The sequence below is a fragment of the Bubalus kerabau genome, chromosome 1 (assembly GCF_029407905.1).
Source record: "Bubalus kerabau isolate K-KA32 ecotype Philippines breed swamp buffalo chromosome 1, PCC_UOA_SB_1v2, whole genome shotgun sequence".
Classification (NCBI taxonomy): domain Eukaryota; kingdom Metazoa; phylum Chordata; class Mammalia; order Artiodactyla; family Bovidae; genus Bubalus; species Bubalus kerabau.
Genome location: NC_073624.1, coordinates 267,293,453 through 267,437,631, shown reverse-complemented (window position 1 = coordinate 267,437,631; position 144,179 = coordinate 267,293,453).

The window sequence follows — 144,179 nt, the reverse complement described above, 5'->3', positions numbered from 1 at the left end:
TTATTTCTGTTAGGCTCCCTCACACATACTGTGGCCAAACAGATCTGCATATAAACTTCATCCCATCTTTGTTCTTTGATTTACTCTCTTTCCTCACTATGTCCCCATCTCTCTGTCTCCTGCTAATAGATGCCTTTCATAGCTAAGAACTTTTCATATATGCTGCCATTCTCTAAAATGAAAGAAACAAAACTATGAAGTAGGCTGTATTCATAGTAATAATACCATTATACAGATGAGGAAACTAAGGCTTAGCAAGGTAAGGTATCTCAGTTCTCTGAGCCCCGTAGGTCCCAAAAGCGCAGGGCGGCCAAGCTCTGTCCCCTCACAGAACCACTGCCTCTAACTGCTTTGCTTACTGCTAACTCCTGCTGTCAGACAAGGCAATGGCAACCGACTCCAGTACTCTTGCCTGGAAAATCCTATGGATGGAGGAGCCTGGCAGGCTGCAGTCCATGGGGTCATGAAGAGCCGGACACAACTGAGCGACTTAACTTTCACTTTTCACTTTCATGCATTGGATAAGGAAATGGCAACCCACTCCAGTGTTCTTGCCTGGAGAATCCCAGGGATGGGGGAGCCTGGTGGCTGCCGTCTATGGGGTCGCACAGAGTCAGACACGACTCAAGCGACTTAGCAGCAGCAGCAGCAGCAACTCCTGCTGTTCTTCCTTCAAGCCCCATTCAAATACCACTCCCTCCATAAATCTTTTTTATTATGTTGATCTTCACCTATCTCAACCTCTCTTCTGTTCCAAACACCTGTTACCCTTAAACTCAGCAGCAGGCTGTTCACCCTTACTGGTTCTGTATATATTTCATGTGTACTAACTTAATGTTTCCAATGAGACCTTGAAGTCTCCAAATGGAATTGAGCAGTATGGTATATTCCATGATCTGGCACAGTAGAGATGATCAAGGAAAACTTCCCAAGAAGCAAGTTGAGAAAGAATAAAATAATTCTAGAGTTGCCCTATTTAACCTGGAATTCTCTTTGGTCAATTTTTCTCAAAGCTCACATCAAAGATCTAGCCTTTTCTTTTGACATTCTTTATTAATTTATTTTTTAATTTCTGCCACTCTGAAACTTAAAACCATATCTTTAGCTTAGGAAATGTTAAAAATAGTTTGGATAAAACAGGCTGCCTTTTCAAGATGAGGCAAAGACTGCTATTTCCAGTCATTAAAAATGTTTAGGAACAAAGGAATCAGCTGACAACTTGTGCCTGGTGCCATCAGAGAAGCCGGAGATTGGGATGTTTATTTTTACACATTGGGAAGGAAGAAGCAAGGATTAGCCCCCGAGGTTGACACCTCGGATGAGCTCAGTGGTTTTGCATTATATCTCATGAACATAATGTCTTTCTTCATGCCCCCTTAGAACTAGGCACAGGCACAAAAGAAAGCCCCAAGCCAGAGCTCTGAACATAAACTGAATCTAAGCCTTAGTAACTGAATCTGATCATATAAACAACTCAGAACAAGTGAAGAAGTGCCAAACTTGCCCTTGTGAGTTTCCTTGTAAGTTAAAAATAAAACTCAAACAATTATGGATTCAGATTATAGAAAGGTAATGAAATTGAAGCTAATTTAAGTAAATGATTCATGATTCCAAAATACATAAAACTACTACAAAATTAAGTTTATTTTGTGCAAAAGGAAAAACAAAATAAATGGAGCCCTTGGTTAAGTTTGATATTCTTTAAGCAAACTGCAAAATATTTTCCCATGTCAGCTTAAATCATAGATTCAGATTTAGACCAATTTGGGGATAAGGAATAGTTATTACTGGATGGCTTTTTTGTGGACGATGTAAAACAAACACAATTTAAGTTAATTCTCAATGTAGAGGTGTCCATTATAACTATGGATACTTAGGCTGAGGCCTCAAATAATCCACAAATTATGTGATAGTATCAGAGTGGTAAAGAATCCATCTGCCAGTGCAGGAGACGACAGAGACTAGGGTTTGATCCCTGGGTCAGGAAGATCCCCTGGAGGATAAAACAGCAACCTGCTCTAGTATTCTTGCCTGGAGAAGTCCATGGACAGAGGAGCCTGGCAGGCTACAGTGCATGGGTTCGCAGAGAGTCGGATTGACGGAGCATACACATACAACACACACATAATTCTCTTATATATATGCATATTTTTAATGGGAAGCAAACTTTTTTTTTATTATGAGTTGATTTCAAGATAGAAAGTGAAAGAAAGTGAAGTTCCTCAGTCATGTCCAACTCTTCAAGATAGAGACTCACTTAAAGATCACAGAGTTCGTATTGAGGACATAAATAGGAATTGTGAGACCAGGCCAGATGCATGCCCGTTTGGACAGTATTATCTTGCTAACAACACTCCAAAGATCATGCCGTGGCAGAGTGGCAGAGGCTCTCATACTGGTACTTTATGGTCACTTGTTAACTTCCCAATGCTTTTTGGGGATCTTTAGACTTTTGTTGGAGAAGGCAATGGCACCCCACTCCAGTACTCTTGCCTGGAAAATCCCATAGATGGAGGAGCCTGGAAGGCTGCAGTCCATGGGGTCACTGAGGGTTGGACACGACTGAGCGACTTTACTTTCACTTTTCACTTTCATGCATTGGAGAAGAAATGGCAACCCACTCCAGTGTTCTTGCCTGGAGAATCCCAGGGACGGGGGAGCCTGGTGGGCTGCCGTCTATGGGGTCGCACAGAGTTGGACACAACTGAAGCGACTTAGCAGCAGCAGCAGCAGCAGCAGACTTTTGTCATTATTTTCTGCAAAGTACAATACCTGTTATTCCTACCACCTCTTTTGATTCACAAGATATCAGGATGGGGATGGTTGCTTACCCTGAGGGACTTCTCTGTGAGATCTTTTCCAGTCTTACCTCGCCCACCACCCTTCTGTCCTTTTCTTTGTCCTGTCTCTTTGACCCATTGTTGAGATTCAGATAACCTTGCAGCTAGCTGCTTGTGTTTGGAGAATTTACTCACATGTCACCTAAATGTGCAGCTCTCAATCATTATGACTCTCAGGCTCTTTGGTCTTTACAGCTTTATGTTTTACTAATTTAGCAGTTTCATGACTCTTGCTTGTTCTGGTTGTCCTTCTAAATCTAGACCTCCTCAAGCTTTCTTTGTGTAAAATTACTGAAATGGAAAGTTTATGGTGTAGTTCAGAACCCCTGGTAATAAGTCTAGATGAAGTTATATGTGCAAGAGATCAAATGAAGGAAACGCCTGTGAAGAATAGAAGGGGAGATGGAGCAGAACTTCAGACCAGGATGCAGGTCTGAAACCAGAGAGCAGAGAGGGGAGGAAGGAGGATTTGGAGGCATAGCCACACACTGCAGTGCAAGTGGAAGGAAGTCACACTCAGGTCGGATCAAAAGTGGCCCATTAAAGGAGTTTCCCATAGGTAGGAATGGTGCAAGTCCAGCATCCCTACTGTACTCTACCACAGTCCAGCAGGTGTCCAAGAAGAGCATGGTCTCCATGTGAGAGCTGTGACGGAGCCCACTGGGTAGCCACTGGGGTTATCACCACGTACAATCAGAGCAGATTTTCTCTGGAAAGGAGATCAGAGTAACTCACCTTCACAGCTTCCATAATTCCCCCTTTGTGCCGCACAGACCCATTTCTCCACCTGCGTTTGGGGCCTCTCCCCAGTTCCTGGGACTCCTCTTTCTGCAGGATAAATTAGAAGATGGTAGTTAGGGGGATGGAAAACAGGTGTATAATTTCATTTGGTCTCAAGTCTGCAACAGGGGCTTGTTGTCTCCCTCCTCCACAGTTTGATTAAAATGCACCTCGTTCACAGTCTTCTCGGTAGGTCTTTGTAGTTAACCTGAGGGATCTGAGCCCTGCTAGTCATTCCTTTATCAGGTCAGGTCGGGGTTGCTGAATGCACACACTCACAGCTGGGTGAGGACGTATCCAGAGAGACCCAAATAGGTCACCTGGGTTCCCCATGTCCCCCTGCTCTGTCCCCATCAGCTCAAAATGGCACCTCCTCCTACTGACCAGGGTCAGACTTTTGCTTTGTTGTGTGGGTTTCCACGTCTGTGGATCATGTACTCTCTCCAAGACTAGACAGTGGTCCTGACTGAGCATCCTTGGGCAGGTAAAGCAAACTCATACACGAAATCAGTATTTTTCTCTGTGAGGACAAACTGCCAATCCTTTCAAAATAAAAGAGACCCAAGGTAGTCAGACTACCTGAGGGAGTTGCTGGTCTCCTGGAGGAATAGAGCTACATTGGAGACTCAGCACCGATAGCAAGTTGGACATTCAGAGATGACGGTAGAAATGTGGGCCCAGAGAGGTGTGAGTCCATGTCAGGTCCTTATGTAGCTTCCGATGCTGACACCTTGGCGTCCCTGAATTTATACAGAACTTCTCTCTCACCCTCTTGACTACAGGTGTTTGACCAAGGCCCCCAAGGCTCTAGCCATCTCCTGATCACCCTGCCTGAAGCCACTGATGCAATAGATCAATGTGATTTTCTGTGGAATGTTTAGATAGTCCATATCTCCTTCAGTAGTACTATGACAGAAGGCAGGAGTGAAAGTGAAGGTGAAAGTCGCTCAGGCATGTCCGACTCTTTGCCACCCCATGGGCTGTATAGTCCCTGGAATTCTCCAGGCCAGAATACTGGAGTGGGTAGCCTTTCCCTTCTCCAGGGGATCTTCTCAACCCAGGGATCGAGCCCAAGTCTCCTGCATTGCAGGTAGATTCTTTACCAGCTAAGCCACACGGGAAGCCCAAGAACACTGGAGTGGGTACCCTATCCCTTCTCCAGTGGATCTTCCCGACCCAGGAATTGAACCAGGATCTTCTGCATTTGCAGGTGGATTCTTGACCAACTGATTTATGAGAAAGGCAGGAGAGCTATCACAATAGAGTTGTCAGAGCCCAGGAATAAAACTATACAGATATTCTTGTCTGTTTCTTGTAAATGCAATTGTGTTTGAACTTATATCTTCTAGCAATGAAACCATGTTTGGTTTTCCAGAGGTGATCATGGCTAACACTTGGTTGTGCTCTGGTAGAATACAACCATTCTCCCTGATCCGTCCAGTTTTTGCAATGGCCAGACTGGTGAATTACACAAAGGTATGACAGAAGCTGTAGTCTTAAAATATTTAGCTCTTTAATGACAATAATCTCCGCCATCCTTCCATGAAGTGATATTGTTTAGATATACTTTCTTGACTGAGAAATAATAGCATCTTTAAAGGGTTTCATTCAGCTTCATCCGCTGTGACAGTGCTTATTCCACATTCCAAGGATCCAACGTGAGGGGTAGTCCAACTTTGAATCCTAATTGTACTCAAAACTAATGACTACTAAATGTGTCTGTGGACTCAGTGGCTGGGACTACTGTAGAGATAAATCCACTGTACTAAGTTAGATTTTATCAAAGATCCCATTTATTCCCTGGATCCCACTCTAATCAGGTGTGATAATGATGGTTTGGGTCCCACCTATCAATGTCAATTCAGAATGTAGTATCCAGTAGTCTTTAAAATGTTGGATACTACTTTTTCCAGGAGTCAGTCATCTGAGTAAAAGGCTACAGATCCCTCTATGACTATTAAGTGTATTTTTACCATATAAACTTGTGATTGAATTGGGAGATAGGCAGTGGATTCTGTTTCTGAAAATTGACCCAGAATTAGGAAATGAAAAGGAATTGTGACTTCTTACTGGCATGACTGCTCTCAGCTCCCTACCCTTGCATTGTTGTTAGAGATTAAGGAGCTTTACTGCTGTCAGGCTATTTATCTCCTAGGCTGTGACAGCCTTTAACCATTTTTACAAGTCTTTGTGTGTTAACTCTCCATGGCTGCTTGCCAGTTATCTTGGTAACAGTGGCCCCGTAGCTTCTGGCCATTAAGTGCCACCTCTTGGCCTCTATTGTCCACTTGGCTATTAATGAGCCAGGCTCAATGCCCACCTCCCCCAATGTCAGCCCTAGACAGCGGAGGTGGTCACCACTGAGGCTGGTGCTCCCCTCCGTAGTGCATTCCTGCTGGCCTTGGTGAACACTGGATCTTGTGAGCCCTCTCCTGGAGCATAGTTCTGGGTTGGATGTTCATTTCCATATGCCTCTTTCTTCAGTTCAGTTCAGTTTCTCAGTCATGTCCGACTCTTTGCAACCCCATGGACTGCAGCATGGCAGGCCTCTGTGTCCATCACCAACTCTGAGCTTGCTCAAACTCATGTCCATTGAGTTGGTGATGCCACCCAACCATCTCATCCTCTGTCATCCCCTTCTCCTCCTGCCCTCAATCTTTCCCAGCATCAGGGTCTTTTCCAATGAATCAGCTCTTTGCATCAGGTGGCCAAAGTATTGGAGTTTCAGGGTCAGCATCAGTCCTTCCAATGAATATTCAGGACTGATTTCCTTTAATTCCATCTTCTACTATCTTTCATGTCAACTCAGGCATTTTACCTTTGTTCAGCATGGGCCACAACTTTCTCCAAGCTTCTAAAGTCCTCCCAATAAGAATGGCATTGAAACATGTAAAATATCATGTATGAAACGAGTTGCCAGTCCAGGTTCAATGCACGATACTGGATGCTTGGGGCTGGTGCACTGGGACGACCCAGAGGGATGGTATGGGGAGGGAGGAGGGAGGAGGGTTCAGGATGGGGAACACATGTATACCTATGGAGGATTCATTTTGATATTTGGCAAAACTAATACAATTATGTAAAGTTTAAAAAAAAAAAAAAAAAAGTCCTCCCAATAGAGTGTTCCCTGTTTCCTGTGGGTACTTGCTGATTTATTGAACCTGTGTCACAAGAAAATGTCTGCAACTCAATAAATTACTGTTCATTCAGTCTTATATTCAGGATCCCTTGACTAAGCACCTTCAAAACCCAGTTCCAGGAGACTGCTCTGGATCCTGCTGGCCCATGCCTGCTAATTTTTGCCATTTCCTTGGTGTGTGAGGTTCTTCCTGCCTTATTGGACCTGCATGTCACCAGCTGGATTATGCTGGGATCGAACTGTAGTGCTCGGGCTGGTGGCCAGGAAGGGGAGTAAGAACAGCTTGCCAGGGGCACTTGCCACTTTGCAGGTGAGGGGCCTCTGTCACAACACATGCACAAGAAAAGTGCCATCTCTCAGGAGGTGGTGTCACCTCTGTAAACGCTGTAGGCTCAGGAGAGTCTGCAGAGCTCCCCACCCACCACCCCCTGCCCCTTAGGGACATCAACCCAGTTCTTCCCATCCCTTAACTCCAGGCCCTAAATATTCTCAACTTAGCATAACATACCTTCCAGGGCTGGGCATTTAAATGATTCTGGAACACCATGACCCTAACTCTTAGATTCTGTGCTTACTCCTCAACTGTGTCTGTCTTTGCACCGCACCAGATAAAGGACTTCTTCAAAAGGGTAGTCCTGACATATATACACTATAATGTGTAAAACAGATAGCAAATGGGAAGCTGCTATATATTAATAACATAGGGGGCCCAACTTGGTACTCTGTGGCAACCTAGAGGGGTAGGTGGGTGGGACGGGATATTTATATGTGGCTGATTTTTATTGTTGTACAGCAGAAACCAACATGACATTGTAAAGTGATTATCCTTCAACTTAAAAAAAAAATAAGCTACCAAAAATGCCCTCTTGTTCACACACTTTGCAATTAACTCTTTTTTAAACTTATTTAAATTTCTCATTGCCCTTCAGAGTGTCAGTGCAATCCAGAAGTAACTGGCCAATTCCACCGTCCTTATTGGGCATTTTTCCACCATTCATTTCAAACATCTGAATTACTGCACCATCAAGAGTATTCTCTTCTCCTGGGTCATTTTCCCAGATCAGTTCAGTTCAGTTGCTCAGTCGTGTCCGACTGTTTGTGACTCCATGAACTGCAGCATGCCAGGCCTCCCTGTACATTACCAACTCCTGGAGTTTACTCAAACTCGTGTCCATCGAGTCAGTGATGCCATCCAACCATCTCATCCTCTGTCGTCCCCTTCTCCTCCTGCCCCCAATCCCTCCCAGCATCAGGGTCTTTTCCAATGAGTCAGTTCTTCGCCATTGGTGAAATTTTTAGCAGTTGGGCTCCTTTCTTGTGTCAGAGACTCTCTGTGCCTCCTTCTAGATGAGTGTTAAGGGATCCACCAGTTCACAGACCTCATCTTAATATATTTCACAGGGGTCATTTCTGGTGCCAACTGTGTCAGCTTGGGAAGCAGGTGCCAAAGTGGAATTAGATGTATGAGAGTTTTATTTGGACAATGGTTCACAGAAGATGAAGGGGAGAAGCATCAGGATTATGCAGGAGTGTGATGCATTTCTGACCCCTGTAAAGGGACTTATGGAAGGAGGAGGATGGAATAGAAAGAGCCTCACATCATGATTCAGCTTGGAGAAGGCACTGGGCAGGCTGATAAACAGCCCTAGAGGGAAGACTGCCCATTAGAGAAGTCCCACTTTGGGCAGGAAGGGAACAGCTCTAGAGAAACCTCCATGCTCTGTGGCTGGTCATCGCGTGGCCTTGGCACGCATGCTGCAGTGGATTCTATGATGCAGCCCCAGAGTACCCTCCTCGCAGCAGTTTCTTTCTAGAAGGGAGATCTGAGCTTCTTCAGTGGCTGCCACAGTTATATTTCAGGTATGGACACATCATACTTTTATTTGAGGGAAGTAATAATTTGTTGATTTTTCCCCTTACATACTAAAATTTCCCAACGCCTAATATTTGGTTCACTTTCAAAACCCTAGTAACCTAACGCAAATAATTTCCACTCATCCTATGTCTCTTTTCTTGATCATAATTGTTAGCTCAGAACTCTTTGTATTATTTATAGTTTGAATTATTTATTGCCAAATGCATTACCTTGAGTTTTCCCATATTAAAATTTGTCTGACCACTTTCCTACTCACTGTTTGGATTTAAATCATCTTATCATAGTGTCTCTACCACTCAAATATGTGTAATGGGGGTCAGAGCTATAATTTCCCCTTTATAATGAATATTTGCAAGTTTTGAAAAGTATTCTTCCCATTTCATGCCTAAGTATCTCCTTGGATTTACCTAAAGTCTATTAGCTTTTGACTATTTTGAGATCCATGAGCAGAATCTTCTGAGAATACTCCCTTTATACAGCAACAGGGGACTCATCCTCTCTGTCAGCCTTGTGTATCTATACTGGAGAAATTAACTAACTAACCTGATGCTAAGAGCTGACTCTTTTGAAAAGACCCTGATGTTGGGAAATATTGAAGGCAGAAGGAGAAGGGGATGATAGAGGATGAGATGGTTGGATGGCATCACTGACTCAATGGACGAGAGTTTGGGTGAACTCTGGGAGATGGTGATGGACAGGGAGGCCTGGCGTGCTGCAGTTCATGGGGTGGCAAAGAGGCGGACACAACTTAGCAACTGAACTGAACTGAACTGAACCTGAAGCATCTGTGAAGTACATGCTGCCTTTTAAGGGTGGAATTTCCTGTATAGAGGGTCATGGCTTAAGAAGCAAATTTTGCAGGGAAAAGCTGTCTTGCTATCTGACTTACCTGACTGTACTGGGGATGCATAAGAAGGCAACAAATGCATGGTTACCCACGGGGTAGGCCAGTTGACTTTGGTGAGGCTCTGCTGATATTCTAGAGGAACACGGAGAAAGGCGGTCAGTTAAGTCCTGACCATTATTCAAAGTTAAACAACTGCCCTCTATGTAATCTTTTATGTGTAGCATGACTTCTCTCGTGAGGCAGCCAGTTAATGTACCCCAGGTGTATGTGCTAGCAATACAATTACTATCTGAGGGTAATCTGCTCTCTCTCTCTTTAATGCTGAGGAATTTGGTCAGCTTGGTTAGCTTCACTCACCTGTATAATTCCCATTTATGACTGTCCTGTTGTGTCTCCTGACTGTACTTACGTATTTTTGAAAAGTCTTCATTTCTAACCCTTCTCCACTTACAGAAGAAATGTTTTTCTGGTGCTTGTTCTTTTAGGTTTTAGACCACATTGGTTTCTGGTTTCCTAAGTCATTCAGTAATTTAGATGCCCATCAACATTTGTGTCCCCTCCAGGGTAGAATTATCACTGGAAGCAGATACTTAGTCAGAGACCTAGATACCTAGGTACCTCAGCATCTAGATAAGGCTCTGCATCTGGTTCTTGCTACTGGAATGGAGTGGAAATGTTGTGTCACACTTCTTCTCTGCGCATTGGATACAAAACATAATAAAGTTCTTGGAGATGGCACATTCCCAATATGGAGGGACCAAAGGTCTCTGACTTACACATAAAGATACACTGCTTACTCATTGGGAATAGCTGGACTAGACTTAGGAAAACAAGGAAAACAATTAACTTCTATTGCACTGAAATTTTAGGATTTATTTACTGGCATTACCTTAATGAATACTCGGCTTTCAATAAGGAAAGATCTTAAGAATGGTTTTAAGAAACATCATTGCATTTACCTTACAAACATCTCTGAGTGTGAGGAGGCAGAATTTATAATGTTCTGTGACACTGATAGAACAGAAGAAAGTTTTATGTAAAAAATGAAATAATGTTGGTATATGTCTGGATAGAAGTACCACTTTTTTTTATATAGTCTGATAAAAATATATTACAGACACCAAAACCAAAATAGTGGGACTAAGTTTCAAAAAATGGAAGGATTTGGGTAAGCTGCAAAATTAAGTCGACGTGTAAATTCAGAAACTTCATTTAACAAGAGATAGACTGGTGGAAAGTTACAAGAGCTGGAAGACAGGGAAGGATTTTGAATAAGACAGGGGAACTGTGTCAAGAAAGGATACTGAAGAGTTGATAATTTAGCAGAAACAAATCCCAAAAGGAGTAGTGAGTGAACCAGTAAAAACTGGCAATCATAAATCAGTAAATCAGTATTTTAAATATAGAAAGTAAGTACCACAGATATGTCTTTTTTAAAAATCTCCTGTACTTTAGTAGACTCTAGCTAGAAGTAAAGATCCAAAAAAGCCCTGGATGAAGTAAACAATATTTTTCTCTTGGCACTTTAAATGTTACAAAACATTTTACACACTTTACCTCATTTATTCTTTAACAATGTCCTTGACAATTAGAAATGTTGGATAGCATTATAAGAATGATGAAGATAAAGAACTGAGGCTCAGAAAATACAGTAATTGTTTACACCAAAGGGCTTCCTGTCAACACTGGCAAAATGGAGCATATTTGAACTTGATGTTTGTGACTCTTAAAAACTTTGAAAAATGAAACAAAACAAACAAACAAAAACTTTTGTAGCTGCTTGTTGTAGGGGCAGGTGTGATGGACTTGACGTTTTCATCCAAATGTGAAGAGCCGCCTGGGAAAATCCATGGAATGATTCGGGGCAGTCCTGTCCTTTCTCACAATGAGGCTGAGATATTTATGAACTAAATTTTTATGTTTATGCAACTCAGGAGTAAAGTACTGAACAGGCATCAAAAAGAAGTATTGTGAGCTCTTCCTAATTGGATGGGCCACTTGTGTCGGCGGTCTTTGGAGGATATGTGTTTGGCTACTGGCTTCACCTCCTTAGGAATTAATTTGGAATAATGTCATTTGAGGAATAGTATAATTGCTATTGTTGTTTTGGCTGACTGTATAGAACTTCTCTATCTTCAGGCGCAAAGAATATAATCAATCTGATTTCAGTATTGACCATTTGGTGATGACCATGTGCAGACATGTCTCTTGTGTTGTTGGAAAAGGGTGTTTGACATGACCAGTGTGTTCTCTTGACAAAACCCTGTTAGTATTTACCCTTACTTTAAAAATAATACTTTACACTTTTAAAAACAGTTGTCATTTTTTCCATTTATTCTATAAACTCAGAATCTATTTTGAGGTATGAGAAGGTATTTAGGATATGAATGTGGAAGTCAGACTCGTTTCCTAAGGAACTTTGAATCCACTGGGTAAACCAGAGTAGTGAACAGATAACATTACTAGGCAATCAAGTGTACTAATGTATTTACTGAGGGAAGTGTATGTGTCAACTCAAAACCCATAGTAAACGTAGTCATAATTCATGGGACATCAACTATATTTTCATAGTAAGTCATTATTAAAACATTTTGTTTTGATGAGTGAAAGTAAAAATTGCTCAGTTGTGTCCGACTTTTTACGACCCCTATGGACTATACAGAATTCCATGGAATTCTGTATAGTCCATGGGGGTCGCAAAGAGTCCATGTATATGGAATTCTCCAGGCCAGAATACTGGAGTGGGTAGCCTTTCCCTTTTCCAGGGGATCTTCCCAACCCAGTGATTGAACCTAGGTCTTCCGCATTGCAGGTGGATTCTTTACCAGCTGAGCCACACAGGAAGCCCAAGAATACTGGAGTGGGTAGCTTATCTCTTCTCCAGTAGATCTTCCCAACCCAGGAATTGAACCAGGGTCTCCTGCGCTGCAGGTGGATTCTTTACCAACTGAGCTATGAGGGAAGCCCTTGTTTTGGTGAGAAGGCACTAGTTATTCGCTCTACTATTTTTAAGCTAATCTCACAGATTTACTTAAACTTAAACTTATTTCCATGTAGCACAACTGTGGTTTAAATATTGTATTTGCGGAGTCAGACTTTAGGTTCAAACCTGGCCTTGTCTCTTATTACTTGTGTCACAATTTACTTACAACTTTTGTGTTTAATCTTCTTGTAGAAAACAGCATTCGCTTTATAAGCTTTTTGTTTTTTTGTGAAGACTTAATGAGTTTACATACATAAAGTGCTTACTGTCTGGCATGTGGTAAGTGCTCTGTGGCTGACTATTAGTTTTCTTGCGACTGTCACAAATTGCCACATACCTTAGGAATATAAATTGGCATCCATTTATCATCTCACAGCTCTGTAGATCAGAATCTGGGTAAGTTTTCCTGGGTACTCTGCTGAGGGTCTAACAAGGCTAAAATAAAGGTGTTGGCCAGCATAGGCTCTTATCTGAGGCTCTGAAGGAGAGTCTGCTTCAAGGTTTAATTAGGTGATTGACAAAATTCAGTTCTTTGTAGTTGTTGGACAGAGGTTCCCTGTTTCCTTGAAATGTGGGCCCCTCCATTTCAAAGTCAGCAATGGCATGCTGAATTTGTCTTGTACTTTGATTCTCTCAGACACCTTCTGCCACATATTTCTGATTATTTTGCCTTCTGCTTTTAAGGGCTCCTGTGATTACATGACCTGCTCAGATAATTCAGGATAATCTCTCTATTTTAAATCAGATAATTAGCATTTTAGTTACTTCTGCAAAGCCTCTTTTGTCATGAAGTGTAACATACTCTGGATCATAGAAAAAGCAAATGAATTCCAAAAAAATCTACGTCTGCTTCACTGACTATGATAAAGCCTTTAACTAGGTGGATCACAACAAATTGTGGAATATTCTTAATGAGATGGGAATATCAGACCACTTTACCTGCTTCCTGAGAAACCTGTATGAAGGAGAAGAAGCTACAGTTAGAAATGGACATGAAACAATGGACTGGTTCCAAATCAGGAAAGGAGGCTATATATTGTCACTCTGCTTATTTAATTAATATGCAGAGTCTAATATTCAGAGTACATCATGTGAAATTCTGGGCTGGATAAATCACAAGTTAGAATCAAGATTGTCTGGAGAAATATCAACAACCTCAGATACAAAGATAATACCATTTTAATGGTAGAAAGTGAATAGGAACTAAAGAGCCTCTTGGTGAAGGTGAAAGAGGAGAGTGAAAACACTGGCTAAAAACTCAACGTTCAGAACATGAAGATCGTGACCTCCATTCCTATCATTTCATGGAAAATAGATGGTAAAAATGTGCAGACAATGTCAGATTTCATTTTTGGGGGGCTTGACTGAGCGAATGAACTGAAAATCAATGCAGATGGTGACTGCAGCCATGAAATTAAAAGATGCTTGCTCCTTGGAATAATAACTATAATGAATAAAACTAGACAGTGTATTAAAAAGCAGAGACATCACTTTGCTGACCTTTGCTGACAAAGGTCCGTATAGTCAAAGCTATGGTTTTTCCAATAGTCATGTATGGATGTGACAGTTTGACTATAAAGAATGTCGAGTGCTGAAGAATTGATGCTTTCACACTGTGGTGTTGGAGAAGACAGACTCTTGAGAGTCCCTTGGACAGCAAGGAGATCAAACCAGTCCATCCTAAAGGAAATCAGTCCTGAATATTCATTGGAAGGACTGATGCTGAAGCTGAAGCTCCAATACTTTGGCCATTTGATGTGAAGGGCTGACTCATTGGAAAAGACCCGGATGCTGGGAAAGACTGAGGGCAAGAAGGGGTAGACAGAGGATGAGATGGTTGGATGGCATCACTGACTCAATGGACATGAGTTTGAGCAAACTCCAGGAATTGGTGAAGGACAGAGAAGCCTGGCTGTGCTGCAGTTCATGGAATCACAAAGAGTCAGACATGTCTCTGCAGCGGAACAACAACAGTGTTAGACTCTTCTGAGCATGGTTACTTCTCCCTAGCTTCTGCTCAGGGCTCAGAATCTCATTGTAGGGCTAGTTAGTCATATTTGGGTATTGAGTCTTAGTATAGGAGTCACTTGGTATTTTTTTCGTGGATGATGAATCTCTATATATGTTTATATGCATATATACATCTGCACATGTACTTACACATACCCACATTATTAATTTACCTGATCAGTTAGTAATAATTTAAAATTTGCTTTTCAAATGTACTTTTTTCTTTAAACTTTAATGTGTACTCTGCATATTAAAGGCAGCATAATATCAGCTATCTTTAAACAGGGATGTTTCATTGGGAAAGAAATGGACAGAGATGGACAATGAGTATGTCTAGACCTTCTAAGTTATACCGTAACTTGCAATGGTCTTTCTATTTTTCTCTCATTTCCTGTCCCTATTTTTCCCCATCCATCTTTAGAGCTAACTTGCCAAAGTTTTTTCTATGCATATTTACTCATGCCATAAGTGCTTTTCTCTCACTTCCCTCACATAAATCAGATTTTAGCCTAGTACGGCCTTTGCTGTACATCTTGGAGTACGGTGATTTAGATAAAAATTCAATCTTCTTTTGCATAAGGACAAGATATTTAAATCTCCAAGGTTTTATTTATGCAAATATCAAAAATCACGAGTGACTATGAGTCACTATGAAATTTCAAAATCTCCCTTTAGCTGTAGTTAATAATTTACAGATTGAAGAATACTTGCTGGATTATGATCAAGCCTTCAGACAAGAGGATGCTAAGATGATAGCTTTTCACTACTTAGTATCCATTTATATGATATCACTGAGACTTTTGGCATAAAGTTCATGCTCAAAATGTTTTTAACATCTGTGTGACTATTTTTTTTAATGACTAAAGATTCAATATTTATTAATCTCTCAAACCCCAGTTGGGTTTCTGAATACTTTCTTTGAGGAGTGCACAAAATATAATCTCAAAACAAATTACAAGAAGTGTAAAGTAGAGGTTTTTAGTTCTAAGAAATGCAAGAGTTCCTGCTATGCTTAGGGAGTTAGGTTTAATGTAGTGAAATATTTTATATGTCTTTGCATTATCTTTCACTTAAATCTGTCATGCAGAATGCAAAGAAAGTTGAAAATCTCAGCAACAATAGGCAGATTAGATTTAGAAAGGAATGAATTGGTGCCTGTTTTATGATTTATATCACAGTAAAGCGGGTTTCCAGATTCTCTGTTTTTCAGAAATGCATAACCCATGATGGTAGACATATTAAAATTGCCTTTGGGAAATGAGGATGACATTCATTTGACATAGAGGAGGATATTTAATCTCTGTAGGTACATCACACTGGGGAAAAGCAGTTTTTTCATTTGGGTTACATTTATGATCATTTCTGAACTTTTGATAAGATGGTTAAAATGAACAGATCAACTGGGCTGCAAGCACACAGAAGGCTATGGTTATAGGCATGAAATAAACAGTTACTAACAGGGTTTTTAAGATAAATGTAATATACTGAGCTGGCAGCAACCAGAAGGCTAATTTGGAAACAGCACAGAGAAGGTTTAGTAAGAGGAATTTTATTTTGGATGAAACATTAATACAAAATGCATAATTCCACAAAAGGTTGTTTTGTTCCTGCTATTTTTGTTTCTGTTTGATTTTGCTTGAAGCTGTCATGAATGGCCCCCTCCATGGATCACAGCCTTGCGGTGAAAGGGCTTGTGTAACTCAATGAAGCTATGAGCCAAACCATGCAGGGCCACCCAAGATGGACGGGTCATAGTGAAGAGTACTCATAAAATGTGGTTCCCTGGAGGAGGAAATGGCAACCTACTTCAATATTCTTACGTAGAGAACCCCATGGACAGTATGAAAAGGCAAAAAGATATGACACCAGTGAAGATGAGCCCCCCAGGTTGGAAGGTGTGCAATGTGCTACTGGGGAAGAACAGAGGGCAATTACTATAATAGCTCCAGAAAGGGTGGAGTGGCTGGGCCAAAGTGGAAATGGCAATCAGTTGTGGGTGTGTCTGGTGGTGAAAATAAAGTCCTATGCTATAAAGAACAATAAACCTGGAATGTTAGGTCCATGAATCAAAGTAAATTGAATGTGGAAAAGCAGGAGATGACAGGAATGCACATGGACATCTTAGGGATCAATGAATTAAAATGGACAAGAAGGGGAAAATTTAATTCAGATGACCACTATATCTATTACTGTGGGCAAGAATCCTCTAGAAGAAATAGAGTAGCCCTCACAGTCAATGAAAGAGTCCAAAATGCAGTACTTGGGTGCAATCTCAAAAATGACAGAACTGTCTTGGTTTGTTTCCATGGCAAACCATTCAACATTACAGTGAATCTAGTCTATGCCCCAACCGCTAATGCCAAAGAAGCTGAATTTGACCAGTTCTATGAAGACCTACAAGATCTTCTAGAACATATACCAATGAAAGATGTCATTTTCATCATGTGTGATGAGTCACTTAGTGTGAGTCACTAAGTCATGTCCAACTCTTTGCAACCCCATGGACTGTGGCCTGCCAGGCTCCTCTCTCCATGGGATTCTCCAGGAAAGAATACTGGAGTGGGTAGCCATTCCCTTCTCCAGGGGATCTTCTTGAAGCAGGGATAGAACTTGGGGTCCTTTTCATCAGGGGACTGGAATGCAAAAATAGGAAGTCAAGAGATAAATGGGGTAACAGGCAAGTTTGACCTTGTAGCACAAAATGAAGCAGGGTAAAGGCTAACAGAGTCTCATAGAGAGAATACATTGGTCACAGCAAACATTCTTTTCCAACAACCCAAGAGACCACTCTACACGTGGACATCACCAGATGGTCAAAACTGAAATGAGATTATGTTCTTTGTGGCCAATGATGAGAAGCTCTATATAGTTAGCAAAAACTAGACTTGGAGCTGACTGTGGCTCAGATCATGAGTTCCTTATTGCAAAATTAAGACTTAAATTGAAGAAAGTAGAGAAAACTACCAGACCATTCAGATATGACCTAAATTGAATCCCTTATGAATATACCATGGATGTCACAAATATATTCAAGGGATTAAATCTGGTAGACGGAGTACATGAAGAACTACGGATGGAAGTTTGTAACACTGTACAGGAGGCAATGAACAGGATCATCCCAAAGAAAAAGAAATGCAAGAAGGAAAAGCAGTTGTCTGAGGAGGCTTTAGAAATAGCTGAGGAAAGAAGAGAAGCAAGGCAAGGGAGAAAGGGAAATATATACCCAACTGAATGCAGAGTTCCGGAGAATAGCAAGGAGATAAGAAGATCTTTTTAAATGAACAATGCAAAGAAATGGAGGAAAACATTAGAATGGGAAAGGCTAGAGATCTTTTCAAGAAAATTGGAGATATCAAGGGGACATTTAATGCAGCAACAGGCACAATAAAGCAAAGAAATGGTAAGGAACTAACAGAAGCAGAAGAGGTGGTGAGAAAACACAGAACTATACAAGAAAGGTCTTAATGACCCAGATAACCATGATGGTGTGGTCACTCACCTAGAGCCAGACATCCTGGAGTGTGAAGTCAACTGGGCCTTGGGAAGTATTACTACAAGCAAAGCTAGTGGAGGTGATAGAATTCCAGCTGAGCTATTTAAAATCCTAAAAGATGATGCTGTTAAAGTCTTGCACTCAGTATGTCAACAAACTAGGAAAACCCAGCAGTGGCCACAGGACTGGAAAAGGTCAGTTTTCAATCCAGTCTCAAAGAAGGGCAATGCCAAAGAGAGTTCAAACTACCATACAATTGGGCTCATGTAACATGTTAGCAAGATAATGCTTAAAATCTTTCAAGGTAGGCTTCAGCAGTATGTGAACTGAGAATTTCCAGATGTACAAGCTGGGTCTCAAAGGGGCAGAGGAAACAGACATTAAATTGCTGACATTCATTGGATCATGGGGAAATCAAGGGACTTCCAGAAAATCATATACTTCTGCTTCATTGATTATGCTAAAACCTTTGTGTGGAAGCTGTGGAAAATTCTTAAAGAGATGGGAGTACCAGACCACCTTACCTGCCTCCTGAGAAACCTGTATGTGGGTCAAGAAGCAACAGTTAGAACCAGACATAGAACAACTGACTGGTTCCTAATTTTGAAAGGAGTACGTCAAGGCTGTATATTGTCTCCCTGCTTATTTAACTTCTATGCAGAGTACATCATGTGAAATGCTAGGCTGGATGACTCAGAAGCTGGAATCAAGATTGCCGGGAGAAATATCAACAACCTCAGGTACGCAGATGACACCACCCTTATGGCAGAAAGTGAAGAGGAACGAAAGAGCCTCTTAATGAGGTTGAAAGAGGAGAGTGAAAAAGTTAGCTTAAAACTCAGCATTCAAAAAACTAAGCTCATGGCATGTGGTCCCATCATTTCATGGCAAATAGAAGGGGAAAGAGTGGAAGCAGTGAGATTTTATTTTCTTGGGTTTCAAAATCACTGTGGACAGTGACTGAAGCCATGAATTTAAAAGATGCTTGCTTCTTGGAAGGAAAGCTATGACAAAAAGCTATGATAGTGTATTAAAAAGCAGAGATATTACTTTGCCTACAAAGGTCCATATAGCCAAAGCTATGGTTTTTCCAGTAGTAATGTATGGATGTGAGAGGTGGATATAAAGAAGGCTGAGGGCTGAAAAATTGATGCTTTCAAATTGTGGTGCTGGAGAAGTACTCCTGAGAGTCCCTTGGACAGCAAGGAGATTAAACTAGTCAATCCTAAAGGAAATCAACCCTGAATATCCATTGGGAGGACTATTGCTGAAGCTCTAATACTTTGGCCACCTGATGAGAAAAGAGATGTCATTGGAAAAGACCTTGATTTAGGAAAGATTGAAGGTAAAAGAAGAAGAGGGAAACAGGGGATGAGATGGTTAGGTAGCATCACCAACTCATTGGACATGAATTTGAGCACAGTCTTGGAGATAGTGGAGGACAGAGGAGTTTGACTTACTATAGTCCACAAGGTTGCAAAGAGTCAGACATGATTTAGTGACTGAGCAACAGAAATAATACCATGAATAATGAGTGATGTTACCATAATTTTTTCTCTTATAGATATTTTTTACTCAGGGTATCTTTCATTCATATTTATTTGGTGCCCATTATTCAGTTAAAGGGATATGTAAACAAATTCCCATTATCTGATTTTACAGCCTAATCATCAGTTGTTACGTGTAGGAGTTCGAACCAATTATTTCTTAAACTTTTTAATTAAAATTGTGTAATTTAAAGTGTGCAACATGATGATTTGACATACAGTAAGTCTCAGACATTTGAACTTTTAAGTTGTGAACTTTCAAACACACGTTCATGTGTCCAAACAGGTAAGTTAGTTCACATATCTGATGTACATTGAAACGTGTGTGCAGCCTCTTTAAGATGGTTGTGCCTTCGTGAACTTTACTGTACAGTATTTAGAAAGTACAGTGGTATAGCATCTTTATTTCAAGTCCAGGATGTCCTGGAAGCAAGTGGAAAAGCAGTGGTGATGTAGCTGGTACAGATAAGAAGCATCAAGGAATAGTTAAGGAAACAAAAGTGAAAATAACTGAGTGTGAAGTAAGGAGAAAAGATGGTAGACATTGCCTATTCTTATAACACGAATCATTCAACCACTGGAGCAATTCTAAAGAACAAGGACAAGATCATGGGACGTATGAAGTCTGCTGTGCTGATGATGTAGACAATAATATCAAATAAATGTGGAAAAGTGATGCACGAGATGGAGAAACTTCTCTGTGTGTGGATGCAATAGCATCAAGTCCTGCTCAACTTAACGCTGATTCAAGAGAAAGCTAACAGCCTTTCTGAAGACTTAAAGAGGAAACACGGTGAAGAATAAGAGAGTGTGACTTTTAATGCCAGCCACGGCTGGTTTTATCGATTCGAGGCTAGAGCCAACCTTCAAAACATAAAAGCAAAGGGCAAGGCCGCGAGTGTGCCCATGGTAGCTGCCTGGGAATTTCCTGAAATGCTTTGAGATATTATTGATGAAGGCACATACGGTAATGACGAAGACCTGATGGAATTGGGGGCCCAGAGAAAGGATGAAGAGAGGCGAGAGAAAGCAGAAGTCACTGAAGAACTGAAGGGATTCATGATGCAGGGAATGACAAGGGGATTTTCAATATTTGAGGAGGTGGTTAGTTTTTTGAGGCACAGGAGCTAAATGTAGAACAGTACATGCAGGTTGCAGCAGCCATTCAGAATGCAACCCAGCGCTACTGAGATATCAATGGCAAGAAAAAAAGAGACACAACCCAGAAATCACTGTATTTTTTTTTTTTTTTTAAAGAGGGCAGATAGAATAGCAGGGAACCAGAATGTGTGCCATCAACGTCAGGTATGAGTGAAACTGCAGCTTGCCCTTCTTCTCTTGTTGCTGACAATCCTTCAGCTCTACCATCTCCCACCTCTTCTCCCCCCTCCAGTCAGTGACTCTTCTTGCCTGTTCGCTTGATGCCAGCCCCTGTGTGCCGGCTATTGTACTGTACTACTGGACTTTTCAAGGTACTGTACTGTAAGGAAAAAAAGTTTTACTTTTGCATTTGTTCATTTTTATGTATTATTTGTGTGAAAAATATTACAAACCTATGACTGTACAGTACTGATTGTGTCAGTTGGGTACCTAGGCTAACTTTGTTGGACGTATGAACAAATTGGAACTTATTGGTGGGTAGAACTGTCCATATCCACAGAGAAAGGATTACCACAGACAAGCTAATTAACATATGGTCTCACATTTCCATTTTTTGTACATAATGAGAGCCCCTAAAATAGACTATTTTAGCAAATGCTTCCTCCACATTGTGGCAACTATAAGTAATGCTGCTATGAACATTGGCATGCATGTTATCTTTCCAAATTAGTGTTTTCCTTTTTTTTTTTTTTTTGGATATATATACACCCAAGAATGGAATCATTGGCTCAAATTGTAGTTCTCTTTTTAGTTTTTTGAGACACTTCCATACTGTTTTCCACAGTGATTGCACCAATTTACATTCCCACCAACCATGTACAAGTGTTCTCTTTTCTCTACATCCTCACCAACATGTATTATTTGTGGTCTTTTTGATGGTAGCCATTCTGACAGGTGGGAGGTAATACCTCATTGTGGCTTTAATTTACGTTTCCCTAATGATTAGTTCTAATGATTAGTTAGAACTGGACATGGAACAATTGACTGGTTCCAAATAAGGAAAGGAGTACATCAAGGCTGTATATTGTCACCTGCTTATTTAACTTATATGCAGAGTACATCATGAGAAATGCTGGGCTGGATGAAGCACAAGCTAGAATCAAGATTGCTGGGAGAAATATCAGTAATCTCAGATATGCAGATTTCACCACCCTTATGGCAGAAAGTGAAGAAGAACTAAAGAGCCTCTTGATGAAAGTGAAAGAGGAGAGTGAAAAAGTTGGCTTAAAACTCAACATTCAGAAAACTAAGATCATGGCATCCGGTCCAATCACTTCATGGCAAACAGATGGGGAAACAGTGGAAACGGTGGCTAACTTTATTTTTCTGGGCTCCAAAATCACTGCAGATGGTGATTGCAGCCATGAAATTAAAAGACGCTTACTCCTTGGAAGAAAAGTTATGACCAACCTAGACAGCATATTAAAAAGCAGAGACATTACTTTGCCAACAAAGGTCCATCTAATCAAGGCTGTCCTTTTCCAGTGGTCATGTATGGTGGTGAGAGTTGGACTCTAAAGAAAGCTGAGTGTTGAAGAATTGATGCTTTTGAATTGTGGTGTTGGATAAGACTCTTAAGAGTCCCTTGAATAGCAGGGAGATCCAATCAGTTCATCCTAAAGGAAATTAGTCCTGCATATTCATTGGAAGGACTGATGTTGAAGCCGAAACTCCAACACTTTGATCACCTGATGCGAAGAACTGACTCATTGGAAAAGACCCTGATGCTGGGAAGGATTAAGGGCAGAAGAAGAAGGGGACAACAAAGGATGAGATGGTTGGATGGCATCACCAACTCAATGGAGATGAGTTTGAGTAAACTCTGGGAGTTGGTGATGGACAGGGAGGCCTGGTGTGCTGCAGTCCATGGGGTCGAAAAGAGTCGGACTCAACTGAGTGTCTGAACTGAACTGAACTGAATGATTAGTGATGTTGAATATCTTTTCATGTTCCTGTTAGCACTTTTTATGTATGTTGATGTATGTTGTCTATGTATGTTGGATATTAACCCTATATTGGTCATATCATTTGCAAATATTTTCTCCCATTCAGTAGGTTGTCTTTTTGTTTTGTCAATGATTTCCTTTGCTGTGTAAAAGCTTTTAAGTTTAATTAAGTCTGATTTACTTTTGGTTTAGGAAATGCATTAGGAAATGGATTGAAAAACATATTGCCGTGATTTGCATCAAAGAGTGTTCTACCTATTTTTTCCTCTAGGAGGTTTATGGTTATTTGGTCTTACACTAGGTCTTTAGGGCTTCCCTGATAGCTCAGCTGGTAAAGAATCCACCTGAAATGCAGGAGGCTCTGGTTCGATTCCTGGGTTGGGAAGATCTGCTGGAGAAGGGATAGGCTACCCACTGCAATATTCTTGGGCCTCCCTTGTGGCTCAGCTGGTAAAGAATTTGCCTGCAATGTGGGAGACCTGGGTTCAAGTCCTGGGTTGGGAAGATCCCCTGGAGAAGGGAAAGACTATGAACTCCAGCATTCTGGCCTGGAGAATGCCACGGACTGTATAGTCCATGGGGTTGCAAAGAATCAAACATGACTGAGTGACTTTCACTTCACTTTCATTTTAAGCCTTTAACCCACTCTGAGTTTACTTTTTGTATATTCTATAAGAGAATGTTCTAATTTCCATCTTTTATATGTAGCTGTCCAATTTTCCTGGCACCACTATTGAAGAGACTGACTTTTCTCCACTAGCACATTCTTGCCTCTGTTACAGATTAATTGATTGAAAGTGTGTGGGTTGGCACAAATTTAATTTTTTTTTTATGAAGCAAAACATTGTCTAATTTTGCTTCATTTTCTATGCTCATATCTTTTTCAACCACAAACTCTTGTGCATCAAGTGTTCTATTAATTTATTTTTCCAGAAGAAGTATTTCCTTGAGCCCTCTGACCTGCTTCAATCGGGACTGTGTACCCTCTATGTCTGATTGCACGCAAGCTAATTTGCTTCAGTCGTGTCTAACTCTTAGTGACCCTGTGGACTGTAACCCTCCAGGCTCCTCTGTCCATGGGATTCTCCAGGTAAGAATACCAGAGTGAGTTGCCATGCCCTCCTCCATGGGAACTTCCTGACCCAGGGATCAAACCCTCGGTTCTTATGTCTCCTGCATTAGTAGGTGGGTTCTTTACCACTAGCACCACCTGGGAAGCCCTAAGTCTGATTACTCAGCGGTCATTGTGGCCTCTTCTGTCACCACCATCCTGGGACTCACCTCTTCTTCCCATGCTCTTCCTATTTTCCATGAATTTTCATCTTTTTTTCAATTTTATTTTGGTAGATCATCTCTGTCCAGAAGATCCTTGAGAAAGGATGCATGAGGGTAAGAATTTTGAAGCTTTGTCGCATGTGAAAATATCTTTACTTCTATTCCTTTTTACTGATACTTCATCTTGACATTGGATTATTTCTTTATTTTTCATCAGAAATCTGAAAGCTCTTTTGACTTTTAGTGCTCCCAGTTTCCAAAGTTACTGCTGACAAAAACCTGAAGCCACGTTAATTTCTGTTCCATTTTAGGTGATCTCTCTTTGTCTCTCTGGGACCTTGTTGAATCTTCCTCTTATGTTCTAAAGTATCACAATGATGTACAGTGATAAGATCTGTCTGCATTCACTGGGCATGTTGTTGGTCTTTCAACCTGAAAACTTAAGTTCTTTGAGTTTTGGAAAAATTTTTAAAAATCATTTTGCTTATCGTTTTCTTCCCACTTTTTTTTCTTCAGTTTTACACTTCTGGAATACTTTTTTTTTTTTTTTTAATAGTAAACTTTTTGAATTGATCCTCTCATTTCCTTGTTATTTTTGTTCTCCTGACCTAACATTACTTTTTGCTACCCTTCTCATTTCTGTTATGCTGTATGAAATCAATGCTTTCTTTGTATTTTTGTCTTTGATAATTGGTGTCTAAACAGGCTTTTATTTCTATAAGTTGTTATGTTATAATTTGAAACAATTTTGTTAAATCTGTTTTTCAGTTTACTAGCTCAAATGTGTTATCTCCTTCCAAGTCAAGTGAGCTGAAGGTCCTTACAACCCTTGTTCTGTTGTTTTATTTTAAATTTAGAAAACAATTTAAACTTTATCTTCTATTCTTTACCATCTGAGCCAATAGTTTAACTGTGGAAGCACTCTTTTGGTTCTCAGAATGTTCTTTTTTATTATAGAGTTCTATTCCTTTTCTACAAAGTTATACTATCTTCTCTTGCATTTCAGTGGATATTAATAATACATATATCTTCAAAGCTCTCTTCCCCGTGCACAGTCTGCTTCCCCCAAGTTGCTTTTTATATTTTTTTATACTTTTCACATTGCAGGCATTCCTCAGATGTCTAACAGTTCTCAGAGACCAAAAACTTTGACTGGAAGCTCTGATACATGAGTGGATCTTATCACTTGTGAATCTCAGGGCAGAAGGATGTAGGTACACTTTTCAGTTTTGTGACCTCTGGATACGTTCTTTTGAAGTGGTCTGAATTGCCAGAGAGAGCGTTTCTAGTCCTGTGCCTGGAGGATGATGGCCTAGTTGCTAGGAAGCCAAGGAGGGGGGCAGAGCTGGAGGACTCAGTCGTAGTGCTCATACTTGTCCTTCTGTTTTATCATGCTACCTTTGCCATCCACCCTGTAAGGGGTCCAAAGCTCCCTTGTTTCATCGTTTTAAGAGAACACGCTTCCCTATTGAGCAAATATTCAAGAGGCGCGGTCATTTGATTGCGTTAAGCTGGGAAGCAGATCTAGGAATTTGACTGCTACTTAAAGTCCTCCTTATTTCAGCTCTCTCCTATTCACACTTACAGTGGTACCTGATGCTACTGTATCCTTAGTTTTATGAGGATTCTGTGTTAGAAATCTGATGAGTTTTCAGCTTTCTGAGTTGCTAGGATAAGATTCTGCTCTCTGGGGTCTGTTAAACCTTTTTCCAGTTGAACATCTGCTTTCCAGCTTCTAAAATTTTGTTGCTGCTGCTTCTTTCGTTCTTCCTGTGTTTGGGGGTTGACATGCCTTGGGTGGGAAATCAATTTGCTATTATCTTAGTGAATTTCAGGAGGGAACAAAATTAGATGAATGTGTTCAATCTGGGGCAGACTGTATTTTCCAAAGGTGGTCACCATAATACCTCCTGTCCTTTTGTGCTCTTTTGATGTGACTACGGCATTCCTTCTATCAGGTGATTGGTCCTGTTTTTCCCTTCTCTCGAATCCTGATGAACTTTTGACTATGGTGGAAGTGCTGCTTTATGACTTCTGAAGCTAGGTCACAAAATGCTATGAAACTTCTGCTGGGACACTTGCCCTTGGAATCTGGCCATCACAATGTGACTAGAACACAGGGAGCCAGTTGGAGAGCAGTAAAAGCTGTGATGGAAGAGAGAGGTTTTGTTTTTACTGGACATGAGTCACAAAATCTGTTCTTCAATTCTAGTTTTTCCAGGTAACTGTGATTTCAGCAGCCTCAGCTTCTTCATCAACAAAATGGATGCATTAAATAAGATGAATTTTAAGCTTTTAGTTCTAATGCCCTATTATTTTTATGACATTTAAATAGTTCAGAGCCCTACTGATGTTTAACTTCAGGGAGTTTTATTCAAATAGACTGCAGTGAGAATGATATCCTAAAGTTGCAGAAGGTGGCAGCTAGGATAATCAGAGAGGTTGATATGTGTATCTTTGAACTTAAGTTCCATTATCGGACAAGTCTATTATGTGTCTGACATTGAGATTGAACGGGAACTTGTCACTCTGTTACAGCATTTTAGCTATGAAGTAAGATAAATTGATTTGCAAATATTCATTGACTATTGTCTTTCTCTGAATGTCTTGGGATAGAAAGTAGACAGTTTCTTTGCCTATTAGTTTGGTGGGAAAACAAAGCACAAGACACATTTAAATATTGAGCAACAATATATTCAAGAACAATAAAGAGTATGGAGATGTCTTAAGTAATATCAAATCACTTGTTTGGTTTCTTCCAACTATTCTGTAAGTCCTTCTTTCTACCTCATAGACACTTATAAATCCCCTACTTCTTTCTCATATCTTTGTTTTAGAACTTCTGAGTTCTTCAGAACTTCTAAGAATTTCTTGAAATTTGAAAGTTTTTTGTATTTTCTAAGACTCCCTGAAGCCAACCTTTCTTGGCAAGAATTTTTATCCATATTCTTCTGCTAATGTAAAATATTATATCCTTTCCTCATGGAATTCCTTATTTTCTATATAAATTATCCTGCAAAGCTAGAGCTCCTGAGGGAAAGAAAGATTTCTTTTACACATGGAAAACCTCTGAATGTCCATATTTGCCTTGGATAATTTTTAATGGTTTTGAGAGGAGGATCTATCTTCTTTTCCAAAGTACCCCAGAGCTCTCTAGTACCCCAGATCACCACTCTAAACATTAACAATTTTAAAAATCTGCACTCACAAGAAAGACAGCAATGAAATCTTTTCCCCTCCCCTAAGAAGAGCTCTGAACCTTGGAGGAAATAATGAAACCACATACTTTACTGTTAAATTAGTTTCGAATTTCTACTACTCCCTTCTGTGCAGAATTCTCAGTGGTTCCTGAGAAGCTCCTGTTTTGCACTTTTGAATTAATATTTGGTTAGCAAACCAGGTAAAGGATAGAAAAGACTGTCATTTTTGGGATGAAAGCCATTCTGAATGAACTTTCTTAATTAAGAAGCTTAAAAAGGATAAAAACATATATGAACCACAGAGATGCCTTGGTTAAAACAATCTTGTAACCAGTAAAGTTTTGTTCTTTATGTGAGAATTTCTCAATTATTCTAGAGCAGTAGGTCTCAAACTTTTTGAGTGTCAAATTAACTGGAGGGTTGATAAAACAGATTACTGGGCTCTACCCTCAAGGGTTTTAAATTCAGTATGTCTAGGGTGAGGCCTAACAATTTGTATTTCTGACAACTTCCCAGGTGACACTTGATGCTCCTGGTCCAGGGAACCACACTCTGAGAACCACTGCTTTAGAGAGCCTGGATCCTGAGGGTCCTTCGGTTCAGTTCAGTTCAGTGGCTCAGTCGTGTCCGACTCTTTGCGAGCCCATGAACTGCAGCATGCCAGGCCTTCCTGTCCATCACCAACTCCTAGAGTCTACCCAAACTCATATCCATTGAATCAGTGATGCCATCCAACAATCTCATCCTCTGTTGTCCCCTTCTCCTCCTGCCCTCAATTTTCCCAGCATCAAGGTCTTTTCAAATGAATCAACTCTTTGCATCAGGTGGCCAAAGCGTTGGAGTTTCAGCTTCAAGATCAGTCCTTCCAGTGAATACCCAGGACTGATCTCCTTTAGGATGGACTGGTTGGATCTCCTTGCAGTCCAAGGGACTCTCAAGAGTCTTTTCCAACACCACAGTTCAAAAGCATCAATTCTTAAGTGATCAGCTTTCTTTATAGTCCAACTCTTACATCCATACATAACTACTGGAAAAACCATAACCTTGACTAGACGGACATTTGTTGGCAAAGTAATGTCTCTGCTTTTTAATATGCTGTCTAGGTTGGTCATAACTTTCCTCCCAAGGAGTAAGCATCTTTTAATTTCATGGCTGTATACATTTGCTACTGCTGCTAAGTCACTTCAGTCGTGTCCGACACTGTGCAACCCCATAGACAGCAGCCCACCAGGCTTCCCCGTTCCTGGGATTCTCCAGGCAAGAACACTGGAGGGAGTGGGTTGCCATTTCCTTCTCCAATGCATGAAAATGAAAAGTGAAAGTGAAGTCGCTCAGTCGTGTCCGACTCTTAGTGACCCCATGGACTGCAGCCTACCAGGCTCCTCCGTCCATGGGATTCTCCAGGCAAAAGTACTGGAGTGGGGTGCCATTGCCTTCTCCCTGCATATATTTAAACATATATAATTAAAAATTTTATACATATTAAGTATATAATATTTGATACACACAATAGAAAAGCAAAACATATGTGTATTATGAAACATAAAAATAAAATGAACAACCATAAATAATTTCCCAGTTAAGAACTAGGACTTATCATACTGTTCTATCTATTGGTGTGTCCCTTTATTCAATCCTCTTACCTCCCCTCTCCACTCTAAATTTAGTTTGGCATCCTACTGCTTTTAAAAATGTTTTTATCATGTAATTTTTTATCTTAACTAGGATATTTAATTTTGCTGGTATATGGCAGAAAATAAAGAGGAACTAAAAAGCCTCTTGATGAAAGTGAAAGTGGAGAGTGAAAAAGTTGGCTTAAAGCTCAATATTCAGAAAACGAAGATCCTGGCATCCGGTCCCATCACCTCATGGGAAATAGATGGGGAAACAGTGGAAACAGTGTCAGACTTTATTTTTTTGGGCTCCAAAATCACTGCAGATGGTGACTGCAGCCATGAAATTAAAAGACGCTTACTCCTTGGAAGGAAAGTTATGACCAACCTAGATAGCATATTCAAAAGCAGAGACATTACTTTGCCAACAAAGATTCATCTAGTCAAGGCTATGGTTTCTCCTGTGGTCATGTATGGATGTGAGAGTTGGACTGTGAAGAAGGCTGAGCGCCGAAGAATTGATGCTTTTGAACTGTAGTGTTGGAGAAGACTCTTGAGAGCCCCTTGGACTGCAAAGAGATCCAACCAGTCCATTCTGAGGCAGATCAGCCCTGGGATTTCTTTGGAAGGAATGATGCTAAAGCTGAAACTCCAGTACTTTGGCCACCTCATGCAAAGAGTTGACTCATTGGAAAAGACTCTGATGCTGGGAGGGATTGGGGGCAGGAGAGGAAGGGGGCAACAGAGGATGAGATGGCTGGATGGCATCACTGACTCGATGGACGTGAGTCTGAGTGAACTCCGGGAGTTGGTGATGGACAGGGAGGCCTGGCGTGCTGTGATTCATGGGGTCTCAAAGAGTCGGACACAACTGAGCGACTGAACTGAACTGAAGTCTTATATAAAAATGGTTTCATACTGTATGCAGTCTTCTGAAACATGACTTTTTTGACTAAATATTGTGTTTCTAAGATTCACCTCTGTTGCTGTGTGAAATGTTATTTATTTCTTAGTTTCATAGTTATATAATTTTCCTTTTGTGTGAATGCAGCAAAATATTTATGTCTCTTTTCCTGTTAATAGACTTCTAGGTAGAGCTTTTATGGACAAGACTATTTTAGGCATCTTGCATGTATCTCCCTGGACAGCTGTGCAAAATTTTCTCTAGGATTTTTTTTTATCTTGAATGAGTAATATATTGATTCTATAGATAAGAAAGTGACATCACATATTTTTTAAAACATTATATAAAAAAATTAAATGTAAAAGAATTTATGAGGTGTTTTCTATGGAAAACTAACTCCACAAACTGCTTTTTCAAAATGTGTTTCATGGCCAAATAATATTGATAAATATCCTATTCTATGTAACTGCTTTGGAAAATCACAGTAAAATTAGCATGTCAATGGCTCTGAGAAGACCTACTATAAAGGAAATGTTTAATTATATTGAACCTAGTGGTTCCTATGTTTTTGATCATAGAATCCCAGTTGTTCATTATGTCTATTATTATCTCATGGCACCAAAAGTCTATTGAACACATCTTGCTACACGGACATACTGCATAAATACTATAACACTATATAGGGTTTTTATTGCATGTCTTTGATACATAAATGAAAATTGACACATTATATACATTATGGAATAGGAAGGAAATCTCTATGGAATACTGGAAAATCCTAGGAATACTAGAAATCCTTACCTAAAATCAGTAATTCTGTGCTAATATGTGATCTTTGTGATCAATTACCATTGACTGGTTCTGGTCCTGTTCCCACTTTTTATAGTGGGATAAATAGCTCAAATCCTAGAAACATGGAGGAACCATGAAAACAGTATTGAGATGGCTCTTGTCCAATTATCAGCTGGGTTTAAAAATGAATTCTTCCCTATATCTAAAAGTGGAAATATTAATACTTCTTGAGCAGGAATGCTAGCATGTCTGTTGGTCCACCATGCCAGAGAGGCCAGGATGCCTCCCAGACCCAATTATTCACTGTTTGGGTCCTTTCTGGTTACATCAAGACTTCAGACTTTTCAGAAAAATCCACAGTTGCTCTACTCTGGCACAGAAAGTAACTATTTTATATTTTACCACTCTTTGCTCAAAATCTTTTTCTTTGTGTTGCTCTTTGGTTCGGATTTTGAATTCTCCTTCTCTTTTTTTTAGCTGTTCAGATTGTTGGCTTATTTTGATAGTGTGCCCATATTTTGTTTCAATATTTCCATAGAATTTGTCTCCAGGATTTTCTTTTCAATTTCTTGCAAGCTAGCTTTTGGGGAAGTATAACCTCATCTCTGAGTTTCTTGGAACAGAAACTTCTATGATACTACACTCCATCTGAGCCTCAATTCTCAAGGTTCATTTAGCTGAGGAATTAGGTTCCAGGGTCCAGAATTTCTCTGTTTTCTTTCTTTCCATATAACCCCTAGAGTTCAGAGTATGAAACCCTCCACTCCTTCCAACTGGCCAAGGCCTGATTTTTTACCTTATTCTATTCGCCAGACTCTGGACCTGTTCTGACTCTTCTCTCTCTTAGATTTTGTGATTTTCCAGAGTGCCTCTTTTCTGACAAGTATTATCACCCTCTCTGCTTTGTGGCACTTGCTGAAACACACTTTCTGTGTATTTTTGAATATTATATAGGTTATCAGAAATTATGATTTTATTGGATTTTAATAATTATGATTGACCAAGCTAGGCCATATAAATTGCTTCCTTAGTTCCTACTCTTTGAATGTATTTCCAGAAATGTATTCCCTTGAATGAGCTCACCTCTCTGGAAAATTTATACTCTCTACCTTTGAAGCTTTAAATATAACATGGGTATAGTTCTCTGAGCAGGGCTAAGTGTATCTGAAGTATACCACATGCTCTATAGAACATGCCACAAATCTCTCTTCCTAAAAGTGTTGGCAGCATCCTACAGTCAGATATTTCTTATATAGGTAGCCAATATGGAGGGACAACCATCACAACCATCTTCCAATTCTTTGGCGTCAGTGAATTTCTTTTTCCTAGCCCCTTCATTCACTTTTCAACCCAACCCTCTATTTGACTCCAGTCTAACCCTCTAGTTGGAAAACCTTGCTTCTTAGATCATCATGAAATCTCAAGATGAATTCTTAACCTCTTGCTGGCTCCATCTATGCCCTACAAGAGATATACACCCAACCTTCCCACCTATTTTTTTGTCTAATAGTATTAGTAGTTCTCCACTGAACCCCATTTCTTCCGTCTGGTATCTCTTCTCCAGCCTAATTAGAGATTTATCCTGCCAGTTACTACCTCTTTCTACAACATTTTCTAGCCGTTCCATGTCAAGGCTTAAACACAACTGCCTCAGAGAGGACTTTCCTTATTGTAAACCCAGAGTAACCCAGCTGGCACTGTCCATAAGAGCACCCTGTTTTATTGTTTTTTATGGCAGTTATCATCACCTAGTATCCCTTATTTACCTGTTATTTGTTGACTTCTTGTGACTTCCTTGAAAGCAGCGACCTTGTCTCTTATTTATTTCTAAAGTCTTAATACTTAGCATAATGCTTGGAACATAGTAAGAGTTCAGTAAATATTGTTAAATAAAACAATAAGTATATCTTCCAATATCTTCATTTCTACATACCCTTTCCTTCTAGCTTATAAATATGTGTATTACTTTCCCATCTTAAAAACAACAAAAGCAAACAAGTAAAAGACAAAAAAAAAACCTTTTCTTAATTCTGACGGCAATTGGCTGACCCAGGGATTGGCAATATGTAGCTCACCAGCAGAACACTTTTTAATAAAGCTTTATTAGGAAGAGCCATGAACATCCATGTATGTATTGGCTATGGCTGCTTTCTGCCCTACAATGATAGAGCTGTATCTTTGCCATAGAGACCGTATGCCCACAAGCCTAAATTATCTGGATTTTTCAGAAAACGTTTGCCTACCTCAGGACCTAGCACCTATTTTTATATTTAGCATTCTCCAAAGTAGTAGAGTGCCACAATTTCTTGCATTCTTGTAAGTCTCATTTCCTTTTTCTCTTTCTTTTACTCTGATTCCATATTCATACTATACTACATTGCTTTCTCTAAGATTAAAAATGGTGCCCTAATTGCAAAATCCAGTAGATGCTTTTCAGTCTTTATATTCTGGAGCTACTGCTCTTGGCTTCTGTGACACTCACCCACTTCTTTCTTTCCCCTCCTTTCTGACTGTATCTTTGCTCTTTCCTTTAGCCTGCCCCTTTAGAATCTGTATATTGCCAGATTCTCTCCTTAGCTAAAAGTTCTCAATTTGCATACTTTTCCTGCTGCTGCTGCTAAGTCGCTTCAGTCGTGTCCAACTCTGTGTGACCCCAGAGATGGCAGCCCACCAGGCTGCACCATCCCTGGGATTCTCCAGGCAAGAACACTGGAGTGGGTTGCCATTTCCTTCTCCAATGCATGAAAGTGAAAAGTCAAAGTGAAGTTGCTCAGTCGTGTCCAACTCTTAGTGACCCCATGGACTGCAGCCCACCACCAGGCTCCTCCGGCATACTTTTCCTACATAAATTCACTCAATCTGATTGGTTTCAGTCCCACTGCTAAAGTTCAGTTCTGTTCAGTTCAGTCACTCAGTTATGTCCAAGTCTTTGCGACTCCATGGATCACAGCATGCCAGGCCTCCCAGTCCATCACCAATACCTGGTGCATACTAAAACTCATGCCATGAAGTTGATGATGCCATCCAACCATCTCATCCTCTGTTGCCCCATTCTCCTCTCGCCTTCAATCTTTCCCCGCATCAGGGTCTTTTCAAATGAATCAGCTCTTTGCACCAGGTGGCCAAAGTATTGGAGTTCCAGCTTCAACATCAGTACTTCCAATGAACACCCAGGACTGATCTCCTTTAGGATGGACTGATTGGATCTCCTTGCAGTCCAAGGGACTCTCAAAAGTCTTCTCTAACACCACAGTTCAAAAGCATCAATTCTTCAGTGCTCAGCTTTCTTTATAGTCCAACTCTTGCATCCATACACGACCACTGGAAAAACCATAGCCTTGACTAGACAGACCTTTGTTGGCAAAGTAATGTCTCTGCTTTTGAATATGCTGTCTAGGTTGGTCATAACTTTCCTTCCAAGGAGTAAGCGTCTTTTAATTTCATTGCTGCAGTCACCATCTGCAGTGATTTTGGAGCCCCCCAAAATACAGTCAGCCACTGTTTCCACTGTTTCCCCATCTATTTGCCATGAAGTGATGGGACCAGATGCCATGATTGCCGGGAGCCGGCATATTGCATATTGAGTGAGGATCTGTAATAGCTCAACTGGAATTCTATCACTGCCTGGAGCCAGCGTGAGGAACTCCGCCCATGACAAAGGTCATGAGGAAGGAGGCTCGGCATACGCAAAGGCGGGATCGAGCCTCAGGAGTCCCCCTGGAAATTCTCGAGCATCTACCCCCAAAACCAGAGTCTGCCTACTTTCTGCTTTGTGCTTTCACCTACACCTCTGACTTTACGGGGGGCTGTCCCCCACTACCTCTCTCTGAAAAGAGAATTAGCTTACAGCTCCAGTTAATAATTCTTGGATGTGACAGTGTTTCAACCTACAAACTCCTTTGGAAATCCTCTAGCCTGCCTGAATGGGTTTTTCCGGCCACATGTGATTGTTCAGAGCCTCCCAACTGTGAGAGGCAGGAGATGTTCTAAACTGCCTAAACACAGATTCCTTTGAGTAGTTAAGAGATTGATTAGAAATTGTATTGGTGAAGGGTTTTTCACTTGTTGGGCCAATGTTTGCTGCTAAGTCTCCATACTCCTTACCTACTGTGTCCTTGGCAGTGTATTGATTGATATAATGGGTGTATAGAAATGTAAAATGCCGCTTTGTCCAATGCTTTTTGGAAGGCTGGCGCCTGACTTTGGAATAATCACCTTTAGAGAAAGATAAGTTTCTTAAAATGTTAACAGGCCTCCTGGCCAGAAGATGATGTCTATCACCTGAACTTTTGCATATGATAAGTTTACAGGAAAAAAGCCTGGCTTGCTGCATGACTCTACCCCTTCCCCCATTATCCTCTATGCATAACTTAAGGTATAAAAACTACTTTGGAAAATAAAGTGCGGGCCTTGTTCACTGAAACTTGGTCTCCCCATGTCACTCTCTCTCCCAAATTCCAGCTGAGTGTCCATCTGGAGCGCGGATGTCCTCTGCGACCATTTATTTGCCTGGGCTTCTAAGACCCACTCGAGAAGGTGTCTAAGGTGGGGCACCTTCCGCTATTCGAGAGGGCGCCTGCGGCCTCCGTGGTCAGAGCTAACCTGGTGTCACGGGTTATATTGATTTTCCGCGTAAACCAAGCCACTCAGCTTCTTTTCTCCACTGAATTTTCCTACTGAGCTATCCTTATTTCAGCCGCTTTTCTCCACTGAATTTCCTCACTGAGCTATCCTTATTCTATTACTCTTTGTATCCTTAATTAAAGTGTAATTAAGCAGTTATTCCCTGACCCTCGCCTAGCCGTCTCTCCTTCGAATACCCTGGATCAGCCGGGGCTGGTCCCCGGCACATGATCTTACTTTTCTGAATGTTGAGCTTTAAGCCAACTTTTTCACTCTCCTCTTTCCCTTTCATCAAGAGGCTCTTTAGTTCTCTTTCTGCCCTAAGGTGGTGGCATCTGCACACACATACCATTTCTTGACTTTGGCAGTAGCTTCCTGCCTAGTCTCCCTGCATTCAACCATACCCCATTAAAGCCACCGTCTACCCAGATGTGAAGTGTCGGTTTAAGGCAGTGCTTTCCAGACTTTATTGAGCATCAGATACAGACTACTAAACCCCATTTCTGTAGTTTTCACCTAGTCAGTCTCCTGTGGGACCAGAGTATCTGCATTTCTTTCTTCCCAGGTGCTACTGATACTGCTGTTGTAAATAGCATATTGAAAGGCACTGGCTTAAAAAATGTTTCTATTGCCCTCCTCCTTCCTTGATACAATGCAGTGGTTTCCCACAACCTCCAGGAGTAGACCTAACTTTCCTAGTATGTCACATAACGCTCGCCAAGCTCTTACATTTTCTACTTCACCAGGATTCCTTCTCTCATTCTTTGACTTCCACTTGATTCTCCTGAAACCTCAAACATTTGTGTATTTCAGCAAGTGTCCTGACATTTCAACCCTCTGAGCTCTGGCTCATACCTGTGATATCCATAGCCATTCCACCCATCTTTCTTCTCACTCTTTAAAGAGGTGTTTCAAGTGCTTGTTCCCTTTCCAAGCTTCTGCAATAGTTTGCACACATTTCTCTCACCACACAGTTTCTCTGTCCACTCTGCATCCTCAGTAGTACCTTAACAACAGTTATTTGTGTTTATCTTGTCTCCCTTAAATTGTGAGCCCCTCACAGAGGGCTTAGAATCTATGATTCTTTCAATCCCTTTCTCTCTCTCTCTCATCACAAAAATGTAGGCTTGCTTTGATGTATCAACCTGGAAATATATTTCACACTGAGGGTTAGAACATGGAAATTAGTGTTTCCATATATTACTGATCACACCATAAATTGACTTCATCCTTTCAGAAAGCAACTTGGCAGAAGCCATGGAGAGCCAAAAAAATAAGAAAAACTCTTCATGTTCTTGGACTTAGTCATTCCACTTCTGGGAATCTAGTCTAAGAAAATAATTCAAAATATGCATAGAGATGCAAGTCACACATCGCTTAAAAGAGCAAAACAATGGAAAACACAGAGTGTTTAACACTAGAGAATGATTAAGTAAGATGATTCTGATGAAATACTGCATATTTAAATAATTTTTAAAGCACATATGGCAAGCATAAGATTATTTTTATTACAATGTTAAGTAAAACATAAAGATACCAAATGTTAATATAAATTATAATTCCAATTATGTAGCAAGATTTTTTTTTTTTAAAGCCTGGAAGAAAATGCACTCTAAGTTAGGGTAATAAACTTATGATATGACTGTATATAGTGGTTTTATTTTAGAATAAACAAAATATGAAAACTTATTTTAAATATCCATGGTCTTTCATGTTATGCAGTTTTCTTTTTAAAATGAAAAAGACCTGTCAGTTTCAGTTATACAGAAAGGCTCAACTGAGATTTTAATACATATCTTTACTTGTATCTTTTGTCTAAATTACTGCAGGATACAATTTTAGAAACTGAAAAATATTAAGAGCCATAGTGTTGAACACTGACAAAATGTAGCTGAAGATTCATGCAACAATCAAAGGTAAAATGACTTTTGTGAGAAGCTGAATATAACATGAAGACATCAAGTTGCACATCACAGCAGGAGCCACCAGGGCATTAGATGGATAAATGCACTCAAACATTATGTCCAATATTATGGGCTAATGTGGAGTTAGTACAGCATGGTGGTTAGAGTTCTCACCGTAGCACTTTAATCTAGATTTCAGTTTTACATTGTCCCTTACTAATTAAGTAACTGTGGGGAAGCTTTTAGATTCTTGAAGTCTGTTTTCCCATCTGTATGGTAAGGATAGTAACACTTGCTTATGGTGGACACTGCGGATTGCTTGCCCACGGCCAACCTACTGCGTGTGGTCTGCCTCCCTCAACACGGCCAAGCTTACACGCTCCCTCTCTCTTTTACATACACATTCATTTTCCATCAGAGTCTGTCTCTTACTCTAGAGGCTCCCAATATCAGATCCTTACTTTCTCAGCCCTCCTTTAGCTAGATTAAGGTTTTATATCCAGTTCTGGTCCCTTGAACTGAGGCATATGTTGTATTATCTTCTGGGAAAGATTGTCCACCCCTCCCACCAAATATATTCATGGACAAAAACACTGCTTAGTGTTTGCTTTCTTAGTGTTTTCTTTGCTTAGTGTGGTCAGTTTCAAGTGTGAGGTCTGCAATTGTCTCAGTCATCTGATAGTGAGAGAGGGAACACTGCAGAGTATGGCAGAACAAAAAGATGGACAACCTGGACCTCTGATAACATCACCACCCTGGAGAACTTTTTTATCTGGAATAATACATCAGATCAGATCAGATCAGATCAGTCGCTCAGTCGTGTCTGACTCTTTGCGACCCCATGAATCGCAGCATGCCAGGCCTCCCTGTCCATCACCAACTCCCGGAGTTCACTCAGACTCACGTCCATCGAGTCAGTGATGCCATCCAGCCATCTCATCCTCTGTCGTCCCCTTCTCCTCCTGCCCCCAATCCCTCCCAGCATCAGAGGCTTTTCCAATGAGTCAACTCTTCGCATGAGGTGGCCAAAGTACTGGAGTTTCAGCTTTAGCATCATTCCTTCCAAAGAAATCCCAGGGCTGATCTACTTCAGAATGGACTGGTTGGATCTCCTTGCAGTCCAAGGGACTCTCAAGAGTCTTCTCCAACACTACAGTTCAAAGCATCAATTCTTCGGTGCTCAGCCTTCTTCACAGTCCAACTCTCACATCCATATGTGACCACAGGAAAAACCATAGCCTTGACTAGACCAATCTTTGTTGGCAAAGTAATGTCTCTGCTTTTGAATATGCTATCTAGGTTGGTCATAACTTTCCTTCCAAGGAGTAAGCGTCTTTTAATTTCATGGCTGCAGTCACCATCTGCAGTGATTTTGGATGTTTAAATCAGTTTTAAATGTGGCTATTCTAGTATTTGCTTTTAAATCAGTTTTGGTTGGCTATTCTAAAACTTGTGGTTCGAACGACTACACAATTTTATATTAAATGAAATAAGGTGGGTGATATGCTTAGCAAGGAAACAAAGCATAGTGGTCAAGAGTAGAGGCTCTGAAGTCAGACTGAGTGTTTTCTGGTGCTAGTCATGCAACACTGAAAAACTTCTTAAACTCTCTGTCACTTAATTTCCCTATCTGTAATATGGAGATATTAATAGCACCTACGTCATAGGGTTTGAGTAGGGAATAAATGAAATATATACAGCACCTATGAAAATATCTGGCAACTATGAAAATTCCTATATTAGGAGTTAAATGTAGTGAATCAGGGTCTCCCACATTGCAGGTGGATTCTTTACCAGCTGAGCTACCAGGGAAGCCCAGTAGTAAAACAAGAGTTCAGTAAATGAAATACCACTCTTACAGATGATTGGTTATGAAATGACCTTAAAGACCACGTAGACATTTCATAAACAAGCTGTAGCGACCAATCTCAGGTTAAATAATCAAGTCACCTAAGTTTTAATTCATGGCACTTTCTCTTATGCTGTATTGTCATTATCTTTTCAACAATCCTGAAACACTGTTTATTGTGTTTTAATTATTATAAGTTTTATTGTTTTAATATGTGATGCAGAAGTAGATTCAATGGATAGATATTAAAATACTTTTGCATTTAATTTGGGTAATTTGGGTAATTTAGACTCTTTTATTAGACAAGTTATATTCCTAACAAGTTTATGTAAGTAATATTTTTTAAAATAATGGGTTACTGAATGATATTTTTTACTTTATAAAGTGTTCAGAATAAATTTAGTGTAAACTTTTCAAGCAGGACATGATGCAAATTTTGGAAGAATTTTCTGAAGCTTTCTCTCCTTAGGTGTCATATGATATATGATTGCTTACCCACAGCCATCCTTTCATCCTCTCTGGTGCTATAAATATCTGCAGAATCTAGATTTTAAAAAAGTAACAAACCATTATCATAACTCATGTGACAGCTTCTGCTCCTCTTTGGAAGTGTGTATACCACTCAAAATGAAAGGGAAGCATTAGTTGTCAGTCCCTCTGACTGTGAGAAGGAGACTCCATTGTGTGAGTGTCTGGTAGGGAATCCACAGTTTACCTGAGTTCTTTCTGATGTAATCTACAGCTACAGTTTCTAAAAATCAACAATCTCTTACTCTTAGCATCTAAAAGAATGCATAATAATATTCCATAAATGATTGGTAAATAAATGCATAAACCAATCACTTATTAAGCAAATTCATATATTGGGAAGGTAGAAAAAGTTCTTGATCTCACATTTTAATTGGTACAAGTCACGGTAAGTGCAACGAAGACAAACAAACAAACCAAAAAAAAACAACAATATGGAGGTGTGTTCGAGAATTACTGAGTAGAGTAGCTGGCAACTTTAGATGGGGTAATCAGAGAAAAGTTTCTGGTCAAATCAGGTAATTTGATCTGAGACCTAAAAGATGAGAGGGGCTACACTGCAGTTTTCCAGTTGGGGGAGGCTCTGCGGTAATCTAGGAAACAATATGTTCAAAAGCCTGAAAGCAGAAGTTAAGTTGGCGTGGTCAAACAAATAACAAAGCAAATCAAAATGGAAAGAAGACTGAAATGTTTGAAGTACCATTAATAAAGACGGGAATAGTAGACAATGAGGTGGGTGAGGCTGGCAAGAGCCATGTTATACAGATCTTGATACAACATGGAAAGAACTTTGGACTTTAAGAAAAGTTGGAAAACGTTGAAATCTTATTCATGTAACCAATGAATAAAGATATATAAGGTGCTAAATCCTTACCATTTAGGCACTTTCCTCATATTTTACATTGATTAACCTACTTAATGCTTATAGCTGCCTTTTGAGAAAACTGGAGCACGAATATATTAAATAATTTTCCCAAAGACATACAGTGAATGAGGCAGAGTGCCAGGATTTGAAGCTGGGAAGTCTTGCTTCCTCGTTCTTGCTGACTCCCTTAAACTTACAGCGTCCTTTATATGTCAGTGTGAATGCAACACAATAAGGAAGTTGGAGAACAGAATTTGTTTCTTGTCCCCAAAGGTGAAGTACTATCTTACTTCACTCGTGATTTAATTCATTTCAGGCTAACGAAAGCTCACCGTTGTCATACTCGGCACGTGATGCTGGCTAACATTCTGGTGTATAAACAAAGAACATGATGGTTTTATCTCTCAAAGAACTCACAGTCTAACCAAAAACTGACAAATGGCATATGATATACATATATGTATATATATATGATATATGAATGACAAATGATATACATAAATATCTATAATGTTAGCAAGTCTCTGTGGTATTTAATACGAGTGTTCTTTAATATTCACTCACCTTCTCTATTTTAGGCCCACTTGCGTTAAGTTGGATCATGCCACTAATTTTGTCCATGGATTCTGAACATGTCACTTCTGGACTAAGGCATCAAGAGCCTTGTACAATCCACCAGTTTATTCTTCCCTGTTGTGGTGACTGGGGAAGTTTCATGTTGCTAGGGCAGGGACGCAATTTGGAAGCAGCCTAGTCAGAAAAGAAATAACTACCCTAGGGAGTTAACCAGACTCACATCAGATTTTTTTTTTTTCGTAAGCAAGAAATAAACGTTGTTGGGATAACTGCTGAGATTTCAGGCCCTGTTTATTACCACAGCAAGGCAGAGACTATCCTGTGTTTTCTGCTTTAAAAAAGTGTATGTGATAAATTCTGAGGCACAAGAGGAAAAAAAGAAACAACAATTCTTACTGGTAAATTGAAGATGTTTCCATAGAAGAAGTAACATTTTAATTGTTTATAAAAGATGAAAAGGACGTCAGTGGCCAGAAAGATTAGGGGAGAGAGGAGGATATCATAGAAGCATAAACCAAAAGAATAATGAAAGTTAAAAAAACCTATGAAAGTAAAAAGAAATAATTTGAAAGATAGAAAATAAAGCCACATTTCTAAAATATTCAGTAATTAGTAGTAAAATGGTAGGCAGTACAAGGTTAAACATAGAGAGATGTGATGAAAAGATAGATTAGGGTTTATTTTGACCATGCTAAAGATTTTGACTGTGTGGGTGACAACAAACCGGAAAATTTTTAAACAAATGGGAATCCCAGACCATCTTACCTGTCTCCTGAGAAGCCTGTATGCAGAACAAGAAGCGACATTTAGAACCAGACATAGAACAACAGACTAGTTCAAAACTGGGAAAGGAGTACATCAAGGCTATATAATGTCATCCTGCTTATTTAACTTATATGCAGTGTACAATATGCAAAATGCCAGGCTGGATGAATCACAAGCTGGAATCAAGACTGCTGGGAGAAATATCAACAACCTCAGATATGAAGATGATACCACTTTAATGACAGAGAGTGAAGAGGAACTAAAGAGTTTCCTGATGAGGGTAAAAGAAGAGACTAAAAAGCTGGCTTAAAATTGAACATTCAAAAAATCAAGATCATGGGATCTGGTCCCATCACTTCATGGCAAAGAGATGAGGAAAAAGTAGAAACAGTGACAGACTTTATTTTCTTGTGCTCCAAAATCACTGTGGACAGTGACTGCAGCCACAAAATTAAAAGACACTTGCTTCTTGGAAGAAAAGCTATGACAAACCTAGACAGCATATTAAAAAAACAGAGACGTTGCTTTGCTGACAAAGGTCCATCTAGTCAAAGCTATGGTTTTTCCAGTAGTCATGTGTAGATGTGACAACTGGACCATAAAGAAGGCTGAGCACTGAAGAATTGATTCTTTCAAATTGTAGTGTTGGAGAAGACTCTTGAGAGTCCCTTGGACTTCAAGATCAAACTAGTCATTCCTAAAGGAAATCAGTCCAGAATATACATTGAAAGGACTGATGCTGAAGCTGAAACTCCCATACTTAGGCCACCTGATGCAAAGAGCTGACTCATTGGAAAAGACTTCAATGCTAGGAAAGATTGAGGGCAAGAGGAGAAGGGGTCAACAGAGGATGAGATCACTGGATGGCATCAATGACTCAATGGACATGAGTTTAAGCAAACTCCAGGATATAGTGAAGGACAGGGAAGCCTGGAGTGCTGCTGTTCACAGGGTCACAAAGAATTGGACACAACTTAGCAACTGAATACAATTTTGATAAATGTAAGCTCCTTAAACTTGATTTTGCACTATCTGAGAGAGTCATTAAAAACTTTTCATAGAGGAGACATTTTCTGACAACCAGTAAAAGACATGTTTTGAATAGATAACATTAATTCTGATATAGTCCCCACCCTGTGTTAGTGGCAAACTACAATCAGAGACATTGCATTGTTTTGAAATGATTTGTTTAGGTGACCTTAAGTGTAAAGGTCACTTTACATTTATGCAAATACTTTCAGAATATTTGTTTCATATTGAGGCAACCTCACAGTTGCATTTGCTCTAAATCTTCATTTTTTGTCCAGTAGCTAAGACTTGGAGAAGGTGTTGAGAGGGAAGAAATAGATGGGAAGGGCTCATGGGAGTATGAGTTGGGCTCTGAGATTGCATTCAGCCTGTGCCTAGGAAGACAACTCAGGCAGCAATAAGTAAGTAAGTAAGTGTTAGTCACTCAGTTGTGCCCGACTCTTTGTGACCCCATGGACTGCAGCCCACCAGGCTCCTCTGTCCATGAGATTTTCCAGGCAAGGATACTGGAGTGGGTTGCCATTTCCTTCTCCAGGGGATCTTCCCAACCCAGGGATTGAATTTGGGTCTCCTGCACTGCAGGCAGATTCTTTTTTTTTTTTTTTTTTTTTAGCATTTTTTAACAATAAAGCATTTTTTAAAAATATAAATTTATTTATTTTAATTGGAGACTAATTACTTTACAATATTGTATTGATTTTGCCATACATCAACATGAATCTGCCATGGGTGTACACACAGGCAGATTCTTTACCGACTGAGCTACAAGGGAAACTCCAATAATTGTCCAGGAGAGAAAACAGGGTCTCTCTTGGGAAGCTTAACTTGGGGAGAGACTGAATGGGTCAAGAGACCTTAGATGTGTCCAGATGTCTATTCAGCTACTAAATGAATTATGCATATGTCATTAGGAAGATAGGAGAAGTAGCATTTTGAAGAGTCATAAAGAATCAGATAGCCTGCTTCAGCCTGGGTCTGTAGAATGCCTGATGGAGCCCCTGAAACTGAATGAGAAAACAGCTTTGTTGTTGACCATAGTGCTTAATGTCTCCACTGATTTCTCTCCTGTCACATGAAAGATCCTAAGACAGAAATGAACCCTTTGAAAAACAGTATTGGTTCTGTTGACAATAGAATGGGAAGAGTAAAACTAAGGAATAGACAGTTACTTGTTTTATAACACTTGCAAATTGTAATGTGAAAAATATCATTAAAATGGAATAAATATTGTATTATTTTTCAAGTATATATAAGAGTTAGTATTATGAATAAACTATAAATCATTAAAATAATACTGGATATTTACTAACTTTTTGACATTATTGTAATTATCATTTGTTGATAAAAATATAATGATCAGCATGATTAGAGGCTGAAAAATTTTTGATGTTAAAGTGAGAACCCTATCCATGGAAAAGTTGAGAACCATCTGTTCTGTTAAGAAATACTTACACCATGGGTGTAAGTATACATTCTTAACAAACAGTGTTAAGGATATGTCTGGGATAACCTGAAATTAATAGAAATTCACCAACTGACTCTGAATGTAAGTGAAAGTCATGGAGATGGTCTTGCTTTGACATAGTCCATAATTTACATACCTAGATAAGACAAACAGCTACCAGAAATTTTGAGGAGGCTCCCAGAACATTGTTCTCATAATTTTTGAAGATTCCAATGCTGTGAGTGTGTGTGAGCATGCGCGTGCACACACGCGTGCACACGTGCTGGGAGCTTAGCGGTGGCAGGAGGAACAGGAAGGATGTACAAATATTGCAATGCCCTTAGCACGTGACTCTCAGTGAAATTGGGAAGTTTGCCAGCTGTTTACGTTATTTTCAGATAAGTTCTTCATCTGAAATCTATAGCTACTGTGCTTCATTTTGCTTGTGAAAGCAACTGTTACAAACCATACTGAAAATAAAATGGCTGGCTATTTTTACCCTACATAAGGACTTTGATCCTTTGTGAGAAATTCGTTTACTGAAAATATAGAATAATTTTGTTGAAAGCATTTTGTTGAACTTTTAAGTAACAGAGGTGATACCTTTTATTGTTATTTCACTGAAAAGTCAAGGAGGGTTTAAGTAAATGTTTTCCTAATAAATTGTATGGGGAATCTGTAACTGTTCAGTGGAAAAATCTAAAATAAGCAATTAGCAAAGGCACTGTTTGTTATGAATGACATTTCCCTGGAAGCCAGCTGTTGCCATCAGCATGAAGGTTTCCTTACTCTTTGTGTCCCCTTACTCCTGACTTGGAAATCAGTTAACACCAAGTAGCTGCTGATTTCATTTTGCAAAGCGTTTTTTGTTAACATCTCCAGATATTATATAAGGCTTTCCATTGGCATCAAAATTTAATTAAGTGTAGTCCTTTTGCCTTTGCTTTGACTTTGATTATTTGAATTTCAACTGCCTTTAGGGAGAAAAATACGGAAGTATATTACTCACCATTTCACATCTGTTGCAGTTTAAAAGACTCAGTTGCCAAGAATTTTATGAAGCATCACTTAGTAATGATTCAGGAAATGATTAGTCAATGCATCTTATGCTCAAAGTGGAGGGCACCCTCTGTTGTCCATCTTGATGTGATATTTCCTTTGTGTTGCTTAAACCACAGAACCAAGCTATGAATTTGAAATTTCTCCTTAAATGGACACTGACCCATATACATAAAAGAATCCTTCAATATTCTACTGAGAGTGTTAAAGTAGGGTGGTCTAAGAAAATTGGCTTCATTCTCATCTTCCATCAGTTAACTGGGATTTCCAAAGTCACTTGATATCTCTTTCCAAATGAGAAATATTAACAATTTAATGGTAATGGAAAATGAGAAAGTTGACAATTGCACAATGGACATTTGCAAAGGTTTAATATTGCAGTTGTTATTTAAATCTGAAATACAAATGAAGTTTCCAACATCTTTGTCTGTTTGTGTGTTTTACAATTTTAAGATTCAATCATTATTAACATTTTATATAAGGCCATGGAGCTGAAAGCTATGTTTAGGACTTTGACTAAAAAAGACACCTCAAGAAGTCTGCTTCTTTAACTTTTTCCTTACACACTCTTATGACTTTATTAGCTCTTCTAAGTATTTCTTTCTTATTCTCTGAAATTTGCAATGGATCTTTCCTTTATTATTATTTATACATGGTTTGATTCTTGATTTCTAATGATTTGTACCTTCAGTTCAGTTCAGTTCAGTTCAGTCACTCAGTCGTGTCCGACTCTTTGCGACCCCATGAATCACAGCACGCCAGGCCTCCCTGTCCATCACCAACTCCCGGAGTTCATTCAGACTCATGTCCATCGAGTCGGTGATGCCATCCAGCCATCTCATCCTCTGTCATTCCCTTCTCCTCCTGCCCCCAATCCCTCCCAGCATCAGAGTCTTTTCCAATGAGTCAACTCTTCGCATGAGGTGGCCAAAGTACTGGAGTTTCAGCTTTAGCATCATTCCTTCCAAAGAAATCCCAGGGCTGATCTCCTTCAGAATGGACTGGTTGGATCTCCTTGCAGTCCAAGGGACTCTCAAGAGTCTTCTCTAACACCACAGTTCAAAAGCATCAATTCTTCGGCTCTCAGCTTTCTTCACAGTCCAACTCTCATATCCATACATGACCATAGGAAAAACCATAGCCTTGACTAGATGGCCCTTGGTTGGCAAAGTAATGTCTCTGCTTTTGAATATGCTATCTAGGTTGGTCATAACTTTCCTTCCAAGGAGTAAAGAAAGAAAGTGAAAGTGAAGTAGCACAGTCCTGTCCGACTCTTTGCGACCCCATGGACTGTAGCCTACCAGTCTCTTCTGTCCATGAGATTCTCCAGGCAAGAATACTGGAGTGGGTTGCCATTTCCTTCTCCAGGGAATCTGCCTGACCAAGGGATTGAACCCGGGTCTCCCACATTGGAGGCAGACGCCTTAACCTCTGATCCACCAGGGAATAATCGTCTCCAGGGAGTAAGTGTCTTTTAATTTGTACCTTGCTGCTGCTGCTGCTTGGAGAAGGCAATGGCACCCCACTCCAGTGTTCTTGCCTGGAGAATCCCAGGGGCGGGGGAGCCTGGTGGGCTGCTGTCTATGGGGTCGCACAGAGTTGGACACGAATGAAGCTGCGACCCCATAGACGACAGCCCACCAGGTTCCCCCATCCCTGGGAGTCTCCGGGCAAGAACACTGGAGTGGGTTGCCATTGCCTTCTCCAATGCATGAAAGTGAAAAGTGAAAGTGAAGTCTCTCAGTCATGCCCGACTCTTCACGACCCCATGGACTGCAGCCCACCAGGCTCCTCCATCCATGGGACCCTCAAGGCAAGAGCACTGGAGTGGGGTGCCATTCTCTTAGCATGCAACTCATTTATTTTCGTTGTTTCAACTACCACACAATGAGAACAGTCATCAGATCTTTGTTTTAGCCTTACAAAACATTCCCTATCATATTTTCAAATAATTACTATACTATTTAACTTGTGTAACACTCACCATGTCAAACTCATGACCTTTATCCCAAATCTACTTTAGGTTTGATCCCTATGGCAAGACTACAGATGATGTTATGTATTTTCATTGAAAAACATTAAATATTTGGCTGACTTATTGCAACATAGTAAGTCATTGTCTCCAGATCTTTTCAGTGGTCAGAGCTAATACATTTTATCCATTTAATATAAGTATCAGATCAGATCAGATCAGATCAGTCGCTCAGTCCTGTCTGACTCTTTGTGACCCCATGAATCACAGCACGCCAGGCCTCCCTGTCCATCACCAACTCCCGGAGTTCACTCAGACTCACGTCCATCGAGTCAGTGATGCCATCCAGCCATCTCATCCTCTGTCGTCCCCTTCTCCTCCTGCCCGCAATCCCTCCCAGCATTAGAGTCTTTTCCAATGAGTCAACTCTTCTCATGAGGTGGCCAAAGTACCAGAGTTTCAGCTTTAGCATCATTCCTTCCAAAGAAATCCCAGGGATGATCTGCTTCAGAATGGACTGGTTGGATCTCCTTGCAGTCCAAGGGACCCTCAAGAGTCTTCTCCAACACCACAGTTCAAAAACATCAATTCTTTGGCACTCAGCCTTCTTCACAGTCCAACTCTCACATCCATACATGACCATAGGAAAAACCATAGCCTTGACTAGATGAACCTTTGTTGGCAAAGTAATGTCTCTGCTTTTGAATATGCTATCTAGGTTGGTCATAACTTTCCTTCCAAGGAGTAAGCATCTTTTAATTTCATGGCTGCAGTCACCATCTGTAGTGATTTTGGAGCCCAGAAAAATAAAGTCTGACACTGTTTCCACTGTTTCCCCATATATTATATATTTTGTGTAAGTGCATATTAAAGATAAAATATCTCATGAATTCATACTACTACTTATAAAATTTTAGCATACAGATTTTTTACCTAATTTGTTTTATATTTCACCTGTATCGCCATTCACATTTAAGACCTTAATTTTCAAGGATACAGGGGATCATAGAATTAGACTAGCCCATACTTTTTCTTCATGAAATCTGTGCATGTTTCTGCCATTTCCTCCCTCCCTTCCTTCCTTTCAAGGTGTAGTTGATATGCAATATTATATGTTTCAAGTATACAACATAGTGATTCATGATTTTTAAAGGTTACACTTCATTTATAGTTATAGAATACTGTGCTGTGTAATGTATCCTCATAGTTTATTTTATACATAGTAGTTTACACCTCTTAATCTTCTACCCCTTTATTGCCCTGATGCCCCTTCTCCCCCTTCCGCACTGGTAACCAACTAGTCTGTTCTTTGTATCTGTGAGTGTTTCCTTTTGTTATATTCATTAGTTTGTTTTGCTCTTTAGATTCCATATCTAAGTGATATCATAGGATACTTGTTTTTCTCTGTCTGACATTTCACTAAGCATAATACCCTCCAAATTGATCCATGGTATTGCAAATGGCAAAATTTCATTCTTTTTTTTATGGCTGAATAGTAATTTGTTGTATATATACATATCACTTCTTCTTTATCCATTCATCTGTTGATATATGATTGGATTGCTTCCATGGGTTGGCAATTGTAAATAATGCTACTATGAACACTGAGGGTGCATGTATGTTTTCAAATGACTGTTTCTGTTTTCTTCAAGTATATAATAAGAAATAGAATTGCTGGATCATATGGCAGTTCTGTGAGGAAATTCTATTCTGTTTTCTGTAATGGCTGCACCAATTTACATTCTCACGAACAGTGTACAAGTGTTTCCTTTTCTCCACATCCCACTTGATCATGATGTAATCCTTTTATTATTTTATTTTATTGATCATGATGTAATAACATTTATTGTACTGTTGGAGTCAGTTTGCTTGTGTTTTGTTGAGGGTTTTTGCATCTATGTTTATCAGTGATGTTGACTTGTAATTTTCTATTTTTGTGATATCTTTTTCTGATTTTGGTATTATGTTGATGGTAGCCTCAGAGAATGAATTAAGAAGGGTTCCTTCCTCTGCAAGCTTTTGAATAATTTCAGAAGGGTAAATGTTAACTCTTCTATAAATGTTTGGTAGCATTCACCTGTGAGGGCATGTGTCCTGGGCTTTTGTTTATTTGGAGTTTTTAAATTGCTGATTCAATTTCAGCAGTGATATTGGTCTGTTCATATTTCCTGTAGTTGTTGTTCAGCTGCTATCACGTGCAGCCTGGCAACTGCAGCACCCCCGGCTCCCCTATCCTTCACTATTTCCCGGGGTTTGCTCAGACTCACGTCCATTGTGTTGATGATTCCACCCAATCGTCTCATATTCTGTTGCCCCCTTCTCCTTCTGCCCTTAGTCTTTCCCAGCTCCAGGGTTTGTTCTAATGAGTCAGCTTTTTGCATTAGCTGGCCATAGTATTGGAACTTCTGCTTCAGCATCAGTCCTTCCAATGAATAGTCAGGGTTGATTTCCTTTAGGATTGACTGGTTTGATCTCTACTCTTCCTGATTGAGTCTTGGGAGATTGTACATTTCTAGGAATTTCTTCTAGGTTGTCCATTTTATTGGCATATAGTTTTTCATAGTAGTCTCTTATGATCCTTTGTATTTCTGTGGTGTGGGTTGTAATTTCTCCTTTTTCATATCTGATTTTAATGATTTGAATCCTCTCTCTTTATTGATGTGTCTGGATAAAGATTTATCGATTTCATCTCTTCAAAGAAACAGCTCTTCATTTTATTGATCTTTTCTATTATTTTTTTAGTCTCTATTTTATTTATTTCTGCTCTGATCTTTATGATTTCTTTCCTTCTACTAACTTTGAGTTTTATTTGTTCTTTTTCCCTAGTTGCTTTTTGTGTCAGGTTTAGATATGAGGTGCCCCCCCCGCCCCCCCCACCCCAATTTCTGAGGTAGAAAATTGGGAAATTATAAAGAAATGAAGTTATAAAAAATACAAAAATTTTGTATTGCTATTGTCTTTGTCTTTACCGATGAGCTTCTTTCCTCTTGTAATTTCCATGTTTCTCATTGTATCCTTTCTTTTCCACTTAAAGAAGTTTCTTTAACATTCTTGGAAAGCTAGTGCTAAATTCTATTGGCTTTTGCTTGTCTGTGAAGCTTTTCACCTCTCCATCAAGTCTAAGAGCCTTGCTGCATGGAGTATTTTTGGTTGTAGGTTCTTCTCTTTCAGCACTTGAAATACATTATGCCATTCCCTCCTAGCCTACATTATTTTTCTGAAAAGTCAGCTGATATCCTCATGAGAGCTTCCTTGTATATGGCTCATCACATTCCTCAGTTTTTTTGTTTTGTTTTAATTTTTTTTTTTTTTTGCCTCATCATGCAGTATGCTGGATATTAATTTCCTGACCAGGGATCAAACCCAGGCTCCTGCTAGGGAGAGTGTGGAGTCTACGGACTCGACCACCAGGGAAGTCCCACCGCTTACTGCTTTTAACATTTTTTCCTTATCTTTAATTTTTGCCGCTTTAATTACAATGTGTCTTTGTGTATTCCTCTCTGGGTTAATCCTGTTGGGGACTCTCTGATTCCTGGGCTTGGGTGTCTGATTCTTTTCCCAGGTTAGAGAAGTTTTCAGCTATTATGTCTTTAAATATGTTCTTAGCCCCTTTCTCTCTTTTCCTTCTGGAATCCCTAGAATGCACATATTTGTGCACTTGATGTCAGAATTCTGTTACACTATCCTCATTTCTTCTCCTTTTTTCTATTCAGTGTCAATCATCTCCACTACTACATGTTTCAGCTCATGTTCCATTACTCTGTATCATTTAGTCCACTTTTGATTTCTTCTAGTGTATTTTTCATTTCAGTTGTTGTATTATTCATCTGTGTTTGGTTGCTCCTTATATTTTATAACGCCTGGTAAAAACTTTCAACTTATCTCTTTCTGCATCCATTCTTCTCTTGAGTTCTTTGATCATTTTTGCAATCATTACCCTGATCTCTTTCTTGAGTATATTGCCTATCTCCACTTCACTTAGTTCTTCTGAGGTTTTATCTTGTGCCTCTGTTTGCAGCATATGCCTCTGTCACCTCCCTTTGCCTAAGTATTTTAATTTCTATATATGGTGGGTTAATACATTTCCCAACCTTGGAGAAGCGGCCTTTTGAAGGAGATGTCCAGTATATCCTGCAGCATACTCCAGGATATGTGGAGTGATATGCTCTAGGAGTTCCCCTTCCCTGCTTGTGTGTGTCACATAGCCCCTTCTATTGTGGTGGCCTGACTACTATGGGTGGTCTGGTAGGCTTGGTTAGCCCTAGGTCCACTTGACTGGTACACTTTGGCTGGTCTGGAGGCTGCTGGCTAATGGTTGGCATGTCTAGACAGGAGGCAGCTGGCTGCAGAACCCCAGGGACTCCCAGGGATAGTGCTGGATCATTGGTATGCAGAGTCAGGGTCCAGGAAACTCCGGGGCTGGTGCCTGCCTTTTGGTGAGTGAAACCAGGTTCCCGGGCCAGGGCTAGTTCACTGGAAGGCAGAAATGGGTTTTGGAGCCTGGTTGCAGGGCCCAGGGTCCCAGAGCTGGTCTTGGACTGTTGCTGGGCAGAGACTCCTGGGTGTAGGGTGTCCAAAGCTTGTATTGGCCTCCTAATGGGTGGGTTGAGAGTCCAGCCAGTGCCAGGGCTGGTACTAGCCTGCGTGTGGTGGGCTGTGTCTGAAGGCTGTGGGGCTGCAGTTGTCCTGCAGCTGGTGTCTCCTTACTGGTGAGTGAGACTGGTCTTGAAGCCAGCTCAGGCTTGCTGGTGGGTGGGGCTAGGACCCAGCAAATACTGGACTGGTGCTGGTCTGCTGGTGGGTGGGCTGAGTCTGCAGGATGCAGGTATTCTGGAATTTTTCATTTCCATCCTTCTATATCACATGCATAATTATATTAGGGTAAAAATTTTAATGCTATCACCATCAGTATTATTTATAAAATTAATAATGTTTTCATTTGTTCTCCTCATTCTCCTTATCCTTTTGAAAAGTAATTGGCCTATATCTACATTGTCAGAGCATATAGTACAGCACACTATAATCTCTCACTCTGAACCTCATTCAGGGTTAGTATTAGTTCAACAATTAATTATGTATTTACCACCAGATCTAAGGAAAGAGTACATCTATTTTTTAAAGTGTTCCTCCTCACGTGTCAGTATGCTCATGAAACAATGAAAGAAAAAGGGTTCTGGCTTCACCACTAGGTATGCTTATGCTCACAGGCATGGTTTGGGTGGACTCCGGGAGTTGGTGATGGACAGGGAGGCCTGGCGTGCTCTGGTTCATGGGGTCACGAAGAGTCTGACGTGACTGAGCGACTGAACTGAACTGAACTGAACTGATGCTCCCAGGATAAGAATTGGGGACAGATTGTCTACATCAAATGGGATAAATTCAAGAAAATCCTTTTCTCAATTTCTAGAAATGTGCCTCATTCCCTGGGGAAAAATACTGAATCATGTGTAGATCAGAAAATATCTGTTCATCTAGAGAGAACTAATCTTTAATCTACTTATTACTTAATTGCTCCTATTTTACCTTTATGAAGCACTGAAACATTTTTAAAAGCCACTTTAAGCATTTGTGAAGAAAACAGAAAATCAAGCAGTGAGTGTGTTTGCAATAGATAGCTAGTGGGAAGTTGCTGCATAACACAGGCAGCTCAAACTGGTTCTCTGTGACAACCTAGAGGGGGTGGGATGGGGTGAGGCTGTGGGAGGGAATTTCAAGAGGGAGTGGAATATGTATACTTATGGCTGATTGTATACATTGTAAAGCAATTATCCACCAATTAAAAATAAAAGAAGTGAATGTGTTAACAGTAAGCACATCCTATCAATTTGTTAAAACATTTAACAATACTAGTCAACTAGTCTTATGTATTATCCAAAGTGGACATGTATATAAATGGCAGGTTTTGGAGGTTTATTTAAGTAAGAATATTTTAAATTATTAGAATTAGCTTCCATATGTTCAGGTATGACTGAAAAGATCATTGGTAAACAGTAGAGTACAATGCACCAAATATTGTTAGAGATGACATTGTAGAAAGCTGTGCTGGATTCTTTTGAATGTGCTTTTAAAACATCAGCATGTATAAAAATAAAACAAAATTGAAAGTGAAAATAATCATGTAAATAGAAATTTAGGATGTGAGCTTTGCTATCAAGTAGATTTGAGTTCCAATGATGCAAAAAGCAGATGTTTAGTAATAATTGTTCAATGAATGAGAGAATAAATCAATCATTCAGTCATTTAATAAATCCAAGTTCTGTTACATATAGAGTATGCAACATTGGGCATGTTATTCGTAATAAAAGCAGAAAAGCTTTTATATGACAGGGACTAGTTCACAGAACTGAAGACAACTGGCATGTTGTATGCAAACATCAAAAAAAAGAGTCTTAAACATAAGAATTGGTCAATAAATGTTTCTTTGTCTTTTTCTTAAAGACATTTGGGCTGATTTTAGCAATATACTGTCAAAAATATGTCAAATAATACGTGATTTTAAATAAAGGTATTTATTTATGCATCACCACAGAATTGGGTTTTCAACTAGACAAAAGTATTAACTCTATTCAACACTTAACCTGGAAAATAGCTTGAAGTTTACCAGACCTTAAAGTTGCTTGGATAATTTTAAAACTCTGAGTGGATATCTAGGAAGGCCATTTTTGAATATCTTGAAATGAAGGATAACCTGGAACTTTTCAAGGAGACTGTTACCAGAAAATTCACCAGAGTAAAGAAAACTCTTTTTCATTAGATTGGTTTTCTCATTTGAAATGAACATATCACTGAACCAATTTAATAATGTGTTTTTCTGGAGCTCAGCATTTTTACTTTTTGTATTGAGTGAAATCAGGTCAGTAGAGAAGATTAGTAACGGCAAGTGAATTTTTGGATAGAAAGTGAAGAACATGTTCTAATGCCTTTTCACCACCCATCATAACCATCTTCTCATCTTGATCCACATCTCAATTAATGGGAATAGAAGCTATCCACTTAGCTCATCCTGAAACCTTGCATTCATTGCTTTCTCCCGTTACTCCTTTACCTCTTGCGTAAAATAACTTCTGAAATCACATAAGTCTTATTTGGGTAATGACTCTTAAGTTTATCTTTACTGTCACTCATTTACATTCTTTTTCACTCATTCACAAATATTTATTGAGGGTTTACTATGTCTTGGACCAAGTGTGAGACATTCATTGTCCCTAATCAGAAAAATTGTGCTAACATTGTAGTTGGTTCTTCACTTCCCACTTCAGCCTATGATCATGAAATGCTTACGTGCTAAGTCACTTCAGTTGTGTCTGACTCTTTGCAATCCCACAGACTGTAGCCTGCCAGGTTCCTCTGCCCATGGGGATTCTCCAAGCAAGAACACTGGAGTGGGTATGATCATGAAATAGCTTTGTTCAAAAACTGCTTGTGGTTTCTTTCTTTTCATCAAGTATGACCATATGCTTCAGCTTATCTTTTTAGCTATTTAAAATGCACCCTGGGCTTCCTTGGTAGTCCAGTGGTTGCGAGTACAGCTGCCAGTGCAGGGTACATGAGTTTGATCCCTGCTTCAGGAGATTCCCACGTGCCATAGGGCAACTAAGCCCGTGCTCCACAACTACCGAGCTTGTACTCTAGAGGTCATGTTCTGCAACAAGAGAAGCCCCTGCTTACATAAGTAGAGAGTGTCTATGTGCCGAAATGAAGAGGCAGTGCAGCTAAAAATAAATGAATCTTAAAAAATAAATACATAAATAAATAAAATGCGCCCCTAATATCGTTTCTAAAACACTTCTCCTATCTCTCCCTATTCATTTAATTGTGATGGACAGCATGTGGTTGGTCTCCCAATTCCCAATCATGCCATACATATATTTTCAGATCTCCATGCATGTATAGCTTGCACACCCTTCCTAGAGCACTGTTTTAAGGATTCTTGTTTGTTTTCTTTTTCTTTTAAGCATGGGATTCTGAACTCATCTTCCAAATCTCAGCCAAAATTTTGCTTCTCTGGGAAGCCCTTCCTAAACATCCAGTCAAAATTTATTCCTCCTTCCATATTCTATATTATTGATCTTCTAATTTGATTCTGAGCCCCTCTATATCAGGAGCAGCATCTTTGTCATGATATTAAATTAATATCCAATATTTAAAAGCTATGAGTTGTATAAGCAAATGAGATAAGCTTCCTGCTTATATCATTGAGTGGCCAACTAAATTTTATTTTAGTTTACTGATTTGAATCACTATACCTTAAAGTTTAGCACAGTGCCATGGCTCCAAAATGTTGAATTTCAAATTTAAAAACATATGAGTAACTGCCCATTCTCTACCTCCTGCTAGGTCACTTCAGTCGTGTCCGACTCTGTGACCCCATAGACGGCAGCCCACCAGGCTCCTCTGTCCCTGGGATTCTCCAGGCAAGAACACTGGAGTGGGTTGCCATTTCCTTCTCCAATGCTTGAAAGAAAAGTCGCTCGGTCGTGTCCGACTCTTCGCGGCCCCATGGACTGCAGCCTTCCAGGCTCCTCCGTCCATGGGATTTTCCAGGCAAGAGTACTGGAGTGGGTTGCCATTGCCTTCTCTACCTCCAGTTTAGCCAATAAAATACAGCTTCACAGTCTAGGCACTGAGTTCCGCACATACACATACAGGGGGGAAATATGTAAATATGGTGTGTGTGTTTATAGAAAGAGAGAGAGAGAGAGAGAGAGAAGGTCATTAAAGACTTAAACTTTAAGTTCCATTAGGGCACAAACATATTTGCACATCACATCAAGTAAAATGTTTGCAGTATAATAGAAAATGAGTATTTGTTGATAAAAAAAATTTCATCCAAAGACTGAATTTTTTTTTTCCAGTCTAACTCTGGAGTAACCCAATACTTTATCCTAAAAATTCTTTAATTGACATTCTTTTTGGTTATAGTTAGATAAATTCTTGAGTACTTGTTCTTTTGGGAGTAGGGTCACGTTTAAGGCACATGTGATTAATCTCATTTGTGTGTAATCTTGCAACCCAAGGGTGTCTAAAGGTTGAAGCAATTCATAAGCAGCTGGTACCTCTGGCATTGGTTGCCTCCTTGGTACTGCTGTAACATAGCAGCCTGCAAATCATCTAGACTCACCTATGTCCTCAAATGTCGCAATTATATTCTATCATTCTGCCTTGATCTAAAGAAACACTGCCTTTAGACTATGAGAGTAGTCTTCATGAGACATAAAAAGTTTATTTTCTTCTTCTAAAAACTGCATAAAGGTAGAGAAATATTTTACTGTGAAAGTAAACTCTTGGTTTTAAATAGAGCTTGGTGAAAATAAGGTTCTTCTGACTCCCACATATTCTACTGGCCTGCTCTATTCATGAACATTTTCAAAATGTGCTACTCTCAATTTTTAATTCATTGTGCTACATATTTAGTCTCTCATACAATGGACTTTAGGAAGGCTGCTTAACTGGAGCCTCAATAAAAAGTAACTGTATTCTTAATTTTTTATATTTTTCTTCAGTTTATGTCCTTCACCAAGCTTGTGTGTATGTGAGATTATCTGTACAAATTTTACTTGTAACCTGTTACCTTATTTTACAGAAGATTTAAGATGTTTAAGGAGATTGCATTTTGGGTATAAACATGTATAGATATGCATTAATTTCATATCCATTTCACATTTATTTCAGTCCTTGTCATTGGCTAAATGGCTTACATAGAGATAAAAATACGTCAAATATACAAAGTTCCATATATGTGCAAGATTTCTCTTCCTTTTCTACCAGATAAAGCGCAACTAGTCAATAAGCCAAAACCCCTTTTTATTGATTGAGATCGGAAGATTAGCAGTAACCCTGAAGAGGGAATAAACTGTTCTCTGGTCTTGATAGCCTTGTAAGAATATTATTAACATGTCTTTTGTGTGGATAGTTTAATGACATATCAGTAGAGTCCTTCAGGGAGAAGATTAGCAAAATTAAGCTTTATTCTCCCATCACCATCTTAAAAATACATTTTGTTTTAATTAGTTGATGGAAATGGACTTAGATAATCAGAAGCTAAGAAACAAACAAATAGCATCACAACTTCCAAAGGGCTAGCACTAAGTTAATGCTGAATTGACACATTTTCTTCAAAAATCTATTGTTAGAGTTTGTAAATATTTAGTTAGTCAAGAATCTCAGTTTCTTCTGGTGGGACAAATTTGATTTCATTCTTGAGATTGAACTAATCTCTGCAAGTAAAATTATAGCCAAAAGTCTTTGAGGGCTGAGGCTCTGGGCTATAATAATTATTTTTCTTATTTGATAGCAGAATCTCAACATGATGGCTATATTCAGATTTTACACAGAAAGGATTTAAAGATGACAACCAGTAAAAAAGTGAATTTGCTAGGGAACTCAGTCTGAAGCCACATTTTCTTAGAAAGACTACAACTTCTATTTAGATGGTTTGCTTACTTGATATGGCTTGTGAGGAGGCCCATCAGAAATCACAGGGGTTATTTTTCTGTATCACTTTCCCACTGTCAAACCACTCCTTGTCACTAACCACTCCTTGTCAGTTGTGTTCGACTATTTGCAACCCCATGGTCTGTCCTGGTATTCTCCAGGCAAGAATACTGGAATGGGTTGCCATTTCCTTTTCTGGGGGATCTTCCCAACCGAGGGACTGAACTTGGGTCTCCTTCATTGCAGACAGATTCTTTACCATCTGAGCTACAGGGAGTTCCCAAGTCACTAATACTAGTTCTCAATTAATGTGCATTGGATTGGTTGACTAAAGTCCACCACTATTCAACATTTTGCCTGGAATCAAATGCAAATGTATTCTTATAGAGTGTATTCCTAGTGCCGTCTATGGGGTCGCACAGAGTCGGACACGACTGAAGCGACTTAGCAACAGCAGCAGCAGCCTGTAAATTTCTAGTTCCCCCTCACTTTGATAGTGTGAGTCAGGAACATGTATTTCAATTCTTATTACAGATTCAGAGTTATCCAAGGGCCTGTCACATGTAATAATGCCCCCAAATTTTGGTGAATAAAACAATGATCTTAGAGAACATGATCTTAGAGGTATTTTCCAAGGTCATTAGACTAAGAATGTCCTTCAACTTATTTAACATTTCCTTACGTATCAATGGCATGTAGCATTTTCAGAACTGGAATTTCTCCTGGCTATAGTCATTTCTTTTAAATTAGGATTTGAAAGAAAGCTTTGAAGCTAGTCACTGACTGCTTTCCCTACCATGTTTGGTGTTAAGAAAGGCAAATGGGTCTTTTTTGTTTGTTTGATTTCTTTTGAGGTGTGCATAAAAGTTTGTGATGGAGCAATTTCTGAGTATGGTCTTAGTTACCAACTTTTAGCTTTTAAGTAGGTTGCACACATCCGAAAGCCACTGTTTGATCAAAATGTTGTGTTTAATTCCTTGAACTAGCTATGATGTTATCCACATATTTAGGTTGACATTTATGTGCAGAGAAATAAAGTACAGAGATATCTAGAAAATTACTGTGTGTGAACACAAAAGAAAAGGAAACTTTTCTAAATCTTTGGAATAAAACATTCATTTAACAATGATAATAACAGTAGTTGCTATTTACAAAAAGTTTGTTATGTAGCAGCTGCTTCATATAGTTTATGTTACTTAATCCTCAGAAGAATGCAGTAAATTTCATACTATTAATATCAATACTTTTAACAATGATAAAAGTAGAGCTCAGAAAGTTTAAATAATGTTTCCAAGGCAACACAATTTATGAATCATGAGTGAAATTTAAAATCATATTTGATTCTCGAACTTGTATTTTCAATCACTATATTATCCTGCACTTAATTCCAGGGAATTAAATATTAACTTTTAAAAAGATGCTGAAATGAAATATAACAAGTCAATTAAACCAAGGTTTAACTAGGGTTATCCAAGGGTTAACTAATAAAATTATATTTGTGCTATGGTGTCCTAAAAAAATTCCAAGCATTATATGAGACAAATAGATGATAAACATAGCCATCTTTAGCACCAGTTATACAGTTTCTCGTGGAAAATTAATTGCACACCTTTTTCTTCCCTACAATATTTAACTTTTTTTTTTTTTAAGTCCATTTGCCAAGCTCTGGTTTGGAGCCTGGAATATTAAACTGTCATCTCGCAACCAAAAAAGGACAAGAGTAAAGTGAAAATGGATCTCATCCCAAATAACTAAAAGTTTTTTTGGCATTGTTTAATATTTGGAGGGAAATAAGTGAGCTGCAATATAACAAAGCAGAAAGCTCCTTGCTGTCATGTTTTAACTATTGCTTTTAATCTCAGAATTAAACATAACAGAACAAAGCACATTTCCTGCAATCCACAATGAAGAAATATTCAGCCTCACAGTACCATTTTTGGAATCAAGCACACTATCTTTAAGTCTACTCATTTTCCTTTCTAAGTCCCAAAGCAGGAGACCTCACATACACAGTTTTTTTTTTTCCCCCTCAGAGCAGTCATTTTGATTTTTAAAAGAAAGTTTCCTTTGCATTGGAGGGCTCTAGGTGCCTGTTCTATTGAAATTAAATATTACAGAGTGAAGAAGCTTATAAAGTTTATTATATTTTGGAGAGTAATGTTTTAAAAGATAGAATTTGGAGCAATGTTTCAAAAGATGGGATTCAGAGAGTTGTAAATAAATATCATCTACATAGACTATGCTTTGCAACCTACTGTAAAGAGATTTTTTTCCCACTCCTTTAACTGAATTTTTTTAAAGAAATTGCTGCTGGATAGGAAACTCTGCTATTTTTGTTGTGTTTTCTTACTTTTTTCTCTTTAGTTTGTATTTCAAGGGACATTTGCATGAAAACAGTCCTATTCAACTGAAGTTTTATGTGCTCCTATTCCTGCTGGATTGACCACCAGTCATAATTAGTGATGAGAGAGCTTCAAAGGCTGTAATTCCCCATCCTTTATCTCAGGTTCCTTTCCCTTTATTTCATAAATTCCCTTCCCCTAAACTCAGTGGCAGTCCTCTCTTTTACTGACCCTAGGAAAGCTTCAGCTCCCTTTCCCCTTCCTTTGACCTTTGGTCAATAAACTCCCACTCCAATTTTGTAAACTTTTCACTTGCAACTGCTAGGCAGCCCTTACTGACTGGTGTCCGCAGTAGCTACTGTTTCTAAAGGTGCCTTCCTGTAAAAACACATGCTCCCCAGAGTGAGGGCAGTTCTGTTTTCATTTCACAATGGCACCAGTTAACTCCTAATCATCCTTGAAGAATCCATGTATCTCCTCTTCAAAAAGCTTTCTTGACCTTTTTGATCTGACAGGTATCCTTGTACTACCATAGCATCCTGTACTACCCCTGTCATAACACTCCTTGGATTGTTGCGATTGTTTAATTGTCTATAAACTCCATGGAAGTGAGGACTTTCGTTTTGTCCATATCCTCTACCTCCTAACATAGTTTCGCACTTAATAGGTGCTCATTAAACATTTATGAATGAGTGTTGCTCAGCTACTCTGTGTGTAACACTGTTGGGCTTTGTTGGGTGAGTCCACTACAGGCAGAGAAGGTGGTGCAACATTTGCAAGGAGTTATTTGCATTTTTGAAGTGAATTAGTCTGGGATATCCATGTGCTCCACAACCAGTTGAGGAGGTGTGCAGGTGGAGAGGGGGGGGGTGGGTATCTTTGAAGAATAAACATCAAGAATAAAGGCACAGAGGTAGGCAAATGAGAAAGAACATATGAGAGGGTCTGAGGTGGCTTCTAGGCCCAATCAATACTACACTATTTCCACCTTCCCTGCCAGTCCCAGGCTACGGGAGTCTTCAAGTTTTGTCTCAAATGACCTTTATTTTATAATGCTTTTCATGTTCCTTAGAAAGCTATATTCTTCAGGTCCCTTTAGAATTTTGTATTTTTAAAAATGAAACTATTTTGAATTGTAGTTATTTGTGTGCACATAATAATATCCCGGAGAAGGAAATGGCAACCCACTCCAGTACTCATGCCTAGAAAATCCCATGGATGGAGGAGCCTAGTGTCCATGGAGTCATAAAGAGTCGGACACGACTGAGAGACTTCACTTCAATAATATCTCACCTGCTCAACCACATACTCTATGAGGGGAGGGTGTATTCTTTACTTATCCCTGAATCTTCTACCTAACAGAAATTAGCACATAGTAAGTACACAGTATTATTATTTTTATTATTATTATTTTACTCTTTAGGGTGAAATTGAAAGTGCAAGTCTCTCAGTTGTGTCTGACTCTTTGCAACCCCATGGATTGTATAATCCATGGAATTCTCAGGCCAGAGTACTGGAGTGGATAGCCATTCCCTTTTCCAGGAGATCTTCCCAACCCAGGGATTGAACCCAGGCCTCCCCCATTGCAGGCAGATTCTTTACCATCTGACCCACCAGGGAAGCCCAAGAATACTGGAGTGGGTAGCCTATCTCTTCTCCAGGGGACCTTCTCGACCCAGGAAATGAACTGGAGTCTCCTGCATTGCAGGCAGATTCTTTATCAGCTGAGCTACCAGGGAAGCCCTCTTTAGGGTGAGTATCTTTATTAATGATACATGGCATACAAGAAATGAAGAAAGCTCCATTGTTTGAGTGCTGTCTACATAACATCCTAGTCTTGAGCTATTTGGTTTTACAGACTAACATATCTAGCCATTGGTGGTTTTTCTGTAGGGCTTGAAGGCTTGCATATGAAGTTTAGACATGGCAAAAAGCAAAGTGATATTTTTCATTACTTTTAAATCCACAACAAAGTAGTTAAATTTTGACTATCAAGGTAGAGGGGAAAACTATCATTTAAATTAGAAATTAAAAACTTTAATCATAGACATAAATTTGTGTTCCTTCTTGTTTTGCTATTTCTGCCAATTGGCAGGAGCTGAGGTAATCATGAAGTAGACTTGAAATATTGAAAGCACCAGTTCCAATCCCACTGCTGGGCAAAAATCCAGACAAAATTCTAATTTGAAAAGATACATGGATCCCTGTGTTCACAGCAGCACTATTTAAAGTAGCCAAGATATGGAAACAATCTCAGTGTCAATCACCAGAAAAATGGATAAAGATGTGGTGCATATATACAATGGAATATTATACTGCCATTAGATAGAATGAAAGAATGCCATTTGCAGCAACATGAATGGACCTAGAGATTATTCCATTAAGTGAAGCAAATCACGAAAAGAAAGACAAATACCACATGATATCACTTATGTGGAATCTAAAATGTGTTAGTCGCTCAGTCATATCCGAATCTTTGGGACTCCGTGGACTGTAGCCTGACAAGCTCTTCTGTCCATGGGATTCTCCAGGCAAGAATACTAGAGTGGTTGCCATCCCCTTCTCCAGAGGATCTTCCCAGCCCAGGGATTGAACCTGGGTCTCCTGCAGTGCAGGTGATTCTTTACTGTCTGAGCCACCAGAGAAGCCCAGAATCTAAAATATGACACAAATGAATTTATCTACAAAACAGAAAGAGAGACTCACAGACATAGAGAACAGACTTGTGGTTGCTAAGAGGGTAGCAGTGGAGGGATGCATTAGGAATTTAGGATTAGCAGATGCAAACTATTATATATAGAATAAACAACAAGATCCTATTATATAGCACAGGGAACTATACTCAGTATTCTATAATATAATATAATATGAAAAAGACAATATATATATAACTGAATCACTTTGCTCTACAATAGAAATCGACACAATCTTATAAATCAACTATACTCCAATGAAAAAATTAAAATAAAAAAGAAAGCACCAGTTATTCTTGACATAGTATATCTAACTGTGCCTTTGGCTCTATGCTGGCCAGAGTCCTACACTGCAGATGAAAGAGAAGCTCAAGAATCCAGGAGATTTCTGTTTCTGTTTATTTGCTCTGTGACCTTGGGTAAGGCAGTGTTTTAAGCAGATCTTACTTCCAAATTGTTTTAAACAATGCAGTTTAATTAAATGGCTAAGATCCCTTCTAATATCACATTTCTAGGATTTTCTGAAATTGTAAGAAAACCAAGGAAAGAGATCATTGAAATACAGCTTATTTTTTTTTCACATGCAGTTGAGCTAGTCTTACTGCAGAGAGACCTATTATTGCTGAGCTTTCTACAATATCAAAAGCAAGAAAATTCATAGGCATTATTTGCCTCTAACCTTCTGTTTTATTCCACTAGGTAAGATTTTTTCAAAGTCTGGAGATTGCATATATTGCCCAGAAATGGCAATAGAGATGAGAGTCAAAAGTCTCAGGAAGCTCTTTCAAAAAGCCAATAGATTCAGTTGTAATTTTTAGCATATTTTAAAAACTCCAAGTTAATCCCTTATTTAACTAATAATCATATCCTTTTACTAGAAAGAGAGTCTAAAGGATTTGTTTGGATTTCTAATACTTTCATTTATTTCTTCATTTCTAAACTTGCTTATTGATATTAATTTGGGGGAGTGGAGTGGCAATATGAAATGATTTTGCTCTAAAACTTGTAAGACATCCTTTCAGATAACTGAAGACACCAAAGAAGGCTACAAGGCTATACAAATAGAAATAAAAATCCACTATGAATCTTCTGCTTAGAGAAAAACATTTAAGCGCTGAAGGAGAGTGAACCAGTAGAGGGGCATATAAAGAAAGAAATGGCAGGAGAGACGAGTTAGTGGTTAGTATTCTTTTCCTAAAATTTTGAAAATCTACAGATTGAACTTTTATTTTGCAAAGTAGTTGATCTTATTGAGTTTTTAAAATAAAGTATCACATTTTAAATAATTTTAAAATTTAGAGATTTTGGAAAATTTCACATTTGAATTTTGTTAAGTGGAACTGAATTTTAAATATATATTTAAAGCCATGTGTTATTACTGATACAGAAAGAATGTTAATTTTTTATATCAGAGATTAAATACTTAAATCACACTTACTAATTTAAATTCATATTTACGTCAATTTGTATAGAACTCTTAACTCGTAAACTACTCCATTTCCATGTTTAAAAGAAAGACTTCCATCTAGTAGTTCTTATCTATTGTTAATTTTCTCCATAAACTTCCAGAAAGTGTATTTCCCGACACCTACGTAAAACTATTCAGTTAATCACCATATGATTCTAATAGACAATTCTCCAAAGTTTAGCTTCATTTTTTTTACATAAGAATTTGCTCTATAAATATTTAATGCAAAATTAGTCAAAGTTGTTAAAATTTGTTATATAATTTTACTTAAATCCAAGAATGGCTTTTCTCTTATATAATTTTCTAGTTTGTGTTGATAAAATAAGATACATACAAGAAGCAAAAAACAACTTTGGCATCAGAGTTCTTAATTCTGAACTTTGACTTAAGACATGATTAATCTTAACTCTTACCTATCTATCCTGAAATGAGCCAAAGTCATATCCTCGGAGAGTACATTTCTTCTTGAGAAACCTTGGGATAAAAAAGAATTTATGATATTACAGCAAGAAGTTACATATGCAAGAAATCAAGGTAAGATCAAGTGGAACAGTGTACACCAGAGTCTGAGATGCATGAAAACTTCTAAAGAGTATCTTTTTGAGTAGAAATTTCTTTGGGGGCAGAAGACTTCCAAGGCCTGAAAGACACAGGCTTCATTTCTACCAGGTCAAGAGAACTAATCACAGTTGGGAAAAGACATTCTTATTTTCAACCACAAAATTGCTCTTCATTCCTGCAGAACAACAAGGAAAGTGAAGCTGGAAGCAAGCCAGATGCTTTTCTGGTTTTTCTTTGGGTGTGAATTTGTTCACATAGCTCTCAGTTCAGAACATAATGTTATGTTCTGGAAACGCCATGGTGTATTGTTAGGGGATGTAATGTCACACTGAGGAACACTCATTTCACAAAAGGAATTTCAGTTGCTGAAGTGTAACTAGACACCGTGTGTGCACAATAAACACACACACACACACATACACACAATTTATGTATATGCCATGAATTTCAGATCTACTCAAAGAGTTGAAAGGAAAAAACGTCATTTTCAAAAGCCATCAAAGCTAGAATGCTAAATAGCTTCACTTTTTATTTAGAGGAGGAATTTCTCTGAGACCTGATTACCTCTAGAATAGGAGAGAAGGGTATGGACATTCCTTCAAATGAGTAATCTGAATAATATAGTAGGAAGAAAAATTTACAGGGTATGGATTAGTCCCTGTAAATTTTTCTTCCTACTATATTATTCAGATTACTCATTTGAAGGAATGTCTCTATATTTGCAACAAGGCTTGCATTTCTGAGCTCAGAGTATGACATACACTATTTTGTCAAAAGTAACTTAAACATGAAGCAAAGTCCTATTTTTAAATGCCTGTTGCATTTGTTCATGTTTTATTAATGTCTCCTGACTTACAGATAACAGAGACTCTGCAGCATACTTAACATGGTTGCCTGTGGGGCAATTTGCTCTTCTTGCACTTTCAGAGAGTTGAGGGCTGGAGGAAGTGAAGCTGAGTGCAAAGCAATAAAACTTAACACCCTGACATGAAGTGGCTGAACTCCTTTGTGGTATTCTGATGCCATTTCATGCCTATTGGCTTATTCTTTCCAGCTGAGTTACAAATTATTCCCGGGATGGACATTTTTAAGTCTTTCATAATTTTTCATGGGCTTCCCAGGTGGCGCTAGTGGTAAAGAACCCACCTGCCAATGCAGGAGACAGAAGAGATGTGGGTTCAATCCCTGGGTCAGGAAGATCCCCTGGAGGAAGAAATGGCAACACACTCCAGTATTCTTGCCTGGAGAATCCCATGGACAGAGGAGCCTGGCAGGCTACAGACTGGACTCTTCTGTAGCATCCTGATGCCATTTCATGCCTATTGGCTTGTTCTTTCCAGTTGAGTTGCAAATTATTCCTGGGATGGACATTTGTATGTCTTTCATAGTTTTTCATAGCACTCAGAATATGTATGCACATAGCAGGCATTAGAGTATATTTTTAATAATTAAGGGCATCACTTCAGTGTTGAAAATAGTATATGTTATATTCCAACAGGCATGGAAAGCTGGACATTTTTTTGGCTGTTTGACTGTCTCCTGCTAAGAAAGTTTCAGAGAATTCATGGGCCTGCCATACAGTCTATGGTTCTGAGCCATGAGGTGGGTTGAATTACCTTTGGACCATCAGCTCTAGAACTCGGGTAGCATCCTAAGCAGTGCTAAGTAACAATCTGATCTTCTCAACCCCTAAAAAGTAAGAAATACAAAAATGAAATGGCACTTTCATTTTGAAACACATTTTTAACAATACTTCATGAAATATCTTGAAGAAAATAAAAATCATGTTCCCATTTTGAAACCAAAGGGACTGCTGATTGACTCTGATGATTGGGCATGTCTTTAGCTCTGGGCATTTCCTCAAGTTATCTTCACTTTAGTCTCTCCCCTTTCTCTGACCTGGGTTAGCAGAGGTTACAACAACAGCGTAGGGAAGGCATTTACCTGAGCAACAGGCTGAATGGAGGAGAAAAGAAAAAAACATAATTTCTACATGGGAATGTGGTGAGGGGCTTGAGAAGATTATTCATAAGTGGCATTGAGGAAATATTTTCAGTGAATCTTAACAATATCTTTGAGAAGCATAGCAAAAAAGTAGACAGTCTTCTGTTTTTTAATGTGAAAGTCGCTCAGTCATGTTCAACTCTTTGTGACCCCATGGACAATACAGTCCATGGAATTTTCCAGGCCAGAATACTGGAGTGGGTAGCCTTTCCCTTCTCCAGGGGATCTTCCCAACCCAGGGATTGAATCCAGGTCTCCCGCATTGCAGGCAGATTCTTCTTTACCAGCTGAGCCACAAGGGAAGCCTGATTTTTTAATGTAAGTTCAGGATATTTATTCTGAGGTGATTCATAAACTTCATCACTCCACAAAATCCCTTTTGATATTTTCTTTATGTTTGTAGTGTCACCAATTTTTAGAATACTGACTTTGCAGTTCCTCAGTTGAATATTTTGGCTATTGTTCTTTTGGAATATAACCTGAAAAATCCCACAGAATCTCACTTGGTTGAATAGTACAGTTAAAGATAATTAAGGAATATAACAAATCAGTTGTTTTTATCCATCCATATGGGCACCTCAACTGGTAGATATAATCGATTCATCAACTAACTAGAGTGCCTGTCTTCTGCACAGCTGGAACTGTTATTCTGAAAGGCTTTTATTTTGTATTTTATTTTATTTATTTATTTTTTTAAATTTTATTTTATTTTTAGACTTTACATAACTGTATTAGTTTTGCCAAATTATTTATTTGGCTGTGTCGTGTCTCAATTGCAGCATGAGAGGTCTTTTAGTTGAGGCATGTGAACTGTTAGTTGCTGCTTGTGGGATCTAGTCTCTCACCAGGCATCGAACCTGGGCCCCCTGCACTGGAAGCAAGGAGTCTTAGTGACAGGACCACCAGAGAAGTCCTTGTAAAGCTTTTAAATCTCCTTTTTGTCATATATTAGTGGAAAGGAAAATCAAAGGAGTGTCATTTGTAGAAGGCATTGGGGCTATAGCTTTGCTAATTTGTTATGTTGATTTAGGACAAATTAGTGCAAATTAATTTACTGCTCCCTCTTCCAAAAACTGATACCAGGTTGAATTTATATGGGATTCCTTTTATATCTTGGGGCCAGTGTACTTTAGATGCAAAAAGAGGATCTAAGTTCCCTGGGGATATCTGGGGGACAGTTCTGAAGGTGATGGTTTGTGGACTTCCTAGGAGAAATTTTGGCATTGCTATATATACCAAGTAACTTTTAAAATTTAGTGTGGATCATAATGAACTGAAGAACTTGTTAAAACACAGATCACCTTAATGCCAGAGTTTCTGATTCAGAAGGTGAAATGCAAATACTTTGTATTTTAGCAGATTCCCATGTAATACTGCTGGTTTGGGGACCCCACAGTGTAAGAACTTCTAGTCTAGACTATATCCTAGACCCACTAGAAATCCCCCAAACCTACTGGCAGAGCTGCAAAAGTTAAAGAATGATGGAGTTAAACAGGATGGAGAGAAACAGACATTTTGGGTTGATTGGTCAGGCCACACACAGAAATGGAGGAAACTACGAAATCTAGAGACCTTTTTCTTTGCTACTGGGATTTATCTCTGCTTAGCTCCATAAAAGAAGCAAATTGACATTTATATGATGGCAAACTGTAAGGTACCTGCTGCCAGCACGAGCAGTTCAGACTACCCACTGTTATTTTTAAATGTTTCAGACATCCTGGGAGCAAGTGCAAAAAAGCAGACTCATGATCTAAACAATATGAGGAACAGATAGTACACTTCAAACAAGACATTCCTTTCTACTAATGCAGGTTCGAAGGCACAGTATAAAGCAGAAGCAACTATTTTATAAAGGAAAAAAATACATAAAGGGCTGTTTTACAAATATTTCCAGACCTAAATATCCTTACCACTGTTTAACAGTGCACTTGAAATGCGGGTTATTTCATTTAGGAACATTTCTTACTCATCAAGGAAAGGTAAGAAAAAGTGGGTACAACATGTGGGTTTCATAGAATGTACTTTTGTTCAAAACATGTAAATGATTTGTTCCCATCCCCTCAGACCTTTAACAAACAAGGGTGATGGTCATTGTGCGCAAACATACAAACATTTTGATTGTACTTTCTGGATACCAGAAGTCCGAAAAGAGAAGTCTGATTTACAGTCAACAGTTTCCACAACTGACCCTTGGCAGAAAGGGGCTGCTTTTTCAGCTGGCGCTGTTGTTGGAGTTCAGAGACTAGCTCATCTGTCTCTATTTCAGGCGTCTGGTAAATGGAGAACTGTTTGAGCATTCTCCATCCCTCTAAACACTTTCAGATGACTTCCACATTCTGGAGCATCTGCTGGTTATCTCGTTTCTCTCATTTTGGATTATTTTCCCCGTTGTGTTTTGAAAAGACTCCCTCTCTAACTTTTATTTTCTAAGTATGCTATTGTTGCTCTTGTCATTTTGGGAGAAATCTACAGATGTATTTGGTACTACTCCATGAGATAGGCCACACCTGTGGATAATCTGAAACCAGAAATGGTAATTAAAAAAAAAAAAAGAAACAAAAAATAAATAAATAAAAGTCCAGCTGAATCACAATTATAAAATATGTTCAGGAAATGATTCATGGGCTGAAAGTAAACAGTCATCAATAATTTTAGGATCTTTTTCTGAAAGTTCTTATAAACAACACAGTACTCAAATTCTATACACATGTGGTTACTCTATGCGATGCATATATATCATATAAACATTATTCATAACTTGTTACTATAAATGAATCCACTCATTCTTATCCTTACTGTTGCTTTGCCAGGTAATGTGTTCTTCTCTATGCTTGTAAAATATCAAAACAGCCAAATACTCTTCCTGAGGGAATTTTTCTTCATTTGCATAAAATACAGACACATATAACTCTTAATATATTTATTCCAGATTCTTCATTTGCTTTATAGAGCTCATGAAAGATGTTTCGCATATATTGAGGGTTTTCTTACTCCAGTTAATCAAATATATGGGGCACTTATACTTGAATATTAATGTATTTATTTAGAAGCAGGGTGACTAGTGCCATTAAAATTGTAATTTGAATTGGTTAGTGTCCAATGAACATTGCTTGATACATACTGTTAATTAGACAACAAGGATGAGTATTCTATTTGCAATCATTTCCTTCAAAAACAGAAAGAACAATTGGCATGTGATTTCACTAATAGTCTTGTTTTCTTAATTTTTTGAGATCTTAAAATCAAGCAAAGATGAAAGAAAAGCATGAAAAGATCACAACATACAATATTAAAGACATACCACTAGATGTATCTGTTCCATTATTTCTGAAAGAAGCAAAATATTAACAAATTTAGCCACAGTCTACTACAACTACTCCCTGCTATTCTATCACTTGTTCTCCCTTCTCAAAGACAACTTTGCCCTCATGACAGAGTCCAGAGAAGGATGACTTAAGAGAGTAGCACTGACATATATTTACACTACCATGTGTAAAATAGCTAGCTAGTGGGAGCTGCTGTATAGCCCAGAGAGCTCAATTTGGTATTTTGTGATAACCTAGAGGGGTGGGTGGAGAAGGCAATGGCAACCCACTCTAGTACTTTCGCCTGGAAAATCCCATGGATGAAGGAGCCTGGTAGGCTGCAGTCCAAGGAGTCGCTAGAGTTGGACACGACTGAGCGACTTCACTTTCACTTTTCACTTTCATGCACTGGAGAAGGAAATGGCAACCCACTCCAGTGTTTTTGCCTGGAGAATCCCAGGGACAGGGGAGCCTGGTGGGCTGCCGTCTATGGGGTCGCACAGAGTCGGACACAACTGAAGCGACTTAGCAGCAGAGGGGTGGGCGGAGAAGGCAATGGCACCCCACTCCAGTACTCTTGCCTGGAAGGTCCCATGGATGGAAAAGCCTGGTAGGCTGCAGTCCATGGGGTCGCGAAGAGTCAGACATGACTAAGTGACTTCACTTTCACTTTTCACTTTCATGCACTGGAGAAGGAAATGGCAACCCACTCCAGTGTTCTTGCCTGAAGAATCCCAGGGACGGGGGAGCCTGGTGGGCTGCCGTCTATGGGGTCACACAGAGTCGGAGACGACTGAAGCGACTTAGCAGCAGCAGCAGCAGCAGAGGGGTGGGGCTTCCCTGGTGGCTCAGACAGTAAAGTAAAGCATCTGCCTTGCAATACAGAAGACAGAGTTCTTCGATCCCTCAGTTGGGAAGATCCCCTGGAGAAGGAAATGGCAACCCACTCCAGTACTCTTGCCCGGAAAATCCCATGAACAGAGGAGCCTAGTAAACTATAGTCCACAGGGTCACAAAGAGTCAGACACAACTGAGTGACTTCACTTTTTCTTTAGAGGGGTGGGATTGGGCGAGGGTGGGAGGGGGACTTAAGAGCGAGGGGATTTGTATACTTATAGCTGATTCATGTTGTTGTACAACAGAAATTAAAACAATGCTGTAAAACAATTATCGCTCAGTTAAAAAAAAAAAACAAAAAACTGCCAGATAGAAATCCCTGGCTCCCTCCACCATGTGAAGATAAAATGAGAAGTTTGGGACCCAAAAGAAGGTTCTCACAGAATCATGGTGGTATCCTGTTCTTGAACTTTCAGAGTCCAGAACTATGAGAAATAAAGTTCTGCTATTTATAAGTCACCAACTCTGTGGTGTTTTGTCATAGTAGCTTCGACAGATTAAGACACATAGCTTTTTTTATCTTTGCAATTGTTAGCAAAAGATAAGACAATGATGACCAGAGGAACACATTTCTCAGCTTTCCTTGTGACCATCCACTGGATGCAGAGATTAATTTGAAGAGTTGGATTGTTGCTTGGACACAGATCAGAGGACAAAGGATGAAGTCCAGTGACATAAGGGTGTTGTCAGGGAAACAAAACCGTTATGTTCTTTGTGCAAATTAGGCAAAGGTGAATTTTAACTGCAGTTTGAGAAAACATTTTTGCCATCTTCAGAAGAGGAGTTGGGTTAACATATTGACATCATCTCCTGCTTAGAGAAATATTGATTTCTACCCTTTGTTTCACAAGATGCCTACATTGACGGCAATCTCTATCTCTGTATAAGACAGAAATCTAAAAGACTAAAGGGAGGTCAATTGTCCTTGCCATGTTTCAGAGAAAGAACAGATTATATTTCTTTTTTGCTGCCAAATATTGTCTATAGCAAAAATATCATAGCTTACACCTAGCCTAACAAAAAAGAGCTCCTCTGTTTCTTAATATTCTGTGTCTTAGTCATTACTGTTATCTCATGAGTATTTTTAAGGTATTAATACTTCTGCTAAATATGATATACTAGTTTCAGTTCACCCAGTGGAACCCCTCCTGCAGAGGCTGAATTATCTGGAGGTTTTTGTGACCATAACTGCTTGGCCAATAGACTTTCAGTCTAGCAATATCTCAATATCTGCCTTACTATTGAGAGTTGCATGGATGATGCAAAAAAAAAAAAAAAAAAAAAGAGGTTTATAGCAGTATGTTAGGAATAAAAAACAAATGCCTCATAACACAAATATCACAAGCAATGATCTACCTTGTCATTTTTGGAAAATCAAAACTGAAAAAAATATATGTTTTATTATCTCTTCTATGAATAAAGAATTCGGTTAAAAGATTTCTTTAGACTACTCATTTATGTTACCTGTAAAGAAAATACTTTAAATTTTATTTATATGTATTTATATAGTCCTGTATTGTGCTCTAACATCCCAAACAGCAAGAAAATAGCTTGTCAATGGGCTATAAATGCACAGCCAATTTACATTAGAAAAATGACATTGTGGATATTTGATGACAATTCTAAGTCTATAATCTATTGGCATATTCTAAAGATGCATTTATCAGTATCAGTTCAGTCGCTCAGTCATGTCCAACTCTTGGTGACACCATGAATCGCAGCATGCCAGGCCTCCTAGTCCATCACCAACTCCCAGAGTTTCCCAAACTCAAGTCCATTGAGTTGGTGATGCCCCAACCATCTCATCCTCTATCGTCCCCTTATTCTCCTACTTTCAATCTTTCCCAACATAAGAGTCTTTTCAAATGGGTGAGCTCTTTGCATCAGGTGTCCAAAATATTGGAGTTTCAGCTTCAACATCAGTCCTTCCAATGAACACCCAGGACTGATCTCCTTTAGGAAGGACTGGCTGCATCGTCTTGCAGTTCAAGGGACTCTCAAGAGTCTTCTCCAACACCACAGATGTTCAAAAGCATCAATTCTTTAGTGCTCAGCTTTCTTTATAGTCCAACTCTCACATCCATACATGACTACTGGAAAAACCATAGCTTTGACTAGACGGACCTTAGTTGACAAAGTAATGTTTTTGCTTTTTAATATGCTGTCTAGCTTAGTCATAACTTTCCTTCCAAGGAGTAAGCGTCTTTTAATTTCATGGCTGCAATCGCCATCTACAGTGATTTTGGAGCCCCCCAAAATAGAGTCAGCCACTGTTTCCACTGTTTCCCCATCTATCTGCCATGAAGTGATGGGACCAGATGCCATGATCTTAGTTTTCTGAATGTTGACCTTTAAACCAGCTTTTTCACTCTCCTCTTTCACTTTCATCAAAAGGCTTTTTAGTTCCTTTTCACTTTCTGCCATAAAGGTGGGGTCATCTGCATATCTGAGGTTATTGATATTTCTCCCGGCAATCTTGATTCCAGCTTGTGTTTCCTCCAGCCCAGCATTTCCCACGATGTACTCTGCATAGAAGTTAAATAAGCAGGGTGACAATAAACAGCCTTGGACGTACTCCTTTTCCTATTTGGAACCAGTCTGTTGTTCCATGTCCAGTTCCAACTGTGGCTTCCTGACCTGCATACAGGTTTCTTAAGAGGCTGGTCAGGTGGTCTGGTATTCCCATCTCTTTCAGAATTTCCCACAGTTTATTGTGATCCACACAGTCAAAGGCTTTGACATAGTCAATAAAGCAGAAATAGATGCTTTTCTGCAACTCTCTTGCTTTTTTGATGATCCAGCGGATGTTGGCAATTTGATCTCTTGTTTCTCTGCCTTCTCTAAAATCAGCTTGAACATCTAGAAGTTCATGGTTCACGTATTGCTGAAGCCTGGCTTGGAGAATTTTGAGCATTACTTTACTAGTTTGTGTGGTAGTTTGGGCCTTCTTTGGCAATGCCTTTCTTTGGGATTGGAATGAAAACTGACCTTTTCCAGTCCTGTGGCCACTGCTGAGTTTTCCAAATTTGCTGGCATATTGAGTGCAGCACTTTCACAGCATCATCTTTCAGGATTTGAAATAGCTCAACTGGAATTCTATCACCTCCACTAGCTTTGTTCGTAGTGATGCTTTCTAAGGCCCACTTGACTTCACATTCCCGGATGTCTTGCTCTAGGTGAGTGATCACATCATCGTGATTATCTGGGTTGTGAAGATCTTTTTTTGTATAGTTCTTCTGTGTATTCTTGCCACCTCTTCTTAATATCTTCTGCTTCTGTTAGGTCCATATCATTTTTGTCCTTTATTGAGCCCATCTTTGCGTGCAATGTTCCCTTGGTATCTCTAATTTTCTTAAAGAGATCTCTAGTCTTTCCCACTCTGTTGTTTTCCTCTATTTCTTTGCATTGATCGCTGAGGAAGACTTTCTTATCTCTCCTTGCTATTCTTTGGAACTCTGCATTCAGATGCTTATATCTTTCCTTTTCTCCTTTGCTTTTCACTTCTCTTCTTTTCACAGCTATTTGTAAGGCCTCCCCAGATAGCCATTTTGTTTTTTTGCATTTCTTTTCCATAGGGCTGGTCTTGATTCCTGTCTCCTGTACAATGTCATGAACCTCATTCCATAGTTCATCAGGCATTCTATCTATCAGCTCTAGGCCCTTAAATCTATTTCTCACTTCCACTGTATAATCATAAGGGATTTTTTTTTTGTTTTTTTGTTTTTTTAATTTTATTTTATTTTTAAACTTTACATAACTGTATTAGTTTTGCCAAATATCAAAATGAATCCGCCACAGGTATACATGTGATTTAGTTCATACCTGAATGGTCTAATGATTTTCCCCACTTTCTTCAACTTCAGTCTGAATTTGACAATAAGGAGTTCATGATCTGAACCAAAGTCAGCTCCTGGTCTTGTTTTTGCTGACTGTATAGAACTTCTCCATCTTTGACTGCAAAGAATATAATCAATCTGATTTTGGTGTTGACCATCTGGTGATGTCTATGTGTAGAGTCTTCTCTTGTGTTATTGGAAGAGAGTGTTTGCTATGACCAGTGTGTTCTCTTGGCAAAAGTCTATTTTCCATTGCCCTGCTTCATTCTGTACTCCAAGGCCAAATTTGCTAGTTACTCCAGGTGTTTCTTGACTTCCTACTTTTGCATTCCAATCCCCTATAATGCAAAGGACATCTTTTTTGGGTGTTGGTATATATGTTTATCAATTAGAGAGACTTAAACAGAGCTATGTCTTTGAATGCATAACAAGAATCTTCAAAAAGTGTAGTGAAGCAGTATGTTTTAAATCTGTTGATGAAGAAACTTGCCTTTTCATCTATATGATTCTTTTTCCTGAACTGTATTGAGTCCACGTTACTATGTATGCTTAAAAGATTACACGGAGGTGTGATGCTACTGGGAAAATATTTTTACAAAGCTGTAAACTTTGGTATCAGACTTTTTTGCATAGTTTGTGATTGAGACCGTCAGTATATTGCATTTGGGTCTTGAAGTTTTATTTCTTGAGCCTCCTTTTGCTTGGCTCGATGAAAGGTCACCTTTTACCTGATCTGTGTTCTCATGATAGCTTCATGACATGGTAAATCTAATATTCATAAACACCTGTAGGTGAACTTGAAAAACTCATAAAGACACCCTTGTGTTTTTATCATTTGTTTTTACTTATGTCTATGTAAAACTGAGAGAGAACCCCAAATTCCAGAACTACAGTTCTTGATGGAATATGCTGCCCATGTAGATTACTGTCTCCTAGTATTTCAGTGAGTATGAAGGTCTGATTATGCCATAAGAATCTCCAGTATTGTTGGTGATACCAGGAATATCAGTTTGCTTGTGAATGTAACCCCTTGCATATAACATTTTACATGATTACTCTTATTCCAAATATAAAACATGGAAGAATCTTTATGAGCTTGGGTGATTCAAAGAAATCAGAGATTGAGAGCCAAGAATAAATATTCACATACTTTGCAGTGTTACCTAGTACTAGGTTTAGGCTCATGGATGAGTGGATATTATGTAAAGCTCTTCAGTCTACCTTTGAATTCTTAGAATATATTTACCATATTGCATTCAATTTTGGTAATAGCTGTTCTAAGGGATTTTCCTTGCTTCCTTTGGAATTTCTCAGATGCTAATTCAATTTCAACACACTATTTTATCTGGCCTTAATCTTTTAAGCAAACCTTTTAGCATAGGAGTGGGGTCGCCTTAAATACATATACATATTAGAATCAGTGGAGGTTTGAAAAACAACAGCAACAACTCTAGTTTTCCATTTTAGCTCAGTGAAATTAGAATTGCTAAGAGGAAGGACTGTGCATTGTATTTAAAAAAAAAATTAGATAAATTTAAAATTCAGCTAGGCTTGATAGCTCCTGAGTTAGCATTTAAGCTTCCTTATGTCATTTATACATCATAATTATCATTATACCTTATATATTCTATGTTATATACTACTTGGAAGGAAAGTTATGACCAACCTAGATAGCATATTCAAAAGCAGAGACATTACTTTGCCAACAAAGGTCCATCTAGTCAAGGCTATGGTTTTTCCTGTGGTCATGTATGGATGTGAGAGTTGGACTGTGAAGAAAGCTGAGCGCCGAAGAATTGATGCTTTTGAACTATGGTGTTGGAGAAGACTCTTGAGAGTCCCTTGGACTGCAAGGAGATCCAACCAGTCCATTCTGAAGGAGATTAGCCCTGGGATTTCTTTGGAAGGAATGATGCTAAAGCTGAAACTCCAGTACTTTGGCCACCTCATGCGAAGAGTTGACTCATTGGAAAAGACTCTGATGCTGGGAGGGATTGGAGGCAGGAGGAGAAGGGGACGACAGAGGATGAGATGGCTGGATGGCATCACTGACTCAATGGAAGTGAGTCTGAGTGAACTCCGGGAGTTGGTGATGGACAGGGAGGCCTGGTGTGCTGCAATTCACGGGGTTGCAAAGAGTCGGACACGACTGAGTGACTGAACTGAACTGATATACAAGTATATTAAATGTTTACAAATCTGACTCTATCAGTATTGAAAAAAAACCTTAAGAACATGGAATAAAGCTTACTTTATTTTGTATTTGCCCTAGTGTCTGGGTCTCAACGTGAGCTTGCATGAGAGAAGGAATTACAATGCAGGACATATTTATCCATTTATAAGAAGATTTATGTTAGGTAATAGTCAATAACTGCTATTTAAATGAATAAATGGAAGTGAAAAAAGAGTGAATTTTCGCTCTTACCTCACGGACAGTATTATTAATAAATAGTGGGTAATAGTTCCATGGTTTGTGTATGTACTTAGTTGTCTTTGTAATATCTTCATGCTTAGGTTAAAAATTAAGCTTCTTGAAAGAAACAGAGAAACAAATATCTGAGTATTATTCTGAATTTATTGCTTTTATAATTTCTCAGAATTCCTAGTATTAAGGACTATTGAATACATATTACTGGACTGTCTGAATGGGCTAAAATAAAAGTTTGATTTGCCCATATTTTAGAAAAATTATTTTTTATACACATTTCTTTTCACACAAGTGAAATAATAATAATACTCCCCCCCCCGCCCCCCAACATAAATAATCAATGAGCAAATTCCTCCATTATCCTGACTTGGGTACAAATCTTTTTCTAAACTATTAATGTCAGTCAAGACATCTAGAAGTAATATGGATGCAGCTATTTAGCACAATTCTTGCTCAATAATTCAAACATTACCAATTCTAATTCTCTACTGAATTCCACTTATCTCCTTCATGTGGGCAGTAAGACTTTGAAAGGGAGTTGGGTCTGCTTTACTCTGATATCACACATATTTGAGATTCAAATGACTGTGCAGTAAAAAGTGAACATTACGCATTGTCCTTACAGAGCTTCACTCTTTGAGGAACACAAAGAGCTTTAATATGTGATCTTGTTAATCTTCACAATATCCCTTCTAGGAAGTAACATGACATTTTAATGTAAGAAAATCCAGGTGCAGTGTAGAAAATGCCAACCTGACTTACTGGAGGGAATTTTTTTAAGGTTTGAAATCTCTTTTAAGATTTTTTTTGTTTGTTTATATATTTCAGACTTTAGGCTTTTCAGTGCTGTGTTTGGAGACTGGTAAGCTTGAGATGATCCAGATGGTGTTTCCAACCCAAAGGACATTTTTTTAACAGAGACTTGGATATATATATATATATGTATGTATTTTTTATTTTCTTCAAATTAGTGTATCCATATGGTTTGACTTGGTGAAATGTGACCAATTTGGGGGATTTTAAGTAATTAATTTCAGCTGCTTTAACAAAGAAGTGGTTTTTCAATATATAGACACCAGTATAATTTGTAATGACAGTGAAAATAATCATAATGGGTAATAATTTATCTGTACCTTAAACAATTTTTATCATTTTATTTTTTATTTGACCTCAGTTTAATTATATTCTAATCCACTATCAATATCACTACTTGGATGTTCTTTTCAAAATGCTTGAATACTTTTAGGTGGCCTTGTACACCAGCCTGGCATAATAGAGGTCCTCACCATGACTGACTTTACCTGGTTTTTCTGCCACTTGCAAACCTACACCCAAATGCATCATTTACCTCAGGTACAGTCACTATTGCCTGAACACATCATCATATCAAATTCTCAGAACTGTTTCCTCTCCCTAAAATGAACATCCATCTTTTCTTCATCTAGCTAAGTTCTACTTGGCATTCAACATTCAGATCAAGAAACATCTACACCATAATCATTGAATATGCTATAGATGTTGATCCAGTTTTTCTCATTCCAATAGAGACTGGCTTCCTGAGGAAAGAAACAAAATACTATTTATGTTTAAATATCAGTATTTAACATAGTAACTGACATATATTAGAGATGCTAATAAAAGGGTCTATTAAAAGAATAGTTTTCTTCTTACAGTGTATATGCTTAAATATCTAACAGCATAGCTAATAGCAGCCATTTAATTCTCATATTAGCAAATTAATACTTAAACCAAATAACAGAGAATATATTTAGACTTATTCTCTTCATGACGGTAAACATTTTATATGGTGAAAGTTGTTAACTAGGCAATATAGAGGTGTTGTGCCTGTTCACATAATAGACTTTTCTCACTGAATGCAACTGATATTTACTAAAATTGAACATTTTAGAGTCCTTACAATTTAATTCTATGTAGATTTTCTAGTAGAATCTTGGTTCTTTTCAGAAGCTGTCCTGCAGCCACCTACATTTGAAGGTCGGAAGTATGCTCTTCAAATAGGAACCTTCTGTAATATTCTTGAAAGGATGAAATCCTTCCTCCCCAGTTGGTCTAATATCAAATCATGTTCATCTGCCCTTCCTTGGAAACATGAAAACAGCTTATAAAACATTTAAGGATGGGAAATAATTCTTGTGGTGTGCTGCTTGAGAGACTTGAAGCCATCTAATCTCAGTCTGGGTGCTATCTGGGAATCAAGCCATGCCGCCGGGATGCATACACACTGTTTTGGCTCTCGAATCCTTGCTATTTGAATTCTGGCATGATGCCTTAGGTTTACAATAATAGGCATTATGGAAAACAGTTGTGTAGAACCTGCTGTTGTCTTCAGTGCCAAAGGATCTTTTCCAAACATCATGTATTATATAAGGGGATTTCAAATGTGACTCTTGGAGAGCTTGCTAAAATACAGATTCCAGTGACCCACTTCAGACCTACTAAATCAGAATCTCTGGGAATAGTCCTTGTGCGTGCTCAGTTGCTTCAGTCATATCCGACTCTGTGTGACTCCATGGACTGCAGCCTGCCAGGCTCCTCTTGTCTATGGGATTTTTCAGGCAAAAATACTAGGGTGGGTTGCTGTGCCCTCTTCCAGGGGCTCTTCCCGACACAGGGATCAAACTTGCATCTCCTGCATTGCAGGCAGATTCTTCACATGCTGAGCCACCAGGCATGCCCTGGGAATAGCCCTTGATATGAGTATTAAAAACATTTTTTTTATTTTGAAATAATTTTAGGTTCACATATAAGCTTCAATTTTTTTGAAGGCACCAATAGTGAAAAAAAGAGTTTCCATCTTCTAGTTCCTCATCTTCATCCAATAATAGTATCTTACTTAACTCTAACATCTAACACAATGATCCAAACCAGGAAATTGATGATCGTATGACACAATTAATTTATAGACCTTAATTTGGATGTCAGATGCTTTTACATGCATTTTTGGTATATTAGTTTCATGAAATTTTATCACATTTATAAATCTGAGTAACTGCCAAACCAATCAGCACGCAGAACTGTTTCAGCAACCCCCAGAACTCTCTTGTCCTTATATTCATACTCTACTCCCAGTCCTAACTTTTAGTAACCACTAATCTGTTCTCTATAGTTTTGTCATGAAAGTCATAGAAGTTGAATCATATAGTGAAAGTATTGGCTTTTTCTAATCAGTAAAATGCTCTTGAGATTCATTCCCACGTTCTGTGTCTGTCAACATTTCTTTTTATTGCTGACTAGAATTCAGATGCACCATAGTTAATCTATTCCTCTGTCAAAGTACATGTGGGTTATTCCCAATTTGGGACTATTACAAATAAAGCAGCTATAAATATTTGTACACAGGTATTTGTGTGAACATAAATTTTCATTTCTCTAAGGTAAATTCAGTCCACATTTCAGTTTTGTCAAATGACTCTATACTTTTCTTTATAGTGTTTTCCCCTCATATTTTCCACCTTGAACAAAAATTTCTTCATTCAGGAATTAATTACCTCCTGATTTCCAGGCCTCCTCTTGCAGAACTACCTCTTCTTCTAAGTTTGTTACATTAAACATATGTTGCACTGCTATGATTCAGGAACTTCTTTTCCTTATGGTCTTGCATTGAATGCTTTTTTTCTTTTTTGGAATTGTGCTTTTCTTTGTGGTTTATACTCTTTTTACAGTGTACCTCCTAAGAAAAGATTCTTAAGTATTAAAAGTAATTATACACGTCAAAAAATCTACATTCTATACTGCCACTTGATTGATCTTTTGTTTAAACTTATCTTGAAAATACTTTTTTCCTCCAAATTTTGAATACGTTACTTTACTGTCTTTTAATGTTCATCGTGATTCCTAAATTCTTTGTATGCAACTGCTGTGTGTGTGTGCTTTTAAATTCTTCCTATGTTGGTGTCATAAAATTTCACAGAATATCTTTTACACAGGAACCTGGAAAATTCCATGGACAGATGAGCCTGGCAGGTTACAGTTCACGGAGTAACCAAGGGGTTGGACACGACTTAGTGACCAAACAACAAAAGCACTTAGCCTTTTCAGTGTGGAATCTAATGTCTTCATGTTTTAGGAAATTTTCCTGTATGCTTTTTGTATTATTTTTAGAAAAAATAATCATCCCCCCCATTTTTGTTTGTTTATTTATTTTTCTCTTTCAAGAACTTCCGTTGGTTGGATATTGAATCTCTAAAATGGTCCTCTTATTTGCTTATATTTTCTTTCCTTATTTCCATCTATTTGAATTCTTGTTTAGCTTTCTTAAAAGCGCACTTGATTTCTAGAGAGTGATTTCTAATTTTAGATCTACCATAAAATTTTTCAAAAGCTCTCTCTTTTATTCTTTCTTATTTCTAATTCTTAATGAACACAACATATTGTCTTATCTCAGGATATTAATTGCAAGGTTCTTAAATTTTCTTCTGCTTCCTATGTTGTCTTAGTCTCTTCTTACTTTGATATCTTTTCTTATTCCATCTTGCATATGGAGATTTTGGTCACGTCTCTGGTGAGCCCAGTCTCCCTGTTCATAGTTAAGTGTGAGGAAACAAACAATAACCCTTGAACCTGTAAATGATGCTTGTGGGCATCTCTGTAATCAAAATCAGCTTTTCTTCACAGAGGTATCCCAAATAAACATATCTATGGTTTTCATTTTTGTTTTAAATTGGGATCAGTTCAGTTTTTCCAGTAACACCACTAGTCTCTTGCATCAGGGTTGTGTCTGGCTGCCGGGGTTCTGGTTCAAGCGGCACAGGGGAAAAAAGGGCCAGAGTCCTACTCTTCAATTACACCTCAATTAATCACTCCTTCCTTTTCTGTTGTAAATCCCTTTTCTTCCTCCCACCTTTTGGTAAGGCTCCATCCAGACTTTGGAGACAAGGGGGATAGTGGTGAGGGTAAGTAGTTCATGAGGAGTGAGGGAAAAAACAGAAGTCCAATCATTTTTTTTTTTTTACAGGACTTTCACGCCTGTTTTCAGCCCTGACCCTTATTCATCCTCAGTATATTTGATACATGTGAATCCTGAGCCTTCCGTGGTTTCAATCAGCTTATTCTCACTGGTATTTCTGAAGCTTTTAAAATTTGCTATCAGTTTCCTGACCTTGTTCTGGCCTTCAAAATATTGTTGAAATTTCTTGTCCAATATGTTTCCATTGTTTTGTCCATTTTCTTTTTAAAATTTATTTACTGTCATGTTAAAGCTGTTTGAGGGGGAAGATAAATGTCTGTAGTCAATCTGCCATGTTTAACTTGATGTATAGCTATGTTGCTGGCACTGTGATGCTTTGCACCATGGTCATTGCATTTAACTCTTGGTTTCATTTCTAGGATAGTATAGAACTATGCTCCATTCATCTCTAAATATTTTGTTCACATAATCCCATATATTCCTCAAAACAATTAACCAGTAAGTAAGATAAAGCCAGGATCCTAATTTTTACAGTTTTTTGCCTTTCTCTGTCTTTAGCTCTTATTTCTATTTTCATTCCCCTCTTTTCTTTTTCTTTATGTTCCTCCTGTAAAATACTATATAGAATTTCAATTAAAATTTCCTCATATCAAATTCAGTGGATGAATAATGGAAAATAAAACAGTTAAGACAGCTAGGTAAATTTTTGATACTGATTAAAAGTGGTTGGATTTAAGACAAAGACTAATGTTCTTTTAACTTCCATCTTGAGTCAGTTAATGAAAATTTTCTTTCTTCTCCTCCTCCTTAATCAATATGAAGCCCAGTGGGGTTTACCATCATGGCTAGAATGGAGAAGAGAGGTGAAAAACACACAGGCCTCACTTCTCTGCATTTATACTGAGACCTTGAGGAAGTTCCTTTATCCAAAGTAGTCTAATTCTCTTATAAGAAAACTGGAGCTAATTATACATTAATGCTAATTTATATATTCATAAAAATGTAGAGACTATTATTACTTACTATAGTCATATGTCCGAATGAATAAGTACTGGGTATGGTCCAAAGTTACTCTCTTATCTTCTGGAGATTTTGTTAATATATTGTTTTTGGTAGTGCTGTTAAGTATCTAAAACTCATCCCAGGTTTTATTTCCTTCAAATTAGAAATAAAAATGATTTTATACCACTCTTTTGCTTAAAAACCCTAAAGAACATTTTAGTTTACCTAGAATAAAATTCTAACTCTATATAAAAGCTCTGCATGTGTGTGTGCTAAGTGGCTTTGACTGCCTGAGTCTAGTTATTCAGATTGTAGCTCAAATGTCTCCTTCAGAGAGACTGTCCTGAACCACGTATTCAAAACAGCCTCACTGCCTGCTGTCACTCTTCATCTTCCCATCCAATTGTAATTCTTCGCAAAGTCATTATTATCTGATATTTTTGTGCTTGTTTCTTCTCCCTCCTCTTTATTTACATTTTATGGTCAGTCTCTCTAGTTGTTAAAAAGCAAGGTTTTTGCCAACCTATTTTACTTTAAAATTCTTGAGCATTTGCAAAGTGCTTGGTATTTATTAAGCACCCAATAAATATAAACAATAAATTAAAGAAATACATCAGTTAAGTTCAATCGCTCAGTCGTGTCCGACTCTTTGCGAGCCCATGAATTGCAGCACGCCAGGCCTCTCTGTCCGTCACCAACTCCCAGAGTTCACTCAAACTCACGTCCATCGAGTTGGTGATGCCATCCAGCCATCTCATCCTCTGTCGTCCCCTTCCCTTCCTGACCCCAATCCCTCCCAGCATCAGAGTCTTTTCCAATGAGTCAACTCTTCACATGAGGTGGCCAAAGTACTGGAGTTTCAGCTTTAGCATCACTCCTTCCAAAGAACATCCAGGACTGATCTCCTTTAGAATGGACTGGTTGGATCTCCTTGCAGTCCAAGGGACTCTCAAGAGTCTTCTCCAACACCACAGTTCAAAAGCATCAATTCTTCGGCACTCAGCTTTCTTCACAGTCCAACTCTCACATCCATACGTGATCACTGGAAGAACCATAGCCTTGACTAGATGGACCTTTGTTGGCAAAGTAACGTCTCTGCTTTTCAATATGCTATCTAGGCTGGTCATAACTTTCCTTCCAAGGAATAAGCGTCTTTTAATTTCATGGCTGCAATCACCATCTGCAGTGATTTTGGAGCCCCCAAAAATAAAGTCTGACACTGTTTCCACTGTTTACCCATCTATTTCCCATGAAGTGATGAGACTGGATGCCATGATCTTCGTTTTCTAAATGTTGAGCTTTAAGCCAACTTTTTCATTCTCCTCTTTCACTTTCATCAAGAGGCTCTCTAGTTCTTCACTTTCTGCCATAAGAATGGTGTCATCTGCACATTTGAGATTATTGATATTTCTCCAGGCAATCTTGATTCCAGCTTGTATTTCATCCAGCCCAGTGTTTCTCATAATGTACTCTGCATAGAAGTTAAATAAGCAGGGTGACAATATACAGCCTTGATGTACTCCTTTTCCTATTTGGAACCAGTCTGTTGTTCCATGTCCAGTTCTAACTTTTGCTTCCTGACCTGCATATAGGTTTCTCAAGAGGCAAGTCAGGTGGTCTGGTATCCCCATCTCTTTCAAAATTTTCTATAGTTTATTGTGATCCACACAGTCAAAGGCTTTGGCATAGTCAATACATAAAATTTAGATTAATTGGTTAGTCAATCTAGGTGAATTACTGGAGGAAACTGCTAAAAGTAGAACCAGTGAAATATTACTAGAATTAACATGTATTTCTTTAAGATGATAGATGAGGGGGATCTAAGTTTTTAAAACATGGAATAAAATAACAAATCTTATGCTATTTTTAATATGCTGCACATGCACCATTCTAATAGGCCTTGTTTAGAAAAACTTGATAAGGATTCTGGTCACCAATTTCAGTATGTAGAGTTTTTCTCTCTCCACACAGTCAATCAAGTCTCTGACACCAGCTGGATGTCCTACAATTCAACTCAATTCTGATACTGTCTACCTGGCGGTAGCTTCAGATTCAGAGGTTATGAACTCAATCCCACAAGACTGCTTCCCCTGCTAACTCCTAGCAAGCCCAGGCTGTCCTGTGCTTTTGACCAACCGGCTACAGATTGGAGGTTCTAACCCCTTCAACCTTGAATTCGATTAATTTGCTACAGTGGCTCACAGAACTTAGGAAAACACTTTGTTTACTAGATCAATCACTGGTTAACTGTGAAAGGATATAACTCAAGAACAGCCAGTTGAAAGAGACACATAGGACAAAGCACAGGGAAAGATCTTGGAGTTTTCATACGTCTTCATGTGTAGCATTCTCCCCAAATCCTCATGTGTTAACTAACCTAGAAGCTCTGTGAGCTCTGTTCTTCAGGGTTTTTATGGTGCTTTCATTATCCAGGGCTGTGTGTGTATGTGCACAAGCACATGCTCAGTTGCTCAATTGTGTCCCCTAGGTATGATTGATTAACTCATTGACTATTGATGATTGAACTCAATCTCCAAGGCCTCTCCCTTCCCCAGAGGCTTAGCGGGTAGGACTGAAAATTCCAATCCTCTAATCACACAGTTGGATCATCCAAAAAGCAAGAGAGCTCCAGAAAAACATCTACTTCTGCTCTATTGACTACGTGGAAGCCTTTGACTGTATGGATCACAACAAATCATGGAAAATTCTTAAAGAGGAGGGAATACCAGACCACCTGACCTGCCTCCTGAGAAATCTGTGTGCAGGTGAAGACGCAACAGTTAGAACTGGACGTGGAACAGCAGACGGGGAAAGGAGTATGTCAAGACTGTATATTGTCACTCTGCTTATTTAACCTATATGCAGAGTACATCATGTGAAATGCTGGGCTGGATGAAGCACAAGCTGGAGTCAAGATTGTTGGGAGAAATACCAATAACCTCAGATATGTAGATGACACCACCCTTATGGCAGAAAAGCGAAGAAGAAATAAAGAGCTTCTTGATGAAAGTGAACGAGGAGAGTGAAAAAGGTGGCTTAAAACTCAATATTCAGAAAACTAAGATCATGACATCCGGTCCTATCACTTTATGGCAAATAGATGGAGAAACAATGGAAACAGTGAGAGGCTTTATTTTGGGGGCTCTAAAATCACTGCAGATGGTGACTTCAGTCATGAAATTAAAAGATGTTTGCTCCTTGGAAGAAAAGCTATAACCAACCTAGATAACATATTAAAAAGCAGAGACATTACTTTGCCAACAAAGGTCTGTCTAGTCAAAGCTATGGTTTTTCCACTAGTCATGTATGGATGTGAGAGTTGGACTGTAAAGAAAGCTGAGCACTGAAGAATTGATGCTTTTGAACTGTGATTGGAGAAGACTCTTGAGAGTCCCTTGGACTACAGGGAGATCCAACCAGTCCATCCTAAAGTAAATCAGTCCTGACTATTCATTGAAAGGAATGTTGCTGAAGCTGAAACTCCAATACTTAGGCCATCTGATGTAAAGAACTGACTCCTTGAAAAAGACCCTGATGCTGGGAAAGATTGAAGGCAGGAGGAGAAAGGGACGACAGAGGATAAGATGGTTGGATGGCATCACTGACTTGATGGACATGAGTTTGAGTAAGCTCTGGGAGTTAGTGATGGACAGGGAAGCCTGGCGTGCTGTGGTTCATGGGTTTGCAAAGGGTTGGACACGACTGAGCTACTGAACTGAACTGAATCTGACAGTTGGTTCTCCTGGCAATCAGCCCCCAAACTTGAGATGCTTTCCAAAAAGTCGCTTCATTAACATAAAAAAGGCACCCTCACTGCCCTTACCACTAAAGAAATTCCAAGAGTTTTAGGACCCCTATGCAAGAAATGACCAGAAGACCAAATATATATTTCTTATTATAAACCATAATATCACATTTGAGAACCTGATGCATAAGTTGAAGAAAACTAGATGAATGCTCCTGATGACCTGGGTTATGCATACCCTCTGAACTCCCAGAGCTTCCAGGGGTGGCTTACGTTTCCCTTGAGAATTCTTCAAAGGCCTCTCCCTAGCAATGCAATACTTATCCCCTTAAGGAAATCTCCTCTCTTAGCTGCCAGTCTGATAATAGGGGTTGAATCTCAGTATTTTCCAGGTGGGGACATCCATCCAGTTCAGCCATTCAGTCATGTCTGACTCTTTGTGACCCCATGGACTTTAGGATGCCAGGCTTCCCTGTCCATCACCAAATCCTGGAGCTTGCTCAAACTCATGTCCATTGAGTCAGTGATGCCATCCAACCACTTCATCCTCTGTCATCCCCTTCTCCTCCTGCTTTCAGTCTTTCCCAGCATCATGGTCTTTTCCAGTGAGTCAGTTCTTCACATCAGGTAGCATGAGTATTGGAGTTTCAGCTTCAGCATCAGTCTTCCAATGAATATTCAGGACTGATTTCCTTTAGGATGGAGTGGTTGGATCTCCATCTTGTTCAAGGGACTCTCAAGAGTCTTCTCCAATGCTATAGTTCAAAAGCATTAATTCTTCATTGCTCAGGGTAGGACAGAATAGTATCAGAAGTTTCTACTTGGTCTTAGCTTCTTCACTATAATAACTCTTATTATACAAGTCAAGAATTCAGTGTGAGTGTTATCCAGCCCAAGAATATCAAACCCTAATATATATATATCTCTTTATAGTCCAACTCTCACATCCATACATGACTACTGGAAAAACCATAGCCTTGACTAGACATGCTTGGTCTTAAGGAGGGTAGAGTATACACCAAGAAAGAGGTGAAAATTAGCTTGCATGTTTGAGAGAGTCACAGAGCTCTATAAGACCCATGAAGAAGATCCCCTAGTATTAGGCTCTAAAGTTGTTTAAGGGGGCCAGAATAAAGACAGGATAAGCAAAAATGTATTTGCCTGGTAATACTTTCTAAGGATGTGTGATTTAAAAACTCCCTTGCAAGGACTGCAGGAATGGGGCAGACTCACTGCTGAGGAGGTTGTTTGGTCAACAGAAAACAAAAATCTATGCTGAGTGAAGTAGAAATTCCAGTAGTGATTGAACTCAGGTAAAGGTATGTGGTATGAGGTATATGGGAGAAGGCAATGGCACCCCACTCCAGTACTCTTGCCTGGAAAATCCCATGGATGGAGGAACTTGGTGGGCTGCAATCCATGGGGTTGCGAAGAGTTGGACACGACTGAGCAACTTCACTTTCACTTTCATGCATTGGAGAAGGAAATGGCAACCCACTCCAGTGTTCTTGCCTGGAGAATCCCAGGGACGGGGGAGCCTGGTGGGCTGCCATCTATGGGATCGCACAGAGTCGGATACGACTGAAGCGACTTAGCAGCATCAGGAGCATGAGGTATATGATAGAGGAAGGAATAGAGTCTCAGGAAAGTGGGCATACTGGAAGCGATATACTGTGTAAGGTCAGAAGACCCACTAGATGATAAGTCCCATCTCTAAGGCCATGAGGAATGTACTGGTGAGAGGGGAAGACCAGAGCTTCTGAAGGCCGGTGCTGATAGCAGGAGAAGCTCGTCAACCTGGACTCTTTGATAGCCAGATGGCTTGTGAAGAACCAAAGTAATAGACACCAGGGGGCACTGCTTACAGCCATAAACCAGGAGGTCACAATTCCTGTAACAGCCAGAAAGATCAGTCAGAAAAGATTTGCAGAGATGGTTAATAGAAGATGGTGTCTATAAAGCAAAATAGATGGGAGGCCAACAAGAGTGCTGTTTAGTATCCACAACCAGAAGATGATAAGAATGGAAGAACAGGAAATTGAGAGCAGTCACTTCGGTAAACAATCATAATTCCTTGTTCAGTTTCTGGGTCTGAGCTGATTTTCAAATACAGATTTTATTAGCAGAAGAGGTGTTCAGACCCCTAAGAGGAGAGATCTGTAATTTCAAAGCAAGTGTACAGTATATTACATGTTATCCCCAAAAGGGCCCAGGGTCACTTACTTCAGTGCCTTTACACTGGGGAAAGAAGAATGCCTGGACATTTTGAAAACTATTGTGCACAGAATTTGAACTGATGTCCACACTTAGAGACTGAAAGCTTATTATGGCCCCCATGTGAAAGCAGAAGTAAAAGAGCCCAAGTAATAAAAGGAGCCCTAACTAAAGTCAAACTTATAATGGCTCCTGAGTCCATGGTAGAACCAGTGACTAGTATTTCTCTAGTCTTAGATATATATTAGGGTTTGATATTCTTGGGCTGGATAACACTCACACTGAATTCTTGACTTGTATAATAAGAGTTATTATAGTGAAGAAGCTAAGACCAAGTAGAAACTTCTCATACTATTCTGTCCTACCCTGACCAAGATACTAAATTTTAAGAAACCATCACATCCTGGGGCCATGGTGACGATTAGGGCTTCAATTATGGACCTGAAGATCATGGAGATAGTGGTGTCTATTATATCACTATTTAATTTTCAAGGATTCATTATTTCCTGCTGGTGTCTGTCAGTCAAATTAAATAGCAAATATTATTCAGTTTATCTTATTGTAGACTGTCACAAGCTAGACCAAGTAGCTTTCATATAGATGGAATCATTCAGTATTTAGATTTAGTGTCTAGCTTCTTTCACTTGGGCTTCCATGGGCTCACCATGGGCTTCCCTGGTGGCTCAGAGGTTAAAGCATCTGCCTGGAATGCGGGAGACCCGGGTTTGATCCCTGAGTCAGGAAGATCCCCTGGAGAAGGAAATGGCAACTCACTCTAGTACTCTTGCCTGGAGAATCCCATGGAGGAAGGAGCCAGGTAGGCTACAGTCTATGCGGTCCCAAAGAGTTGGACACGACTGAGTGACTTCACTTTCACTTTCTTTCACTTAACACAGTGTTTTCAAGGTTTATCTATGTTGTATAATGCATAAGTACTTCATCTCTTTTTATTGTCAAGAAATATTCCATTGTGTAGATATTCACATTTTTTATCCATTGTTTTTGTTTAACTATTTAGCACATGATGGACATTTGGCTTGTTTCCACTGTTTAGTTCTTATGACTAATACTGCTATGAAAAAATTACATGTAATGTGACCATGTGTTTTCAGTTCTCTCCTGTGCGTCCTAAGTTGCTTCCGTTATGTCTAACTCTTTGCAACCCAGTGGACTGTAGCCTGCCAGCCTCCTCTGTCCATGGGATTCTCCAGGCAAGAATACTGGAGTGGGTGTCATGCTCTTCTCCCAGGGATCTTCCCGACCCACAGATTAAACCTGTGTTTCTTGTGTCTCCTGCACTGGCAGGCAGGTTCTTTACCGCTAGTACAAACTAGGTATGTATTAACATATCTAGGAGTGGAATTGCTGGCTCATATGATACCTTTGTGTTTAATCCTTTGAGCAATGCCAAACTTCTTTCCAAAGCAACCGAACCATTTACATTCCTACCAGCAGTATATGGGGGCTCTAATGTCTTTGCATCCTTGTCAACAGTTGCTATTATTTGTCCATTTTATTATAGCCATCCTTCTATGTATGAAATGATATATCAGTATGGCTTAGACTTACATTTCTCTAATAACTAAGGATGTTGAGAATCTTTTTAGTTTTTATTGGGCATTTGTATCTTTTGAAAATGTCTATTTAAATCATTTGCTCATTTAAACTTGGATTATTTGTCTTTTCATGTCTTATTATTCTTGAGTTGTAAGGGATTGTTACCAAACAAGGGCTCAGTGTCCAACACCCATAGAAGCTAACACTATGACACAAACTTATGAGAAGAGAAACGATGTTTTCTTAAGGCTAACCATCAAGGAGACAGGAGACAGAGGTCAACTCTGACTTCTCCATCTGCAGTTGAATCAAACTTTCATGAGTTAGGAGAGAATGGGCTGGAATGCTGAAGCACTAGCAGGGCAGGTTTCCATTAGATGGCTTTGAACTTGACTATTTATGGTAAGGTAGGGTAAAGGAGGGGCTGCCCTGGTGTCTCAGACAGTAAAGAATCTGCCTGCAATGGAGGAAACTTGGGTTCTTTTGATCCCTGGGTAGGGAAGGAGGAAGGAAGAAAGGAATGGCTATCCACCCCAGAATTTGTGCCTCGAGAATGCAATGGACACAAGAGCCTGGAGAGCTACCATGGGGTCACAAAGAGTCGGACATGACTGAGTAACTAACACTTCACTTTGCTTCATGGTAAAGGAGACTTCGCCATTAGATTTTCTGGGACAACAGACACTTTGCTTCTGAAAGTGTTCTGGTGTTCAGGTTTCATAATGTCCCTGTCCTTTTGTTCCATGGAAGGGAGATACTTTGATTCCAAGCATTAATATTATCTGAGGTCGAAATTTTCTTCTTTATACAGGTATTGGTTGCATGACTTGCAGTTTTGTCCTGTTGTTTCTGAAAAACAAAAACACAAAAACCACTCAGTATCTTGTTATCCACACGATAGGACTATATTTGGCTGGTCCTGAGACTATTCATTCTTTTTATATTCTATATTCTAAGCCCTCATCAGATAAATGATTTGCAAATATTTTATCTCATTCTGCTGGTTATCTTTTCATTTTCTTAATAGGGTCCTGGAAGCACAGCAGTTGTTTTCTATTTTGGCTGAAATTAAATTCAAAAGAATTCCTATTTTTTCTTTGATTACTTGTGCTTTTGGTGTTTTATATAAGAAATCATTGCCTAAACCAGGGTCACAGAGATTTACACCTCCGTATTCTTCTCACAGTTCTATAGTATAAGCTTTACAGTAGGTCTTTAAAACATGCTTAATTAATTTTGTGTATGTTGTGAGGGAGGGGTCCACCTTCACTATTTTGCATGTGGATGTTCAGTTACCTGGCACCATTTATTGAAAAGGAGTAATTTTTTTCTATTGAATCGCCTTAACACCCTTGCCAACTTGCTGTGATTGTTACTGAGGAGAAGAGTATACTTAGACTTAATCCTGTTTCGCTCCCTGATTATTGTTGGTCATATTATCAATGTTTGTTGCCCTTACTAAATGTTTTATGTCATTAATAAGAGTGCTATAGCTTTTAGTCTTAGTTTTATATTTAAATAGCTTCAAATTGCCCACAAAAACTCTTACCCTAGCTTCTCTAATTCTGGAGTTCTCCATTTTGCATCATTTTGCTTAACTGATTTTTTTCTCAAGTACTGTCCCCTCCACATTCAAGAGGTGCACAACTTTAGCTCCCTCAGTATTAAAGATAATATGTGCCTGTTCCTTTAGATTTGAATGGAAACTTGACCTGGCATATATTATTGCAGGGGTCAGCAAACTTCTTCTGTAAAGAGCCAGATAGTAAATGCTTATAGCTTTGCGAGCTTTATGATCTTGGTTGTTCTTAGTTCTGCTCAGTTCACTTCAGTTCAGTCACTCAGTCAAGTCCAACTCTTTGCGACCCCATGGACTGCAGCACACCAGGCTTCCCTGTCCATCACCAACTCCCAGAGCTTACTCAAACTCATATGCATTGAGTTGGTGATGCCATCCAACCATCTCATCCTCTGTCATCCTCTTCTCTTCCTGCCTTCAATCTTTCCCAGCATCAGGGTCTTTTCTAGTAAGTCAGCTCTTTGCATCAGTTTGCCAAAGTACTGGAGCTTCAGCTTCAGCATCATTCCTTCCAATGAATATTCAGGACTGATTTTCATTAGGATTATCTGGTTGGATCTCCTTGCTGTCCAAGGGACTTTCAAGAGTCTTCTCCAACACCGCAGTTCAAAAGCATCAATTCTTTGGTGCTCATCTTTCTTCACAATCCAACTCACATCCATACATGACCACTAGAAAAACCATAGCTTTACTAGATGGACCTTTGTTGGCAGAGTAACGTCTCTGCTTTTTAATATGCTGTCTAGGTTGGTCATAGCTTTTCTTCCAAGGAGCAAGCGTCTTTTAATTTCATGGCTTCAGTCACCACCTGCAGTAATTTTGGAGCCGCCCAAGATAAAGTCTGTCACTGTTTTCATTGTTTCCCCATCTATTTGCCATCGAGTGATGGGACTGGATGCCATGATCTTCGTTTTCTGAATGTTGAGTTTTAAGCCAACTTTTTCACTCTCCTCTTTCACTTTCAAGAGGCTCTTTAGTTCTTCTTTGCTTTTCTGCCATAAGGGTGGTGTCATCTGCATATCTGAGGTTATCGATATTTCTCCCGGCAATCTTGATTCCAGTTTGTCCTTCTTCCAGCCCAGCGTTTCTCATGATGTATTCTAGATATAAGTTAAATAAGCAGGGTGACAATATACAGCCTTGACATACTCCTTTTCCTATTTGGAACCAGTCTGTTGTTCCATGTCCAGTTCTAATTGTTGCTTCCTGACCTGCATATATGTTTCTCAAGGGGCAGGTCAGGTGGTCTGGTATTCTCATCTCTTTCATAATTTTCCACAATTTATTGTGATCCACATAGTCAAAGGCTTTGACATAGTCAATAAAGCAGAAATAGATGTTTTTTTGGAACTCTCTTGCTTTTCCCATGATCCAGCAATTTGATCTCTGGTTCCTCTGTCTTTTCTAAAACCATCTTGAACATCTGGAATTTCATGGTTCATGTATTGCTGAAGCCTGGCTTGGAGAATTTTGAGCATTATTTTACTAGCATGTGAGATGACTCTACACATGGACATCACCAGATGGTCAACACCAAAATCAGACTGATTATATTCTTTGCATCCAAAGATGGAGAAACTCTATACAGTCAGCAAAAAACATGACTGAGAGCTGACTGTTGCTCAGATCATGAACTCCTTATTGCCAAATTCAGACTTAAAAGAAAGTATCAAATATGAAACGAGTCGCCAGTCCAGGTTCAATGCACGATACTGGATGCTTGGGGCTGGTGCACTGGGATGACCCAGAGGGATGGTACAGGGAGGGACGAGGGAAGAGGGTTCAGGATGGGGAACACGTGTATACCTGGGAAAGATTCATGTTGATATATTGCAAAACCAATACAATATTGTAAAGTTAAAAAATTAAATTAAAAAAAAGAAAAAAAAGGACCTTAAACACATAAATCTTTATATATATATATATATATATATATATATATATAGTAAGGAAAACCACTAGACCATTCAGGTATGACTTAAATCAAATACTTTATGATTATACAGTGGAAGTGAGAAATAGATTTAAGGGACTAGATCTGATAGATAGACTGCCTGATGAACTATGGATGGAGATTCATGACATTGTACAGGAGACAGGGATCAAGGCCATCCCCATGGAAAAGAAATGCAAAAAAGCAAAATGGCTGTTTGGGGAGGCCTTACAAATAGCTGTGAAAAGAAGAGAAGCGAAATGCAAAGGAAAAAAGGAAAGATATAAGCATCTGAATGCAGAGTTTCAAAGAATAGCAAGGAGAGATAAAAAAGCCTTCCTCAGCGATCAATGCAAAGAAATAGAGGAAAACAACAGAATGGGAAAGACTAGAGATCTCTTCAAGAAAATGAGAGATACAAAGGGAACATTTCATGCAAAGATGGGCTTGATAAAGGACAGAAATGGTATGGACCTAACAGGAGCAGAAGATATTAAGAAGAGGTGGCAAGATTACACAGAAGAATTGTACAAAAAAGATCTTCACGACCCAGATAATCATGATGGTGTGATCACTCACCTAGAGCCAGACATCCTGGAATGTGAAGTCAAGTGGGCCTTAGAAACCATCACTACGAACAAAGCTAGTGGAGGTGATGGAATTCCAGTTGAGCTATTTCAAATCCTGAAAGATGATGCTGTGAAAGTGCTGCACTCAATATGCCAGCACATTTGGAAAACTCAGCAGTGGCCACAGGACTGGAAAAGGTCAGTTTTCATTCCAATCCCAAAGAAAGGCAATGCCAAAGAATGCTCAAACTACCGCACAATTGGACTCATCTCACGTGCTTGTCAAGTAATGCTCAAAATTCTTTCTTTATGAGAGAAATGCAAATCAAAACTCCAATGAGGTCAGAAGGGCCATTATAAAAAAAATCTACCAAAAAATTCTGAGAGAGTGTGGAGAAGAGAGAACCCTCCTGCACTGTTGGTGGGGATGGAAATTGCTACAGCCACTATGCAGAACATATAGAGATTCCTTTAAAAAATAGGATAAAGCTACCATATGGCCCAACAATCCCACTACTGGGCATATGCCCTGTGAAAACCATAATTGAAAAAGACACATGTACCCCAATGTTCAGAGTAGCACTATGTACAATAGCTGGGGCATGGAAACAGCTTAGATGTCCATCAGCAGATGAATGGATAAAGAAGTTGTTGTACATATATGCAATGGACTATTATTCAGCCATAAAAGGAATGCATCTGGATCAATTCTAGTGAGGTGGATGAACCTAGAGCCTGTTTAACTGAGTGAAAAGTCAGGAAGAGAAAAGCAAGTTTTGTATATTAACATATATATATACAGAATCTAGGAAAATGGATACCAATGAACCGGTTTGCAGGGCAGGAATAGAGATGTAGACATAGAGAACAGACTTTGGATACAGAGGGGAATGGGGCGGGGCAGGGTGGGGATGAACTGAGACAGGAGCATTAACATATATACACTACCATGTGTAAAATAGATAATAGGAAGCTGCTGTATGAACACAGGGAGCTCAACCCCATGCTCTATGACAACTTAGAGGGGTGGGATGGGGTGAGGGAGAAGGTTCAGGATGGAGGGGACATGTGTGTACTTGTGGCTAATTTGTGTTGTTGTATTGCGGAAATCAACACAATATTGTAAAGCAATGTCCTCCAATTAAAAATTTAAAAAAAAGGTCTCTTCCCTAATAAACAAACACTTAATACATATATGACAAAACAAAGAAAGAGGACAGATGATAGGGAAGTCGGGAGAAAGGGAAGAGATAAGAGGTAATGGAGAAATAATACAGAGAAATCAGACTGCAGCAGGACACACAAAACTTGATAGATGGTAACAATAACCCTGTGTACAAGACAGCAAAAGAGACACTGATGTATAGATCAGTCTAATGGACTCTGTGGGAGAGGGAAAGGGTGGGGAGATTTGGGAGAATGGCATTGAAACATGTATAATATCACGTATGAAACGAGTTGCCAGTCCAGGTTTGATGCACAATACTGGATGCTTGGGGCTGGTGCACTGGGACGACCCAGAGGGAGTGTATGGGGAGGGAGGAGGGAGGAGGGTTCAGGATGGGGAGCACGGGTATACCTGTGGTGGATTCATTTCGATGTTTGGCAAAACTAATACAGTATTGTAAAGTTTAAAAATAAAATAAAATTAAAAAAACAAACAAACAAAAAAAAACTTGATAGAATGCCCAGCAGGTACTTTGCAGAGATGAGAACAAGAGAAGCTTTCAACTATGTGAAGATCTGGGCAAAATATTCCAGTAATGAGACCAAGCATGTACAAAGTCTCTTTGGTTTGATTTAGAAAATAAAGAAATGAAGTGTTACTGAATAAATTGATTCAATGGGAGAGTGTGAAGGCTTGAGGTGGGCGAGGAAAGTGTGAGAACTGTTAAAACATTGGGATTTCATTGTAAATGCTATGGGAGGACACTGGAGAGTTTTAAGTGGGGCAAATATATGATCTAATTTTTAAAGCAATCATTCTGATTGTATTTGGAGAGATTTATATAAAAAAAGTATCAGAAGGAGGTATTTTGGAAGTTATTGCCATAATTCAGGGAGGAATTGATGGAGCCCAGTAGGGAGATGGCAGAGGCTTTGGTGAAAAGTGTATTGATAAAAGATAAATTTGGAAGTAGAGCCAGCAGGCATTATTGATGGACTGGATTAAATGGATAAAGAAGAGAACAGAATAAATGGTGACTGCTTGGTGATTGGCTTGAGAAATTTGATGGTGCCTTTAATTGAGATCTGGAAGACTGAGCTCACTTCCCTGGTGGCTCAGATGGTAAAGCACCTGCCTATAATGTGGGAGACCAGGGTTCAATCCCTGGGTTGGGAAGATCTCCTGGAGAAGGAAATGGCAACCCACTCCAGTATTCTTACCTGGAAAATCCTATAGACATAGAAGCCTGGTAGGCTACAGTCCATGGGGTCACAAAGACTTGGACACGACTGAGTGACTTCACTTTAATTGAGATCTGGAAGACTGAGGGAATAATAGTCTTTCTTAGAGTCAGGGACTATCCCTTATATGCCTATTTGATAGGGAGAAGATATATGGTATGAAGAAGGCAGTGAAATATAAGTCTGGAATTTGGGATGAAATCAGGGATGGAGATAAAAATTTGGAGATCATTATATGATAAAAGGTCATAGAAAAGATAAGAGCTCAGGAATGAACTCTGGGCCATCCAAACATTTACAACAAAATAAAATAAGAAGATGGTGCTTGTGCTGCTAGTGATAGAGAAGACAGAGTAGAAGGAGGACTAATTAGAAAAGAAAAAGGAGAAGACACTTCATTGAGGTATGAGAAAGATGAGGAGAACATAGTATCATAAAGTTAGAGAAGAAAATTAGAAAAAAGAGGTAAACAGACAAGTATAAAAATTTTTGGTAATGGTTTCTTCTCAACTCTTTAAATGAGTAAAATTAGCTACTAGGTCATGGCTACATGTGGTACATCATGTACAGATACACCATGGCTACATCTGATTATACATCTTTCCCCAGTTAGTAGAGGAAGGAGTCTGGCCAGTGAGGTTACATAGAACTAGGAGAGGAAATAGAAAGTTTCTCAGGGAAAACATGGGCTGTTAAAACCTGCAGAGCCAGCAGAACTGAAACCATTGCCAGAGACTAGAGTCTGAGAAGTCAGAAAGGTGCATCTGGATGGTTATCAAAGAGAAGATGCCGGAATCAGATATCAAAGCTGGGTTGTGGAGCCAGGAAGGCAGAAACTATAGACTGGAACAAGCATGAGCAAGTTGAGAGTAGATGGGAGGTGTCTGGAACTTCTTCACAGATTGGAATTTTTTTCTTTTATAATGTAACAGCCCAGGTGTGGCAGTGCTGGGTCAAGAACTCAGGGGAGATTTCAGATCCATAAACTACATGATCTCTTCTCCAGCTGGAATGGACTAAGGCTTCTTGTGTACTGTTGAGGAGAAAGCCCTGGCATGTTCTGATGAATCCTTGAAAAGCGGTGATCAGCAAAGTAGAAAATGATCCCCCACAGTTGAGGCCGGCTTCACGTGTGTGCAATTTATGCAACTGCATGGAATCCTGGGCTTAGAAAGGCCCTGTGCTTGCTGTAATGCTCTGATGTTATCATTTTGAAATTCTTAATTTTTTTTTTTTCACCAGCTGCACCATATTTTTAGTTTGCACTGGGCCTTGCAAATTATGTAGCTTGTCCTGCACATAATTGCTTTTCTGGCCACATATTTCTTTCTTTCTTTTTTTTTTTTTTTCTGACTGTGGGGTCAGTTTGAGAGGGTGCTCTTTCCACCACAAGGTTGGGTTAATATATTCCATCTGGTTTTAGGTTTGTATTAATATCTCAAAGTTAGTATATAGGAGAATATAAAAGCCAAGGAATATGAACAATGGCTGTCAGAGTAGATCTTAAACTGGGAGCCATAATTATTGCTAGGGTGTCTGGATGGCACATGGAAGAAGGAGATTTCCTTGGTGAACAGTGTAGTGAGAACAGATAGGAGATAAGGTACAGAATGAAGGCAGCATGTTGGTGAGAGGCCCACCACAACCCAGATGATAGTGAATCATGGAGGAAAGGCAGATCTCTGCCAAAGTTGACTATGGTGATGTCTGAGAAGTAAGTAGTGACAGCAAGATGTTTTGTTGGTCTTTTCACCTTCACATTTGTCCTTGGCCAGGTTGGCAGGCAGCCACAGTATTTGGCAGATGTTATAAATAGAAGATAGGACCCTCATGTCTCTAATGACCAGAAACTCCTGCTTCCTCATGAGGGAGGTGTCCAGGGCTGCAGTCAAGATCCCAACCATGCAGACCCAGTGTGCAGGTAGGATGGTTTCCACTCCAAAGTTGGAACAATTAGGTTCATCTTTGATGGGCTTCCCTTGTGGCTCAGCTGGTAAAGAATCCTCCTGCAGTATGGGAGACCTGGGTTTGATCCCTGGGTTGGGAAGAGCCCCTGGAGAAGGGAAAGGCTACCCACTCCAGTATTCTGGCCTGGAGAATTCCTTGGTCTGTGTAGTCCATGGGGTGGCAAAGAGTTGGACATGACTGAGTGACTTTCACTCACTTTGATGTCCTAGGTTGGATCAGAGTAGGCTAAATCAGGGTAAAGCAGATATGGATACCAGTTAATAACAAATTTTTCTAAAGACTTTGTAAGTGACATGAGAAATTGAGCATCTAAGGTGCTCACTTAAGGAAAACTCAGGAGCCACTAGACATCCTTGAGAGTTTGGGCTTTTAAATTCAGAACTACTAGTCTCTTGCATTGAGATGGCATCATTTAGGGGCTTTAAGCAGTTCAGATGATTGTTATGCTCAGAGAAGAAATGTAGCTTATGGGTCCCTCTGGTGATGATGATGTCATGGATTTCTAGTAAGGACACCCTGAGGACCAGGGGAAATTCAGAAAACCATAATGGACAGGCATCATGGTCCCTGAGTCTATCTTCATAAGGACTGTTGTATGGGGAACAGGTCTTTCTGAAGACAGGTGTTTTCAGCAGAGGTTTCAATTTATCATGGTTTACCATGAGTGAGTGGAGTCACCAGGCACTTCTTTCTTATCCCTAAAGATGAAGGGATGTTGTGCTGTGGGATTCAGGAGAAGATCCTGCCAGATTCTGAAGGAAACAATAATTTTCTTCATTTACGGTAGTGGTGATCACACTGGACATCCACATTTGAAGGAATTCTCCTGCCACAGAACAGACACAGCAGTCCTGCCTCTGAATAGCTCTGCAGTGTCAGACGGCCGGAGGCAGTGCACTTATCTCCATGCTGAGCTTTAGATTCTTTCACTCACTGTGCCCTGAGTCCTTTCCTAAGTTGGGCCTATTAGAGCCACGCCATTGAAAATGCCCTTTGCCTACCGACCTCACTCCCTGACACTTAGCTGCATCCTTCAAGGCTGTCACACTTTCAGTTCTGGAAATTTTATGAGGTTCCCTTGCAGACAGGTCTTTTTTTGTAAGAATGGATCTCTCTACCATCTGTCTCCCATGAATAACTGGATCTCTAAATGTTAAAACAAAATGTCTTTACTTCTAAATAAAATAATGAAGACCACAGTGACTAGGCTAAGTGTAACTCATAAATTAGCTCTGATTCTCTGAGACTGTAGAGAAGGCTTTTGGGGGAAGTATACATATTTTGTATGGACTTTCATATTCCAAGTACTTTCATCTTCCAAGTATTTTTCCATTCCAAGTCACTCTCTCTGACTTTAGTTTCTGAAACCTCATTTGAAATTTCATTTCATGGTCAATTCAGCATGTAATGAATAATTCATGGAAGGATTGGAGTGCATAACTTGGGCCATGGGAGACATGGATGCATTCTGTTCTCCTTAACTGATCCCTATTTGTAGAGATGGGTGAATAATCCTAATTCTCTTTAGGGATAGAACCACTGCTGCTGCTGCTAAGTCGCTTCAGTCGTGTCTGACTCTGTGCGACCCCATAGACGGCAGCCCACCAGGATCCCCCATCCCTGGGATTCTCCAGGCAGGAACACTGGAGTGGGTTGCCATTTCCTTCTCCAATGCATGAAAATGAAAAGTGAAAGTGAAGTCACTCAGTCGTGTCCGACTCTTAGCAACCCCATGGACTGCAGCCTATCAGGCTCCTCTGTCCATGGGATTTTCCAGGCAAGAGTACTGGAGTGGGGTGCCATTGCCTTCTCCGAGAACCACTGTATGATCTGCTAAAATCCATGGGTTGTTATGGATACAGTGAGGTTTGTGTTCCCTGGGGTCTTCCATTGGGAGGTCCAAAGATGACTTGCTGCAAGAGCCTCTTCCACTTTTGTCCCTTGACGGAGGATCTGTGCCACAGTTGATGCTCTGCTCTCTGCCCAGCCCACCTTCAACTGGCAGTAGTGGTTTAGTCTCTAAGTCAGGTCCAACTCTTGCAAGCCCATGGACCGTAGCCTCTGTCCATGGGATTTTTCCAGGCAGGAATACTGGAGTGGGTTGCCATTTCCGTCTCCAGGGGATCTTCCTGACCCAGGGATTGAACTCAGGTCTGCTGCACTGCAGGTGGATGCTTTACCAACTGAGGTAAGAGGGAAGCCCTTCCTCCAACTGAGGAGGGTCAGATCATCTTGAGGAGGAATAGCCTACTTGTCCAGGTCGTTAATCATGGAGAAGTGGTGTCCTTCTTTAAGTGTGCAGAACAGGGCTGCAAAAACTTCTAGATGTGCAATCCACCATGAAATACTTAGAAAAATAGTGAAAGATCTTTCTTTCTTTTAGAAGTGTATTCATGTCCTTTCATTGCTATAATCAATTATAAATTATTTGGGGGCTTAAAACACACATTTATTCTGTTACAATTTAGGGCAAAAGTTCAAAATCAATTTCACTGGACAAAGTCAAGGGACCAGCAGGAGTAGTTTCTTTTTGAGGTTCCGTGGGAGAATTCATTTACTTGATTCTATAGCTTCTAGAGCTTGCCAGTATACCTTGATCTGTGGCCACTTTCTCCTGTCTCTGAAACCAGAAGTGTAGCTTTTTTAAATCTCTTTTTGATCCATGCTAATGTCATTATTTTGCCAACAAAGGTTCGTCTAGTCAAGGCTATGGTTTTTCCTGTGGTCATGTATGGATGTGAGAGTTGGACTGTGAAGAAGGTTGAGCGCCGATGAATTGATGCTTTTGAACTGTGGTGTTGGAGAAGACTCTTGAGAGTCCCTTGGACTGCAAGGAGATCCAACCAGTCCATTCTGAAGGAGATCAGCCCTGGGATTTCTTTGGAAGGAATGATGCTAAAGCTGAAACTCCAGTACTTTGGCCACCTCATGTGAAGAGTTGACTCATTGGAAAAGACTCTGATGCTGGGAGGGATTGGGGGCAAGAGGAGAAGGGGACAACAGAGGATGAGATGGCTGGATGGCATCACTGACTCGATGAATGTGAGTCTCAGTGGACTTCAGGAGTTGGTGATGGACAGGGAGGCCTGGCGTGCTGCGATTCATGGGGTCGCAAAGAGTCGGACACGAGTGAGCAACTGATCTGATCTCTGATCTGACTGTCATCATATCACTGTCTTCTAACACTGACAACTTCTGTGTCTCTTTTATAAGGACCCTTGTAATTCAGAAAATTCATTTCAGTCCCTCAGTCATGTCTGACTCCTTGAAACCCCATGGACGGCAGCACACCAGTCTTCCCTGTCCATCACCAACTCCTGGAGCTTGCTCAAACTCATGTCCATCAAGTCAGTGATGCCATCCAACCATCTCATCCTCTGTCATCCCCTTCTCCTCCAACATTCAATCTTTCCCAGCATCAGTATCTTTTTAAATGAGTCAATTTTTTGCATTAGGTGATCTAAGTATTGGAGTTTTAGCTTCAGCATCAGTCCTTCCAATGAATATTCAGGACTGATTTCCATTAGGATTGACTGATTTCATCTCCTACAGTTAACGGAATCTCAAGAGTCTTCTCAAACACCATGGTTCAAAAGCACCAATTTTTCAGCACTCAGCTTTCTTTATAGCCCAACTGTCACATCCATAGATGACTACTGGAAAAACCATAGCTTTGACTAGATGGACCTTTTTTGGCAAAGTAATGTCTCTGCTTTTTAATCTGCTGTATAGGTTGGTCATAGCATTTCTTCCAAGGAGCAAGTGTCTTTTTATTTCATGGCTGCAGTCACCATCTGCAGTGATTTTGGAGCCCCCAAAAATAAAGTCTCTCACTGTTTCCATTGTTTCCCCATCTATTTGCCATGAAGTGATGGGACCAGATGCCATGATCTTAGTTTTCTGAATGTTGAGCTTTAAGTCAGCTTTTTCACTCCCCTCTTTCACTTTCATCATGAGGCTCTTTAGTTCTTCTTCACTTTCTGCCATAAGGGTGGTGTCATCTGCATATCTGAAGTTATTGATATTTTTCCCAGCAATCTTGATTCCAGCTTGTGCTTCATCCAGCCTAACATTTTGCATGATGTACTCTGCATGTAAGTTAAATAAGCCTTGACATACTCTTTTCCCGATTTGGAACCAGTCTGTTCCATGTCCAGTTCTAACTGTGGCTTCTTGACCTGCATACAGATTTCTCAGGAGGCAGGTCAGGTGGCCTGGTACTCCAATCTCTTTCAGAATTTTCTACAGTTTGTTGTGATCCACACAGTCAAAGGCTTTGGTATAGTCAATAAAGCAGAAGTAGATGCTTTTCTGTAATTATCTTGCTTTTTGACGATCCAACAGATGTTTGCACTTTGATCTCTAGTTCCTCTGCCTTTTCTAAATCCAACTTGAAGATCTGGGAGTTCATGATTCACTTACTGTTGAAGCCTGGCTTGGAGAATTTTGAGCATTAATTTGCTAGCGTGTGAGATGAGTGCAATTGTGCGGTAGTTTGAGCATTCTTTGGCATTGCCTTTCTTAGGGATTGGAATGAAAACTGACCTTTTCCAGTCCTGTGGCCACTGCTGAGTTTTCCAAATTTGCTGGTATATTGAGTGCAGCACTTCACAGCATCATCTTTTAGGATTTGAAATAGCTCATCTGAAAGTCCATCACCTCCACTAGCTTTGTTCATAGTGATGCTTCCTAAGGCCCATTTAACTTTGCCTCCTGGAATGTGATAATGTGTCCAGTGATCACATCATCATGCTTATCTACATAATGAAGATTTTTTTTGCTTGCCACCTCTTCTTAATATCTTCTGCTTCTGTTAGGTCCATACCATTTCTGTCCTTTATCAAGCCCATCTTTGCATGAAATGTTCCTTTGGTATCTCTAATTTTCTTGAAGTGATCTCTAGTCTTTCCCATTGTATTGTTTTCCTCTATTTCTTTGCATTGATCACTGAGGAAGGCTTTCTTATCTCTCCTTGATAGTCTTTGGAAGTCTGTACTTAAATGGGTATTTCTTTCCTTTTTTCCTTACCCTTTAGCTTCTCTTCTTTTCTCAGCTATTTGTAAGACCTCCTCAGACAATATTTTGCCTTTTTGCATTTCTTTTTCTTGTGATTACACTGGGCCAATTCAGATAATTCAGAATTATTTTCCCATCTCAAGATCTTTAATTTGGTCCCATCTGTAAAGTTCCTTTTGAAGGAACTTTGAGTGTAAAGTAACATTCCCAGATTTCAGGAATTAGAAGGTGACAGATCTGGTGGGGGACATATTTTAGCCTACCACAATAAAGTAGAAATTTTGAACCATGAAGTTGGTGGGTCTGTTTGTGACATAGCTTTTACAAAATATTTGAGGAAAAGTTCTTATTTTTGGCATAAATATTTTGTAAAAACATTTCAGTATAAAACTATCCAATTTTTCCGATGCCAAGCCAACAAACAGTTTACAGTTTAATCACAGACTGTTTTGCAAACATGTGATTTAAAACAGCCAATTACTTTGGATATATTTTGGATTTTGCTGTTCAGTGTTATGGCAATAAATTAATATTCTCATAGTTGTCATGTGTCATTTAAGAGTTTTACTTTAGCTCAGCACTCATTAGAATTTCCTAGTAAACATACAAAATAACTCTATCTTGAAATATTTTCAAATTATAATTAACTCATGTATACACAGAGTCAGATACGACTGAAGCGACTTAGCAGCAGCAGCAGCAGCATGTATACATAAAACCCCTGTAAGCAGGGATAGGATTTCTGAGTACCTCCCTTTGTTTCTCTTTCTGTCTTTGTTTCTCCCTCTGTCTATCTCTGTCTGAGTCTGTCTCTACTCTGAGTCTGTTTCTCTCTCTACTTCTTGGAGACCTCACTGGAGGCCAGCTGACCTGTAAGAAACCTCATGTACGGATATATTTGATGAGAAACCGACATCCTCACCCAAGAGTCAGCAAAGATCTGAAATCTGTGAATGGCTATGTGAGTAAATTGGAAGCAGATCCTCCCCAGCTGATGGGTTAGATAACTATGGACCTGGCAACACCTTGATTGTATCCTCAGGAGAGGCTATAATATAGACCCACATAGCTAAACTGCCCCCAGATTCTCAAACCCCAGAAACTTTGAGATAAATGTTTGTTGTTATCAATCACTAGTTGGAGTGGGGGGTGGTAATTTGCTACACACCAATAGGTAACTGGGGCTTCCCAGGTGGCTCAGTGGTAAAGAATGCAGGAAACACAAGAGATGCAGGTTTGATCCCTGGGTCAGGAAGACCCCCCGGAGGAGGAAATGGCAACCTCTCCCGTATTCTTGCTTGAAAAATTCCATGGACAGAGGACCTGGCAGACTACAGTTCCTGGGGTCACAAAGAGTCAGATATGACTGAGTACTCATATACTAATGGATCAACTAATGTACCAGCTTTGAGCATTTTATACTCTCAAAAAAAAAAAAAAGGTAAATTACTTAAGACTGTACAGTTGATACTTGAACAATACAGGTGTTAAGAGCACCAACCCTCCACAAAGTCTAAAATCCACATATAATTTGTTGATGAAAATAATCAATAAGCAATCTATAATAGGAATAGAAAAGAATTTTATTTGAGCCAAACTGAAGACTATGCCCAGGAAGCACAGATTCAAGAAGCAATTGAATTGTGTTCTGCTGAACTACAAGATGGGGGCAGGAGGCTTTTACTTTATAAAGACCAAACTCACAAAATTATGTTAGGTATACAAAAACCAATTGTGAAATGGTCTGAGGCAGAGTGTGGTTCAGTCAGGGATATTGGAAGCTGGAGTGGACAGAATTATTTCCCAGGTGGTGGGTCCCAAACTGAACCACATCTTCAGACCACAGATTGAATGAGCAATTCATGAGTTCCTAGCAGCCCAGAAAAAAGAAGTCATGCCAGCACCGCCTCCAGAGCCTGAAAGCCAGGACCCTGCTGCTCCATCCCAGGACGCTTCCTAAGAATATGCCTGACATGTTTTGGAAGCTCCATTGAAGTAATGGTGAAGAACTGGATTCAGTTACATAAGAGTACAACTTCAGAATGAAGACAGGCCGAAGTCCTCACTGACTTCAGAATTCAATGTTGACTGTGGGGCGGTGTCCAGATAGAATAGGGAGCAAGTGGAGCTATAGAAAAGTGGACCATGTGGGCCCCCATATTGTGCTGCCATCCAGCTAGCCTGTCCAGGGTGGTGCCACCCAGTAGACACTGCAGACATATTAAGAAACACTACATCACTTTGGGGTTTGTCCTGAAGTGAACCTTTGTACTTGAACTTAGAGACTGAGTATGGATTTTAGGGTTTGTGCTTGAGGATAATCAGAAGCTACAGTGAAGGAACATAACCAGCCCTAAAGATGCAGTTACAAAGAATTGACAGTAAAGGTTAGCCAGGGGTGATAGGGTTTTAACAATGCTTATTTGATACTATCAGTTTCTGAGAGTTGCAAATCAGTTTACAAGCCACTAACATCGGACACGACTGAGCGACTTCCCTTTCACTTTTCACTTTCATGCATTGGATAAGGAAATGGCAACCCACTCCAGTGTTCTTGCCTGGAGAATCCCAGGGACGGGGGAGCCTGGTGGGCTGTCGTCTCTGGGGTCGCACAGAGTCGGACATGACTGAAGCGACTTAGCAGCAGCAGCAGTAGCAGCAGGATTGGAGCTGGCAAGAAGTAAGTATGCTTATTAAGACAGTACTGGTTGCCATTTGAAATGACAGCATAGTTACAGGGGAGATCGTGTAGAGACCATAAGTTTTTGAGAACAGTGGGTGGTATCTGAGTCTGATAGGTTTCAGAAAAGGTATATCTACGTGATACAGGAATGTGTCTGAAATCACATTCACAAGGCCATCTGCCTCCATTTTGGATGTCTGAATCATGGGCACTCCATTTTGACGTTTTAAATACATCCTCTTCTTCCATGGTTAAAGCAGATATCAATGCAAGTTTGACAGTCCACATAACAGGCTGTTCTAGGTAGCATACATTTTAAGCTAAATTTTATATAAGTGACTTCTCTATACTTCAATATGTGAAAATTTCTCTCATCAAACTTATAGTCAGCCCTCCATCATATTCATGGTTCTTCCATATCCATGATTCTTCACCAGCAAATTCAACCAAACACAGATCATGTAGTACTGTAGTATTTACTACTGAAATAGTAGTAATTTCAGTACTACTATTGAAAGTAGTACTTTCCCATACAGTTCATACCTGTGTTGTTCAAGGGTCAACTGTACTTTCAACTAAGTATTGGATTTGGTGTATAGTCTTGCCTCAGTGTCCTTGGGAAATTGCTTCAAGGACCCCAACAGATATCAAAATGTGTGAATGTTCAAGTTCCTTACATATGATTAGACAGGGTAGTCCAGCTGGCCTGCCATATCGGGGTGCTGCATCAGCAAATTCAACCAAACTTGGATGGAATTCTGAGGGTGCAGAACCCACGGACACAGAGAGTTGACTGTCCTTTATGGAAGTCAGTAAAAGCAGAGTTGAGGGAAAGGGAGAGTTAAGCATGAGAAACTCTGCTTATTTTCAAAGCTTAAAAAGACTGAATATGTCTATGACATTGATGGGGTAGATGTGTTGAGAATATATTTGCACAGAAACGTTAATAGCCTCCTTGCTCCATCAGCCAAGCCTTTCTGTCAGAAAAGGAGGTAACACAGCTTGGTGCGTCCCTTAGATGGACTGCTTGGCCAGAAAAAAATAGAACTGTGGAGCAGAAGGCCTTGAGAAAAACAAAAACAAAGTGCTTCTAGGCAAGTTTTGCCAACGTTTCTGGGAGATGATATATTAACCATTAGGCAGCATGGCCTCTTGCTCCCAGGCTGTGACTCTGCCATAAGGGAGAAGGGCCTCTCTGGCCAACTGGAGCACCTCAAGTACCTCAGATTCCAGGAGGCATCAGTGTGAAATGGCCCTGCCTTCCCTGCTGGTGGGGAGGGGTGCTTGTAAGTCATCTGGGACCAGATGTCAGGACCAGAGCAAGAAGGGAGGAACTGGCAGAAGCAATATGGGAGCTTGAGAACTGAGATGTCTGTTTACGAGCACCTAGAAGGAAGGGTGGAAATTCCACAGTCAGGAGAGGAAGCCAAAGTGGAGAAATAATATACTGCCATTATGATGCTTTCTTAGTCTACAGGCTGGTGTGGCCTATGAAACAGGAAGTTTATTCTTCGGGCTTCTTTGGATAATTAGTAATCCTAGCATAGGATTACTTGCACACATCTGTTTGCAGCATGGATTAATTCCTACTCAAAGATTAGAGACTACCTTCCAAAGGTTTAGTGGCAGGGCCATGAAGAGAATATTGCACACTGTCAGAGATTATTTATATAGCTCCAAGCCTGGGCATGGCACTAGAGAACTGGGTTCAAGACATTGCTGCAGGTAGTTGGAAAGGCCATTCTGTGTCTAGAAGAAAAGTGATGGTCTTCTCTGAGAGATCAGAGATCTCTACTAGCCTTAGGGGAAATGCCTTTTGTCACTGGTTGAAATGTCCTACTCAGGTATTGTAAAAGTGGGTAGGAATGGGAAGATGAGGGACAAGAGTGTTGTTGGAAGCCTGCAGGTACCATAGAAAACAACATCTAGCCTCTCAGGGAAGATAATATTTACAATTGGGAATGGGGGATGTTTGGTGATGTATAAATAGGTACCCAAAGCCAGGGAGAGTTACATGACAATGAGGTTTCTTAAGATATATCAGAGTGCAGAAAAGTTCTGCTCGTGTGTTGTAGGGATGAAAACTTTCACAGATGGTAATAGACACAGGACGTGAGATAGGGGTTCACTGCAAACAAATGGTTGCCATGGTGAAATGTTGTATGGTTGCTTAGATTGCAAAGGAAAAAAAAAGGTACAGCAACTTAGATTCCCATAATTAATACACACGAATAGAAGAGGAGGCCAGTTTTAGCCTTAAGATGGACAAAATCCTGGTGGGTGCAGGGTGTGGGGAGCAGAAATTATTAGACCAGCTACCAAATCAGCCAGCATTTCAACACACTATCCTAGAAGTAAATTTGAGGGCCATTCAAACTGGCAGTTCATCTTTAAGTCCATCCCAGTGTTATGTGTAATAAATATATGGGACTGTGAATGGAAATATCAACCACTTTGTAACTGCTTCATTCATATCCTTTTTCCTCATAACATGTGACAACAGGAAAAGCCAGATCTTAGAAGGCCAGTCCTACCTGGTGAGCCATGTCAAGCTTAGCTTTAGCTTTTCTGGCTCTTTTAAAATAAGGCTGAGTTAGCGATGATTTGATTTCTTGGGTCTCAACCTTTTTGTGTAATAGGATGGTGCTGCTCAAAGTTGGACACAAGCTCCCTGCATCTCAATCATGATAGGAGAATGCTGAAAAATATATTATATTTATTCTTCAGGCCTGCCTCTTAGTATTCTGATTCATAAGTTCAGGGTAGAGCCCAGGAATCTAAATTTTAATAAATGTATTTCCCTTCTCAAAGTGATGTTGGGGCCGAGCTTTGTTTTGAGAAATGCAATTTAGGATCTTTTTGACTGATGGATTCTGAGGAAAGGTAGTGAGATAAAGATAAACATCTGAAAAGGAAAGTACAGAACTGTAAACGTCACCAGGAAATAATCTGTCTTTGAAATTGATATATAGACAGAAATCTGTTGTTAATGTTCCACAACCCACAATAAGGACAGGGGGATAAGCTGGAATATACTCTTCTAATTATTTGACTCTGTAGACAAAATGGATATAGCTGATGATATGGCTTGGAAAATCATCTCAGGGATAGACTTTGGTTCACTTTGAGTCCCAAGCCCTGAAGAAGAGTTTTCCAGAATGCCAAGGAGCTTTGTTAAAGGCCAGCATGAATAATGATCATGATGAAAATGATAACAGCTAATGTTCTTAAGCACTTGTTTTTTAAGCACAGACCCAAACAATCTTATGTAATTTTTATAATAAACACATGCTATCAGATGAGGAAAATTAGATTAAGTAACTTGACCGAGTTTATTTAACTGCTATGTGAACTAATTACCCTTTTAATCTCTGTCTGACTTCAAATTTTGTGGACTACATCATCAGTTTTTCTGCCTCCATAAGTGGTACCACTGTGAGGGAATGAAGAAGGTTCTTCTCAAAGGAAATAACTTTTCACAGGTCGGGTTGACAATGACAGACTGAATCAAGACTGATTACACTACTTCTGTTAACAGAACTTCTGGAAAGTTTTTACACAGGTGGCTCTTAGCCATTTACTATGTGGGGCTCAGCATCTCTCAGACTCAAGCCTAGGAAAAGGTTCAGTTTTTTCTAATAAAAAGACTGTCCATCCCTGGGGATAGAGACCATTTAAAAATATTACTTGAAGAATGTAGCCAGAGTCCCAGTCCTAAATTGAATGCACTTTAGGACTCCTGTTATAGAGGTCTACCAAGGCAGCTTTTTATGAGAAGGCAAGCCTCCAGGGAAATAACTACTACAAGGGAAAAGGGAATCTGGCATATGATTTGTACACAACAATGTCATTAGTACTGGAGAAGAAGAGTCTTTACTAATGTGGAATGGTGCCTGTCACTCAGCTTGTCCTTGACCCCCAAAAGACTCAGGTTGAGTGCTAGGAGGAACCAGGTAAGATTTGCAAAAGCTCCTTCATCAAAGTCTGAAATCACTGGGAGTTTGTTACCCATGTAACAGAGTGTGATACATAGGCTTTCTGTGGATTCTTCCCTGCCTGTATAGACAACACAGAGCATGGCACTGTTGCTACCTTGAAGACAGTCATTCAGCACACAGGTGGCCTCTCTTGATCATCATGTAGTGTCTTTCCTTGTTTCTTAGAAGTCAGAGACAAATATCACATGATACCACTTATACATTGAATCTAAAAAGAAATCGTACAAATGTACTTATTTACAAAACAAAAAAAGTTACAGATGAAGAAAACAAACTTATGGTTACCAAGGTCGGGAGGAATGAGAGATTGGGATTGGTATATGCACATTCTGTAAATAAAATAAGTAGCTTATAAGGACCTAGTATATAGCACAGGGAACTCGACTCAATATTCTATAATTACTTATATGAGAAAAGAATCTAAAAGAGTGGATATATGTATAGGTATAACTGATTCTCTGGTGGCTCAGACAATAAAGAATCTGCCTGCAATGCAGGCGACCCAGGCTTGATCCCTGGGTTGGGAAGATCCCCTGGAGAATGAAATGGCAACTCACTCCAGTACTCTTGCCTGGAGAATTCCATGGACAGAGAAGTATGGTGGGCTCCAGTCCACGAGGTCACAAAGAGTTGGACACACAACTGAGTGACTAACACTTACTTTGCTGTAGAGCAGAAACTAACACAACATTGTAAATCAACTACACTCCAATAAAAGTTAATTAAAAAAAAAGAGACAGACTCATAGATACAGACAGAAGGGAGAGGGCTTGGGGGAGGGGCAAAATAAGTGAATGGGATTAAGAGGTACAAACTACCAGTTTTAAAAGAAACAAGTCACAGGGCTGTACAGTACAGCACAGGGAATACAGTCAATATAAGACTTTTGGGTGGTGTATAATCTATAAAAATATCAAATCATTATGTTGTACACTAATACAGTATTATGTAAATTATACTTCAATAAGAATAAAATAAAATACCAAGTAAAACTGAAAAAAATTAGTGAAAATTAAAAAAAAAAGAATAGGTACTGAATTAAATTAAAGGCTGGCCAGATGATCTTGTTTGCTAGGACTGGGGAAGGAGAGATTAGTTATATTACTTTTATCTTTGCTCAGTTGCATCTAATAATGCCCCCCTACCCCATTATCTCTATCTCCTATCTATCTTGAAATAAACATGTCTCAAGAACTCTCATCTTTGTGGGGGAAGAAATTTCAGGTAATTTTTTTCTGTAAATAGCAGTTGTTTGATTGTATAGTTCTGACTCAAAGTTAATGTACCACATGCCCAAAACATAAAATATCTGTACTAAATTTCTTTTATATGCAAAACATTGACCTCTATAACCATAAACCTTACAGTTTCACTGAAGTATGAAGTACTGATTTTTGGAAATGTAAGAAATTTCTGAAGAAAAGGATATGTTTAAGGACCATGTGTGTGCTAAGTAGCATCAGTTGTGTCTGACTCTGTGCAAACCTATGGACTGCAGCTTGTCAGGCTCCTCTGTCCATGGGATTCTCCAGGCAAGAATCCTAGAGGGGGTTGCTATGCCCTCCTCCAGGGGATTTTCCCAACCCAGGAATTGAACCTACATCTCTTATGTCTCCTGCATTGGCAGACTGGTTCTTTACCACTTGCACCACCTGGGAAGCCCTCACCTAAGGACCACTCAGGTCTAATTGTGGAGAAGGCAATGGCACCCCACTCCAGTACTCTTGCCTGGAAAAGCCCATGGACGGAGGAGCCTGGAAGGCTACAGTCCATGGGGTCGCTGAGGGTCGGACACGACTGAGCGACTTCACTTTCACTTTTCACTTTCATGCATTGGACAAGGAAATGGCAACCCACTCCAGTGTTCTTGCCTGGAGAATCCCAGGGACCAGGGAGCCTGGTGGGCTGCCGTCTATGGGGTCACACAGAGTCGGATATGACTGAAGTGACTTAGCAGCAGCAGCAGCAGCAGCAGCAGCAGCAGGTCTAATTAGGAGAAGGCAATGGCACCCCATTCCAGTACTCTTGCCTGGAAAATCACATGGACGGAGGAGCCTGGTGGGCTACAGTCCATGAAGTCACAAAGAGTAGGACACGACTGAATGCCTTCATTTTGACTTTTCACTTTCATGCACTGGAGAAGGAAATAGCAACCCATTCCAGTATTCTGGCCTGGAGAATCCCAGGAACAGAGGAGTCTGGTGGGCTGCTGTCTATGGGGTCGCACAGAGTTGGACACGACTGAAGTGACTTAGCAGCAGCAGCAGGTCTAATTAAGGCTGCCTTTATTCTAACATTTATGGCATTAAAAAAAAAAAACAAAACAAACACCCTGATACCTGTTACTCATTAATAGTTGTGAAATATATTCAGAGTATGATAAGCATTTTTAAAAAAGAGTATTTAATAGAAAATAACTCCAATGCATTTTACATCATAAGGGTAAGCACTATTTTACAAAACATTGTTCCACTTTTGTATATGTTTTTGTGTACATGAGTCACAGTGCACAATTACCCCTTCTCTTGGATCACAGTTAACATTGTTGAAAGCTTCTGATATTTGGTCATACAAATTTCAACATTTAAGAGGGTTTCCAAACATAAAAATATTTTGCTCAGGAATTTGTCTTTCTTCCAAATTAGAAACAGTAGGTAACGAAAATAGAGTTAATATAAGTATATACAAGAGATTATTTCATACTGGTGAAAGTTGTCCAATGATCTGTCAGTTCAGTCACTCAGTCGTGTCCGACTCTTTTCGACCACATGAATCCCAGCACGCCAGGCCTCCCTGTCCATCACCAACTCCCAGAGTTCACTCAGACTCACATCCATTGAGTCAGTATGCCATCCAGCCATCTCATCCTCTGTTGTCCCCTTCTCCTCTGGCCCCCAATCCCTCCCAGCATCAGAGTCTTTTCCAATGAGTCAACTCTTCACATGAGGTGGCCAAAGTACTGGAGTTTCAGCTTTAGCATCATTCCTTCCAAAGAACACCCAGGGCTGATCTCCTTCAGAATGGACTGGTTGGATCTCCTTGCAGTCCAAGGGACTCTCAAGAGTCTTCTCCAACACCACAGTTCAAAAAGCATCAATTCTTTGGCGCTCAGCTTTCTTCACAGTCCAACTCTCACAACCATACATGACCACAGGAAAAACCATAGCCTTGACTAGACGGACCTTTGTTGGCAAAGTAATGTTTCTGCTTTTGAATATGCTATCTAGGTTGGTCATAACTTTAATTTCATGGCTGCAGTCACCATCTGCAGTGATTTTGGAGCCCAGAAAAATAAAGTCTGACACTGTTTCCACTGTTTCCCCATCTATTTCCCATGAAGTGATGGGACCGGATGCCATGATCTTCGTTTTCTGAATGTTGAGCTTTAAGCCAACTTTTTCACTCTCCACTTTCACTTTCATCAAGAGGTTTTTTAGTTCCTCTTCACTTTCTGCCATAAGGGTGGTGTCATCTGCATCTCTGAGGTTATTGATATTTCTCCCAGCAATCTTGATTCCAGCTTGTGTTTCTTCCATCCAACGTTTCTCATGATGTACTCTGCATATAAGTTAAATAAGCAGGGTGACAATATACAGCCTTGACGTACTCCTTTTCCTATTTGGAACCAGTCTGTTGTTCCATGTCCAGTTCTAACTGTTGCTTCCTGACCTGCATACAGATTTCTCAAGAGGCAGGTCAGGTGGTCTGGTATTACCATCTTTTTCAGAATTTTCCACAGTTTATTGTGATCCACACAGTCAAAGGCTTTGGCATAGTCAATAAAGCAGAAGTAGATGTTTTTCTGGAACTCTCTTGCTTTTTCCATGATCCAGCGGATGTTGGCAATTTGATCTCTGGTTCCTCTGCCTTTTCTAAAACCACCTTGAACATCAGGAAGTTCACGGTTCACACATTGCTGAAGCCTGGCTTGGAGAATTTTGAACATTACTTTACCAGCGTGTGAGATGAGTGCAATTGTGCAGTAGTTTGAGCATTCTTTGACATTGCCTTTCTTTGGGATTGGAATGAAAACTGATCTTCTCCAGTCCTGTGGCCACTGCTGAGTTTTCCAAATTTGCTGGCATATTGAGTGCAACACTTTCACAGCATCATCTTACAGGATTTGAAATAGCTCAACTGGAATTCTATCACCTCTACTAGCTTTGTTCATAGTGATGGTTTCTAAGGCCCACTTGACTTCACATTCCAGGATGTCTGGCTCTAGATCAGTGATCACACCATCGTGATTATCTGGGTCGTGAAGATCTTTTTTGTACAGTTCTTCTGTGTATTCTCACCACCTCTTCTTAATATCTTCTGCTTCTGTTAGGTCCATACCATTTCTGTCCTTTATCGAGCCCATCTTTGCATGAAATGTTCCCTGGTATCTCTAATTTTCTTGGCGAGATCGCTAGTCTTTCCTATTCTGTTGTTTTCCTCTATTTCTTTACATTGATTGCTGAGGAAAGCTTTCTTATGTCTTCTTGCTATTCTTGGAACTCTGCATTCAGATGCTTATATCTTTCCTTTTCTCCTTTGTTTTTCACTTCTCTTCTTTTCACAGCTATTTGTAAGAGCTCCCCAGATAGCCATTTTGCTTTTTTGCATTTTTTTTCCATGGGGATGGTCTTGATCCCTGTCTCCTGTACAATGTCACAAACCTCATTCTATAGTTCATCAGGCACTCTGTCTATCAGCTCTAGGCCCTTAAATCTATTTCTCACTTCCACTGTATAATCATAATGGATTTGATTTAGGTCATACCTGAACGGTCTAGTGGTTTTCCCTACTTTCTTCAATTTAAGTCTGAATTTGGTAATAAGGAGTTCATGATCTGAGCCACAGTCAGCTCCTGGTCTTGTTTTTGTTGACTGTATAGAGCTTCTCCTTTTTTGGCTGCAAAGAATATAATCAATCTGATTTCGGTGTTGACCATCTGCTGATGTCCATGTGTAGAGTCTTCTCTTGTGTTGTTGGAAGAGGCTGTTTGCTATGACCAGTGCATTTTCTTGGCAAAACTCTATTAGTCTTTGCCCTGCTTCATTCCGTATTCCAAGGCCAAATTTGCCTGTTACTCAAGGTGTTTCTTGACTTCCTACTTTTGCATTCCAGTCCCCTATAATGAAAAGGACATCTTTTTCGGGTGTTAGTTCTAAAAGGTCTTGTAGGTCTCATAGAACTGTTCAACTTCAGCTTCTTCTGCGTTACTGGTAGGGACATAGACTTGGATTACTGTGATATTGAATGGCTTGCCTTGGAAACGAACAGAGATCATTTTGAGATTGCATCCAAGTACTGCATTTCAGACTCTTTTGTTGACCATGATGGCTACTCCATTTCTTCTGAGGGATTCCTGCCCGCAGTAGAGATATAATGGTCATCTGAGTTAAATTCACCCATTCCAGTCCATTTGAGTTCGCTGATTCCTAGAATGTCGACATTCACTCTTGCCTTCTCTTGTTTGACCACTTCCAATTTGCCTTGATTTATGGACCTGACATTCCAGGTTCCTACGCAATATTGCTCTTTACAGCATCGAACCTTGCTTCTATCACCAGTCATATCCACAGTTGGGTATTGTTTTTGCTTTGGCTCCATCCCTTCATTATTTCTGGAGTTATTTCTCTGCTGATCTCCAGTAGCATATTGGGCACCTACTGACCTGGGGAGTTCCTCTTTCAGTATCCTATCATTTTGCCTTTTCATACTGTTCATGGGATTCTCAAGGCAAGAATACTGAAGTGGTTTGCCATTCCCTTCTCCAGTGGACCACATTCTGTCAGCTCTCTCCACCATGACCCTCCCGTCTTGGCTTGCCCCACAGGCATGGCTTAGTTTCATTGAGTTAGACAAGGCTGTGGTCCTAGTGTGATTAGACTGACTAGTTTTCTGTGAGTATGGTTTCAGTGTGTCTGCCCTCTGATGCCCTCTTGCAACACCTACCGTCTTACTTGGGTTTCTCTTATCTTGGGTGTGAGGTATCTCTTCACGGCTGCTCCAGCAAAGTGCAGCCACTGCTCCTTACCTTGGACGAGCGGTATCTCCTCACTGCTACCCTTCCTGACCTTCAACGTGGGATCTGTAGTTATATACAAAATAAAAATTGATAATTCCAAGGTTAGCTCCAAAGATGATCAAATTACTAACCTGGGGCTAGCTATACAAAACTGTCTATACAGGTCCCTTCATGTAAAAAAAAAAGTATTAAGAAATAGCATTAATTTTTATCTTTTCAAAAGACTGTTGCATGATGGGACTGAAAATGACTAAAATGTTTTCTGGCTATAATATATTTATCATTGAAGTAGCCAATTTCAATCAAGTTCCTGAGAAAGTTACCTTCATTACTTAGGTATATATTTCTACCAAGAAATTATCCAGCTCCCAAATTCAGTCCAAAGCACACTATATTTTATTTGACATGAAGCCAATGAAAGTTATAATTAATGACAATAGCTATAAAATTAAAGCAATAATGAGGGAGAAAGGATAAAAAATGCTTCTTAAAATAATATTTTTTGTGAATTTAGTATATAAATTTCCCTCATGATTTGTTATATTTACATTAATTATTGCATCTATAGCTTTGTATATCCATATTTGGGTATGTAGAAATAATATGATTTGGTATTTGCACTCCATTTCATACCCTGAAAGCCTCAGATTCCTAGTCTGCAACCCCTACACAGGATAGAAATGGGTGATAATATTGTCACATTTTTAAGTTATGGTAGAAGAGAAATTTAGAAAGAGCAAATTGGCTTGAATTTAGAACCATATGGGATACCATGGTGACTATGAAAAACACTGAGTTTGAAGTGACTTGCTAATTAACTCCTTGGTAACTCAGGTTTTTCTTACACATTTACAACTTACAATCAATTCAAATTAATTCAATCCAATCCAGCAGACGTTTATCAATTCTCATTTAAGTGGTAAGTATAGCTGGTTTGTTTTCTGATTTCTGTTTTCAAGGTGTTTATAATCTAGACAAAGAGATAAACAACCACACAATTTGGAAATCAAAGTGGAATTATGCCAAGAGATTTAGAAGAGATTATTAGCAAAGTACTATCAGTTCAGTTCAGTGGCTCAGTCGTGTCTGACTCTGCGACCCTATGGATTGCAGAGCAACAGGCCTCCCTGTACATAACCAACTTCTGGAGCTTACTCAAACTCATGTCCATCGAGTCAGTGATGCCATCCAACCATCTCGTCCTCTGTTGTCCCCTTCTCCTCCTGCCTTCAATCTTTCCCAGCATCAGGGTCTTTACAAATGAGTTAATTCTTTGCATCAGGTGGCCAAAGTATTGGAGTTTCAGGTTCAGCATCAGTCCTTCCAATGAATATTCAGGACTAATTTCCTTTAGGATGGACTGGTTGGATCTCCTTGCAGTCCAAGGGACTCTCAAGAGTCTTCTCCAAAACCACAGTTCAAAAGCATCATTTCTTTGGTGCTCAGCTTTCTTTACAGTCCAACTCTCACATCCACACATGACTACTGGAAAAACCATAGCTTTGACTAAATGGATCTTTGTTGGCAAAGGAATATCTCTGCTTTTTAACATGTTATCTAGGTTGGTCATAGCTTTTCTTCCAAGGAGCAAGCATCTTTTAATTTCATGGCTTCAGTCACCACCTGCAGTGATTTTGGAGCCCCCCCAAAATAAAGTCTGTCACTGTTTCCATTGTTTTCCCATCTATTTGCCATGAAGTGATGGGACCAGATCCCATGATCTTCGTTTTCTGAATGTTGAGTTTTAAGCCAATTTTTTCACTCTTCTCTTTCACTTTCATCAAGAGGCTCTCTAGTTCTTCACTTTCTGCCATAAGGATGGTGTCATCTGCACATCTGAGATTATTGATATTTCTCCTGGCAATCTTGATTCCAGCTTGTATTTCATCCAGCCCAGTGTTTCTAATGATGTACTCTACATATCAGTTAAATAAGGAGGGTGACAATATACAGACTTGACATACTCCTTTTCCTATTTGGAACCAGTCTGTTGTTCCATGTCCAGTTCTAACTGTTGCTTCCTGACCTGCATACAGAGTTCTCAGGAGGCAGGTCAGCTGGTCTAGTATTCCCATCTCTTTAAGAATTTTTCAGAGTTTGTTGTGGTCTACACAGTCAAAGGCTTTGCATAGTCAATAAAGCAGAAGTAGATGTTTTCCTGGAACTCCCTTGCTTTTTCAATGATCCAGTGGATGTTGGCAATTTGATCTCTGGTTCCTCTGTCTTTTCTAAATCCAGCTTTAACATCTGGAAGTTCATGGTTCATGTACTGTTGAAGCCTGGCTTGAAGAATTTTGGGCATTACTTTGCTAGTGTATGAGATGAGTACAATTGTGTGGTAGTCTGAACATTCTTTGGCATTGCCTTGCTTTGGAATTGGAATGAACATTGACCTTTTCCAGTCCTGTGGCCACTGCTGAGTTTTCCAAATTTGCTGGCATATTGAGTGCAGCACTTTCACAGCATCATCTTTCAGGATTTGAAATAGCTCAACTGGAATTCCATCACCTCCACTAGCTTTGTTCGTAGTGATGCTTCCTAAGGCCCACTAGACTTTGCACTTCAGGATGTCTGGCTCTAGTTTAGTGATCATACCGTTGTGATTATCTGGATTGTGAACATCTTTTTTGTATAGTTCTTCTTTGTATTTTTGCTACCACTTCACAAAGTACTGTAGAAATGTTTATTTAAACAGAAAAGGGTAGCAGCATGGGTTTAAATAGACAATAATAATGTATATCTTAGAAGAGTTATTGTTGAGCTTAAATAAAATAATCTACAAAGAGAAACTGGGACATAATAAGTCTCAATAAATATTAACCATCCTCCAGTATGAAAATGACATTCTGATGGATAGTCCTACTAGGAATGCCTCAAAAATACTGTAACCACTTTGAACCATCTAAGACATGAGACATGGAATATTTCCTGCCATATCAGCAAACAAGCATGTCACGGTCATGGGTGATTCTGGCCTTCCAAATGTGAATTCCTGAGCCCTAAGGTTACTTAGGAAGGAGAAGAATACCTGTGAATACCTGGCAGCCATCAGGTTGCAGTGACTCCTTACGATGAACTCTGAGGAGCCCCGGATGTGAAAAATGCAGGATACTGGCCCCAACTAGCTGAGATGCATATGAAAGGAATGATTCCAGTGAGTCCAGACTCATACTGCTTCCCATACAGAGAAAAGAGCTAAATTACTTAACTTGGGATATCTGATTTTCTTTAATCCACAAAAATACTTTTAATGTTCACATAATCTGTCCTTTGTTGCAAACCTCTATACAACCTGATTCCTCCCTGCCCACCTCCTCGCAGCAGTTCTCTCAGGGTTACTTGAGATCCTGCCTCCTAGTCTTAAGTCCTAAAAATTCCCATCATATAAAACATAACTCTCAACTTTTAGGTTGCATGTATTTTTTCAGTTGACAGATGTAAGGTATCAAGAGAAAGGTTCAAATATCACAAACTAGGGTGTCCTACTTAGGATTCATTCTCACAGAAGGTCAGAGAAGCCTACCCCATGAACAAAAAGAAGCTATTTGCAGTTTTGCCTGATCTAAATCTAGAAGACAGTTTGTGGTTTCTTGGGGATGGTTGAATGTTGCCACATCTGGATCCTTAACTATGGTCTAATAGCTATGTCTCTAAATGAAAAATTAAAACAATGATGATATTTTTGAATGGAATTTAGAATGCAAAGGGGCCTTTTAAAAATTGAAAAAGCAATTACTTCAGACCTCTGCCCTTCCCTTCCCAGATTTAACTAAATCTTTTGACCTTTACATTCATGAAAGAAGGGGAATCCCCCTTTGGGCATCAGCTCAAAAACTGGGATCCTTTGCTTAGGTGACAAAAACTGGGATCCTTTGCTTAGGTGACTGCTTAATGATTCCTCTAAACCATTAGTTCAAACTGCTGAGAATAGCCTCCTTGCCCAAAGGCAGTAGCAGCTACTACAGACCTGCTAAAGAAGCCTGAAGAGATAATGCTTGGTCAGCCAATCACTACTTGGACCCCATGCCAGGTTCAGGCTTTAGTAAGTTCTAATGGAATCGAGCGGTATGGCTGGAAGGTCAATTTAAGTCAGACTATGATGTTAGACAACCCAGTGGCTACCAGAGAAACCTGTCACAAGCTAAATTCTGCCACCCTCCGACCCAAAGAAATGGAGTATGGCTGGATAGTATGACTGTATAGAAACTACAGATATGATCTATTCCAGTTGCCCTGACCTAGGAAATTAGGAAGTGAGCCTCTTCTAAACACGGAAGAGGAATGGTTCACAGACATAAGTGATTTTATGATGGAGAGAAAAAGACTGGAGAGACACACAGTGAGTTCTCAGACTCAAGTCATAGAGGCAGGAAGCCTAACCACAGAGATGTCTGCCCAAAAGCCTAGCTGATAGCTCTCCCCTGAGCCTAGAGCCTGGGACAGGGAAGATCTTAAGTGTTTACACAGATTCCCAGTAGATGTATGCCATCCTACATGTCACTGTTATTCTCTTGCTAATATTTGGGCAGCATATTCATTATCTTCAAGAGCTGACTTATTGGAAAAGATCCTGATGCTGGGAAAGACTGAAGACAAAAGGAGAAGGGGGCAGCAGAGGATGAGATGGTGGAACGGCATCACCGACTCAAGGGACACGAGTTTGAGCAAACTCTGGGAGACAGCGGAGGCCAAAGGAGCCTGGTGTGCTGAAGTCCATCTGGTCACAAAGAGTTGGACATGACCAGTGATTGAACAACAACTCAATATCTTAAATTATCTGCTGTCCTTTGTCTCCCAAAGGTAAGACAAATGGTGGCATTGCAGGGATACGAGCAGTTAGGACTGAGACCTGGTGATAAGCAAACAAAGCTAATGGCAGCTGGGGAGAAGCTCTGCTCCTGGACTTGGGGTTTTGACAATGCACAGACTCAGAACAAAGCAGTTTCAGGAGGTAGAGCTGCACCCCTCAAGAATGAGGAACACGACAAAAGACACTGAAGGGATTTGACACTGAAGGGATTTGACACCGGCAAACCCCTTTAACAATTCCTGGGAAATAAAAATAGAATCTGGGTAATGAAGTCTAGCCTTTTTTTTTTTTTTCCTTTATGTATCATGGAGTTTCACTAGCACATAGGGTTTCCCTTATAGTTCAGTTGGTAAAGAATCTGCCTGAAATGCAGGAGACACTGGTTCGATTTCTGAGTTTGGAACATCCCCTGAAGAAGGGAAAGGCTGCCCACTCCAGTATTCTTGGGTGTCCTGTGCGGCTCAGCTGGTAAAGAATCCGCCCTCAATGTGGGAGACCTGGGATCAATCCTGGGTTGGAAAGATCCCCTGGAGATGGGAAAGGCTACCCACTCCAGTATTCTGGCCTGTGGAATTCCATGGACTGTATAGTCCATGGGGTCGCAGCGAGTTGGACACGACTGAGCAACTTTCACTCACTTAGGGCGCAGTGTGCTGAGGCTTTGTAGTCAGCACTTCAGACCAGAGCTCCTAGAATTCTGCTCCCAGCACCTCAGCTGGGTGGCTGAGCACACAAGCGCTGAGCAGGACACTGCAATTCAAGATGGCAGCGGGAGGCGCAGCGGGCCGTATGCAGAGATGTTGCACCCGGCACTTCAGGCAGGAGCATGAGCTGATCTGCACCAGATCCGAGAAACTCCACCCTCTCTGTTCCCTACTGAGGAGACCTTATGAAGGAGCCCAACCTAAGGCCTGTCAGGGAGTGTTTAAGAGCTTGGTTGGCACCTCTCCATTGTTTGATCAAAGCATAAAACTTTGCTTCTGAACGAGGTTTCCTACTATTACTTGGAAGTACACTGGCACTTGCTGGGGACAGACTCGAAAGGGTTGGTAACAAAGCTAACTTCATTGATTTCCCCTAGAGACTTTATTTCACCATCACCTTTCCTCTCTTCCTAAATTCAGAAATTTCACTATAAACTGTCCTAGGTTGTCAACCCAATATCCCAAAGCCTCTCTGAAGGACCACTTGCTTATTCATACAAAGGTCATACCACTGATCATCAGAAGACTGTTTTGTCTATGATTTTCAGCCCAAGGGACTCTGAAGATTGCTCTTTGATTTTTTTTTTAATTGTTGTAACTATAGTTGAAAATGCTCTTTTTCTCTCTTCTTTACTAAACACTTTTTGAGGGATATGGGGGAGCTCAACATTCAGAAAACAAAGATCATGGAATCCAGTCCCATCACTTCATGGGAAATAGATGGGGAAACAGTGGAAACAGTGTCAGACTTTATTTTTCTGGGCTCCAAAATCACTGCAGATGATGACTACAGCCATGAAATTAAAAGACGCTTGCTCCTTGGAAGGAAAGTTATGACTAACCTAGATAGCATATTCAAAAGCAGAGACATTACTTTGCCAACAAAGGTCCGTCTAGTCAAGGCTATGGTTTATTCCTGTGGTCATGTATGGATGTGAGAGTTGGACTGTGAAGAAGGTTGAGCGCCGAAGAATTGATGCTTTTGAACTGTGGTGTTGGAGAAGACTCTTGAGAGCCCCTTGGACTGCAAGGAGATCCAACCAGTCCATTCTGAAGGAGATCAGCCCTGGGTGTTCTTTGGAAGAAATGATGCTAAAGCTGAAACTCCAGTACTTTGGCCACCTCATGTGAAGAGTTGACTCATTGGAAAAGACTCTGATGCTAGGAGGGATTGGGGGCAGGAGGAGAAGGGGACGACAGAGGATGAGATGGCTGGATGGCATCACTGACTTGATGGACCTGAGTCTCAGTGAACTCCAGGAGTTGGTGATGGACAGGGAGGCCTGGCGTGCTGCGATTCATGGGGTCGCAAAGAGTCGGACACGACTGACTGACTGATCTGAGCTGATCTGATTAGTTATTTACACATAGACAATTTTATTGCTCAGCTTCTACTATGCATTTAAGGTGTGGCTATCCAAATGTCACTCTTCCCCTTTGTGGGCTGTGATGAAAGTCATTATGTACTTCACAGGGAAGAAATGCTACTCGATTTCATCTTTCCAGGTTGTTAAACCTCTGAAGATGCCTACCTATTTATTTACCTAAGTTCTGGATAGCCTAGCAACAGTGGTTCTCAATTAAGGTATCTGAACAACTAAATGAAGTCAATGTACACATTTTTTTCTTTACCATCCTGTTTTTGCACTCAATTAAAATTCTATGCAAGATAATAAATTTGCCTAATAAGCCTTCATACTGATCAAAGTCAGGAAAAATCTCCAAGGACTTTCTCTCTCTGTTATTTATGGTGATAATATCAAAGGTTGTTGGTATCTTTCAGTCAATGATTTTCTTTGTATATATTCAGATTATTCAATGTCTGTCTTAGACAAATATTCATATTTTTTTCTATCTGAAGGAGAAAGAGACATTTTCTGAACAGAAATCAGCACACATTCTGAGATTTGTATGGTTGCATTTTATCTGTATAATTAATTAGACTGCTTTGATCAGAGCTAGTTCAGTGTAGTGCAGCAGAGAGCACTGAGGCTCAGGACTTAGGCAGGTCCGGAGCTGGCACTCTTCAGGTGCATGACCTTAGATAACAAACTTAGCCTCTTATAACTTCAGTGTTGTCAACTGGAAAATAAAGAGCTGCATCTTTCGAACCCTAAAGCTGCCTGTGAGCTCTATAATTCCACAATTCCAGCATGCTATGACCTGACAGGTAAAGTTCACTGGAAAATTGAACTTGATAATTCAGGGAAAAATATCCAGCACGTACTAAAGAAAAAGACAAGGTGGAGAACTTTATTTATTTATTAAACATGTATTGAGCATTTTCTATGTCCATGGCACTAGGCTAGGAGGTGTGTGTGTGTGTGTATTGAATGTGGTAGTAATCCTGACCTCAGAGGCTTAGAGTCTAGTTGAGGGGGACTGAGTGTGTGTATGAGTAATCCTGACTGACAAGGGCTTTCCATTTTTAGGAAATTAATTACACAATTGAGCCACAATTCATTTTGACTTTTAAGACAGCACTTGATGTTCAGAGATAAATGACTCAATCTAAAGTTACTTCAAAGTGAAATACTTTTACTGCATCTCAGAACATCACAATTTATAGGCAAAAAAAGCTTGCTAGGTCCATAAGAATATATGGGTGCACTTGTTTGAAAAACATATTATTAGGTCAGAAACTCTTTCCTGTGCATCTATTTACCTGGAACAGAAAAACCAATCTGAATCTCTGATTGCTAATAATAATAATTTATAAAACAGGTGGTAGAATTGAACAGAGAGATTAGAGGAACATGTTAATCAGATTCACAGTGGCAGGCTTTTACAAGAAAGCAGAGCACAGCACACTATAATCCCTGGGGTCACAAGAGTCAGACACAACTTAGCAACTAAACAACAATAGTAAAGCAATAGATGGTTGGTGTTTGGGACTTCTGGGTCCTGTTAGGTAATTTTTTTAGCTTTGATTAGTGATGCTACCAGGCCATATTTCCTAATCCCATGTAGCATATCAGAAATCTGTACCTGCCTTCATTCAGATTGCAAACTGTTTGTTTTACCTTGATTTCCTAAGCAACCATTGGGCACATAAATGGGTTTTCTTGGTTTGACTTTTAATTTTTCTTAAGTATTTATTAATGGATGAAAAGAAACTTATAAACACATTGGTTCTTGAATCATTGTAACAGCACTACATGAATTTATCACAGAAACAAGCAGAAGGCACTTCCAAATCTATCTATCCATATGGATATTGATTGATTGAATAGTTCATACCCTAAGAAGGAGGAATATAGAAGGAGGCATGTGAGTATAGACTTTGTTCTTTTAAGCATATGTGGGACAGTGTGTGTGTGTGTGTGTGTGTTTTCTGCAAGAGAGGGTAATAAATAGATTTCCATTTACTAAACCAATCTAGGATGAAAAAGAAGATGGGAAAATGATTTAAAATAGGTTAACATCAATAATCCAAGTGAATGACCATGGAGATTTGTTAGGGCAACAAAAGTGGGAATCAAACAGTCATCAGAATTTGGTGACTAGTTAACTATGAGGAGTGAGGGATGATGGTTTTACTGATCAAACCTAGAAAAATTAAAGAATCCATTTTTGAGCCATATGCTTAGAGGAGAAAGGAAAGAGACAGCATTATTATTTTCCTTTTATTTTTGAACATTTTAAATGGCAGAAGAATTACTAAGAATAGTACAATAAATACCCATAAATTACCAATTACTTGGTTCACCTATTGTCAATGTTTTATCTGTATGATCTCTCCCTCTCTCTTTCTCACACACAGACAGAAGGTTCACCCCTCAATATTTTGGTATAAATCTCCTAATAACCAGTTCACTTTCTTACACAGTCAAAACACAGTTATCACTATCAAATAATATTATGGTATTCTTAATACCACAATACTAATACACTAATTATTATACTAATATATAATCTATATATTTTGCCCCAATATTCTCAATAATGTCTTTTACAACTTTTATTTTGCTGGAAGGACAACCATATTGGGATTCTGAAATGGAGCTAGAGCACTAATTAATCGTTATAAATGTAGATATGAGAGTAACTCACTAGCATGCCAGTGATATTACTAAGATGATAGTATAAGTGAGTTCACTCTGGAAAGACAGCAAGAATTGAGATTTATCAAGGTTAGAGCCACAAGGTAATTTTATTTTCGCTTTTTAAATTTTCAAAAGTATTGCATAGTCAGTATTTTCTGTCAAGAAAATATTATTTTTGTCAGGTATTTGGGTCAAGAAAAATTATTTAAGAAGTTATGACAAGTTATAAAGTTATTAAAAAGTGGAGCTAGGTCTTGATTTTCAGCATAAAGTATGTGGTCCTTCTGCTGTAATACAGTTACTGCCAATGTGTACAGTGTCAGCTCTGGAAGACACTTCCGTGTGGCTGATTAGATTTTTCAGAGCTGGCTACAGCAATACTTCCCCCAGGATATATTCTTCTACAACATGACTTGCCTTTCCCCCATCAAGGGGTGGAATCTACATTTGCCTAATCACTGACCATCCCCAAGAAAGAAACACAAAAAGGCAAAATGGTTGTCTGAAGAGGCCTTACGAATAGCTGAGAAAAGAAGAGAAGCTAAAGACAAAGGAGAAAACGAAAGATATACACATTTGAATGCAGAGTTCCAGAGAATAGCAAGGAAAGATAAGAAAGCCTTCCTCAGAGATCAATGCAAAGAAATAAAGGAAAATAATAGAATGGGAAAGACAAGGGTTTTCTTCAGCCTTCCCTGATAGCCCAGTTGGTAAACAATCCACCTGCAATGCAGGAGATCCCTGTTCGATTCCTGGGTCGGGAAGATCCCCTGGAGAAGAGAAAGGCTACCCACTCCAGTATTCTGGCCTAGAGAATTCCATGAAAGTTGGACACAACCGAGCGACTTCACTTTCACTTTTCCCTTTCATGCATTGGAGAAGGAAATGGCAACCCACTCCAGTGTTCTTGTCTGGAGAATCCCAGGGACGGGGGAGCCTGGTGGGCTGCCGTCTATGGGGTCGTACAGAGTTGGACATGACTGAAGCGACTTAGCAGCAGCAGCAGCAGAGATACCAAGGGGACATTTCAAGCAGAGATGGGCACAATAAAGGACAGAAATGGTATGGACCTAATAGAAGCAGAAGATATTAAGAAGAGGTGACAGGAATACACAGAACTATACCAAAAAGATCTTCACGACCCAGATAATCATGATGGTGTGATCACTCACCTAGAGTCAGACATCCTGGAATGCAAAATCAAGTGGGCCTTAGGAAGCATCACTACGAACAAAGCTAGTGGAGGTGATGGAATTTCAGTTGAGTTATTTCAAATCCTAAAAGATGATGCTGTGAAAGTGCTGCATTCAATATGTCAGCAAATTAGGAAAACTCAGCAGTGGTCACAGGACTGGAAAAGGTCATTTTTCATTCCAATCCCAAAGAAAGGCAATGCCAAAGAATGTTCAGACTACCACACAATTGCACTCATTTCACATGCTAGCAAAGTAATGCTCAAAATCCTTCAAGCTAGGCTTTATCAGTATGTGAACTGAAAACTTCCAGATGTTCAAGCTGGATTTAGAAAAGGCAGAGAAATCATAGATCAAATTGCCAATGTGCTCAGGATCATAGAAAAAGCAAGATAATTCCAGAAAAAACATCTACTTCTGCTTCATTGACTACCTTAAAACATTTAACGGTGTAGATCACAACAAACTGTGGAAAATTCTTAAAGAGATGGGAATACCAGACAACCTTACCTGCCTCCTGAGAAATCTGTATGCAGATCAAAAAGCAACAGTTAGAACCAGAGATGGAATAATGGATTCATTCCAAATTGGGAAAGGAGTACATCAAGGCTATATATTGTCACCCTGTTTTTTAATTTATATGCAGAATACATTATAAGAAATGCCAGGCTTGATGAAGCACAAGCTGGAATCAAGATTGCCTAGAGCAATATCAATAACCTCAGATATGCAGATGACACCACCCTTATGGCAGAAAGCAGAGGAATTAAAGAGCCTCTTCATGAGGGTGAAAGAAAAGAGTGAAAAAACTGGCTTAAAACTCAACATTCAAAAAACTAAGATCATGACATCCAGTCTTATCACTTCACTGCAAATAGCAAAGACATTGCTTTACCTACAAAGGTTGGTATAGTCAGAGCTACGTTTTTTCCAGTAGTCATGAATGGATATGAGAGCTGACAATAAAAAGGGTTGAGCACTGAAGAACTGATGTCTTCAAACTGTGTTGCTGGAGAAGAGTCTTATGAGTCCCTTGGACAGCAAGGAGATCAAACCAGTCAATCCTAAAAGAAATCAACCCTGAATATTCATTGGAAGGACTGATGCTGAAGATAAAGCTCCAATACTTTGGCCACCTGATGCGAAGAGCTGACTCACTGGAAAAGACCCTGATGCTAGGAAGGATTGAAGGTGGGAGGAGAAGGGGACGACAGAGGATGAGACAGTTGGATGGCATCACTGACTAGATGGACATGAGTTTGAGTAAGATCTGGGGGTTGGTGATGGACAGGGAAGCCTGGCGTGCTGTGGTTCATGGGGTCACAAAGAGTTGGACACGACGTAGTGACTGAACAATAAAAATTCTGAGAAATAATGGACACAGAATAAGTTTGAAAAATAAAATGCAAGTTCCTCTTTTGTAAGGGAAGTTTACATTAATAAATGAAATCTCCAATTATAAGGGTGGTGTATCAGGAAGAGCTGTGCTGTGCTGTGCTTAAGTCGCTCAGTCATGTCTGACTCTGTGACTCCATGAACTGTAGCCTACCAGGCTCCTCTGTCCATGGGGATTCTCCAGGCAAGAATACTGGAGTGGGTTGCCATGCCCTCCTCCAGGGGATCTTCCCAACCCAGGGATGGAACCCAGGTCTCCCACATTGCAGGTGGATTATTTACCATCTGAGCCACCAGGAAAGCCCAAGAATACTGGAATGAGTAGCCTATCCCTTTTCCAGGGGATCTTCCTAACCCAGGAATCTAACCAAGGTCTCTTGTAATGCAGGCAGATTCTTTACCAGCTGAATTACCAGGAAGCATGACTTAATCAGGAGAGAATTTTATTAATGCAGGAAGCAAAGACTTAAATTTGCATAAGAAACCTTGTTTAATCATGCTTTTCCCAGTAACCTCAAAACTGGCCTTCTTGTAACCCAAACATACACCCCCTTTTTTTCTTTGTCTTTAACTGGGAGATAGTCATTTTTCCCTAGGTGTATCTCTTGTACCCAGGAGGCATATGCACTAATAAACTTCTGTTGTTTTTCTCTTATTAATCTGACTTTTCTTACAGGGTTCGTTGGGTATACTTCAGAGTTTAAGTGTGGAATAGTAGAAAGCATGGCCAGTGAAATTAGGTCAGCTAAGAACTGAGGGTGGAGGGAAAATTGCTTTCCCTCCCCTACAATTTCATATAATTATACTTATTAAATTGAGTTTCAAGCTCTTGTTTCCTAATTTAAAAAGTGGAACTGTGGAAAATGTATATACTTCTTTGTAAAATTTTATTTATTTTTTCTTATTGTAATTGAGCTAATATTTTCTGAGGAACATTTGCCCTCATGTGAAAGAAACAAATACATTTCTAGTATATTATTTCAAAAGAAAAAGTGCTTAGGGCTTTGCATAGGAGACAGCTTAATATTTTAAATGATTATTTTCAGTTTTTACTTAACTCTTGTAATTTGTATGCTTGGTAATGTTGGGCAGCAGATGCATGTCTCATCCTGAATAATCAGTGGTAGATGATGCATCAGGCACAGATTGAATCATAGACTGGCCATAAGGGAGAGACTTCGTCTGTCATTGACAAAAGGCAGGGTGAGAAAATGAGATCTGGAGCTCATTTAGGCTCCTAACAATATAGAAGCACAGGGGCAAGAAGCCAGAATTATAAAGAGAAAACACCATCTTTGTGGAAACAGTAAAATGTAACATCTCCTTGGATTCCTGCTCCATTTCAAAATATGGAGAAACTGTTCAGAGCTATTTGCTGTCTTCTCTTCCATCAACCCCGTGCTTACTAACTTATATCAGATTCTTTAAAAAGTATTTTTTAAATGGCAGACATTTAGTTGGAAAATTAACATTTGCAGGCAAGAAACAAAGTTAACCAATTTATGTATAAAGAGGCGTTGATAATTAAAATGTGAGTTGGATGACATTAACACCTCATTGGCTGAAATGTCATTACTACTTTAATTCACACAGTTGTTTTTATTTTAATTGTAGTTGTTTGATTCTGCCTTTTTTCTGTGAAAAAGAAAAGACCATGAAAATGACCTATCAAGGTTTCAAGGCTGTGTTTATTTCTGTAGAAAAAATTCGACTAATCAAAGTAAAGTAGAATTACATTAATCCATGTATCCAGTTGCAAGAGCAAAAGAAAAACCTGCATTTTATAATCTTTACTATTTAAATCATAACAAGTAATATACAGAGCAGAGTGTTATATAAGCTTTATGAGTCTCAGTTTTCTCATCCATAAAGTGGAAATAATGAGTAATATAAAATCTATCTTATAGAATTTTTACAATAAATAAAATAATGAGTTTTAAATACTTAGCATTGTGTCTTATACATGGTAAGTGCTTAAGTCTAAGGAACTTGAAAAATATAACAAACTCCAGGGCAGAGAGATAAGGATAAATATAACTAATAAATAGGTGTAACTTTCAAGATTTTCATAGAGTTTAGATGCATTACTCTGTTAAGAATATCTGAAGGAATTTTTCTTTTGCAGTTTACCTCTGAGAATTTAATAATATATGTTTTAAAAAGAGAACTGTGGGGAATATTCTGAGCATACTGGAAAAGTTTTACATTTTCTTTTTAAAATAAATTACATATATTTGATCAATGTTAAAATATTTTTTCATAGATAACTTTAAATAGCAATTTTATTATGATTCTATAAAAATCAGGCTCTACCTGCATAGATCCATTTGGCCAAATTGTTCCATCTCTTTCTCATCCTAGCAAATTATAGGCTTGAGGTACTTATTAGAAGCTAACAAATTCAAAGAGCAATCTTGTTCAGGAGCTCCCTCAAGCTTAGCAACAAAATCCTAAACATACAAAAAATCTTCTGGACGTGATTCCCATCTCTTTTTAATGTTTATTAATTCGACTCACCTTTGTCTGAATTCTGAATTTTGCCCAGAGGTGTTTCTTCCTTCTGTCTCACTAGTCCCATCTTTCTCCCCTCTTTCTTATTTTTTCTACCTTTTTCCCTCCTACAGTGAAAAGAGCAGTATGGAACTTCCCTCCAGAGACCTTCCACCTCAAATGGCCATATGGGTTTAATGTATAATGCATGAGAAGCAGTGTGGGTTGAAGATGATTCAAAAGAGAAGGCTTTGAGGCTGGGCTCAGGAGGCATTTTTCAATAATAATTAGAAAATCAAGCAGCATCTTACTGTTATTCTAGTCATTTCAATGCAATATAATAAGCCTGGCTCAAACAGTGCTGCAGAGTAATATACTGCTATAATACAACCTCCTCAACACAATTATTGTGCAAATGCACTTATTCATTAGTAATGGGTTCTTTGTCCTCAGAATTTCCTTAGATTTAACTGGAAATGTCAGTTTTCTATGGACACCTCTCTCGCATGAGCTGTTTATCACTACGGTTGTTGGCAGAGACAAAATAATGTGAGTTTTAATTTGGATGTAATTTTCAGCATACTACATTAAGGAATTCTTTTGGAAGAGGCAGATCAGGCAATATTTTGGCATGATCTTCATGCTAGTGACATCAACTTTTGAGAGCTATCTTTTGACCCAGGAATAACATTTGAAATTAAAACTGGACTTTTCTTTTTGCCACATTATATAGAATTATTGCCTATAGTCAGGTTTCTTTCTTTTTTTTTTTTTTAACCTAAAAAGTAGTAAAATAAGGATATATTTATTGGGTACTTGATATGTGAGGCAGATACCAAAATAATACTACTTCTTTATGGATTTTGTCTCTTTGCCATATGGATTATTTTGGGCTAAAGCCCACTGAAAATCATCAGTTGCAGGAAAACCTCTAAAAACAGGTCACACATTTTCCTTTTGTAAAGGAAATTTTTATTTGTAAAGGTATCTTCCCCAGCACCAGGAAGAAGAGCTTTCTTAATAAAAAGGCGGGCCTTAATAAAAAGGCATAGCAAGCTCCATTAAACAACCTTTGTTTGCCACACTTTTCCTGTTTACCTTCCTATAACTTGCCTCCTCCTCCAAGAAGTCCCAAACCCCTTTTCCTTTTGTCGAGGGAGTGTGTAATTTCCTTGGTTCTGTCTCATCACAACAAAAATTTGAAGTGATGGACCAGTGTTACAGCTCCATGTTACAGTTCAGTTTTATTTAGAAAATAAAGGAAAATACAGCCTCGAGGCGTGAGGGCATGCAGACCCAAAAGATGCTAAGAGAGGCCTTTTGGCTCCTCTTTTAATACTTTTTTTCTCCTCCCCTTGAGCCTGCCCTATGTAAATTGGGCTAACCAGGGATGCTGTTTATTTTACCTGAGGTTTTCACTCCAGTCCTGGACCTTCCTTTGTTCTATTTCCACGGGCTTTTTCCTTCCTTATCTTTTAGCCACCACCATTTTGGATTCCTTTTTCCTATTCTAACTACCTAATGGTTTCTTTAGGATGGAAGAAAATTTAAATGGCACAGGATTACAGACTCATTGCACTTAATCTCCTAAAGGACTCTAGACAGTAGACAGCCTGATCCTCTTCCTTTGCTCATAAAGAACCGATAACTGAGAAGAAGGAAGCTATCTACCACACACTTATTATTATATGGGCTCCATACATGCTCAACATCTGCTTAAACATCTCTGGTGAAAGAGAGCTCAATTTTCTGGTGGCTCCTACCCCTACATTTGAATGCTTTAAATTGCTACACAAATTTTCCTTTTACAAAGTAAAAATTTGTTCCTTCCCAATGAGAAGCAAATCAGAAAGCAATACATGATTTTATCTGAAATGTAGAGACCACTTTGACATTTAGTTTTTGTACATTCTAGCATTTAATGAATGCAATCATATTTTGATGTTGCAGCACAAATCAATGGGAAAAATAGATTGTTTACTGGTGGTAAACTTTTTAACTGTAAAGCATAATTATTATAATGAAAGATATGCTCAATGAAGAATATCATAGACCAAAATAACGCACAAGTAACAGAAGGGTGGTAAAGAATCTGCCTGCAATTCAGGAGACCCAGGTTTGATCCTGGGGTTGGGAAGATCCCCTGGAGAAGGGAATGGCTCCCTACTCTAGTATTCTTGCCTGGAGAATCCCATGGACAGAGGAGCCTGGCAGGGTACAGCCCATGGGGTCACAAAAGTCGGACATGACTTAGCAAATAAACCACCACCACCAACAGAAGGGGAGAAGGGGGAAAATCTTTATAACATCTACAACTGATAAGGGGTTAATATCCATAATATAAAAGAAACTTTTGCAAACTAACAAGAAGACCGAAGCCCCAATAAAATGGTTATAAGATTTGAAAATCAATTTACAAAAAAGAAACTCAAGAAAGTAACAAAAAGATTCTCAAATTCATTTGCAATACTGAAAGTGGAGATCAAAAGCATGGTGCAGTCTGGAAATAATTAGAAAGCTAGATAGTACCAACTATTGTCAGGGTTGTAGGAATAGAATAGTCTGTGTTTATTGCTGGTGGGGGATAAAACTGATGCAGTCATTCAAAAGAACAATCTGAGTTGACTTACTTAAAATAAACCTTCTCATACCTTATGTGTAACCTATTCTTTTCCTCAGTATATATCCCAAGGGAAGTCTCATAGAGATCCATTAGGAACATGTACAAGGATGTTCATTGCTGCATTATTTGTAGTGGTGGGAGTTGAACCAACCTTGGTACCCATCACTGGGAGAAATAATAGAATATAGTGGGTAGGGCTTCCCTGGTGGCTCAGTCATAAAGAATCCATCTGTTAATGTAGGAGACTTGGATTCGACCCCTGATCTGGTAAGATCCCATATGCCTCAGAGCGACTAAGCCTGTTCACTACAATTACTGAGCCTGTGTTCTAGAGCCTGGAAGTCACAACTTATGAGCACATGTATCACAGCTACTGAAACCTGCATGCCCTAAAGCCTGTGCTTTGCAACAAGAGAAGCCACTGCAATGAGAAGCCTGCTCATGCCACCTAGAGAGTCCCCCCTCCCCGCATCGCAACTAGAAAAAAAGCCCATGCAGCAGTGAAGATACAGCACAGACAAAAATAAATAAATAATTTTAAAAAATAAGATAGTGGGTTCATACCACAAAATACCATGTACTGGTTAGAAACCATGTTCACGTAGCAAATATATAAGGATTTTTAAAATATATAGGGCTTAGTGAAATAAGAATCTGAGTAACACAAAATTATTAACCTATCTGAATTCATATATTTGAATTCATTATTTGAATAAACCCATTCAAAACAAGCAAACAAAAATCACACTTTTAGAATAAGACATACAAAGAAAAAATACATCGAATGGAATGGCTTCTTGGAGAGGAAGTAGTGAATGTGAGGCAGGTAAGGGAATAAAAAGAACTAAATGAATAAAACAAAAGAGGCCTTTTTATAGCCTAGCATTAATGACATGCCATGAACTATGGAGCCTGATTAACTCAATCCTCTGCATCTGAGGGTCTAGTGAAAATAATATCTCATAATAATGACCTTGAAAGAGACTGAAGGGCCTTTTGAATCACCCAAGATACCATGTGTGTTTAGTATCAGTGCCATTTTATCATACACTAAATATTTGACATTAGACTACTGTATGTGAATATAGGCAAGTTATTTTAAATTATTTGAAAATGTTTAAGATAATCAAATATTACAGTGAATTATGAAGTATTCTTAAATAGGTAGATTTAGGAAGAAAAAAGCTACAAAGCTTGCTAATGAAATGTTGAATATTTATTTCTGCTAACTCACTGCAATTTACACTGTTTTACACTTCTAACCTTATTTGGAGACTCTCTTCGCTCATTATTATTAATACATTGTAGGCAGTCTATGGGGTTGCAAAGAGTCAGACATGACTGAGTGACTGAACTGAGCTAAGGTAACAAAGAGGCCAAAAGCTACTGTCTTCTGCAGTTTTTGCATGTTTGTCAACATAAAAAAAGAAAAAACCAGACCATTATGAAACAGAGTCATTTGTAAATAACTTGGTACTCAGGAGCAGAAATAAAAGTCATTGGTAACTGACAGCATGGATATCCAGGGTGCTTAGCGGGTAAGTGAACTATGGGAGTGAAAGAGCCCCATGTTCACAAGGAATCTGGGCTTGCAGTCATCATCTTAAAATTCCTAATAATTTTAAAAATAGGTGACCCCATATTGTGCCCTGGACTCTCAAATTATGTTGCAAGTCCTACATAACTAGACAGAGAACTCATTTTATTTGACAATAACTTATTGAACAGCTCACGTACTACGCACTGTGCTGGGGCTGGGAACTCGCAGGTAAATAAGAAACTGTTCCTCATTTTAGGATCTCCTCCTAACAAGGGAGCTACACGTATGAACAACTAACTTACAGAGCAATATATATTCATGATTTTAAAACCCAACTTCAGATGAGTGCATTTTTGTTCATTTTGGAGGTGTGGGGATTTGCCAGGGAAAAAAGGGGCTGTCCCACAGTGATGCGTGGGATCAAATGGATTGAAATGAACTACTTCATTTAAAACACAACAAAAGTAAACCATTCCTATCAGGAAATGTTTTGAAATTTCATTTGGAAATAACACCTAATATTATTTCAAGCAGAGTCTCTGGCATGCCAAATTACATAACCTTTGATTTTGAACTAAATAATGATTAGAATAGCAACAAAAAACTGGGTCCAGTTTCACTGGCTTCCCAGTGCTTTGTTGATTCACATCCTCAGCTCATTTCCTCTTCAACTCTAATATCAGACTTTTTTCTTCCAAGCTCTTATAAGTTAACCTTCTAGGCTTTTCTTTGCAAAATCTAATTTCTAAAATTTTGGTTGCCAACAGCTTACAACTTATTTCTTTAGCTCTTCCAGTGGATCCATAATATTTAAAATCTTTTTGTCCCAGAACTAACCCTCACTTGCACTTTGTTAAGCAATGGAGGCAAAAAACAAAATTTGCACAGGTGCGACAGAATGCCACAGCTTTTCTCTAATTTTTCTCCAGTGGCCAAATTTCACTAGGGTTTGAAAACCTCTCCAAGATGGGAGGTATTTAATCTATTGACTAGTTAGATCATAACAATCATTTCAACTCATATGTTTCTTCTTGACATAGAAAGACTAATGTTGCTTTAAGAAGCAATGAATCAAAGAAAGCTTAGATCTGTTCTTAGTTTCAACCCCATTGAATTATTTCTATACAAAACAGCTGGCATATTTCTATCTCATTCCTCTAATATTTGCTATTCTAATTTGTACTGTCATGTTATTAATAACTTAGCTAATTTCTTTCATAAGGTTTTCTCTTCAAACATTATTGAAGTATGATTTACCAACAATAAATATTTCCAGTGATCTTTGTTGCCAAAGGTTCAATTTCCTTCTGGCTTTTTTTCCTTTAACTTTATTTGGCATTTCTAACAGTGCAGGTCTGGTGAAGATAAATTTGCTTAGTTTTCTTCATCTGAAAATGTCTTAATTTCACCATTATTCTTGAGGGATATTTTCATTTGATGTAGAATTCTGGGTTAGCAGTTTTGTTCTCCCAGTACATTAAAGATGTTGTTCCCAGTCTTCTAGCCTCTGTGCTTTCTGATGAGAATGTTTGAGGCCATTCATAGCTTTGTTCCCTTGTATATAATGCTGTTTTAGCTTTTCTGCTGCTTTCCAAAATTTCCCAGAATTTTTAGTTTTCAACAATTTGACTAATGCATCTAGGCATGGTTTCTTCATATTTGTGATGTCATGAGATTTGAACTTCTTGTATTTATAAATTTCTATCTTTCCCTAATTTGGAAAGTCTTTAGGCGTTTTCTTTCTTTGAATTTCCTTTTCGTTTGCCCCTCTCTTCCAGAACTCTAATTACCCTATTGATACTGCCCCATAGAATCCAAGGCTCTTTTATTTTTTATATTTCTTTTCATTTATTAGAATGGATTTCTTTTGATCTATTGTTATGTCCACAGATTTTTTTTCCCTCTGACATCTTCATTCTGCTACAAAGCTCTTTCATCAGTCTTTTAAAAATTTCATCCATTCTATTTTTTCAGTCCTAAAATTTTCATTTGCCTTTTTATGTTTCCCATTTCTCTGGATTTCTGATCCTTTTCATTATGTGAATATTTTCCTTTATCTCACTGAGTATGATTAAAATAGTTGGTTTAAGTCATTATGTGATAACTCCAACATCTGAGTTTTCTCAAGGTTGACCTCTCAAGATTGCCTTTCTTTGAGACTCACATTTTTCTGGCTTTCTGTATGTTGAAAATTTTGGATTGTATCATGGGCAGGTACTGTGGAGACTCTGCAGTGTGTTATATTTTCTGAAGAGTGTTGATATTTACCTAGTAGCATATATCTATGAAGTTACAGCCCATGAAAGAGAGTAGAACTACAATAAATGATAAGAAGGAATAGTACCTGATATCCATGCAGAGCTAAAATGGTACTTTTTTCTTATATGTCAGAATGGAAAACCTCATAAGTCATAGGACAACGAATAGAGTATTCAAAATGGTTTTGCCTCAGTAATGGGAAATAATATAATTATTCCTATGCTGAAAACTGCTCTGATCTCAACCATCATATCTTAAAAACAGAGTGCATAAAGATCAAGCTGTTCTCAAGTCACTTACAGGTGCCCTAAGACAAAACTCAAGAATATTTGTGAGACTACAAAATATCTCGTTCAATAAGGAAAATTTACAGTGTGTAGTATCCAGTGAAATATTACTAGGCATACAAAGGAGCAGGATAATATCCATAATAAGGAGAAAAAACAGTCAATCAAAACCATCCTAGAACCAGCACAGATGTTATAAGATGGGAACACTGAAGTACATTTTGTAACTGTAGTCTGTATATTCAACAATTTCAGTGGAGGCATGGGATACATTAAAAAAAAAAAGATTGAAATCAAGCTTTTACAAAAGATAACAACAGTGTCTGATATGGACAATACAGGAACAGCAGATTAAACACAGCAGAAGGAAAGATTAGTGAGTCTGAAGACATGGCAATAAAAACTATCCAAAATGAAACACAAGGGAAAAAAAGAAAAGATCTCTGGAGCCCTCTATGCTTCTGTCTTCCCAGGTATCCTGTCTTGCAAACTCTAGCCTCCTTCATCTCAGATTCCCAGGTCCACATCCTCAAGCTCAGGGAGTCCGTCAGGCTCCATTTTAGTTATCTGTCTCTGTGTCAAGGCCTACATTCTCTCCCAAAGCAAGGATTTGGGGCAATCATATTGATTACCTTATTCATTTCCCATCTCTCAGAGAAGACTATCTTTTATTGCCTGATATCCAGTGTCCTGAAAACTACTATTTCATATAATTTATTTAGTTTTCTGGTTGTTTCAGGTGACAAATCCAGTATCTATTATCACACCTTGGACATAGTGGAAGTAAATTCTGCATTTTAAGTTTCTTTTTGCTGTGGAAATGTCTGTAATTAAGAGTTCAGTGAGTCAAGTTTGGTATTTCATTAAGTACCACAATTATGAAAATAACCCCTTGTTACATGGACATCCTTGAATAGCAGAATTTCAGTTAGGTAGAACCTGGGTAAGCAAGAAGAACCAGACTCTTCTCTCTTTCGATGGAAATTTCATGTCACCTTGGAACAGTTCTTTGTCTTGTAAAGAATTACTTGAGTAGCCTTTTAAAATTTCCTTTATGTAAAGGAAAATAAATTGGAAAGCTTCTGCTGATACAACTTCTTGGGTCAACTGATGTATTTCATGAACAATTGTTGGATTGTGCATATAAACCAAAGAGGTGTATAACACTGGGATTCTCAGAGACTTCGCTATGACTTCTGCAGGAATCCACAACATCAAAGGCATCCTTGCAGTGATAAGCAAGTGCAAGTATGGTTGGAAAATCCCATGGACGGAGGAGCCTGGTGGGCTGCAGTCCAAGGTGTCGCTGAGGGTCAGACACGACTGAGCGACTTCACTTTCACTTTTCACTTTCATGCTTTGAAGAAGAAAATGGCAACTCACTCCAGTGTTCTTGCCTGGAGAATCCCAGGGACCGTGGAACCTAGTGGGCTGCCATCTATGGGGTCGCACAGAGTCAGACACGATTGACGTGATGCAGCAGCAGCAGCGGCAAGTATGGTAGGTAGCTTCCTTGGTGGCCCAGTTGGATAGAATCTGACTGCAATGCAGGAGACCAGATTTGATCCCTGGGTCAGGAAGATCTCCTGGAGAAGGAAATGACGATCCACTCCAGTATTCTTGCCTGGAAAATCCCATGGATGGAGGAGCTTGGCAGGCTATATAGTCCATGGGGTCACAAGAGGCAGACACGACTTAGTGACTAAACTACCAAGTATGGTAGGGAGGTGACTCCAGCATTGAAAAGCAGAAACGCGTGGCTCTGACAGAAGAGCTGGAAGCAAAAACCAGGCCTGCGCAATGACTGGAGCTTATTCTTTATTCTCGCCAGAATTCATAAACAGGAGTAGAAATTGGATTAGTATTCTCTTAAATGAGGGATAATTTATTTTCTATTATTTTGGAGAATATCTTAATTTTTTCAAAAAATGAAAGTATTCTAGTGAAATATGCAATATTGTGTATGCATTATATTTTGTCTATCTATAATTCTCAGTATTGTGTGTATACTGAGTAATGTAGATCCATTTAAAATAAAATTTAGCCTAAAAGAAATGGTGTTTTCTTGAGAAAAAATTAATATGTCTTATTGGAATAATTTTCTTAAAGTTATGCTACTTGGACTGCTTCAGGTTTCAGGGACAGAAACGCATTTCTGGTCTCCAAAGTTATAGGATGTATTTTAAGGATGTATGAAGAAGTAAAGTAGCAAGGGAAAGTCCTCAAAAATCATCTCTAGCAAAAAGAATATCTCTCATTCCTTGGGTGAGTCCTACCACATACTGTTGCTCTCCTGACCTCTTTCTTGTAATGTTCCTCATTTAAGCACCTGTGTTATTGGCCAGTAGCCGGCACGCTTAGTGTTCAGGATTTTCTTGCCATTAGCTCACCAATAGGCAGCTACCTTTGACACAGCCACCAATTATGGTCCATTCAGTTGAGATCACAGGTCAGAGCACTGACTCCCAAGTTACAAAGCATGGTCATTTAAATAAAAAAGGAAATAATGTGACTAATTTTTTTCTGCCCCAGAGTGGGGTCTGGCAGGCCTTCAGTCTTTTTTAAATACAAGGATACGAAGATTTACATCATTAATTTTAGTAAGAGAAGAGAAACTAATAAAACATTAGAGGTTCCTGGCTATTTGAGACTTGATATTTTGTAAGACAAACTCATCCATGAAACCATCATTCTATCTGGGTTTGAATGCTGAACTCAAATAAATAAATTTGAGATTATTTACTCAAATAAATTTGACTGCAATTTATTAGCTATATGACCTTGGTCGAATAATTTTACCTCTTCACTTATAAGTTTTATGCCATCCACCTTAGGGAGTTGTGAAGATTAAATGAGTTGATGGTTAGCATGTGATAAATATTAGCCATTGTTATTATTATTATTATTATCATCACTGGGGAAGTCTGGGAAATATATTTTAAATTTCTTTACAATTAACTCAAAACTGGAGTTTCTCTATAAGTTTGTAAAGTTTATAAAAACAAATCTCTACATTTAATATGTATGTATATATCTCATGCTTACATTTGGTGTTTATGTCTACATTTATACTTATATCAATTTCTTGGTATTTTCCTCTTTTCAGAATTATTTTCAAGGTCTTTAAAAGAAGAAAGAGACTATGTTTTATTAATATATTACTAGCATATAACAGCATATTTAAAATCTATTTGTTGCTTAATAAATCTTAATAAATAATTATTGAGTTGAATTTGATTGAAAAATGAGAAGAAAAGCTGTTTGAGTCTTTTATTTTTCCTTCCTTAAGAGGCAGCTATGCTATGGTGCACTGAATATGAGGTTGGAAAGAGAAGTTCTGTTTTTAATTAAGCCTTTTGATTACCAGTTCTATGTCCCCAAGTCATCATTTAATCTCTCCAAGCTCCTCATCTTTACAATAGGAAACTAATACACTACAGAAACAGAATAAGAATTAAGGTGAAATTAAATGTGTGTACAGCTACTCACATATTAGGCATGAGTTTATTATTTTGTTACCAACTATTGTCCTTTATTTTGAATTCCAGTTTGCTGGAAGATGTGGGAAAATGAATGTCCCAAGTTTTTAAACATTCCTCAAATTTTCAGGTTGAAGAAACCCCCCCGTCAGAATACTTTCTTACCTTCTCTTATCTGCCTGATCTGCGTCTTATCACTTCCCAGACTTAGCCCTCCAAACGTAGCAAGATTGGCCATTTCTAGATCTTACATCTCTTTCTGCCCCTGTTCCAACTTCATTTTATATCTTCCTCTTTGGAAACAATACAGAGACATGACCAATAATGCTGCAGCCATTACTCTATGTAGATCCTGCGTTACCTCTTACACGCCATTCTTTGTTCCACCTGAGGTAGACAAACATAATTTCATTTCAACCTGGATATTGTACGTGGATTGAAAGATACATTCTGAGTGACATCTTGTCCCATTACAAAGAGAACAGAAAACTGTATCTAGCCAGTTACAAATGCCACGTAAAAGAACAGGATCTTTCCCAGGCAATGCTCATTTTGTCATTCTCTAATGTAGTAAATTTTATTGTACATTATTTTTCTCAGTTGTAATTCATTTGAGCTTTTCCTACACACACACACACACACACACACACACACATATATATATATACATGGCTTCCCTTGTGGCTCAGCTGGTAAAGAATCTGCCTGCAGTGCAGGAGACCTGGGTTGGGAAGATCCCCTGGAGAGGGGAAAGGCTACCCACTCCAGTATTCTGGCCTGGAGAATTCCATGGACTGTATAGTCTATGGGGTCTCAAAGAGTCGGACGTGACTGAGGGATTTTCACTTTCACTTTATATACATATATACACATATATATATATATAAAATCAGCCTATGTGACATTTTGTCTTTTAGATCTCCTCATGTGCCATCACTATTTCCAGAAATCTAACTCAGAATGCCCTTTCATCTTATAATGGCAAAGCAAGGCATCATAAGAGCTGTTATTTTGTGAACTGTATGTTGTTCTTTACAAATGAAACACTGAATTTTAATAATTGTCTTGTTAAAAAGCATTTAATAATTAAAAAATTTTAAGATGGGCTTAGAAATTCTGGAAGATGGTAAAATTCAGATTCTCAAATGTGCTGATTTGTAGGTCAGTTTATAATGATTTATTATTTCCATGATTTCTGAGATCAGAGCTGGGAATAGGCCAGATTCTACAGTTGAAATTGTGAAGTAAATCAACATCTAAGGCCTGGGGGATGGTCAATTACCTTTTAGCAATGGACTCTTGGATAATTGCAAAGTAAATAGATCACCTGGTACCCCCATATGCTCAGGGTCCCCAAGCTCAGAGCTAATGCCATTCTTTATAATGAAGCTTGGGCTTCTGACCAGTTAATTGTCTAGCAATCCTTTTGGGATACTGAAGACATGAACAGCTTTTTGAAACTGTCTAATCTGAGGGACATAGTTGTTTTATAAAGAGACAATGGTACTTATGTCTGTTTCTCTAGGAACACTGGGCAGATGTATATGATACCTTTGCTAAACATAAAGTAGAATAAGGATGTAAGTGTCTATTGTTATAATTTAATAATGATATGGTTAATATTTCATTTCAATCACTGCCTGGTTTGGAACTCATAAGCTATTATCTACCTGAATTTGCCCCAGTCCTATTTAAGACCAGCCTGCCTTGCAGGAAGAGAAGAGGGAATCGAAGCTACTCTGGCTGAATGATATAGCAGTGTAACTCCTCTATTCAACCCTGTTTTTTGCATATGCTGCCATACATGGCCATTCATATGCAGTGCGCTGTATATTTATTTACTGATTGGTTAACCGGTAAGTTAACCTTGGTAAATTAAATCAGTATATTAACTGGTAAGTGAATAAAATACAATTTTATTTTTCAAAATATTTTCCAATTCTCTGCCATTTCTTCATCTTTCCCTACAAATCCTTTAACATAATTATAACAGACATTTTAAGTTTCTTGCCTGCTAATTAAAACAGCAGGGCCATTTAGTGGGTGGCTTTTATTAACATTTCTTTTCTCTTGATTTTGGGTCAGATTTTGCTGCTTCCTTGCATTATTTGACTATCTTCTGGATATTATGATTGATATGTTGCAGTCTCAATTTTCTCATCTTTCTCTAAAGGTGTTAAGTTTTATGCTTCAGTTCAGTTCAGTTGCTCAGTCATGTCTGACTTTTTGTGACCCCATGGACTGCAGCACGCCAGGCCTCCCTGTCCATCACCAACTCCCGGAGTCTACCCAAACCCATGTCCATTGAGTTGGTGATGCCATCCAACCATCTCATCTTCTGTCGACCCCTTCTCCTCCCACCTTCAATTGTTCTCAGCATCAGGGTCTTTTCAAATGAGTCATTTCTTCGCAACAGGTGCCCAAAGTATTGGAGTTTCAGCTTTAGCATCAGTCCTTCCAATGAACACTGAGGAGTGATGTCCTTTAGGATGGACTGATTGGATCTCCTTGCAGTCCAAGGGACTCTCAAGAGTCTTCTCTAACACTACAGTTCAAAAGCATCAATTCTTTGGTGCTCAGCTTTCTTTACAGTCCAACTCTCACATCCATACATGACTACTGGAAAAACCATAAACTTGACTAGATGGACCTCTGTTGACAAAAGCAAATGTCTCTGCTTTTTAATATGCTGTCTAGGTTGGTCTTAACTTTCCTTCCAAGGAGTAAGTGTCTTTTAATTTCATGGCTG